The following is a 144,179-nucleotide window of genomic DNA, read 5'->3' as shown; positions in this document are numbered from 1 at the left end:
GTGTTTGAAATAAGCGTTCTTTCGTAAAGTGTTATTGTTTTGGAGGCGCCAGAGAGGGTAGTTGAGTGATATCTCTTAAACAAACAAATTGATGAACAAATGCATATTGAGCTGTCGATATATTTTGATTAATTAGCAGAGTTGTATTAGAGCATCAGGCCAAAGTCGAAATGAGGGATTTAAATTTAGATGAAAACTAGAAGGCGATGATTTGAAGTGAACTAGATATTTTGATCAAAATTGGAATTTCAATTTGAACCAAAATTGAAGTGTGATTTTGTATTTGCAAAATTATTGGCAACTCCAAACTTGTTACCCTCGACTTTTAAGTTATATTCATCATTGGAATCTAAAAAATTTTTGGGGATGCTATCCTGATTGTCCATATATAATATGGATGCGCGGCAGGTTACACCTTTTTGATCTGAGTTCCTTAAGTAGAGTTTTGTTGATTTAGAGTAAATAAAAAGGCAGTTTATCAGTTTTTCGAAATACCACCAAGCGGATGTTTCCCCCCCCCCCCATGGAAGTTTTATTAACCGGACGTTTACCAAATTTTATTGGCATGTACACCCAATAGTCTTCTCAGGCTGGTATACTTTTTGGGCCAATCCGACCACCTAACTCCGAGTTATTAGCACCGAAAGTGGTGTGATTTGAAGGTTTTCGATATTTTGAGCGAAAAAAATGACTGTTCGAGTACGATACAAGGTAACTAAGGGTTGCAATGGGTATTAAGTCTAGAGTAATGTAGCAGATGATCATTGGAAGGGTTTAGGAAGTTGTGGGAGAAATTTATTAGCATTTTGAAATAATAATAGGCAGTTTTCACTAAAAATAGTTAGCACTTAAATTGAAATAGCAATTTTCTTTAAAGTTGAAGTCGGATTGACCTAAAATTTGGGGGATAGACTAATTTGGTTACGAGGAAACTGATTTTGAGGTCGGATTTGACGCCACACCAACCTGCACGGAACTAGCGCACGCCCGTGCTGCGGAACGTAAAATTTTAATTGCTCGTGGAGTATTGGTAGTAGCCCTAAGATTTTTTGGAGGGTTAGTTTAACTTTTCAAGGGCTTTCGATTGGTGATATTTTCATTCCCAAATTCCGACCTGAAGTTGGTGCTTCGCGACAACCCGATTGCCGAAAACCGAAAATTGGCCTTTTTGAGCGGCCGAATGACTTTGAAATGGTAATAATATGACAATCTGAGACAGTTAGTGACAAAAAACAACACCCCGGTCAATTTTGACGAAATCGGATTTTTCGGGTTTCGGCACCCACGATTCGTTAAAAATTTTCAAATTGCAAACGACTCGCAATGGCTGATCCGTTGGTCATGAAACTTGGCAGGAGAGTTGGTGGCGGCCGATATTTACTAAAAAAACTTTATCCGAAGACGTTTTGACCACTACTTTGGAAGTTATTAAGTTTCGAAATTCGGGGTCACCCGGGAGGTCGATGAAAAGTGTGCGCGGTTATTGATCGAGTTCTATTAGGAGTTAGATGATAAAAAGTGGTGGGTAGGTGTAACTATGGTAGGATTTTCCGCGCCAATGGTTATTTTTACCACAGTGACCCTTCATCCTTGACGAATGACCCCTGATTGACTCCTAGAGGTCAAATTTTGGGCTTTTACGAATGTTAGACTCTTCGGCGGTTTTTAACTGGGGATTGCATGAAATAGTTTCAAGATTGGAAATTACAATTGGTCTTTGGTTTAGGGTTGAGTTTAGTTATTTATTCAACACGCGATTTTTGACAGGATTGATTGCAGCTAATTAATTTTATAGCGGAAATAGAGGTATAAGAACTTTTCAGAGCAACGTTCAATGTTTACTAAGCAAACACTGATTGACATGTCAAGCAAAAATATGTGATAAAACGGAGTGGGTTTGTTTACATATGAGTCCAAAGGTCGTTTACTTAAGATAAGGAGAAAGTTGAACAATGGTTGGTAGCAGTTGAATGACAGAGCATAATTTGATATTGGTTATTTGCATAGCAAACAAAGCCTTCCTACGGAATGTGACAGATTGCAAGTGTAAGTTGCAATGTTTACTTAAGAGATTAAGGTTTGTTTGCTTAAGATAAGAGCGTTTTGGTAGAGTATAAATTGAAGCAACACACACAGAGAAAGAGAGAAAGAGAGAGAGAGAGAAAGAGAGAGAGAGAGAGAGAGAGAGAGAGAGAGAAAGAGAGAGAGAGAGAAGAGAGAGAGAAGAGAGAGAAAGAGAGAGAAAGAGAGAGAGAGAGAAAGAGAGAGAGAAAGAGAGAGAGGAGAGAGAGAGAGAGAGAGAGAGAGAGAGAGAGAGAGAGAGAGAGAGAGAGAGAGAGAGAGGATCCAAATGATTTGCTGAGACACAGTAGAAGTGGAACACAGAAGAGATATAGCACAAGCGAGAGATAGAAGTTGGTTTAGTGGGACTAAACTTTAGAAGCTTAGTGTGAAAAGCAGAGAGGGAGACTGAACTGTGGAAGTTTGTAATTGCAAGACCAGTTGGGATACTGTGAGCTGTTTTGATTTAGTTCATTTGGGAAATGAACCACGGATATTTGTATTATTATTGTAATTACTATTATGAATTGTCTTGAATTTGTCTTTTCCATTGATGTGCAAGTAATTCTCTTACCTTTGTTATCCATATAACGAGAATTGATATTACGAGCCCCATCGTGAATTGACTTATTTCAAGGCAATCTAATTTGCAACAGCATACAAGAGTGGAAGAGGGGAAATTGCAGAGTAACAAAGTAACGCTTGCTTCACCAATTCAAAACCTTTTTATTTGATCGATCTTCTGGGCGACAGACTCCCCTCACTGTTGGCCTAGTTAGAAATTCAGAAGACGACAGACTTTTTTCAAAAAGCAAATAATTTTCATATATAAGAGTTATTTTTGCACAATTTCTCCAAAAAAAGCCCCATAGTGCGGACTTTACGACCCATAGAAACCTCAATAAATCCCCAATAAAAAGTGTATCAGGCAGGATCAAATACACATATTTTCAAAGCTCCATGAGATCCTTTGCATCCTCTAAAATTGATATAAGACCACATTTGACATTCGGCAGAAATCAAACTATAAAACATATTCTATAATATTAACACAATACAGCATGTTCGTATAAGACAATACATATAAAAACTATAACATGCACTTTTGTAGGAACTTCTTATATGAAAAATGTTTGATGAGTAAGATATTAAGAAAAGAAAAAGCGTTTAATGGTTCCTGCAACAAAAATTCGGCCCTATTGTGGTTTTAAGATTATTTAACAAAATCAAAAAGGAAAAAGAGGATCAGTAACATGCGTTTGCAAAAAATATTCCAACCCTGCTCGTCCACATATTTGACTTAAATTTCTACCAAATGAGGAAAACAAAAAAATTTCAAAACAATGGGTACAGGAGCAAGAAAAGTTTTAAACCACAAAAGGACTGGAATAAAACCTTTTTGCAGAGTCAAAATTACGTGCAGTTATTAGCTTCAATTGAGCTAAGACTTAACCTTCATGAGGCTTTGTAACAGATTGAGAAAAAAGAATAGAAAGTGCAAATGAATACCCGCCATCAGCTTTCAACTAAAAAGACAAATAGACTCCTCTGTAACTCCACAGGACTCCAATGCGACCCGCCATTATCAAGACAGGGAATTAGATTATGCCACCCTAATGAGCTGACGAGACTTGACATTATTAAACTAAGGGAAATGATGAACAGTAAACTCGCTGAAAAAGACTTTAACTGCTACCAAAGTCTTCCATCTGTTTTCTACAAAACAATTAATAAAGAAGTCAAACTAGTATCACATAAAACCAGACAAAAGTCTAAGCAAGATCAAAGAAAGCATCAGGTACAAGCTGTAAAACTATCCATTGAAATATAACCGTCACAGATTTTGATTTTCGTTTTCCCAAAAAATGATAAACATGTCATTAATAAGACTCAGTTACAATTTTTTTAAAAAAAGAAAAGCAGGCAGATTTCCAAATTCGTTTAGTTTTTTCGCGAAAAATTATATGAAGTCACTAATGCCGCAAGTTATGAAATGAAATCATTATATATGATCATTTTTATTTGCAGAGGAAACCAATCAAAATGTGCAATACGATTTCAAAACAACGAGCAAAGAGAGACAAAAGTCAAAAAAATCAAAAAGAGTTAAACTGCTCAAGGAAAAATTTTCGGCCACTATATTTATACAAGTTATTCTCCGTAAGCAATTGCGACCCGTTAATAATGCGATAATTTGAGGAAACACAGAAAAAAACTTCAATTATGAGCAAACGTAAAATAAACACAAAATTTTTTTGAAAACTTATGATATCGAAACCATGAGATGCTTGACTAGATATTTTAACCACTAGAAGTATTAAAAGTTATCTTTTCACCAAGAACAGCAAATCTTTGTTTACTGAAACTAAGATGAAATTGGCATTAGAGTTCAGAATTAACAAGCAAGCGGCAATGCTCAAAAATGCTCTTGGTTTTTCTCAAAAACAATTACCTTCAAAGTCAGTGGAGCCATTTGTTATCAACTGAAAGCGCTTATATATGTTCCCATAGTCCGTGGGCACAAAACACAAGAGTAAAATTAAAATTTTTGAGAACATATCGTTGAAGCCATAAAAAGCATGAGTTTTTGTCTGAAAAGGTAATATGTAATCTTTCAGCCTCATTTTCCTCATTCTCACGTAAAAAGGAGCTCTGAATAATTGACCTTTGATAAGAAGCTAGTCTGGTAAGGATTTAAAGAATCGTAGAAAATCAATTTAAAGGTTGCAAAAACGTTTTTTAAAAAAATCGCCACAGTACAATTTTTTGATTGACAAAAACCACGACCAGACTAAAACTCGTCTGATGTTGCTTCAAATTCTCAAATAACGATTATTTTCAAAATTTACTGAAATAGGTAATTTGGAAACAAACTTTTCAATATATAAAAAGTAAACGATGCATTTTGGATAACGGTCCAGTCAAATTAGCAAAAAAAAAACATAGCGAAAATTTTATTCCTGAACATTTTTATAGGAAACGGACAAATACTAACCCTCTTTTGAATTTTCTTATTTTATTAATGGATTTATATTATTTATAAAAATTTTTATTATTTATATTATTTATAGGATTATGAATTTAATGGATTTATTATAAAATAGGTCTCTCTTTCCGACTAAGAGCCATATTTAGTGCCACTTTTGATGACACAGGTCGAATTTTTATAAATTTGATCTATAAATGACGGATAAAAGTTCTCAGCAACCCTTTTTGGTAATAGGCAAATCAATTAACGCCGTTGTTAACAACGTTAAAAAAAGATGAGCAAAAATTACTCGAAGCGCCAACAAAAACAACGTATATCATTCGATTGTTCCCAATATTGTAAACCTCGATTATTGCATGATGAAAATTAAATCAGAAAAATTCTTTAATTATATCCTCCAAACTATACGAGCTTTATAATGATACCACTTAAAAACCTCCAGGATTAATGTGTTTACATTGATTGAACAAAAAACCCAGTTGAACGAATAGTTCCTCTCCCACTAGGGTGAGTCGGAAAAAAACGTCAACCCAAGACGCAAATAAATCACACAAATAAAGTAACCGGAACCTAATCGAATTAATAGTTGTTTTTAATTTTTTACATCTATGATACAATAATCAAAAACACAGGAAAGTCCTCAGTGGAAGTGGGCCTTGTCAATCAATAAATAGCGCTATCTTTTTTTTCTAATTACTGTTATCAGTGCATTGGCTCGAACCTCACAAATTATATATTCCAGCAAAAATGCAGAGCATTTTGTGAACTCACAAAACCCTTATCAGTCTATAAATACGTCTTACAAAAAGTTGTCCTATTGAGAAAAAACAAACAGGTCCTGAATAATTTTAAACGATGAAAACTGTAACAAAGTCAATATCTCAAAAGTATCATAAACAACAAGAAAAAATTTTTTTTTGCTTAAGATCAGACAAGAAAACAGTAGCATAAGAGCATGCAAATGTTTGCATCTCATATTGAATCTTTAATTTGAGCTCATAAGAACGAAAACCATGAAAATGTTAGCTCTTTGGAAACTGTGACTAACGTCTAGCGTTCCCACATTTTTTTTCTTCAAATTATTTTTTATTCTTTTTATTAAAATGATATTTGATATATAGAAATGTTCGGAAATTTATTCTTAGCTGAAGTGTTCTGCTTAACGCATAGATTTTAAGTTCTGTGTACATTAGGTTCAAAACCAAAAAATGGTGTCAACACAGTCCAAACTTGAGAACTTTGCTTAAAACCAAGCCAAACTCGAGTGCGCTATTTTCAGTTGGCATTATTGTTAAAGAACTGGCTCCTTGTCTAGTCAACGCTAGAATATTAATTTTGAACAGGTCGTCATCTTTCACAACGGAATATACCGGAATATATCAAATATAAGAGAAAAAAACATCGGTCGTTAAAAATGTGATATAAAGTGATTCTAAGATTCAATTAAGGTGATTTTTATCGCGAAATACAGAAATGGCTCAATTTTTTCATTTCTAAAAATTGAAAGTTTCCAAATACTCCCGATATGAAAATATCTAAATCTGATGGTATTAAACACTTAGAATTAGATAATCTCTACAAGATCTAATATAAAATAGTTCGCTGTTCGTATTCCTAATTGCTTCAAATGCATCGATTTAAAATGCCTTTATTTTTTCAAATAAAGTAAACAAAAAATGAAATTGTAAAAAAAAATCAGAAGTCAGGGCGTTATTGATAGCCAATTTCTGAACAGCAGTGAACTAATCAAAAATAGCATGAGCATGGGCAATGTTGATGACTGCAATAATTATTGAAAAAATGGTTATAAAAATACATAAAACGGTTATTTTTTTCTGGCTGAAATGTGCTGCGCTTCGCTAAGATAAATAGTAACATCCGAGTACATTATGTTAAAAATCCAAAACGCTTTTTTTGCAGTGAAAATTGAGGAAAAATAGTTTGGAAAAAAAATACGTTTTCACAATGAACATATCTCCTATTTAAAAAAAGAGAGAAAAAGACAATCCATAAGTATTTAAGACATTAGCTGTTTTTAAGGATTCATTTAGGGTCATTTTTATCGTGAAATATGGAAATACTACAATGTTTTCATTCCTTAAACCCGATATATTCAAACTATTCCTGAATGAAAATATGATAACATGAAAAAGTGATGCTAAACGCGCTAACCGTGATAGCATGAAAAATGTATAATTACATAATCTCTACAAACTCTAATAAAAGACAATTACCTGTTCTTATGTATAATTGATTGAAAGCATCAATAAAAAATAGCTTCGACATTTCAAATAAAATAGACAGATTTAAAAAAAATAAAAATATCAGCAGTGGCAGCATAATTTTATAGCCAGTTTCTCAAGAGCATTGAAAATAAATCAAAACTACCATGGGCAAGGATGGTAGTTGCATGAATAAAATGAGTAAATGGTTATAAAGGTATAAGAAAAAAGTCTTCAATAACGTTTTTGTACTATTCCTTTATCAGATCCCTAGAGTTATTCATTTTTCAATTAGTTGTTTTCTGAATTTTTGGATTTCCATAAGCACAAGTACGTGCATAGTGAAGGTCGAAACCTACAAAATAGATTAAATGTGTCATATTTCGACCACATCATCGCATCTCTGCGTTAAAATCCTGGCTTTTCTACCTCAGAAATCAGAAAAATTGAAATAAAAAAGTGAGTTTCAACTAATAATGAGCGAACATCTGAATTATAACAAAACATGCCTTTAATGTCGACTGCTAATTGGCGGGATGAAATGATAGAGGGGTGAAATGATAGAGGGTTTAAAGGATACAGGGATTGAATGATATGGGGTTAAGATATGTGGGGTTGAACGATTCGGGGTGAAAAGAAATGGAAACCAACCGAGGTTTCACTAAATTGCAACCCAGTAGCAAGAGCCAACGAAATTTTTTTACCGTTAAAGCTACTCAAATATTAAAGTTCTGTGCATTTTTTAGTTGACTTTGGACTTGAGCGTTTTGAAAAGACGGTAACTGATGTTTAACGATGTTATCACGGACAGATCCGTGATCATGCTATGCAATGAGTCAGTAATCAAATTAGTCAGTAAAAATATCAAAATTATGAAAATGATTTTTCGCTTTTTACCGAATGATCAAAATCAAAATTCACTGGCCACTGCAACCATTTGCTATGCTTAAAGAATCTAACCTTCTCATCAAAAAGTATTCCATATGAGCATATTTGAGAGGTTAAGTATTTCAGGAAAGAAGCAAATGACCAAAATAGGGTAAAAATAGTGATTCAATTTTACTTCGTGTAACTTTTCATCGATTTCGTGGCACGTTCGATTGAAAACATCGATACCAATTAAAGAGATTTTTCGTGATAACAAAGACTCGGACTTGTCACTGTTTTTCACGATAAACATCTAAGGATAAGACCGAGTAGGCGAGAGTGGAAAGTGCATCCTTGTTACGCCTGTTACACATGACAATCGGCCACAAAGAACGTTGGCATGGGTAAGCAATGACCTTTTTCCTTAAAATATATTAATTTTCATTACAGTAATTTTACCATTGTGATAACCATTTTTAAAAATGGATTGTATTTAGCTACTAGCGATAGTAGAGTTAAATAGGATGCAGCAGCAACTACTTGCGGTACCTCCAGGACCTCCTTGAAAACAGCCACACTGAATTATATAACTTAATAATCATAGATCGATCGTTTATTTGAATCGGTATAGTGCATAGCTATGAGAAATGAGAAATCAATACGTGGATTCTAGTTGGGGTGGACTGTTGATTTCTAGAATCGTTGCAGCCGATATTTACTTCATAGAAAAACTTTACAGCAAGGTTTTCTCAAAGAGGCTAAAAGCTGCAATTTCTGCCACTAGAAACCTGCGCTATGGAATGAGCGGGTTCCTATTTACGGTCTGACGAGATATCCATCCAAGTTGAAATGGTTTCTACTTGTGCTCCCCGGAACTCAAATTCATTGCCTCTTGCAGAACAAGTGGCTGAACATTATCCATGCTTTTCCGATTCCTTCAGGCACCCACAGGAAAGCGTTACAAAATTGCTCTTTGACACACCTATGTGTTGTTGAACAGTTTTTTTCTCAAATTTCATCTGCTGCCTTTACAAAGATAAGCAATGGTAAAAGATCTATGTTAAGTGATTGGCCTCCAGTACACGATAGGCATTCAAGATTATTATTCAATTCACAGATGTGTCGACTCACTTTGCTTCAAAGTGACACAAAACGTTATGATGAGGTGACAGGAGCAGTGTAAGCATTCAAACTAACAACAATGATTTGACAAAAACTGACAGTGCCAGCCAATTGAATCATCGGAAGATGAATTGCCAGTTTATTTGACTTTGACCCAAAATGAGGCACATCGAGAGAAATTGTCCGTTTTCATCGTCCCGAATAATATTTAGACGTAACTCACATGTAGTGTTTCTAGTCATTCGGGTTCTTGCACAAACCTCATGGTGGAAAACTTTAATGATATTTATGCTGGGTCAGAAACTTCGTGAAAGGTTTTTCAAGGTGTGAAGCAGGGGACTAAACTCTATGAAAGTCCAGCTATGAACGTTAAACATTCAATTTTTTACCATATAAAATTGCGGTAAGTCAACTCTGAAACAACGACCAGTTGCGTTAAAATTACAATAAGATGTCTTCCAGCAATTGCAAAAGGAGGCATTTTTTAAAAAACTAAAGAAGGAAAGAGGTTTTTTGTAAAAAATTAAATTCATTTTCAACGATTTCGATTTAAAGTGCACACAGCGATTTATATCACCGAAATTAATGTTCATTAGTCTTTTGTAATGATGAAACTCTGCCGTCCCCTCCTCCGTGTCCTGAACCTATTGCCAAACTACAGCAGTTTTAGGTTCTCCGCAGTCCCTGACTTTAAACAAAAGAGTGACTAACAGCTCAGAATCATCCTTCTTCATAACTATCATCAGAATCGCCCCTATTTTCTGTGGTAAAACATTTGTAGCTACAATGTCAAGAACACCCAGGTCGAGGTAAAATCGAAAAAGTATGTGAGATAAGCGGTGAAAAGTTGTTTTTTTCAACACAAATTTTGTACATAATTTTGGGGTGAAATGCGCTGAAAATATGTAATTTCACCGCTAGTGTCAGCGGTGAACTTGCAAAAATTCGCCACATTTCACCGCTAAAACATAATAATTTAACCAATTACTATAAATTATCGGCCTTATACAGCTTCGAACTTCTCACCTGCATGTCATCCACTTTTTCTTCCACTTCGCTACCTCTCACTAACTTCTAGGATATTTGTTTTCAATTTAAACCAGATTCAAGCTAATTTCGGTAAAACATGCACGTTGAATATTTGCGATTTTTAGCGGTGAAATTACATATTTTAGCGGCAAAATGTGACGATTTTTGTAAGTTCACCGCTTAATCTAATGGTGAAATTACATAAAATTACCGCTCAGAAAAAAGTGTCAAAAAGATGTCAGATTAGAGGGTAAATTTAGGGAGGTAAAACGATTTAAGATACGGAGGTAATGGGGAATAAGCTAGGAGTTGCTAGATTTCATCCCCCTAAAATTACATCGTTGACCCTCTAATCTTACATCTGTTTGACACTTTCTTCTAAGTGGTGAGTTTCGATACTTTTTCACCGCATTCACCGCTTATCTCACATAATTTGGACACTTTTTTAAGCGGTCAGTTTATGTAATTTCACCTCTACCAGTCAAAAATTGTTTTCACCGCATTAAGCGCCTGATTTATGTAATTTCACCGAAATCACCGTTTATCTCACAAAGTTTTCCGTATTCACCGCTTATCTAACATATTTTTGCGTTGAATGACAGTGACCCTCGTGTTGAGTTTCAGACAATTAGCATTTAATTCAGAGTGCATCTTAAAATACAGTTACGATTGAAATTGCTTTATTTCCAGTGTCGCATTTGGCAAATTGCTTACTTTCCAATGTCCCATTTGGCAAATTTAATTGTTGTAATTTAATGGTTGTAAAACTAATTGTTCAGTCTCATCAGCCAAATTTTATTAAGGAAAAAATTATGGATTTTATCACAAAACTTTGAAACTTTTTTCCTTGGTCTGGATTGTGCGCCAGGTTATGAGTGCAAAAATGCAAGAGTGCAAGAATGAGAAGCAAGAAGCCATCTTCCTGCCAAACCATTATACAACATGTTGAACAATAAATTTTCGTATTCCCATTTTTTTGAAAATGAAACAACTTTGGTTCCGGTTTTTGAGCGGATTTCTGGGTCACCAAGGTGATGTTTTCTTGACATCTACGGCTAGTGGGCTCTCGTAGAGTGAAGAAGAATTTGGAAAATTTGCACAGCGTTTCTTATCAAAAAGGTAATTTTCAGCTTTAACTTTAAGTAGATCTACGCGTAGAAATGCTTACTGATGTTGAAGGGTTCAACGCATTCACCACATAAGATCAACTATGCTAGAGTATGGTACAGAGGTAGAAGGGGCAACATACTTACAGGAGATCAGTTTATTGAGTCTGACAGGTCAAAGAGTTGAGACAATGCAACAGCAAGGCGTTGAAAAGCTACTTTTGTGTAAGAACGTAAGACCTACGTTAAAAACGAAAATTTTTATCAAAATCTATGCTTAAAGATGCTAACTTTATTTAGCATTTACACTAAGAAATGATAGAATTAAGTTTGATCTACTTTAAAAGACGCTAAAGTTACTTGAGATCTACTCCTGCAAACACGAAATTTATGTAACATCTACGCTTGGAACGGCTAATGTTTTGTAAGATAAGCGCTTAAATCTATTGCTTTCATTGCAAAACTGTGTAAGAAATTTGCGGGTAATTTTCCAAACCTTCAAAGATAGCTACAGCTTGTTTTACATAATTTTGCTGTCCGGGCCCTGAAAATTCCTCGGTTTTGGCCTTCGTTTTTGACAGTGGACACAGGGGCGAGGTTATGCGATGTCTCATAAAAAATGAGTTGAATATGTTGTTACATCTTTTGTTGTTACGTGTTATCACATTTAGTAAATCTTCATAAAAATTTCTATTTAGTTTATTTTATTCAACAAAACATTGCTTTGGTCACTCAGTCAACGTTTTGCATAATTTCCTCGTCCCATCATTGAAATTTTCATCATTTTTTTGGTGAAACTCTGCAGAAAAAAATGTCAAAAATTAATAATTTTGAACACATCTTTTCTGCGTACTTCTCAAAAGTTCTGAAATTTTTCTTGCATATAATTTAATTCAATGGAAAGAAAACGGTTAAGAATGTGAACAGTGCTGAGAGTGATAAATTTTTTTAAAAAACACTCGGAAATAATGATACAATTGTCTACACTCCTTATGTTTATAAACAATTGGCTGTCAACTGACATAAGGGAACTTCCATAGTAGTGCAGGGTAGTCAACTGTCCATATAGAGAAAAAACGTTGTCATTGGCTTCGATTTATCAGCGCATTTTGTACAAAATTTTATCAATACCCCAATTTAGACGAAAAAAAGAATAGAAGTGTAAAAATCTAAAGGGCAGGTATAAAGTGTTCGACGATACTGAAAAAAAATGATAAAATGTTAACAAAAAATAAAAAAATATAAAAGACTGAATTTGTGGGATATGAGCTAAAAACCACTGGAAATCTCCTAAACAGCTGAATTTTAATTAGTTGTCCACCAATAGCGTTCGCAAGTTGTTAAATTGGAATCACAAGCCTATAAATCTTCAGCACACAAAGCGTACTTTTGCTGAAAAGGTTTTTTACCTACTGTTTACAATTCATATTTAACTTTAGATGAGAAAAAATGGCATCGAAACAAATTTCAAAAACTAAAAGAAAATGGGTTTAGTTCCAGGACTTCGCTCAACATGGATTCTGCGACCGCCAAATCTTTTTTATAATGATAGCACGAGGCCATATTTTGTGCACTAATTGAATTGCTATGTTTTTCTGAAAGCCTTTCATATAATAAATAAGTTATTTATATTAACCACAAGTTTTGAAATTACACCAGAATCAAACTCAAACAATTTAACTTTCAGTTTTTTAATTGTTCGATCTGCGTAAACTCTCTTGTAATGGTCACACATTAGGTTTTCTAAATACATTTTGTGAGTTCAGGACTTTTAACTCAGTGATCTATGATACCACTGTTGACAAATACCCAAATCCAAAATGCACTTTATGCCAAATTTACTGATTTCATACAACAGTTTTTCCTTTGTGATTTTTTTCATACATATCAGAGTACTCCGGTTAGAAATTAGCATTCAGTAATACAGCTAGATTTAACACGCTGAAACCGATTATTGACTCCATTTTCGTTTGTGATCGTTGCTTTTTAGGTCCCACCTGCCCAGCGAGGCATGGCCAACTCAACTAGTCTGATACGTTTAAAATTAATTTTACGAGTTGAAAAGAAAACGTCAGCTTTTCCAAGTTTAGACCTTTCTGGCGTTTTCAGTCGTCAATCATACATAATTTCAGCATTTCTAATTGTAGATTCTACATAATTGTGGCGTTTCAAAGACTTAATCTACCATATTTTTTGTGTTTCTAAGAGTATATCATACAAAATTTTTAAATCTTGTGTAGATCTTGTATAAATTCAATGCTTAAATTTTAAAGCTTGATCTTACATAATTTAGCGTTCAATTTAGCGTTGATTTTACAAAAATTCAATGCTAAAATGCTTGGTTTTTCAGGATAGCGCTTAACAAAGTGTTGGGTTTCAGTGCCAATAGTTGAGTCTCATTATCCTATATGAATTCTGTTAAAAATTTTTTGGGCATTTTTACAAAATTTCTCAGAACTTTAAAGTATTAATTTTTAAGACTGAATAGTGCGCCCGGTTATTAGTGTGAAGCAAGAAGACATTCTCTTATCAGAGGACCTGGAGAAAACCAATATTTGAATTTTCGAATTCTTAAAATTTGTGAAAATGAATTGATTTCTTTGCCGGTTTTAGAGTCGGAAAAATAGAATGTTTGACACTCCCTGTTTTGTATTTTGTTCTGTATTTTTTTGGTGGAGTGTGAAATAGATGGCGAGTATGTAGCGTTTTCATGAATAGTTTTTCACTGCACATAAAGCGTGTATCAGCTAGAACTTTTGGTTATTATGTTTTGTTACATTACAAATTAATGTTAGGCCTTATTATGCTAAATAATCTTTCTAATATTTTAACAATAGAGTAAAATATTTGAAACAGTTTAGTTCGGGTATTTTGGCTGTTCTGGAATTGGGTATTTTGTCATAACGCCGTTACAATAGATTGTTATTGATTATTGGTTATCAACTCTGAATATATTGAATTCCATATCCTCCTCTTCCCCCTTTCTTCCTCTAGCGGAGTCGGGACCATTCCCTCCTCTCTGTTCCTCCTCCTCTTCGTCCTCTTCCATAATGTCAAGTTCTGCATCTGTCAGTTGCATGTCCGATTGAGCAGTCGAGGGTCGAGAGTCGGGCGGTGCCTCGTCAAAGGCTCGCTGCTTCTCATTCAACTCCTCCTCTTCCTTTAACAGAACAAATTGACCTCAATTGAACAAGAAAAGAGTCTATTTTGAATTATGTTAGTCTTAAGAATCATGGTCACTCCTATGTTTCTTTCATAACATCAAAATAAAGACTCATCTGCAGAATTACCTGTTCTATGATTTTCTTAATAGGTTTTTACACTTGGATGCACGAGCGTATGTTGAGAATATGTGTTTAGAACTACACCTCAACTACGATTAAAACTAACCGAGTTCGATCTTAAGAAAAGTTCAGCTCATTTTCATACCTACTCACATCGTTTTATTTTATATGGGACTCAATAAGTCTATCAAGTTTTGTCCCGATTCAAGTTACTCTTCTCTTAAAAAATATCTATCCCGCGGCCCCCGCCCGTTGTTCCTACCAACCGGTCTTAATTTGAGAACGCATTTGGGTAAAAAAATTTTAAAAATTATAAAAGTACGTAGAAGCGAGTTAAAAATAGAGTTTTATTCCCACTATGACGGTGAAAAAGTGACTAGAAAAGACTATACTAGCCCTCTGAAGTTGGTCCTCAATCTGCTGCTGTTCCTCCTTCTTGCTAATCTTGGCCTTCCCATCCGACATTTTAAAGGCCAGCACCCTCTTCAGAGTGTTGTAGCCTCTCTCCAACATGAGCAGGGCTGACGCCATTATAGTAAACATGGCCCAGATCGTGATTGCATAGAACCTGGAATTTTACAAAAAGCTCTCCCTTTGCCTTAAACTCTTTCTCCCTTTAAGCTTCAAACATTTTTCATTCACAGAGCCGATAGCTCAAAAACAAAATATTTTGATTAACTCGTGATCAGCTCTTCACTCGTACTCGAGATACTGCATTTCCCTCATTTTTTAAATCGTTAACTATGTGGTCGCATGCGGATAATGATATACTTGATTTACTGTCTCTACGGGTTATGGATGAGTTCTGGGCTTTTGTTAGGAAAACATTTTAGGATGCCTTAGCCATTTGAAACTTTTCCTCCTATTGTGCATGCTTCCAAAAGCCCACAACCTAACAAAAGCTCACAACTCATTCATAACCCGTAGAGACAGTAAATCAAGTATATCATTATCCGCATGCGACCACATAGTTAACGATTTAAAAAATGAGGGAAATGCAGTATCTCGAGTACGAGTGAAGAGCTGATCACGAGTTAATCAAAATATTTTGTTTTAATGGCTGCGACAAATTCAAGTACCATTACAAAATGATTCAATTTCTGTTACCTGATACGACAGTGGTGAACTAGCTTTAAGGAAACAACTACTGCTCAACGTTCATTTTTGCAGCTACCACTTAGATCTTCGATACCTCTGTTTCTATTGTATGATTTGATTCAGTCGACTTTTTCGAAATGAGACCAGCCGACTAAGCGGGACGAAAAATCACTACAGTGAAAAAATTGAAGAACCAATGCCCAAACCTCTCATTTTTGCTGGAATTTGAGTTGGGTGCTCTTCTGTCTTCAGTCAGTCACATTGTGGTTTCATTTTTTTGGTGCGAATATTAAAATATTGCTTAGAGGGGATCAGGGAGTTTTGTTATAAGTCACCTACTTTTGTTTGAACTATACCACTTGGTTGCTACATCGGGGGCAATTTACCTTAAATTAGATCCCCGCTAATGCAAGCCATTGATGATAATTAAAAAAATACTGAAATTTAGAAAAAATAAAAAGCGAAACTTCCATCACATCAAATCTACTCGCCAATAAGAGAAATGAAAACAAAGACCAAAAAACAAAATAATCCAATAATCCACAAAGACAATCATATAATGCCCTAGGACCCTAGGAGAAAAATTATCATCGAGATTGCTCAACGTTCCGAGAACAAACTGAAAGCAGAAAACAAATTGCCGCATAATGAGAGAAAAAGAATGAAATATTCAAGGTCGGTTAATTTATCACCGGTTCTTCTATTATAAAAACAGAACAAAAGAAAACTGTTTTGCTTTTTTTCAATTTTGGAACTGCTCTGAATGAAAAGATAATTTTCATTATTATCTGAGATATAATGAGAGAAAAGGAATGAAATCTTGAAGGTCGGTCCATTTATCACCTGTTCTTCTTTTTATAAAAGCAGAACGGAAGAAAACTGTTTTGTTTTTTTTTAATTTTGGAACTGCTTTGAATGAAAAGACAATTTTCGTTATTCCTCGGGCTCACTTGTGGGGGAGGAACTATATACTCAACTGGGTTTTTTGGTCACTCAATATCGACCGATCAAGGTATTCATCGTAGAGAGTTGCGATTAATATCATTAGAAAGACCCTCAAGCAATGAACATGGAAATGAAGAGATTTTTTAATTTTGGTTTACCACGTGTAAATATCGAATCTTAAAGTTTTGTGAATAGTAGACGGAATTCCGTCGTTTTTACTCACATTTCCGTCATTTTTTTTAAAAAAAAAATTTTGATCAATTTTGCTACAATTTGTTACAATTGTTAACAAGAATAATATTGATTTGACATTTAAGGATAGAGAAGGCTTGCTGATTGGTTTTATCCGAGTCTTTTGGTAAACATTGCTACTTTTATGAATTTCAGGCTCCTTTCTGGAATTTGGCTCCAAATACTCAATGTTATCCCTTTCAGTTTTAAATACGCCGGAAGTAGAGATTCAATATCTGCTTTTATAATCTTTTAAAACTCCAAAAAAGGCTAGTATTACATTCCTTTCCTGTAGGAGTCTCCTGGACCTAATAATTTGCCTGCTTTTCGAAAAAAAATATATCAATCTTTAAACAAAAAGAATCACTTATTTTTGGTTTAATGAATATTTACGTTAATTGTTCTACCTTGCAAAAATTTTGAGCAATTAAGTGTTTTGCTGGACAGGTAGCTGATTAAGAGTTAGGTTTTGTTCCATCTTGAGATCTTACAGTGAATTGTTATTCGGATTACATTTGGGCACTGTCTTTTTCAAAGTCTTTTTAGAGTTTTGATTTTTTTATTGTTGATTACTGGCGAGAAGGATTTCAGACCGACGCCCAATTAACGGCAGATCGTTTTTATACCAAAAGGAACCCAAAAGAATAAAATTTATAAGAGGAGAGAAAAGGATATAGTTTTCATGGCTGTGAAAGTTGTTTTCTTATGCCCTAAACGTATTCTTTCTTTATGCCCTAATTCTTTTTGCAAAATTAAAAATTGGTTTTATAAATGCTATTAAAGAACCTATGACGCTATGAATAAGTGAGCTGCGAAAGCTCTGAATTGTTATCTAATGCCTCTATTGACGTTGATTATTTGTTTTAAAAAATGTGGTGATGTTTTGAAGTTTGTCATTTTTTAATCTTATTTCTGTCCTCGCGTATCTTAGACTTCCTAATAAAATACAAAAATTAATCACATTGAAGTAGAAAACATCTTTATAGTGGTTTGCTCTAAATGTTTCTGAGGGTTTCTTGGCTTTCTTACTCCGAAGACTCATATAATTGTTTTGATTTTTGCATGTAGGCCTATATTACAGTTTATTGTTTGTTCCTTTCCAAATTATCAGATTAATGACACGTTCCAAAAGCATTGAAAGAAAGCGCAACAGAAGATTTTGAAGATGTTAAAAAAAACGCTTACAGTTTTCACGACTGCTAAAACGTTCTCTCACTAAATTTAATGGAATTTTCCGCTGAGTTTAAGAATGTTTTGCCGCTATTTTTTTTTCATATGGCATAATAATGACAATGAAAGGCCTTAATTGCTTCCCATGGATTTCTAAACGAATGAGTTTCTAATAAATTTTTCTTAACTAAGATTTTAGATTTTTGTTTCATTGTCGTCAACAATTAAATTAGTCTTATTATTAATTAATTACAGATTTCATCAACTTTTGGTTGCTTCAATAAATATTTTCGCTTTTGGTTATTTTTTAAATGAAGTCTGTACGTCTTAAAGATAAATTTTCTTTACTTTTTCTTGAGTTTTTGACAATGCTCAATTTTGGTGGTTCTTCTTTCTCTTTTTCACAAAGACCCTCTACAAAAAGACCCGGTTAAAATAAAAGTGAACTCACTCAAGAGAAGAATTTGAAATCTTTTTTAATCAATTTGTACTTTCTATTATTTTCAAAATTTTATACTGTCAATGATTTCAACACTGTGGTCTCGATAAATTGTTTGTGAGACCTTGATTTTTGTAAATATTTCTTGTTTTCGTCGTCCTATAATGAATTCGGACTCACTAATAACAAGCACGACTGGCTTCCTGAGCAGTTGCAAATTATTCTGTTTTTAATTTAAGTTGAACTCACTTCTTGATGGAACTTTTGAAAATATATAATTTAAAAAATCAGTGGTTTTTTGTGCTTTATCACTTTAACCTTATTTCTATCAATATAGTGGCTTGCTCTCAGTCGCTTTGTTTGTTCTTTAAAAAGAAGTGACGATAGTAATTTGGTACAATAATGCTTAGAATTATTCTCTGGCCTGTAAGAGAGAAGTTTTCTTCGTTGATGTTTAGGAACAATTCTTTAAAAATTTTTCTTTAAAATTCGGTAATCTTACTGGTGCATTGAAGCCTAAAAATAAGATTAATAAAAATTTGCATAACCTGATGGTTTGTTAGACTTCAAAAAAACGAATTTTTTTAAAACAGATATTGAAATTTCCCTAACTCCCTATAATAAATAAGAGAAGTGCTATTGAAATACAAGTTTGATTTTAGTTTGGTTGCTATCAATCAGCAAGCGCAATTGACTTCGATCTCGTATCGGAATCATACAGGCATATATATTGCAAAAAGTATGCAAACTTTTTAATTTAAGGAAGATGACTGAATGGTGAACTGAGTTGACCAGAAGAACGATGTTACGCAAAAAAAACTATATTTATATAATTTGAAATTCTCAATAAAAATGTTTTGATTAAGAGCTAAATGTTGGCCGTCATAAAAAACAAAACTTCTTCGTAATACAAAAATGGTCTAAAACTTTCAAACTCCTGATCAGACCCAACTGCGCTTGAATCCGCTTATGATTAGTTTTTTCAGAACATATTGACCTCTGATCAGACCAAAAATGACCTCTGATCAGACTATCTCCAGACCATTGTCCAGACCGTAGTGCGCTCGAACTTCCTTCCAGACCCTGTAATTTCGGTCTGGGAGCACACGGGTGTGCGCTCGACTGGGTCTGATCATGAGTCAATTTGGGTCTGGACCTCAACCTGGGTAGACAACTATGGCCTATATACAACTGGCAAATCAAGCTTGCCAGCGAAAACTGGCGCTTCTACAAAAGATAACTAACTGGTCCCCCTCCATGAAGTATCCATCCTTCCATTGGTAGAATGCCTCCATGTGAACATAGTGCAGAGGGCTTCTCTCATCACCCAACAGGAGGTCAAGCTCTGTCTTGTTCTGTTCCATCAGGGTTATCTAAGATGGACAGCAGTTACCTGATTACATAAAAGTGAACATGCTGGGGACAGTTTATAATGCAAATAAGCATGAATGAAGTTCCAATCATTGTGAAATAACTTTATAATTGCAAAGAAGAGGCTTTTTAAATTAAAAGGAAACATAACTATTTTTGTTATACAATAACTTAAAGTCAATAATAAAGCGATTAAGTGGGTTATTCGGTTGAGGTTATTTATGGAAGTTCAAAATTAACACGATCGAGTTAATAAGGACTCACAACCATAAGTACTGAATAAACTAGAGTTATTTTAACATACCTGAAATACAAAAAGAAGTCAATGAGTCTTAAACGCTATTTAGATTCAACATCAGTTACAACCAATTTCTTTCGAGGCGTTGCTTTGGTTAGGAGAGAAAAAGGACTGATTTAATCTTCATAATTCTCATCTTGTTTGAATTATCAAATTATAGCCGCTTTCCATCTCCCACTCATAGAGTGAGAAAAAAATAGTTTCTAATAGTAAGCGCTCATCATAGGGTTCAAATTAATAAACGTGCTAATAAACGTAATAAATGTAAATAACGTAATAAACGTGCTAATAGTAAACGTATAATATTAAGAAAAATGACTGTTCAAAACTCTTCAATACCTGATTAAGACCGACCGCAAAGACAACCAATTAAAGACCACCGGCGAAAATGAAATACAAATTGACGTTGTTATTGCAATAAAAAATAGACATTACCTAAAAATTGAATTATTAAACTAAAAAAAATAGAAACACGTGTTTTTCCATTGGTGTTAAAAACAATTAAATTTCAGATCCAAAATTTTATAACACACGCTTATTTATACTCTCAGCTTCAAAAAGTTTAATTTACAAAACATCTTTTATTGGTGAGGAGAAATTCATCTGAAGAAATTGTTTTATATGTGCCCTGACCCCAGTCCCAGGACATTTCAGAGCTGAATCATTATTTTCCCATATTAACTCGGAAAATCAGTTCAGAATCAGTATAATTGCAGTCCATTTATTAGTTATTATGAGCATGACCAAATCAACGTTTTATATCATGATAATGTACTTGACAGATTAAAATTTGATTTTACCATGATCAGACAAAATTCATGTGAATTTAAAATTTTCGATTTTACCAAAAAAAATTCGAGCATGACAAAATCGCGTGAAAAATTGCTTCCCAAGCTGAAAGGACACGTTACCCGTAAACAATTGGCATCCAGCTTCGAAATAACAGCTACAACTACATCTGGAGAGGGGGGATTTCTGCCTGTACCCCTTGTGATGATAATTTAAAAGCCCAGTTAGCTAAATTTGACGAAACTGACATTCCGATTGACTTGCGGGTTTATTCGCTTCGATATTCGAACGACAGTTTCGGATATAGTTGAACCCGTGATACCATCAGCCCCTCTCCCCCTTCCGTGATACCATCAGAGTATTCTATCAGAAAAATCAGACAATTTACATGCTGAAATTTTTTCTGAGAACATTTTTTTCTCAGGCTTATATTTTTGTCTGAGCAGTTATTACTCAGTATGATTTTGGCATGCAGTTCAGAACAAATTCACATTAATTAGGTTGTCTTGAGTATTAACAATGAATATTGATCTTTGTTGTTTTCAAATGGTTGTGCTTTTTGGCGAGCGGTTGCGCTCTTTGGCGAGGTCTGTTTTAAGTAAAAGGGCAGATCTAATTGAATTATGGCCTTCTCTATTGTTAACTAGTTTGCATATCCTCTTGTAGATAGATTAGATTAGATTAGATTAGATTTAATTTTCCAAACACTGTATGAAAAGTACAATGAGTTGATAGAATCATCGCTTGGGAGACATTCAATTAGGTCAAAACCTGTCAAGTGATGTCTATTTAGAAGAAAATTGGAAAGGAAGCTTAAAAAGAATAGTTATTTTACTGACCCCTATAAGAATTATTTCAAAAAAATTGGTTTTCTTGTATGAAATTATCCCTAAATTTATTTGAAAAAAGTTGGAAGTACTGTTTCAGATAAGTTCTTAGATTTTTAATTATGTTGATGCTCATTTATGCAAATAAAATGTAGTCTTGTTTCATTTTTCCTAGTCCCATTTGAATCCTTAAGTCAGTTTCAAATGGGAGAAATAAACATCATTGAAGAATTTGACAATTCTGACAAAATTATGCTGGCACATTGATTCGTAAAAACCAAATTCTCATTCATATAGTCAGACATGAAATTTGAATCGTAAGATATGTTTAGATTTGATTTAAAATTACTGCCTAAGAAGACAGAGTATCCGACGTAAATTCTTGACTATCTCGTTTTGAAAAAAGTTCTGAAAGTAACATAAATAATGCATTTTTTGGAGTTTAGGCTCAAAGTTGTCTGGTTATATTTGAACACCAAGTATAACAAGGCGGCTCGTTAATGTGCGTTCGCACATGATGTTCCGACCCGAGCTCATCTACATTTTTGACTTAATTGTCAACCAAATGAAGAGATGACAAAAATAGATGTTTGAATTTTAAAAAAATGCTACATTTTAAGTTAATTAAACACACTAAATTCTGCCTCGATGAATTAGCAATCATAGGTTTCATTCATGTGACATCAATAACTCATCACAATAAGTCGTATGGCAAAGAAAAATATACATCAAAACCACGAAATTTTTGAGAAAACCCATAGTATCAAAGTCAAAAAATTCTGCAGCTTTCAACGGAAGGCATTTAATACGCTAAATTATGCCTAAATGATGTGACGACTAGGATTTTTGTCATTCAAAATTTATCAATAAGACATTACAACAAGTCATTGACTACGAAAACAACAACAAAAACAGGCAAAATCCAAAATTTCGATAGAAAATTAAGAGAAGAAAGTGTCGAAGCTATTTAAACCATAAGCTTTTTTCTCTGAAAACTTTTTCAACCATCCAATGAACGTCATCACTAAGCCAATGGGAGCTATCAATATTAGGATAATGTAATACGATTTCAAAAGGAACCAAAATTACTAAAAAAAAATACAAAAATTATAAAAATTATGAAAACTCGTGCACCGAAGTCAAAAAAACCAATAGTTAGAAGACAAAACCGCTAACTAGATAAATTGTTGCTGATGTAGAAAAAAACGGTTCTGTCATTACCGAGACTGACTTACAATCCACGAAAATAAGCTTAAGATTGATTTATGTTCAAAAAAAAATAAAAAAATATTTTTAAAGTCTTAACAGCCATTAAACTCAAAAGCTTTCATAGGAATTCAATGAATACGCTCAACTATGCCACGATGTGAATACAAGGTTGTTTATGATGCCTAGGTAATCAATAAGACATCACAATATGTCTTATGACTATGAAAAAAACAACAAATACAGGCAAAAACCAAAATTTTCTGAGAAAAATGGGAGAAAGAGTTGAAGCCATTTAAACCATATTTTTTCTCAGAAAGTTTTATCTATGATCCTTTGGACGTCTTCACTAAAGGAAGATGTAGCCATCAATATTAGGATTAGGTGATAAGATTTCAAACTGAACCAATAAAACGAAATGTCCAAAAAATTTTTTAAAAAAATTTGAAATCTTGTGGCATTGAAGACGTATAACCAATAGTTATTTGATAAAGCCGCCAATGAGATATATTATGTTGCAGTGGTATGAAGGAGTTCAATCCTGTTTTTACTGAGACGAACTTACAGTTCACAAAAATAATTTTATGATTTACTAATTTTAAAAAACTTTCGAAATTTTATTTTCAAAGCCTTAACAGCCATTAGCTGTCCACTCACAGCACTAGATAGGTTCACTTAATGCTCATTGGCAATTCTATTGCACCTTTAGTCAACAAGTTTATGCCATAGGATTATAAAACTTTAGTAAAACCTCAAAAAATAAATCAAAATTTCATTTGAAATTACGAAATTTGAGATACGAGTCCAAAAAAAACATGAGCCATCCCTTCGAAACAAATTTTTTGTTCATTGGGCTTCATTTGATCGTAAAAGAGGTTTGTCATTAACGGAACTTCGATATTAAAAGTGTCTAGTAGTCTCTAATGACTTGAAAAAACAAAAAAATTGCAAAATTTTCTAAATAAGAGCTCCCAAACCTAATTCGAATTTTTTTTGTATATATTAAACTTCCCTCTAAGACTAGAACTAGTCTTTATTATCTCCTTTCGTCTATTAAAAACCTAAAATTGATTTACTTTTTGGCGTGAAATCTAGTTTTGAATTAAATTTTTCGTAGAAAAAACGTTAATTCGAACGAAAATTACGGTAAAAGTGAACAAAAGTGAACCAAATATCCAGTGCTCACACGAAACTTTAAACCTCGATAACTCGTCGAAAAAAAACGAAATTCAAAAAAATCTTTTTAATTTCGAATTCTACGCTGGACGAGCTTTTTAATGATACCACGCACATTTCTCTACGATGAATATATCGGTCGGCCAAAATTCACGGAACAAAAAAAACCCATTTGATTATATAGTTCCTCCCCCCACAAGTGGGGTCGGAACAATAATCAGAATTTCCACACAAAAACAAAGGTCTACCCGAGTTCCCATTAGTTTTAAAACAATGAAACTAAAATTAAAACAATGAAAATTGATATAAAACAATGAAACTAAATTTAAAACATCTGGTCGTGTGTACAACTCTGCTATCTATTTTTCCCCTCGTACACAGATATACCAACTCACCTCCATATCAATGCGAACAGCGTCAAGGGATCCGAATGACTTGAACTCCTGTTTGGACATGAGGAAGAAGGAGCGGAATTGGGCACTGGCGAAGTTCATCGAGTTCTCCAAGATCAGACTCGAAGTGAAACTCCACTTCTCACTCGCTGTCCCCACTTCCTCAAACCTACAAGACATCCGCAACTATGAAAGTGTACCTGAAGCATCGTTTCCCAAAAATCGTTGTAAGTTCCTCTTTTCTTCCCGTTCTTTTGCCATATATTGCCTACCAGGAAAAAGTAAACAAAATATTCCTCTAAGCGTACGTAAGTACAATGAAAATCTTATTTTTTGTTCACAATGGGAGTTGTGGGAAATTCAAGTTTCCCGGTCCGAACTGTAGGAAAAACGAAAAAAGTCCAAAGGAAAAATTGGGACATCTATAGATTGACAGTTTGTAAGGGTGGTATCTTTGTAATTCGAATGGTACCAGGTTGGCCCGGGGAAATTTTTTGCAAGAACTACTTGGAGGATGAATATATATTTATAATAACTCAAGCGATACGTAACCACGAAAGACCCGTTGGTTGTAACGGCTGAAAGATTTCCTACGAGATGAATACCATAGTCGAGAAATCTTCGGTTTTTAAACAAAGAAATCTTTGGTGTCGTTGCTTTTTCTAACCAAAAACGACAAAAGCTCTATCGATTCTATAGTTAGGATCATAGTTTTTGTCCAGTACTTAGCATAAGAAAGATTTGGTATCGCCGTTTTTAAAATTAAGAGATGTTCAGTATCGTCGTTGTTAAACGCAAGAGAGATTCGGTATCGTCGTTTTTCGAACATAAGAAAGATTCCATATCGTCGTATTTTGAACAAGCGAATGATTCGATATCATCTATATATTATTCGCGCTAACAAATAAGGCGGCATGTTTTAGAGGCATCACTCGTAGCATGTTTTAACAGTACTACCGAAGAGCACGGCTAAGCTGCTGCTTAATTGGGGTTAATGACCGAAAAATTATGCTTAAAGGTCATTGACCGATTAATGTTTCTTAAAGGTCATTGACCAATTATTGTTTCCTAAAGGTCATTGACCGAAAAATGTTACAAAAAAAGGGCCTTGACCGAAAAGTGTTTCCAAAAGGTCGTTAACCCAAAACATCGGCCGATTGGTTGATCAGAAAATGGTCTTTGGCAGAAAAAAAATTCTTTAGGAAGTGGTCTGTGACCGAAAAGTTTTTGATACTGAAAAGGTAAATGATCGAAATTGTGTCAAGACAAAAAGTATTTATGACCGAAACCAGAAACATTATTTTTCTGAACTCATTGTCAAAAAATTGTTGTTGATGAAACAGGTTTTTGAAAACTTGTGAAGTAGAAGTCACTCATCGAAAAAGCTATGGATTAAAATTTAGATGATAGAATTTTGTTTTTTCAAAGTTTCACTGTACGAAAATTTTTTAATACAGACGAATTCAGCAAACAAATTTTGTGTGTAAAAGTTTAGTGTAATGTGTGCAAATTCAGTGTAAAAGACCCAAAATGTGCCGATGCAAAAACCAAAATTAGGTGCCAAAATTTTATATATACAAAATTGAGGCCTTGAAATAAATACAAAAAAATTTTTAGCGCTGAGTGGAGGACTTTTTCATATTAGGGCCGTCACTATAAGTTGCATACAAAACATGACAGGTATATAATTTTCCTTCTTTTTTCGAGAAAAATTTTAATGGTGGCGACAACCAGCCCTTTAACTCAGTTTTGTGTTGATTAACTTCTTAAGAGTTCTGGCAAAAGCTTGCCAACGATTCGTTTTTATCTGCACATTCCTCGTCTTGGGCAAATCCATCAAGTTCTCATTAGCACACACATCCTTTTTATGAGAACCGGAATTCATTGCCTCACCCAAGATCTGTTTTCGCTTCTCTTTTGAATTGTTGTATCACTCCCTCTCTTCAGTTTCTTTCTCTATCTTTCTTTTTCTGTTGCGCAATCTTCTATTTTTTCTGCTCTTCAATTGTTTGCTCTAACGTTTTCTCTTGCGTTCTTTTTCTCTCGCTTTCGTTTTCTCTCGCTTTCGTTTTCTCTTGCGTTCTTTCTCTCGTTAACTTTCCTTTTTCCTCATTTCTCTCTCTCTCTCTCTTTCTTTCTTTCCTGGGTTGTTTACTAACTTTTTTTCTGTTTATTTGTTTGTTTTTGATTGAATTTTTTGTTTTCTGTTGTCTTTCTTAAGGTGGGTTCCTGATGTTTTTATGGTCTTTGTTGCATTGTATTCTTTCTGTTTTTTCCTCTCTCGTAGTTTTTGATTTTTAGTTTTTTCTCGTTAATTCTTTTCTCGCTTTAGGCTCCTGTTGGCTTTGTCCCAGACTCTTTGTTTTTTTCTGTTTTTCTTCACTGATTTTAACCTTTTTTTGTTCTGTCTCTTTGTTTTTTTTTCGTATTTTTATACCTATTTGCTCTCCGACTCATTTTATAGTTCTGCTGCTATCGATCTTTCTCTCCCTCTTTTACCTCATTCTATCTATTTTGATTTTTTAATGCTCTGTGAGAACGTCTGTTACTCTCTCTCATAAAATTTTTCTCTGACATATTTGGCTCTCTTCATTTTTTGTTAGTGTGTAAAGTAGTTTTGCGAAAAAAATCATTGAAACGATTGCGTGTACACCAGTTATCAAGAATAAGTTTTCAAGGAAATATCAATAGTTAAAGTTTCAAGATAAGATCCATTCAGATAGCCTCTACGGACGTGCTAGTTGTTTTCAAACGTATGAGATATTCGGTATCTTTGTGAGAGTTCTATTGGAGTTGTTGCTACAAATGATTTGTCAGGGAATCATACTTAACACACAATGCATATGGCCGCAAATTAGACATTGTTGCATCCCCTTTCGTAAATGTCATCGATTAATTCACTCAACTATTTAATTAAAATAAATAATTTTACGATCTTAATAATAACATTGAATAATAAATCGGGATCTATTCTGTCCCCCCCCCCCCCGCAGAATAGTAGGCTTATATTTTTTACACCTCCCCCCCCCAAGGCGCACGTGCTATTTTCTTACATAGTAACGTGCTATATAACAACATATAATTTGTAACTGGGGGGGGGGGGCATAAAACACACTGGGGGGGGGGGGACACCGATTTATTCTGAACACATAAATCGGTGTTCAAAATCTACGGACATGTTATGAAATACATGCAAAAACATCACCCAAATCTGGCATCTCATCAATAGGCTCAAAAGACCTAGCCAAGTGACTAAAGTTGTGACCAAGGTCACAAATCTTAGAGAGACTAAAATCTGGGTGTCTTCGTGGGTGAAAATATTCCCTACTCGTGTTGCACTTTCTTGTAGTCCGGGTGCAGAATGACCCATATCCCTGCCTTGGAGTTGGGCATTGATGTGTGTACCTGGATGGTCTCCTTCGTCTCCCAATCACTCGGCCCAGGTATCAGAGTCAAACTGATCACCTGATCATAATTGTCATGAAATTAGAATGAACTGTTAAAATCATAAATCATTAACCCTGTACTTGAGAAAAATTGCGAAAGAACCAATTTCATTTAATGTTCCTTAGTGATGAGCGGATTGATTTCTTGCAAGAATCTTGCAAGTAAAATGGAACTATATGCATTTCCTTACAGAATTCAAGATTTTTTCAAGATTGTTGCCTTGAACTCAAGTTAGCCACCCTAAGTGCTAAAATGACCGTACAAACAAGCTGTCATTTGGAGCAAACCAAAAAACAAATATAATGCAAAACTGTTTTTCAAAAAAAGCAATTGACTGGTATAACGATTTGCCTCTCACCTTGAGGCGGAATATCCCTAAAAAGCAGGCTCTCAAAACTACAATAAAAAATCGTTTCTGGAATGAGTTCTTAAAAGACCCAACAGTTTCTGAATTGAATTCTTATCTCGAATCTTTCAAGTTCAATCTTAATTTGACTTAATTTTAGGGCGTCATTTATTCTTCTAAGAAATGTTTATTGGAGGATTAGCATTTTTTTAAAAAATTTTCCCAAAATTATAATTCATCTCTCTTAATTTGTCAATATTTTAACACATTGTAAATTTAATACAATTTTAAACTTTCACAATTGAACTATGCCCCCGTTTGCGACTCAAATGGTCTGATCAGAGGCCGCTAGGATCGGCCACCCCACCTGGGTATCATGACTCAATTTTTATTTATCAAAAAATTTTTCAAAATTCATAATTTTTCAACGTCTTTTTCCTTATTGCATGAATTTTTAAAATATGAAGAGAAAGTTTAATTGATTATTAAAAGAATACATTACAAGCTCAAATAGCGTTTTGTTGTTGAATAAAAACTTATTAAATGGGCAAAAACGATTACATAACAGAACTCCCATAGAAGAATCTGTTGCGAAAGTTTTCCCAGATAAATTTTCATCTTTTAGAAATACGACAGCAAAACTGTCATCTTTTGTTAATCCGACAGAAAAAATTAATCTTGTAAGAATCAGACACAAAGAGGTTATATTGTAGTAATCTGGCAAAAACAGAGGGTTTTCTTGTAGGCATCTGGCTAAAAAAAATGGTTATCTTGTAGAAGTCTGCATGAAATTTCTGCCAGAAGATGCATAGTCTTCTAGGAATCTGGCAGATTCTTTCAAGAATCCAATCTTGACCAGGGCAGAGCATGCAGTCTCCTTGAAAAACCACAACTGGTTTTTAGACATCATTGGACACTTGAAACAGAAAAAGAGATTAACCCTGGGGCCAAAAGATCTGACAATTTGTGCAGAATTTGATAGCTACACCTAATTTTTCTATCACCTCATAAGTCGACTGCTTTCTCTAGTACTTTATATATTTAGATGTTAATTTTTTCATACGGATAGTCGTGTCAATTTTTCATCTATTTTATTGCTTCAGTTGATTTAAAGCTTCAGCGGCTATTCAACAATTAATTTTTCTATTGTTAGAATCTCAGAGAGCTGATATTTACTAGTGTCATATTTTCAATTCAAAATTTGTTTGGTGCAATTGTTGCTTGTGTCAGCTTTTGTTTTCTTAGTACTAAATTTGTTTAGGGTTTTTTAGTGTTTTCTTGGGTTTGTTTTTGTGATTTTTTAATTTTTACAAAATTTTGCAAATGAAATTAATTTATCAATTGCAGGAAGTTTTAGTGCACCAAGAACTTAGTAGTTTTATTAGCAGGTGACCACTTAAGTCTGACTAACATTTATTAGCAGATAACATCGAAACATGCATCTGTGGTTCGATTTGTTGGCGTAATTAATCAATTCAATCAATATGAACTTGCCAATTTATATCAATGAATGGATAAAGTAGGCGCAACTCATCAACACTAGGAATTCTCAATCAATGCTTAAATAAGCCAAAAACTTGAACCACAGATGCACGTTTCAATGTCATCTGCTAAAAAATGTTATTCAGACTTAAGTGGTCACCTGCTAATAAATCTACTAAGTTTTTGGTGCACTACAACTTCCTGCAATTGATAAATTAATTTCATTTTCAAAATTTAAGAAAATTAAAAAGACACAAAAACAAACCCAAGGAAACACTAAAAAAACCATAAACAAGTTTAGTACTAAGAAAACAAAAGCTGACACATGGAACAATTACACCACAGAAATGCTCAATTGAAATTATGGCATCAGTAAATATCAGCTCCCTGAGATTCTAACCATAGAAAAATCCCATATCGCTCTTGAATGTAGCTCAGATAAGTAGCTCAAGTACCTCAAAAATTGATGAATTAAGACTTCTTGGGCTGACCAAAAAACGTTGAGGTTTTTAAGATTAAGGCAATGTGAAAGGTCACAGATTGGTTGTTGTTTTAAAAAGTTTTCTACAAACCGAATTGGTCTTTTCGCCAGAAATAATTTGGATGCTGAAAATTTGTGGCTCACCATATAATTCTTGAATTCATCATTAGCAAAATTTTCAAAACTATTTAAAATAGTCCAGATTTATATGAGTAACAAATTTTTTCAAGAATATTAAAATTGATATATGGAATTGATTTTTACAGAAAGAGACAATGAGCTCTGAATAAAAAGCATTGGGTCAATGAATCGCTGAGGCATAATGTTTGAGCTGCGGTGACTTGCAGCTAGATATAAATAGGTGTCTACTTAAAGCTCAATTCTTTCAATACAATTGAAGCATTTAGCTAGAACTACAGTGAATCTTAGTCAAACTTTATCTTTCACCGGAATTGCAATTATTGAAATAATTAAAATGCGGTGAATTGTGATAGTTATATTCATAATACTTTTTAAGATGATTTGTTTGACTTTTGACTTGAACTTTACTTTTGTCTATTCTGTTTTGAAATTCACCATTTTATCACGATCTGTTCATACCTCGTGCAAGTCCTGCAGAAACTCTGGAAGTGACTGAAGAGTAGCCTGATCGAGACTGGACTTGTCGTCGAGAGTGAATGACTTAGTGGGACAGTCGGTGACATTCTCATGGGAGTCCACATTGAGAGAGGTGAAGTTGAAAATAGTGCACGAGTGAAGCTGTATGTCCTCTCCCAGGAAGATCAGACCTAGATCAGTTTGCACAACAGTTGGGATTATTGTGTTGTGCTGCACGCAAAAGTCAAAACTTATATGTGTTGATTACTAACCATGACAGAAAGAAATTAAAAAATTAGGTAGAAAATTAAAAAATTAGGTAGAAAGAAATTAATTAAATTAGGTAGGTTAAAAAATTTTCTGTGACAATAATTACTTACCTTTGTAGAAGGAAAGAAAAATTTAGGTTGCGTGTGAATGTTTCGTGTGTAAGGTCTCGTAATTTTCTTGCAAGATGTTTCATCACATTTTGGACGCCTGACTAACACCCGATTATTATTCTTGATAGAAAAATAGAAAAATTCCGAACCAGTGAGGTGATACTTTGCGTGCCTGAATTAGTGGTGATAATTTGTGATATTTTGATATCACCCATGCAAACTTATCAAACGTCAATGAAACAAACCAAAAATAAGTGCTAAAGCATGGATATCAAAGAAACTTAAAAAACTCATAGCAGAAAAACATTAATAGTACAACCAATACAAAATTTCTCAACACTATAATATTTTACAAGTGTTCAGAAAATTCCAATGACTAAGAGACACACAACACAATTATTCAGTTGATTTTTAGGCAGTGTTAAGCATCGAAACAGAATAGAAACTTTTTCAATAAAAAAATTAGTCAGCCACAACACAGGTAAAAACGTGTCTGAATTTTAAACAGATGAATTCAAGACTAGAGACAAAGAAGTAAATTGCGATGCATTCAATAGTACATTTGAAAAATGGGCCAAAATTCTGCTGATTTTGTTCCTTTTAGAATCCAATAATTAGATCACTATTCTGAATAATTCAATTTCATAGTTTTGAACTCAAAGGATTGACAGTGCCAAGCCATTGACAGCGTTGACAACAGAAAATCGCCACGATTTGTTGAAGAGTGGTTTGTTTTTCTGAAGTAAGAAAAATGCGCAATTGGCACGCATTTGTTATTGTTTTTAAATGATGCTTAAACAGTATTTTTCCAAGTATTCTAAAGCATGCCTCTGCAAGAACATTTCATGAAAAATCAACAACAAAAACGAGAAAATATTGACCAATTGCCGTCGCACCAACATCTGCTAAACCTTATGAGAAACTTCTGCTTAAGCAAATAGTGGATTACTTCAACTAAAACACTCTGTTACAAATTGAACAATTTTGAATCCAAAATAAAAAAATCGTCGACAGTTTTGATCTTCACTCAAACAATTATACACAAAACTGAAACTGGAAAAAACGCGGCTGCAATTTTTTTTACATTGCAAAAGCACTCAATATAATTTAGCACCGAAATTTTTCTCCAAAACCAGAGCGGTTAAACTTTTCTGGGCCTGCAAATGATACTTTTCTGCACCTGCTCTAAGATAACTGAAAAACTCTCATTTGTCATGGTGTACTCCAGGACACAGTCTTAGGAACCTCATTTTTTGCTACCGATTTCTAGCGAAAAAAGAATACATTAACATAGTACAGTTTGCACAGACAAAACTTTACACAGACATAAGTCAGTGCGGTCTGAAATTTCAAAATAAAAGTTCAAACAACTGAAATTTACAGAAGAACAAAAGCAACAAAACAGATGATAGTATGAAAGGCATACAAAGAACAGTTTTAAAAAAATCCTTTTTTTTCGGGAGCATACAAATTTGGAATAAATTACCTTTCAATATAAGTGCGAAGGGAAAACATTATTTTCAAAACAACTTCAACAGAGTTTTTACTATTTTAACTTTTAAATATATCAATAAATACAGAATTTGGGTCGTTCGGTTCTGATTGTTGTGTTTAGGAACGAACAGTTTAATGAGTAATATCAGTCATTAACCAAATCATTAAAAGAATAACACAATTTTGATTTTACAATAATTAATTTAGATTTTTTTCAAGGCATGTAACCTTGAACCTCTCGGTTTTTTAATATAGTAAAAGTTTAGAAAAAATAGTATAATTTATTTAATTTTTTGATTTCATACAATTTGAGCATGTCAGAAATGGTTTTTTTGACTTTGAATCTTAGTGCTGAACACTTTCCTCAACTTTTCTATGAGAAAAACTATGAATCTTCTGAAACTATGTTTGACTTGCAATGGTTGTGCAGAAGTGCGCTGAATGACATAGAGAAATGTAAAGCATCAGCCCACCGTCAATGCGCTTTTTAGTAAGATTCAGTGAAAATTTGCACACCTCACATATTTTTCTCACATAAAATTCATCGTACTTTCGAAACAAATATTTAGATAAACTAATTATTAACTAACTACATTTTGAGCCACTAGTTCGGCGCACAAATTCATCAAACATGAGGCAGTTAGCACGTCATTTTCACTTTTCTTTAAATTATCAAAAAAATGGTGCAGAGAGTTTCAAAATTTTACTAACGAGAGATCTGATGTTACAAGGGTCTGAAATCTCATTCTGTATGTAACCAACAACAGAGAAAAATTGAGATAGACATGGTCACAATTTTGTATTCAGTGGTTTTTAGCATAAGTCAACTCAAGAGTACAAGCATTTGGAGCTCAAAACTTTGAATATTTCGGTTCATTAAATACTATTTGACCTTCTTATTTAGAAAACTCAATCAAATTTTTCAAAAAATTCGATTAAAAAATTTCATGTGGGTTCTTGTTATTGGCGAAAGATAGCAAAATCAAAAGACTTAAAACAGACCAGTCTCATGTGACAGGGTGAACAGCACTTCTGTTTTACCAATACTTTCACCTCAAAATTTTGTAACATACATAAAACTTACAGTTGTCAACGGAAGTGCAAAAACAAATTTAATGCAAATTTCAAACAAAAACTTATCAGGCTGGGTGCAAATAAATTGCCTGCCAACCAAAAGAGTCTGCAATTAGACAAAAAAGTCTTAAAATAAGAACGCACATCTGAGAGAAGAACTGTGTGATACGGTATGAATAATATCATCATATATCCATAACCGTATTTAGTTCTAATTACCCATTCGAAGGACAAGTGCTTTCGTTGCCTAGTTTAAATTTAGTTCATCAAGTGTTCTTTGTAACTTCCTGTCTGTTCATCCTTTAGACAGGAAACTGTCTGTTCAGCTCATAAACAAATCGATACGTTCTTCCTGTCTTGTGATTATGTTGTGAACAAACTTTCATTTCCTTTTTGATTCTAATTTGTAATCTAAATTATTTATTCTGCGATTTGCAGTTCTAAAAACCAGTTTCAATTTAACTTTAGTAACTCGCTTCTCAATTCCACTCGCTCAAATAAAATCGCCCTATTCGCACCGCGATTAACCAATTCAATAATTGGAAATTCTAACTGCATAGAAATAAGTGCCGTTCGCGGCGCAATTGCCTTGACTGATTTGTGAGATAAACATTCGCGACTCGATTTGCTCAATCAGAAGTAATTGAGTACAACATGGCGCAGTCAGCAGCTGAATCAAAGAAGACGCCTCTTCACGTCAATGCTTTTTGGAAAAAAACCTACTTCCACTCCACTGCTGACGTGGGATAAATGGACTCAACAGTGGAAGCTCGCTTTGCCAGCAAAAAAACGAATTCAGCTCGAAAATCTCCTGAATGATCCACCAACAGCGGTAACATACCCACCCGAGCCAACTTACGAGGAACCAATGGAGAGCCACACGCAAGCAACTGAAAGGGATAGAAAAATCCGTAACCAACAACTCAAGGTAAACTGGCAAAATCGTTGCAAAAAAGATTGATAAAAATTGGTATCTTGTGCGGCGATAAAACATGGGGGATCTGTGAGCAAAAATTAATATCGTTGTAATATTTGAGCATGGGCACGGAGGGACGACGTATTTTCAAAAGCAAACACCCTCATTTCCTAATAGAAAAACAGCCATTTAAGGAATTATGGCAAGCAATGGAGGATTCCTTTACAAAAGTGAGAAATATCACGTACGACCGTTTTGTCTGCTACTCTTGCAAACAACAGAAAGGCGCATCTGTTGAAAGTTTCTACGGCCGCCTAATAGAACAAGCCGAAAAATTGTTGTTTAGGAAGTGAAGTAACTACACTTATTGGAGATGCTTTCATACTAAACATGATAGATCATGAAACCCAAAAGAAGTTATTAAAAGAAACAGTTGAACCTTCCAAGGCACTTGAAATAGCAATTCAAATGGAGATGGGGGCACAAGATCAGCAAAAGATCAATCAGAATTTGATACCAGCTACAAACTCAGTAAATGTCGTCAACAATTACCAACCACGCAATCGCAATGCGAATGCACAACAAACTAGAAGGGATTTCACACGATATCCAATTGTACCCCAAAACTACCAAAAAATTAGTATCTGTACCAATTGCGGCCAACGGTGGAGTCATAATCATCGACAGATTTGCCCCGCAAATGGGAAAAAGAGTAATAATTGCGGAAGAATTGGCCATTTTGCGAGAAAATGTCGAAAACCGAAACGATCACAGGGACAAGCATCTAAAGCTCCACAAACAAATGTCAAACTAATTGACAAGACTCCTGAAAAAAGTGACGACGAAGAGTCTGTTAACTACATAACTAGTTACCAACAACCATACGACCAAGTCTACGATTCCAATTACGATAGCGATTCTGACAACTACGTATCGGCAATCTCATGTGAATCAGCAAATCAACTTAAACCCCTGAATGCTAAATTATGATTCGGAGAGGTAAAAGCAACCGCCATGATTGACTCAGGGAGTGCAGTTAATCTCATCACAAAAACATTAGCAAATCAAATACTTCGAACTACACAATCTATAAAGTGGATAACTAAGAGGGAAAAGAGGGAACTAAAAACATTCTCAAATGACCCGATCAAAGTCCTCGGACATCTGAAGACAACGGTTGCATACATTAATTGGATAGACAGAGAAGCCAATCTGACAGTGGTGGAAGACGGTTACAAAACCATCATTGGCAGAGACCTCTTCACAAGCCTTGGCCTTGCAGTTGTACAACAACAATGAACAGATAAAGGTAAATGTGTCAATAACATTAATAATTCCACATGTAAAATTAAAGAGACAATCGCGGCACGATTCCCCATTTAGTTTCAAGAATTGGTTTTTCCAAGACACATGTAGCGAAATCAAAATTTCATCAAAAGTTTACTGCAAAGCATCAAAAAGGTCGGCGCGTTCAAATAAATCTGCAACCTAGAGTCACGGCGTGGTAAGAACGCTTACAGAATGAAGGTCATATTGAAAAACTATCTATTTGCTCAGACAGACATTTCATATCTCCGATCGTGATTACAGTAAAGAAATACTAACCTATAAAACTCGCATTAGATTCTAAAGTACTAAATAAAGCCAGACACAAAAATAAATATCATATGCCTATCATTGAAATGCTAATTGACACAATATCACAACATCTTACTAACACTCAAAATGGTCAACAAACATATTTCACCACTTTACACTTAAAATATGCATACAGTCAACTAAAATTACACCATGATACTGCGAAACACTATAACTTCAACATTATCTGTGGAGAGTCCACTGGCACTTATAGATTCAAAACTGGACTCTACGGTCTTACTGACATGCCGGCAGAATTTCAAAAGACATTGGACTATACATAAATAGGTCTACAAAACACCTATTTCTTTTTAGATGACATAATAATTGTTAGTACTGGAACTGAAACAGATCACTTGGCATACGTTACAAAATGCATAAAAAAAGCTAGACGAAGACCATTTAAGAATTAATCTTCAGAAATGTCATTTTGCAAAAACGGAAATTGAATGGTTAGGATATAAGTTTACCCAAATTGGTATATCACCACTAGAAAGTAACACAGCAGCAATTTCAAAAATACCACCACCAACAACACTAAAGCGCCTACGATCCTTTCTCGGGTCAGTACACTATATTGGCAAATTCATAGAACACCTAGCACAATTATAACATCCACTTAGACCACTTCTCAAAAAATCTACAAAGTTTATTTGAACAGAAGACCATACTAAACATTTTCAGTTAATTAAAGAAAAAATTGCCAACAGCACAAAAAAATTTCATTGCAATCCAAAATTAGACGTTCGAGTTAAATGTGAAGCTTCGCGTTCGGGACTGGGAGCAGCACTTGAAAAGAATACACCCGAAGGTTGGAAACCAATAGCATTTGCTTCACGATTCCTAAACTCAACAGAAGAACGTTACAGTGTTAACGAATTAGAACTATTGAGATTAGTTTGGTCGATTGACTATTTTAAATACTATCTATATGGAAAAAAATTTCACTGTTATAACAGAGTGTCGAGCATTATTGTCCATATTAAAAGAACACAGATCGAAAAATTCTTACAATAGCCAACTTTCTAGATGGATAGACAGACTACTTCCATAAAACTTCAAAATTGAACACAAGCCAGGAGCAGAAATGGGTTTAGTGGACTACATATCTAGAAACCCATTCGCAAGAGCTAAAAAAGTCTCTACAAATGATGAACACTTTGTAGTAGCAACAATATCTAAATATCGTAATTCAATGAAACATCTCTTTAAAAATAAACGGAACAAACTACAAAAATTCATTAGCATATTAAAGTTACATTCACCTTCATCTCATTCAAAACAGTCCCTCTCACCGCAAATGAATACCTCATTAAATACTAACTCACAAATTAGTATTAAATCAGTTGCCCCACAATCACTAATTTCTAGAAAGAAACTACCATTCGTGCCGCAATTAACACTTTCAGATTCAGTAGTTAATCCACATTTAAATATACCATTCGCATTGCAAATGCCTCTTAAAGTTTGAAGATCACAATTTGCACCAAATAACCACACCACAAATAATTCACAATCCATTAACAAATTTGCTGCAAAAGCAGTGCAAAAGTCAGACAATAAAGAATGTGAACACTCTGAACAAATAAACCCAATAAAGCCCATTAATGGTATTAAGTCAAATAATCCACCCAAATACTGTAAATTAAGCGTGAAATCACAAATTCCTAAGTATAAACACAACCTGCAACAAAAATCACTCACTTTTTGCCCAAACTAGATTCACGTTTCACTCCACTTTGAATAACTTTATCAAATCGCTCAACGCAAACAACTCTGTCAATCTACTCAACAAGATGCCAAAAACAAAAGCAACAAGATCAAAATCTACGCCAACGAAGGCACGAGTGACCTTTTCTGACACAACTCCATCAGCACCCACCACAAACACGTCCTCTAATACCGAAACCCCGTCAGACAGTTTGATCGACGCGACAGAAGATATATGCTTCACAGAAACATCAATTAAGATATTTAACAAAAAAAACTACTGGCCATTCTCACCGAAAAGGATGCAATTCTCAAAGAAATGGGAGATTGTGTCATACGAGACTACCCTCACAGACTCGAGAGATAAGCCCCTACATCTTCTCGTCTTGGCGGGACCTCAGTGTGAAGCACGGGTGTGTCTGTCTAGACGAAAGAATAGCGATACCAAAAGCGATAAAGGATGTGGTGTTGGAGGATATACACTCAACTTATCCTGGGAGTTTCGCAATGCTTTCACTAGCACAGAATATTTGGCAGCCATATATACATCGGGATATACTGGCAAAAGCCAGCGAGTGCAAAGCTTGCACGGAAATCGGTAAGAACTAAAAATCAGTAATTCCGCACTGCAAATGGGCCTTTTTACCAAATTGCGTTGAACCAAGTGACGAAATACAAATAGACTTTGGTACCAATACTTATTGAAAAGGGCAAAGAACAGTATTTCATTACAAGTGTAGATAGATATTATCCCACAGCAGAAACAATAAATAACGCTTCTGGTACAAATTAAAATTAAATTCCTAAATAAATACATATATAACCACGGGGTTCCAAGAACCATTAGATTAGATCAAGCTCGATGTTTTAAAAGAAAAACAATTAAAACATTCTGTACAGAAAATAACATTACACCTATATATGCACCAGCAAATGATCTCAGAGCAATAGGTCTAGTTGAACGCCTTTTTCAAACAATTAAACGCCAATTATCATGCATGAAAACACAACTGAATAAAAAATTTAAATTATAACAATCCCTACATGCAATTATACAACGACTGAGAATTTCGAAACAAAAAACAATACACATCACACCATTTGAGTCACACTTCGGTAGAAAATGTAATTTAACAATTTCTAATATCACCACTAAACCTAACAACAAAAATTTAAATTACAAAAAAAATAATTAAACACTATTTAGATGAAGACACAATACCAGATCGCTCGTATCTAACGGAGGAACAGTGGGCACACACGACCTTATGCTCAGATAAGGAGATTGAAAATGTCATCTGCGCCGCAAGTGCCCGCGCACAGAAAGAGGAGGACAAAATGAAAGACGGAGAACAGCGACTAATCTGATCAGAAGGGGTGGGCAGGCCAAAGAAGCATTCAAGTCAAACTAGCGAGGAAAATCCATGACAGCTAGCGTCAAAAGAAAAATATCGCCGGGCTATACGAAGTGCTCGCTTCTGGTAGCACTGTATGTAAAGTCAGCCCAACCATGAGCGTTATTAAAGAGCCCAACAGACAAGAAGTAAGGGTACGAAACTGTGGTATCCCAAAATTCGGTTCAAAAGCGGAACGCTATTCGAATCTCGGCCAATACATTGTGCGTAGACCGAAGAAAATCTACGAAAAAGCGGTCGAACAGAAAATAATAAAACATAGAAGGGACCTAGTTAAAAAAAATCTCGGGGACAAAAAGATAAAGAGAAACAAGAAACCAGCGGACGATATCAGTGTCGTATCATCGGGCAGATCCTGCATCTCTACGGCCAGTAATGTTGCCTGCCCACTGAAAATTAGAATCCCAAAACGCAATCCAAAACACGATGACGCCTTCGCAAGTAGACCTGATCTAACCCAGATTTGACAATTCAACCCACCTGTGCCAATTGCGCCCCCACCACATAATCCGAACGTAGCTGGAGCATCTGCGGCACGACTGGCTTCTCCTAAAATGCCAACGATTATCCTACGCAAAACGGAAAAACGACAACTAACAATAAGCGATACGTCCGATTCGGATACTTCATCAGTAAGAAAAAGCAAAAGAACCCTTAAAAGACAAAAAAGTCTACGCCGTCGATAGTACAAAAAATTCAGAACACAGAAGGATTTTCAACAGAAATTCCCGAATCAAATACCGAATTCATTGGGGAGGTTTCGCCACGAAAACCTAATGAGAGATGGACAACGGATCCAAATCCAAATCTCCCAAAAGAAATGACAGTTTTGCAGGCCGAAAACCAAGATCACTCAGATTTTGAATAAAACTCGATAAACTCTCTGAACTTTATATTTTATCTATTATTTAATATTTTACTACTTACATAACCGGTGAATATTTATTAATTTTCTGATTTTATGTACTAATTTTTCTCCCAACAAGGGGAAATGCCATACGGTATGGATAATATCATCATATATCCATAAACGTAGTTAGTTCTAATTACCCATTTGAAGGACAAGTGTTTCTGTTGCCTAGTTTAAATTTAGTTCATCAAGTGTTCTTTGTAACTTCCTGTCTGTTCATCCTTTAGACAGGAAACTGTCTGTTCAGCTCATAAACAAATCGATACGTTCTTCCTGTCTTGTGATTATGTTGTGAACAAACTTTCATTTCCTTTTTGATTCTAATTTGTAATCTAAATTATTCATTCTCCGATTTGCAGTTCTGTAAACCAGTTTCAATTTAACTTTAGTAACTCGCTTCTCAATTGCACTCGCTCAAATAGATTCGCGCCAATCGCACCGCGATTAACCAATTCAATAATTGGAAATTCTAACTGCTGCAATAAGTGCCATTCGCGGCTCAATTGCCTTGACTGAATTGTGAGATAAGCATTCGCGACTCGATTAGCTCAATCAGAAGTATTTGAGTACAACAAAGTGCTATGAATCATCTGATTTCATCTGTTTTCTCAAACGCCATCTGATTTTTCAAACCCACCGACAGAAAACCATGATAATAAATTTTTCTGCCCAGCATCCCGACTTCACCGAGAAATCCTATTTCACCAAGGAGCCCCAAAAACTCAGCAGATACATCGGAATTAATCTATGTCGCTTCAGCCTCCCCAAACATACATAGTTTTCAGAATGGCCACTTTTGTATCTTCCAAAGTAATCACTCATTACATTATGAAAGAGAACATCATAGCCTCATAAATGTTTAAATGGAAATCAGTAAAAAAAAAACAGGCACTGCTTTGTATAACCATCTTTTTGTACAACAGTGTCATAGTTTCTAACACAGTATAGAAAAATCATTAAAAGTTTTCGGCTTACCAGGCGTCTGATATGGTCCAGAATGCAGCTTCTGTTGGTAGGTCGAGGCTGGCTTGTCTTTGGTGTCGAGTAGTTTCTTAATGGACAAGATGGCCGAAATGAGACACAGGACCACTACAGCCACAGCTACCAACAGAGCAGTCCCTTTGAAGATCACGTGCTGAATCTAAACAATTCCTAATTTCAATGGGATGTCCTGGAACTTAATTTAAACGGGAAATAATCATGTCACAGAAAATCAGCAAATTCAAAAAACTGCTTCTTTTGTCACTCATGGAAAAGTTTTGCAATGAAAATTTGTTGCAAGAAATAATTTTTCCTATTATATCTTTTCCCCAATATTTCCACCATATTTTCATTTATTTGAGGTGATTTCTGGATTCCTTTCCTGAGAAACAATATGAGATTCCTCTTCATGTAAAATTTGAAACACGCTGAATTTTGGAAAAGTTCAGTACAATATGTCCTCAGATAATAGCGCGCTAAAAACTTGAAGCTGTGGAAGAAATGCTCTGAATTTTCAGTTCATTTCCTACTCAAACTGTCAAAACTTTTAGCTAACTGCGGCTCTAAAATCAGTAACACTGCGGGAAAAAATGCGCATTAGTTCATATGATCGTACAGGCTAATGTGACCAAAATTTTGTTCACATGTGAAAATTCTACCTTTCTCCACTTTGAATTCCTGTTTTTCTCCGCCTCTGCATTGGCCTCTGCCTCTAACTCATCAGCCGTCTTCTGCAGCTCGTCCTGCAATTTCTTCGCATCCTCACTCTCCGCCCACAGCCGCCCTTTCAAATTATTCATATCTGTGGGAGGCGATGACTTCCCACTTGCGCGACTCTCAGATTGGTGATCTCCTGATGTGCTGTTGTTGCTGCCTGCACTTGGCGACCCATCTTCTGAGTTTCCTTGTCAAACAGTTAAATGGATGCCAGGACTTACTACTAAATGGCAAAATCAATTTGACCTAGTCAATTTGTGAACACACGTACATCGTTTACATGTTGCGAAATGTGACAACGGGAATAGGGTGGAACCAAAAAGTATATGGGGTTAAATTATGATTCTCCATTAAAAGTTTACTTAACTTTTAAAAAATTTTGTTGATTACAATATAGTACCTTGATTTCTGTGAATTGTAATTCCAAAAAACTTAGATTGCTGAAAAATATATAACAACAAAGATTCATTTGAACTTCATATTTTCCGAGGAATTATCGAGGTTTAAATTTTTTTGCACATTTGTCTGATTTCCGTTGTTTTGGATCATACTTCCCGTATTTTTGCTCAAATTTTCGTCAATTTTTATTTTAAAAAAGTATGCTAGAAATTTTAATGATGGTCTTACCTTCAAATGTTCAAGTGTTATGGAAATAACAATTTGCAGGGTTTTCGCTAATTCAACTCAATAACTATCCAAAAATCATCATTAGTTTTTGAGTAATTGACTTTTTTTGTCAAATTATCCATTTCACTAAAATTTCGAATAATAAAATGTTTTCAATGAACAAACATCAATAGCAAGGCTATCTTCGATCTAATCAAGGACTTCTACAATTCAAAAAAATGGATTGCATTGAGGTGCTGCCCTGCTTTCGCGTAAACAGTATCGCCTATTTTCGTTATTTATGTTACTCACTGGCCAAGATGAATTCATTTTAAATCCCGATCAATGAGATATCCCAAGACGTGCAAATAAGGTACACTGTGTTTGCCTAAAAATGTTTGTGATATGCTTGTATTCGTTGTTATTTTAGAGTTATTTTAGCGACTTATGAGTTACCCTTTAGTGACAAGCGCAATTGGCTTCCTAGGGGAGTTTTAAGTTATTAAAGTGTTTTTAGTTGAATTCTTATGGTTTTTGTTACATTTAAAATTATTTGTTTTCAAAAAACAATTCAAAAATTTTCGACCTTTGCCAACTTTTAACTTGTTTCTGGCATCTTGTACCTTAGTCTCAGCATATAAAGGTTGCATCTTCTTTCAAGTGAATATAAATTTAGTCTTTATTGCGGTTATATTTTAATCTCATGGTTTTATAGCTCTGATAGTACAAGCTTTATTATCTTTATTTCTGGTTCTTCTAAATCTATCTTTTTGGGGTTCTTTTTTGTTGTTTTGTCACGAAAAGATTTTTTGGCGTTTAAAAAATAGTTTTGGTCGAAATCAATACAGTTTATCGTTTGTTTCGTCTTGCAGTTTCGTTAATGGAAGTTCTCATCGGCCCTCTAATATGGCATTTAATATATACTGCTTTCAGATCAAAGTGATTTTTCAAATTCATAAACCAATTTTTTTCAATTAATATGCAAACTTTTTGAAAATTTTTAATCTTTTCCTTATATGACAGTAATAAATTCAAAAATGCAGATGAAGGGAGTTGGAACACTATGTGTAAGCACATTATCGAGCCTCCATGATTATTTTTATATGGTTATATATTTCGAAACACCACAAAAGTAGACGACTTAATGTTAAGGAAAAGAACGGAGTTTTTGTCAACACACTTCATTCAGATTCATACGATTGCTTTGAAGTGATTAAAGAGTTCAGAAACGGTTAAATATACTGAATTTTTTAAATAAAAATGAGTCGTGTTTGTTCAACAGAAACGTCCAAAAGTTGTTTTACTGTATAACTTTTCGGTTTGCGCAAGTTTTATTCCTAAAGACGGCGGCATTCAACCTCCATCAGAATCACTAAAAAGAGGTTCACAGTAGCTGATTTTCTGACGATCTTTAATTCCTATAATTTAATCGTGAACCAGGTAGAAACGGTAGTGATTTCAGACTTAAGGAATTTCAGAAATAATGTTCTCATAGAATTTTAGAGTCCCTGACTTGTCATACAGCACTTACTGAGGCAGGATGATGGTTATCTTGAAATATCGTTGATACAAATGTTATTTTCTTTTAAAACGATTTATCTAGCGTGATTATCGCACATTTTGCAAGATCAGAAGTCGGAGTCAATACGGAATTTAAAATTGATCTTGAGATATAGCAAATGTTTCCATATAATAATATCGCCAAATTTTCATAAATAGAATAAACGTTAAATATACCTTGTTGTCTTTTCGTTGTTCGTTCACGTGGCGAACTCCGAACATATCCAAACTGGCTGTCGGATTTTGTGGACATTTTGTAGCAAATAACGGATAAAACTTAAACTTAAATTGGTTAAAATGCAACTGTTCCCTAATAAGGGTTCCTTAACTGAATCTTCAACAAGAATTAATTCGATATAGTTCAGCCTCAAAAATATCATATATATAGAAAAACTGGATAATCATCTATTAGCCAATGCAATAATCCGTTGATTTTACATTTACTGTGGTTATGGAATAAATGCTCTGCGGAAGTGTTCTATTTATTATTGATTGTTGCATACAAATCAGCTGCTGAACCAACGTAGAAAAGAAAACTCAAAAACTATCCGGAAATTGGAAAATTTAACAAAAACGCAAGAATTTTTTTTAAAAAAGCAATATATAGTAATTTATTTTGGTTTAACCGCATGGACCTTGATATCTGCATGCACTGACGTTATAAGTATTGGACTGATTCAGTTGAAAAAGATGGGAAAATGAGAGAAAATTAAACATGGGAGATCGCCATGAACAATTGCACATGCAAAAAAAAATCCACAGAAAAAATAGCTTCACTCTTTATGCTGTTTTGAGAAATCGTGCTCGTAAAATTGAGCAAGCATCCGACAATTGCCCACCTAAACAAAACACCAAAACCACTGACGAAAAATTAGCTGGAATCCAAGCCATCTTACTATGAGTAAGTTGGCTTCGATACCAGCTAACACGTATTCTACACATGACTTAGTGTTATGTTTGGTCATATACGTGTTCTCATCCTTGCACATTTCTTCATAAATTTAATTGTTCCGACCCCCCATTTTAGTGGGGAGGGAGGAACTATATACTCAACTGGGTTTTTTTTTGTTCAGTCAATTTTGGCCGACCGATATATTCCTCGTAGAGAATTAAGAGTGTTATCATTAAAAATCCCGTCCTGCGTAGAATACGGAATTAAAACGATTTTTTCCTTTTTCTTGTTTTACAGGGAGTTATCGAGTTTTAAAGTTTTGTGAATATTCGACTGTTTTTGTTCACATTTTCAGTAATTTTAGCTAAAATTTGGCGCAATTTCGCTATTGTAATTCAAAATTAGTTAAAATTTTTAACGGCAGAGTGTTGTTATCACCGTTAGAGATAGAAGAGCGTTGCTGAATGGTTTGATTGAAGTTTTTTTTGGCTAAAATTTTTAGAAAAATTTTAAAAGTTCATACTTTTTTCATCAAAAATGGCACAAAAAATGCTTTTTTGGTCCACTTTGTTAAAGTTTGCCAGACTTAGTGACCTAGAAACCATAACACAGACTTTCTAACCTCAAAAAAGCGCTAGTTGCAGTTAGGCACCGTATGAAAGTCTTCTGGAATTAAAATTTGCCGTTTTTTGCAGATTCAACTCGATAATTGTACAAAATGCACATCTTTTTTTTCAATTCTTGATGAATTTCACTCAACAATTGGTCTAATTCGCTAACACTTTGAAAATTGATTGGTTTGCTGGGCGCGCGAAACAAATCATGGAGAGGTTCGATATATCATGGACTCTTAGAATCAAAGACTTTTTGTTTTTTATTTTGATGCTGCCTTTTTTCAAAATATTTTGTATTGGTTTTTAAATTTTAATCACTGACAACATTTCTTTTTTCAAGGCTCCGTTAAAGACAGCTCCAATTTCCGTAAATTTGAAGCCGAATGTAGATACAGTTCAATTTCAGAGAACCAAAGGTTTTTTTATGGCTCTGAGAAAGAGTTTTATTAAAATTTAATTGAATTCTTGTCTTTTGCCTTCAATTGTTATTCTTTTGGCAGTCTGATTTTAAAAATTTCAACCACTCAAAGATCTAAATTTCTTCTTCAGGAGGTGCAAGTGAACTTTTTTAATTCATTCGATTGTTACCTAATGTCTCTTATGTTATTGAATGTATTTGTTTTAAGGAAATTTCTGTGATTTTATGAGCTTTGATTATTTTATTTCAGTCAACATTTTGCTTTCTCAGTAAGTACAAGTCAACTTTTCCTCCTTATAGAATGAAAACTTATTTTCTGGCCGATTGTTTCAACAGAAAGTTTTCTTGATTTTGGTACAACGAGATTTATTACAAAATTCTCTGATTTTTGCGTATAATTGCCCAATTTGCTGTTGCTTTTTTTCTTTTGTAAATTGTCATATTATTTAACAATCTAACGGAAAAAAAACTTTACAATATTTGGAACAGAACATGTTTTTTGTTTTCATGACATATGGTTTGAAGCGCTGCGCCACCGTTCTCCTGCAGAAATTGGTAGAGTTTTTTTATTTTTTGCCCTTTATTTGTTAGTTTTTGTTGTCATATGCCAAATATTGTGTAATTAAAGGTCTCAGTGGCAAACTATAGATAAATAAATGAATCCAAAATAACTAATATCGGTAAATAACTAATTGTTTTTGTGACTTTCTAATTAAATTTCTCAAAAAAAAGAGTAAAAGTATTCTTCAACTTATCCCTTTTTGTTCCGGTTTGCGTTTTTATCGTATATTATAATTTTGTATCATTTTCGTTAATTAGCTTCATTTTTTAGAGCTCTTTTTAATGTTTTGTTGAATCAAACAAAAAATTTTCTGTTATTTAAACTTTTTAAATGATGTCTTCAGGGCTTAGACAATTTGTTTCAGAAGAATTTTGTGAAATTAAGATAATTTTCAGTTTCTGTGGTTCTTTTTGTTGTCATTCTGTGATAGTCGTTTTACAAAAAGATGATATGATGACAAAAAGAGACGCAAATGAAGATGTTATTTTCTCGCGGTTATTATCTCATAAAAAATAATGGCTTCAAAACTGTGGTTTCGTGAAGTTGTTTGTGAAACTTATCGGTTCAGCTCGTATTTAATGTTATTTTATAATCCTATAATTTAGTCTCATTAATAAAAGTCGCAATTAGATTTCCAAGTAGTTTCAAGACAAACTGTCTACTTCTTTAGTCGAAAGCTTTTGTTGGCTATGAATTTTGAAAATATTTGTTTCCATTACAAAAAAAGAGATAGATTTTTGAGATCTGCCAATTTTTGATTCTATTGAATTGTAGCTAAGCATCTCTATATACAATTCACATCATTTATCTTTTCAAATACAATTTGCTCTTCATAAATGTTTTATTTTCCTCAAATGCTCTTTCTCTTTGGAACAACCAGTTTTCATAAAACCAATTTTCGTGATTTTTGCAAATTTGTACCTTTCTTGTAGGTTTTAGTTTTCTTTTCACACTATCAAAATAATGGGCTTCATTTGAATTACAAATGTTGTCAACTGCAAAAAATGCAAACGAAGATATTTTTTGTTTTTGGTGATCAGCTCAATATTTAAATGATTGGGGGGACATAGTTTTCATGCAAATTTTTCGCTTTTGCCTGTACTTGTCGTTATTTTGTAGCCTTATGACATATCCAGGATAATGAAAGGTATTGAGAGGTATAAAATACTCTCTCAATGATTTTATTTGATGCGTTATGTTTCTAATCAGTTCGAGTTTAAAGTTTTTTTTTAAAAAAAGCAATGTTTTAATAAATTTTGCAGCGTTTGCTCATTTCTAGTCGACTTGTTGCCAAGTCGCATTGAGGAAAAGTCCCATATTCTGTTCCAAAAAGTACCGGTTAATCTTCTTAAAAGAGCCCGTGAGCAATGATGATGAGAGAAAAATGAGTGAATTAAAATTTTTGAAGAGACTCATATTAAGTTCTATAGGATCAACAAAAAGTCAATTCTGCTCAGCACTGGAAAGTTATCAGTCGATCTTGTTAACAAAAAATGGATTTTTATAACCTCAAATTGATTGAAACAATATTAATGGACTGCTTGAATGGACTACCAATACAAAAAATCTGTTGGTATTTCTTCTGTTAGAATTCACACAAAAAGTTGCCTGTCCGGTCATTTGAAAAGCGGTCAACATTTTTTAATGTTATTAGCGAAAGCTTAATACTTAATTGGCTGGGACATCGTTTTCGTGCAAGTTTTTTCGTGCACATTTTTTCGTGCATTTTTTCCCTTTTGCCTGTGGTTGCTTATCTTTTTGTAGTCGACATATTCCGGATAATGACAGGCCTCAATCGCTCTCTATTGAAGTGTAAATGTTTTCTCAATGATTTTATTGCATGCCAAATGTATCTAATCAGTTTGATATTGAAAAGCAAAAAAAGAACGTTTTCAAAAAAGCAACGTTTTCTCAAAACTTTGACCTTTTGCTCAATTCTATTCGACTTTTTACCAAGTCGCATTGAGGAAAAGTCCCATAATTTTGATGTACAGGTTAATCTTCTTTAGTACAAATTTTATCTGATGCCATTTTGATTTGGTTATTGGTGGTTTTCAAACAAATGGACAAGGAGTTTTGGTCGTAATTAAAATTTGTAACTATTTGATTTAGATTGCCGTCTTTTCTTGTAGTTATATTATGGTAGCCACAAGTCTCATAGGCCCTCTAGAGTAGATTGTTTTATTCTTTTAGTAATTCGTTGAACGATATGTTGATATGTTAATTTTTTTTATCTCTTCCTGATTTGGTAGACAATTAAGTGAAAAATGTAGATGAGCGGGGTCGGAACTGATTGTGCGAACGCGCATTCCGAGCCTCCTTTTTAGTTAAAAAATGATTACTATTTGTCAAATTTTCTCATCTCCATCAATTCTGGGCAGGAAAACGTTTTCTATGTTAAGCTTAGCAAATAATCAAGTTGAATTTGTTTGAATTTGACAAAATTTTAGAAAAATGAAAACAAAGAAAATTACAAAAAAAATTTTGAAAGTTGAAAAATCTTTATTACTTTTTCCGAGTTGATATCTCATTCTGTCTATTTGCTTACCATACTTTTCATTCAAGTGATTAGTTCATATCTTGTTGGTTACCTCGTTGCTATCAACTCTGTTTTATTCTTACTTCAATGATCACGTTTTATTTTGTAAACTGCTCATTCTGAGATTTAATGGGGTGGGATATAAGGCGAAAACTTGATTAGGCAAAAAATTGATTTTTCTAACCATGAGGCGAAATATTTCAAGTAATTTTTGTGGAAATTAGTTGAAAAGCAATAAAAACACCTAAAGAGGGTATTTCAAAAGCCACTATACGCAATAAAGTAATCAAGTGTCCCCAATAATGTAGATGACATGGAAAAGGCAAAGTTCAAATAAAATATATTTTTCAACTTGTTTACATCAGTTCTACAACCCTCCGTAATATGCAAGAAAAGAATTCTACCAAAATTTACAGCGGAAGGGGTTAAGTATATTTTTGAAAACTTAGGGGAATTTTTTTGATTTTATTTTAATTCTTCTAAATTTTTTTGAAATTTTTTTTGAATTTTTGATTCTAAGCAGTTCAGAGCAATGGGATGCGGAAAACTCTGAGTTAGAATTGCATGCTGGCAAAATTGTCGGACGGAATTGAACTGAAATGCTGCAAATAGAAAATATTGAACAAAAAGCGTTTCCTGGTTTTGAAGCTTTAATGAGGTTAAGACATCTGATAGGACACTTCAGTCCTTTATAGCATCAAGTGGATCTCGAATAACCGTCACATTGTGTTTTAATTTGTTTTTCGATAAAAACACCGGAAAAATTTTGTCTAAGAGCTGCATAATTTATTTAATTTCTCCGATTTTAAATTTTTTAGGATTGAGTGAATGAAGACGCAGTTTATTTCGTAACAAAGTCCACAGTCAAAACGTTTTTCCTTCTTTAACGGCATTAACGGCTAAAATTGACACAAAAATTTCGGTTTTTGTTGTCTGTTTTATCTAAGATACCGGATTCAAAGAAGTTAATTAATTGCAACCTATCTGCTAATGAGATCACGTATCTCTATCTAAAAAGTAACCACAAATAAACTCAATTTTTTTTTGGAATTGGTTGCACAACAATTCAACAAAAAATTTCATTTTAATGCATAATATTTTTAATACCTTCTTTTTTCATTCTGTAACCATCCGCGGAGAAGGGAACCGTGCTGCTCTTAGTTGTACCAATTTTTAAAAATATAAATTTCTCTGTTTCTCAAATCGAACAAAAATAAGTTCAATTACATATGATGCTGATGAGATATATTACATAGATGAGCTTATATATGATGATTCAATTGGGCAAAAAAAACGCAAGCTGACTGTGTACAGTTTTTCATGCAGCAGGTGACAACATTCATGCATAACAGAGCGTCCTGCTATGCTTTGTTGTTCTGCGAAAAAAATTTTGCGGGGATAACCCAGAACACCATTTCAAAAACATTTCAAAACATTTCAACAATTTCATTTCCAGCAAAAAACTAGATCTAAATTAGTCACAAAGCCATTTGGAAAGAACTTCTTTTGAGAATTTAGGCATAAATGAGTCACAAAAACCATTTGGATAAAAAAAATAAAAAAGAGTGAAAATCAAATCAAATTGCAACGAGTGAACAAATAAAAAAACACAAACAAGAATACAATTTTCAGTTCAAAGAACGCTGTTTCATTGAACTTTAAAATTAGAGTGAAAAATGTCATGTCGAAAACCAAATCGGTTTACGCTCTATTTCCTGTTTACATGTGACCAAAATTATTACTCCAATTTGTATCAAAAATTGTAAAAATGTGCACACAGATCTTAAACCAGAAGGCTCCAGAATCCACTCAAAGAACAAAAATCACTTAAACCTCAGACTACTAACAAAAACAAATAAAGTTATCAGTAGTAATATAGTGAGCTACACTCCCCGGGGGGGTGAGGTCCCCCATGTATTAAGATAGGGTATAGCGTATTTTTCGGGATTTGGGACCTCCCTAACGTATTAAGATAGGGAATGAATGAGCATGTATTAAGATTAGGTATAGCGGCGTTAATGTATTAAGATAGGGTATAGCCGCCATGTATTAAGATTAGTTATAGCCGGCGACATGTATTAAGATTATGCGCCGACATGTATTAAGATTAGTAATAGCCTCCGACATGTATTAAGATTAGTAATAGCCGCCGACATGTATTGAGATTAGTAATAGCCGCCGACATGTATTAAGATTAGTAATAGCCGCCGACATGTATTAAGATTAGTAATAGCCGCCGACATGTATTGAGATTAGTAATAGCCGCCGACATGTATTAAGATTAGTAATAGCCGCCGACATGTATTGAGATTAGTTATAGCCGCGGACATGTATTGATTAGGTGCCGCCATGTATTAAGATAGGGTATAGGTTTTGTGTATGTATTTGTGCATGTACATTTTCTAGTAGTATAGTCGGTGCAAATGTGGGGGGTAGGTTCGGAGACGCTCCTGATAGGCTGAAATTTTGAGGGGAAAATATCAATGTTTGTGTAGTTATTAAGTGATTACGTGAGAACAATAGAATTGGCGTGGGTAATTAATTGCTGTAATTATGTGAGGGGTAATTATGTGACAGGTTGAATTTTGTTTACAAATTTTATGTTATTAAATTGTGAAATTAATTGGTGTGGGTTTTCAATTACCCTAGTTATCTGAGGGGTAATTATGTGACATGTTGAATTTTTGTTTACAAATTTTAGGTCAATTGCAAAGATTGTTCCCCTAATTGTTTGAATCAATTGTGTAACAAATGTCTTTTGCGCGCTCATTAATTGGAAAAAATTCAATGATAGAAAAAAAATGAATTAAAATTGTATAAAATTACAGACACAGTATAAATGTAATAGAGAATACTAAAGAATTGTGCTATAAGAAAAGCATTTAAGTTATATGTTGAGTGGTGCTGTATGAATACCGTCAGACTGAACAATGCGCTTAGGGTAGAAATAGGACAGTCCCTTCTTTGTCTGCTCATACGTAGCAACACAATGGTTTATTGTTCTGAACCCTCTATTTGTTGAAGTAAGATTGATAATTTCATCCATCACACGTCGATATTTCTCCATCGGTCCATCTCCATTCTCTTCTAGTGTTCTTTTATTGAGACCTTTACTGCTGAACTTGTATTTGTCAGACTGTGCATCGTAGCAACAATAAGTTTTGCTACAAAGACAAATCATTTCCGTACATCTGAATTTTTCCTTGAAAAGTCCTGGTTCCCGTTTATCATGCTTCTTATGCTTAGAACAACATGTTCTAGGGAAGAAATTTTGAAAAGCATCTGCTTGGAAAGAGTCGTTACAATCCTGCTTTCTCAATGCTTCCCATTCTTGTTTTTTAGCAGGTCGAATACAATCATACAAATTCTCATGAGCTAAGGCTAAATAGAGGGAATCTGTATCCATCTCTAACTCCTCGAATTTATCCACGTCGCAAAATCTGTCAAAGAAGTTATAGTAGAGCTCCAACATACGTAATTTAGCGTACTGAAGTATGAAGAATCCAACTATTATAGGTTCGCGGTGTTCAATTTTTGATTTTGCTAGCTCAACTTCGTAAAGCTCTTTTGAGACATTGTTCAACCGCTTAAACATTTTCCCATTGATTGCTTTGTGCGTCTTCTCATCGTTCAAATATTTGGTTTCTGTATGTTTGCTTCTGTCCATAATCTGATAACCGTAAGAGCTATTACCCAATAATTTCATAGTCTCAGCAACAACGCTGGAATCAGGATTTTCATCTCCACCTCTTCTAGCGTCTACCACTGACTGTACAAAGGTGTTGAAACATTTGCGCGGCGTGTACTGTACAAATCTATAAATTCTTGTACATTTCAGACCGAGGCTGATGTAGAAATTTAGTAGGGGAGTAATAATTGTTCCATTTTCCAGATTGAAACTTGAAATTAGCATTCGCTGAGGTTGCTTCAGTAAGTTGTTTTCGACAGCGTAATCTCTCATATAATCCCCAATATCAGCTCGACTAACGTTGAAATTTTTAAAAATAGGCGGGAAATTCGAAAACTTGTACTTCAAACCTGTGGGAACTTCCAAATCACATTGTACGTATCCAAACATCTCCCCATCTCTTATTTTAGCTAGTAAAGACTCTTGCTTCAAAGGTAATTTGAAAGGAAAGTTCTTTCTCACGTGATTTCTGACATTTTCTTCTTCTTTAACACTTTCCCACCATTTACACTCCCAGATTTCAACAATCTTATATCCTTTACTTTTTAAGTAATCTCTTCTCAATTCATCATGTTCTCTTATTCTAATCCCTCTCTGTGTTTCCTCTTCCGAGAGACTTGCTTTAGCTTCCTGACAAGGACAGAAATGAAAGTAACAACCCATGGCTTCAAACACCGTATTACAATGTGTGCAAAATCCGTCTACGCTAAAACAATCAATCTTCTTCTGTTTTCCGGTTGTGTAGTAGCTCTCAATTTTACATTCGGAACGTTGTGATTGAAGATATGACATAACCATGTTCTCAAATGTTCGAGATCTGTTTGTTCGAGCCCTGAATTTTTGAGAATCTGTATCAAATTCCCATCGAGTGTAAAGTCCAGTGGGCATTTCTTGACACATTGAAAAGGGATAGAGTTGGCTAGCGTCAATACCTACGATAGACTTGCAAAGGTTTTCAGAGTTTCGTATGAAGGTCTGATCAACTACTGCTTTTCTAGTAAAAACAATAGATGGACCACCAGTCATATCCTCACGTATTTTGTCATGTAAATCTTTGTCAGCTTCAACAAATGGAAAAAACTTGTGGTTTGTTGACTTGTGAAGACAGATATTAGCCAAGTTCGGAAGTGTACATCCGAGTTTTAACATATCGATACCCTTGTTGTGATAAAACTCCATCATTTTTTGCATTGCCTCCAGTGTTGGAACAACATCCTTGTTGTTGTACCACTTGACAAAATCTCTGAATGTAGCCATTTTTTCTTGCTCCCAGACCCCTTTCAGGTAATTGTAATTGTCAATTCCAGATGGAGGAACATTTTTCAACCTCAACTTTTTTAATGACTCTTGTTGAGAAAATCCACTGTTAAGCAATTTAGTGAAATCAGTAAATTCCTTCTCCAGTGGATTATAGTTTCTCAGTTTGCTAAAGAAACGGTCGTAAGGAGGGAGAAAAGTTGCATCGAGCTTTACGGGAGAGTCAAACCACTCATAGGGGAAGAATCCTTTGGTCTCATTTGTCTTGTATGCTTTAAGGAAAGAATCAAGTGATGTAGCTCCACCGAGAAAGTTGAGGATATCGAGAAATTGTACATCACCAAACTTAAGAGAAACAAAGTGATTTGCTTTTTTAATAACAGTAGGTTGAATGTCGCGCTCATGAATAAGATAGGGTAGGAGATAGGACTTAATGAGATTTAAATCATATTTTCCACTATTGAATCCGAACACAGGTAAAGTGTTCACATAACGCTCAAAGTGCTGCTGTAAGTCCAAAAGCTGGTTTTTCTGCATTTGGAGAAATTGCGTAGACATATCAGCTTCATCATCTTCTTCGGTACGTTCATCTTCACACTCAAATGTTGAAGCGTTTTGATCCTTTCTTTTAATTAAATTTTCGCCAATTGCGTTAACTCGTGCTCTGATTACTGCTTCAATAGAGGAAAACTTTGTCCGCATTTCAGTTTTACTTTTGTTTGCTAAGTCTTCAATAGCTTCAACAAAAGATATAATGAGAGCTTTCGGATCTTTATCGCATAGGAAGACAGGTTCATCAATTAAATTGGAGGAAATAGAGACAGAGATTGGTTCATGCTTTCCAATCCAAGTGGTTGTGTTTGTATCTTTTAATTGGTCGGAGGGTACACATATCGATTCAAAGTCAAAAATAGCAAGTTCTTGAACAATTTTTGATCTTCGTTGTAGGAAATTCCAAATCCGTCAAGCTTATCAAATAAGGTCTCGCGCAATGTATACACACTCTTTGGGTAAATATGCTGTACTCTATCTTTACACGTTTTAACATGGCGGTTGAAATTTCCCGCTTTCTGAATGTACGTATCGCAACTGGGACAACGGAATCGTTTAAAGAATGTGTTGATATCATCTACATAGCATATGTGGTTGTTGTAACGTAATAAATTAATATTTTTCTCAAACATTTCAATACTTCTCCTCGCAAGTTCACCAACAAAATCTCCATCTACAATGTCAATATCGTAAATAAATATGTTGCGCTTTATTGCATTTTCAACAAATACAAGATGATCGATCGATACCCCTCTGAAATTGATTGCGTCTTGTCCAGATTCGTGGAGGAATGCACTAAAAAAATTTTTTGCATTGATCTCAAGCTCCGATGATCCATATAAGTGAACAGCTATAGCTCGGAATAAGCAAAGATAATCTTTGTAAGTCTCACCATAGCCATTCGATACGAGACAATTCACATCTGGTCGTCTGAGTAACTGTTCAGGAAGAACAGCATCGATACATCCCATTGGAATGGATTTTAGGAGAGCGCAAAATATTGTTACATTTGTAGTCAGAGCAAATCGCCATTTTGTATTCTCCCGCTCCTGAGCACACGTCTCCACTAAATCCATCTTTTCAATCCTGTCCTGAAGAGAGACTAAGTCTCCTTTGGAACAGAGTAGATGAGATTTCTCGAAAAAAGTGTTGTTCTCGTTAGCGTAGAAGTATCGATACTCGTCCGTATCCACATTTTTTAATATAAATCCTAGAGCTAAGTTGACTTTGGCTGCACAGTTGAGTTTTTCGAATACTTCTTTCAACTTTTTATTAATTTCATGAGGATCGAGCTTGGACAGCTTGAAGTTGAACACTTGATGTCTTCCATTTTCCATCTCAGTATCGTCAAAAAAGTGCTGGCAAGCACTAAGTTCTTGTTGTAGCTGCTCGTTGTCCTTTTCCAGCTCCTCTGATTCTAGAACTTCTTTAAGCTTTTCACTCGATTTTGTTCCAACTTTTGTTGAAGTTCCATGCTTTCTCCTCTTGTGTTGTTGAAGAGAATAGAAACTCGGAAACTCCTCCAAGCATACAGTACACATAGTGCTTAGCTTTGTATCCTTAGGAGCGTGATGCTTAGCAATGTGGTAATTCATGTCTTCTTTCTTCTTTGTACTGAAATGTGGACATTTGGGACAAATTAGAGTCCCACTATCACAAGACTGCTTGTGTCTTGCCATATTCTTCTTCACCACCATTTTGTTGCACTTTGTGCATTTCACTGGGAGATTTCTATCGAGAGAAGGCATTGTTTTGGTACAAGATGAAACAAATTCGGGTATTGTGACGAGCAACTAATTGTGACAATAACAAAGTGAGAATGAAAGAAATTATTTTTGTACATTTAGGGAACGCAGCTATGACGCATCACTCCATATATGGAAAGTTATGATTTCCATTTTAAGCAGCTTGTTGTCATAACCGAACATTCTAGAACATAATGAATAAACCAATCAGATTCTTCCATTTACAAATACCTTTAATAATTAAGAACACTCTTTTTAAATATGTGAATTCATTCCTTGGAGTAAACTCCAAAATAGCAAATCATTCTTATATATCTTCTTAATCATTTCTTTTACATTTTATATAAGTTTTCATATTTCATCCAGCCATAATCCAAAAACAGACTCACAACAAATTCAAACAAATTGTTCCAATCTTAACAAACTCTGTGATTCAAATTTGTGTCTATCCGCAATTGACAGAATTCGGTGCTTGCAAACAAATCTAGTCCTATTGAAAATTGAAATTAGCACATGAATGTGCTTTTACAACAATGTTAAAGATGTCGAAAACAAATATTCATCCATACTTCACGAACAAATATTTACTTTACAACTTAACGTTATTGTCTTGGAACCTCTCAACCAATCGAAATCCCGTGTTAAAGAAATTATTCTGAAGATTAACGATTTTATTTTGTGTAATTGTTTCTTAATTTTAATTTTCTTTTACATAAACAGAATATTGCGTGAAATTTTGCTCATTTGCGAAAAATGTTAATCAAAAATCATTTACAGTTGTTGGAAAAAATATATAAGAGGAAAGAAGGAATTGCCGATGCTTACCAAGTTGACGAGATTGATGTTGATTCCTTTTTTTTCTACAATTTCTTGGACATTTGCGTTCAGAATGACAGAATAATCCGATTTAGTAAAGGATTCGAATGTGCAACATTTTCCATTAAAAAATTCAAATATGATGATTATATAACGAAACAATCATTTGATTTATCGTCAGAGCTACACATTAACAAGTACGAAATTTTATTTATTTTGAATTCTGTTCCCGAAATTTTAGAACAGTACAGAAATCTAGCACAAGCGAACTGTATTCCAATTCCTGACCCCATAGCAATCACTTCATCTGTACAAAGCGCGTTGTTTTTTCATTACTATACAGATTACAATTCTGAAGGAGTAAAAATTCGATTTGGAATTCGGCTCCCAAATATATATATACAAAAGTTCTGTTCCAAAAATGGAATACTTTCCGAGATTGATTTAAAATTTAACGAAGTTGAACAAATTTATCAGAGCTTAACATTTTTGGTAAATTATGTCACTTCGTTCCCAATGAGCTATCCTTATTTAGTAAACAAGTAGTCGTATCATGTGATACATGTATTATTCAAAAACCATATTTGGTTTCTATTCACGCATTGATGTTCCTGCTTCGTATACGAGCATCATTTTATAACAACTTCTTCCATATTTGGATACATTAAATGATTTCCATTTCCTGTTTCGGTTACTAACGTCAGTTTTTCTACAAAATTTTTCCTTCTTTGGTTACTTTGTTCTTATTGGACGGAATTCACTATAAATAGGAGCGACAAAGTTAGACTTCATCATTCTCTTTCTATTCCTCAAAATTAATTTCACCTCTGTTCCTCATCGTCCTGCTAACTATTCTTCAAAACTTTATACAATTGAGTTCCTACATTCACATTCTTCTTATCTACAGATCTTACTTCAGTTGTAACGTTTATCTGTTTCTAACTTAGATATTCTTTTTATCCTACTATAAAGTGAAATTTGTTGTTTTCTAACTTACTCTCTACTTGACAGTTTTCAATACGTTCATTTACAAAATGCTTTTGTTTCTAAAAAATCCACTTCTATCAACTCATCTGAACAAAATGGAGTTTACTGTGCAAAACAACAGTCTTCTGTACTCATTTTCCTTCACTGAGGAGACTGCTCGGATAAGTATTAAAGACTTATCAAACGGATTATATGAGACTGTAATGACTTTACCCATCACTGTGTGGCATATTATTGAACACCAGCGACAACAGTTCGACACCTATCATCAGGGTCAGGTTCCAATTACGGAGAATCAGCTTGGAACTCAAGCGATGGGACACGAGGTTGCTGTTATTAGTGGGCACCACTATCCCCACGTTGCTGGGACAGAATTTCCACCTACCTACGTCGCTGGCAACATTCAATATACTTTCCCTTGGGAAGAAGGGCAAATTCCCAACTCTTGGTTCTCTAGCCCGGATGTAAATCAAGTTTTGAGTTCAGTGGAGGAGTCAGGGAATTTGCTTCAAACTGTGTCAAGCTTTGATGGGAGCGAGCTAAGTGTTGATACTAGCACTTGGACAGCAAATGAACAGCAGAACTTTGATCCGGCACAGTACTATGGTTCTACTGATATGTCGACTACTCCATCAATGACAACACCTTCCATAGAGGATGGAACGGCGCACAATCCAATTTTGCTGACTGATGAAAATTCAACAACTTCAATCAGCGTTCAACCAACTGATCCTCCAGTAATATTTGAACGTTCTAGACCTTTTGGGAATGAGATTCAAAACTTACCAGAGTATGTTGTGAGAACTCTGTTTGAATAGATTCGAGTTGGTACAATTTTGCAGCTTCATTTGTAATCGTTCTTAACGGAAAAGTTGTATGTTGATTTATACATTTTCCTGGTGATGTAGTTAAACATTCTTTATAATATAATTTTTCTCATGTGAGCTTTCATTTCTAAACCAGTTCACAAGGATATAATCAAACAAAATTTTGACTTTTGAAACTTCGTTACAAAACTTGATATTTAACGGAAATAGCATTATCAAAACTCGACATTTAACAAAAGTTTTTGATCAAAAATTTGATATTTAAGAAAAAAAACTGAGCAGAAATTTGATTTCTAAGAAAAAAACCTGTATGAAAACTCGATTTTTAAGTTGTTATAGAAAAAGAAAACTTGTCATTTTACAAATTAAAAATCTCTTACTTTTTTGCGTTAAATTATACCGTAAACTGGTGAAAATCAGGAAAAAATTTGCGCTTTATTGTATCCAATTGGAAACTGTTTTTTATATTTAAACAAAAAGATTGAATGAAAACTCGACATTTAACAAAAATTTCGTTGAGAAAACTCGACTTTTATTAAAATAAATTGTTCCAAAACCCAACAGTTAACAAAAATTTATGTGAGAAAACTCGACTTTTAAAAGAATAATTTGTTACAAAACTTGACATTTAACAGATTAGAGGTATCAATTTAAACATTTAAGAAAAAGATTGTAAGAAAAGAGAAATTGAATTTTCTTGATTTTTAAACCAAACATAAAACTGATACTATGTAAATAATTGTGATGCAATTACAAATTTATTACTTTCTAATTTCAAGATATAACAGAGAATTATCAATTAAGCCATGGCCGTCTAACAAACAGTCAACAATTTTTATCAATTCACCCTCATATTTTGAGTTTTTAAGAGATTGAATTCTGTCCAGAAAAGAAGATCCCATTGTTTGTGTGCTTACATTTCTTTGTTCAGCGCGCAGTAGATGTCTCTTGAACTTCTTTCTACTCAATCTTTTTTTAGACACACTAGGTAACTTCTCAACATATTTGTTCTCATAATTGTGTTGTACTGCTCTGTCTAACTGAGTAAAGACAAGTCCCGATTCTTCCAAAATATTGCCAAAAAATTGATGTTTATATAATGTATATAAACAATCAACTGTCTGATATAAATAGGAGAGATCTTCCAGTTTTTGAAGCAAGTCTCCGATGGAGAAAGAAATGAGAACAGTGTGATATCGACAGGTTTTCAGTGGACAGAAACTGTTGTGTGAAGCAACAACATATTCACTTGTAAGAATATATGGTCTATAATCTTTGACAGATACAGATATAAACAACGCCTTTTCACAGAATTTTTTGTAAAAGTGTGGTAAAACCTGACACATAACTGCTGCCATTCTGTAATATTATTTAGTTCTAAAGAAATTGATTTCCTTATTTGAACTTAAATTCCAAATAAGGAAACTAATTTATTTATTATAAATAAAACCAAATTCCAAATAAGGAAATCAACTTATAAATTATAAAGAAATTCAAATTCCAAATAAGGAAACCAATGAAATTGTTATGTGCAATTTAAAATCTCATTTGAACTATGAATCAATTCAAGAAACAGCGGATTAATAAATTTCGATGTTTTACTTGTTCACAATATTTTCGTCACTACTTCTCTCTAATGCAACACAGACGTGCTAAACACAAAGACTCTTTTTCTATAATGATTCAAAAGTTTTCTTTATTGAAAATTTCTGATTAGAAATCCTTTTAAGGAAGAATTCTAAATAGACACATTTTTCTCTTCCTTTTTAGGAAATTGTGCGAAAACAATGATGTCATTAGCATAAAAGGAAATTCTGCGTTGTAGAGGCCCTTAATTTTTTAAGCAAATCATTTAATCAACTTCTCGCAGCTTACTCAAGTTACGTAAATGTCTCTCTCCAAAGTATCTCCTTGTTACTCGAGCGCTCCATCAATGTTTACAGATTCACAACCTAAATTGGGTACTGATTCCGTCCCATTTTATATTGACTTTGGTTCTCATCCAAACAGATTTGGGAGATTTACTGTGTCCCAAATATTTAGAAATGGACAAAATTACTCGGAACCAACTTTTCAAGTCTTTAAAAAAGATAAATGTGGAACATTTGAAAAGTACCAACAACTGAGAATTGGAGATTACGAATTCAAGAAATTTTGTCTTCTGAAGAACGATCTGCTGAATGGAGACTGGGAAATTCGAGAAAATCCAGCTCAATTTGAGAAGAACCCAAAAATGGAAGACGTGCTGCAACAATGTCACAAAACAAGAGAGATCAGCATTGGAAAAAATCGAAGACTCTACGTTACCTTTATACAGTACGTTCAGGACAATCCAGCTTCAGTTTATGTCCAGATCCGACTATTTTGTCGCAAAGAGAGCAATGAGTTCAAGCAAGTGACTTACGTCAGCTATAAAATGGAAGAATTCAAGGAACTCATTGAAAATCTTAAAGACTTCTCTAATATTGAACAATGTACATTTCAATAACTACTGCTGCGCAATATTATGATGTTTTTTATATTGAATGATGAATATTTGGTGATTATATGTATTTGACTTTCAGTAAACATTTTTCATTTGAAACTTTTTTCTTCTTAGAATGAGTTGGGATATTGGATGCTCTAGAAACATTTTCTTAAGTCTCAGAGATAAATCAAAAGTTTTTCACGTCAGGTTACATCACGAGCTTAAAAGGTATTCATATACAGTTCTTGAAGCGCAAAATTTTCCCAATTTGGATAATTTAGACGTAGAGTCCCAAATTTCTGAATTCAAGTGGGTTATTCATAATGGGCTGCGCAGAACAACTCTAACATATCGTTCTGACAAACAAGAAATTTCCATTTCTCAACATCGCTGGAACGGATATCAGTGGAGTTTTCTTACAAAGATTGATTTGAAAAAAGAGGAGTATAAAAATCTAGTAGATCATCTACCAACACTTCTTTCCTATATAGAAAATTACAAAAAGACTTGCATTATTTTGGACGAAACAACTCAGAGTTAATGAATATTGTTACTCTGGTAAACATTTTCAATTGTTACGGAAGCATACTTTCAATGTTCCCTACGAACGAAAAACGTAAAAACTGTTTTCTCGCAGCGTGTAAAATTTGGGACCGAAATGTCGATTTGGACGAAATTGATCAAAAGTTTCCTCACGGAGGAAGAATTGGATATGGAAACTCTCTTTTGGACTTTTTCTTAGCTAGATCAAAAATTTTTCGTCTACATGCAATTTTATATGATTCTGCTGGAGCTGTGAAAACAACAACAGAGGAAGGTCCAGGTTATTGTTACATGCTGCCGCAATTACCCAGCTCCTGTCTTCTAGGACATATAACTGGATTATTCTTTTGTCTCTACATCAAAGTTTGTCATCCTCATATTTTTAAAATACTAGATTGTTAATCATTTGTCAATTATCTCAGCTAAAAAGAGGATGACTCTCGTTGTGTTTGATATTGAGTGCTTGGAGGGAACAGTTGTCAAGGAGCTGGGAATTTTCAAGGACGGAATTGTGTTAGGATATACATTCCTCCCACCGAATGACTACAAGCCAACATTTCAAGCAAAGTGGAACACAAAGAATTTACATGGAATAAACTGGAATAATGGAAAAGTTGATTACTCAGATCTTCCAAACATAATTCATCAACATTGTTCTCCTACAACCGAATACTTTGCAAAAGGATTGGAGAAATGTAAAATCCTATCCAATTATTTGTGTAAGGATGTGGAAAATTTGGACGATTTTGGATGTCCAAAAGCCTCTAAGTTGATTTCCAACGAAGATACAATCTGTGAATATAGTAACTACCCCTACCGACACAAGAAAACATTGCACTGTGCAGAGAAGAAAGCTTATGCTTATGGAACTTGGGTTCTTAATTTTTTTGACAAAATTTAATATTTGTAAAAATTTTTATATACTTTGATTGTAATGTATCATATTGTCTTTTAATTAATTTTTAAAATCATTTTTTTCGCCTACAAAACATAGAAAAGTTGCTTCAAAAATGAGAAAGTTGAACAAATTTTGTCCTAGCGTTACACAGTTATTCTTCATTTCAATTCTGTCGTTTTTCTTAATTTTGAATTTATTCTCCTTTTTTATGCTTTCTGTTATTAATTCCTGTGAAGAGACAGTATTTTGGCTGTCGCTGTTGTTTGTTTCTTTTTTATGTTTAGAAGCTTATCTCATTTTTTTATTTATTTACATCACAATTCAGTTGAAACAATTTCTCTATCGTCTCAATGATTACGTTTAAATGACTGAGCATACAGATAAAGGATTAAATTTGGGTAATTTTGTCTTTGATGATAATAATCAGGAACGACAATCATGGAAATGTTTTGGAGAGACTTGTAATAGGTCTCTAGTCGTTTTTCTGTCCCAATTTTTTGTTATACTCGTAATTCTGGTCTGTTGTATAGTACGAATAACATTGGCTACAACGTGTGAAGAAACAACAGTTTGGATTGCAATCCTTTCTAGTACAGTTGGTTATATTTTACCTTCACCTAAATTATGAACAAGATAATTTCCACAAAAGAACGAATTTTTATTTCATTGGTTGGTCCAAGCGGATCTGGGAAATCTCATCTTATACATGAATGGTTAACAATTGGAACTTTTCAACCAGAGTTCGACAAAATTTACTACTTCTATCAACATTATCAATCTCTTTATGGTTTAATGTCTAAAGATGTTAAAAATATTGAGTTCATAGAAGGAGTTGACTTTGAGTTTATTCAAAACCTCCCAAATAACGGAACAAAGTATCTGTTAATTTTTGGCGATTCTTGTGAGGAGATTTCCAGCTCTAAAGATTTCGTTAAAATTGCAACAGCTGGGAGACATAAAGGTCTCAGCACAATATACATCAAACACAATTTATTTCATCAGAGTAGATTAGGAAGAGATATAGAGTTACAAAATACTCATATCGTCTTGTTCAAATCTCCTAGAGATGTACTGCAAATAAACACTCTGAGCCAACAGTTGGGATTAGGTTCACAATTAAAAGATTGGTATACCAAAGCAACTTCTATTCCTTATGGTCATTTACTTATTGATTTAACTCCCAAAACAGTCGACTCTCTTCGATTTTGTACAAATAGTGGATCGATTCCTTCAATTTTTTTCCTTCCACAACATAAACAGCAGACCACATTTTTGAGTGATGAGCACACAACATCTCTCTACTCTGACAACGTTCCAAAGTTATTCCCGGAACTTCAAAAGAACTTACCTAAAAAATTGTCCGAAAGAATTTATTCAGTTCCTAAACGAGTGCATCGTAAACATGCTCAGAGGAGAACTGCAAGATATTCAAAAACGAGACGTAAAAAAGTATCAAGACGAAATTCATCAGCTTATTCTAAAAAGAACTGGAATAAATAAAAGGAGAGCAATTTTAAGTTCAAGGAAAGGAATAGAACTTATATCAATTCTAACTCCGTCTATCATTAACCGTCTTTCTTGAAATGGAACAGTTTGTTTTGATTCCTCAACAGCTTTACGAACAAAAATTCAAATTACATGTGTATAAATTGGACGAGAGTGAGGAAAAAGTTAACTTCGTTCCACAAAATTTAGATTCTCTTCACAAGGACATCACCACTAACACAAAATCATTCAAAAACGAGTCAGTTGTAGATCAAATACTCAAATGTCCTCGAATCAAGCTGTCCCTCAGTGACTCCATTTTACTGGATGGAAGAGATACAAATGTAGCATTTACCGATTTTATTTACGCATTGAAGAGAAAAAATATTGCATTTCCTGATATATATTACACAATACTTGATGCTACAGGGATAAGTCCGAGCAAAATTGTAAACAAGGATGCCAAAAGCAAAGACAGAGGGAGTTGGATCCCTTTCAAAATCTGAAAAAGCGAAACTTCAACGATTATACAAAGAAGGAAAAGCTGCATTTGGATCGGTTAGAAATCTTCAAAAAGCGAGCGGTTTATCAAGAGGCAAGGTTATTTCCTTTCTCCACACTAAAAATTCCTATACAAAATACCGTCAAGCAAATCGACATTTTAGACGATTACCTGCATTTGCAAAGCGGATAAATGAATTTTGGTGTCTTGATTTAGCTTTTATGGACAAATTGTCAGAGTTTAATAACGGAGTAAAGTATCTATTAATCTGCGTTGATGTATTTTCTCGTTTTGTCCGTGTTCAACCAATGAAATCAAAGTATTCTACAGATGCTGTAGCAGCTTTCAAAAAAATGCTACGAAAAAACAACATCACACAAAAAGTATGGGTTGATCAAGGAACAGAGTTTGGTGGCGAATTTCGGAAATTTTGTGGAGAAAAGAAAATTAAAATTTATTCAACGAGAAGTGAAACAAAAGCTGCCGTAGCTGAGAGAGCTATCAGATCTTTGAAAAACATTATTTATCGCTTCATGGAAGAAAACGGGCATAAGTACCTTGTAAAAACGGGATCTTTCCTAAATACAATGAATAGTAGAGTAAATAGATCTACAGGTAAAGCTCCAAAAGAGGTAAAAAAACAAAGACTTTTTTATCAATTTTTTACAAAAATCCGATCAGACAATACAAAAAACCTCGGTTTAAAGTAGGGGATAAAGTACGAATTTCGAAATACGATATTCCTTTTAGAAAAGGATACAAGTCACAGTTCACGAGTGAAATCTTTGAAATTGTTAAGATTGCTACGTACAAACCTCCAACATACAACCTCAAGGGAGAGCAGGGAGATGAAATACTAGGAAAATTTTATGAACAAGAGCTCTCAAAGTGTATCATTTAGTGATGAACTCTTTTACGGTAGAGCTGGTTTCCAACGCATCCTTTGATTGTTATCCAAATAATACATTGAGTTCTTTTACCAATTTCCTTCCCGAACAGATTAACCTTGAAGGAGAATGGGAGGTGGCAATAACCGAACTATCATATCCATCTTTGTACCAGAATATTACAGATGGAAAATTTTTCTATCTAGATGCTGCAACTCCAGATACAAAACCTTCCGATTATTATACAATTGATGCAGGACTATATCCATCAATATCTGATATTGTGAACGAAATGAACAAACAAATTCAGGAAAGAGAAAAGTATGAGAAAACCCCAATCAAATTAAAAGTCAACAGAATTACACAGAGAATATCCCTAAGCCTTCCTAATGAAAACTCGTTACTAGTTATCTTCAGTACTGATCTCTGTCACGTATTTGGGTGTGAGGAAGCTGTTTACGGAATGGGTGTTTTTATGAGTGGTGCTGGACCACATTTTCCTAAATTTCCCTATGATATTGTTCGAATTCATACTCTCATGATATACAGCGATATTGTTGAATACAATATTGTAGGTGATACAAAAGCCGCGCTTTTGAGATGTATTCCGTTTATTTCTAAAATTAAGAATGGAGACATAATATCTACTGGACAATATATCAATTATCAAAACTTCCCAAATCTACAATTTAAAAAAATTCTTAAAAATTCTTTCCACAGCATTAAACTTGAGCTCCGCGACTAATACGGTGAAAAAGTTCCCTTCAATTCAGTAGGTGTAACAAGAGCTGTATTGATGTTCAGAAGAGCTTCAGACAATCATTTTTAAAATTAAGTTTACAAAAAATGGTTGCAGACAGTGATTTACCGTATTTTCGTGGTTATTCAAGACAAAGGGGAAGAGGATTTGGAGCTTTAGCACAAACAATTGGGAGAACTGCAATTCCTTTTTTGAGACGATATGTTGTACCAGCAGCTAAAAGAGTTGGTGCTGACTTGATTGAATTAGCTGCGCCAGAAATCGGAAATGTATTAGCTGGAAGGAAAAAGTTCAAATCTGCAGCCACAGATGTTGGAAAGAAAACTTTACGTAAACAACTAGGAGGAGGAAAACCTAGAAAACGACGTATTATTCGAAAACGCTCGCCAAAAATCAGTCGACGTCGTCGAACTAGGAGGGATATTTTTACCAAACTAAAATGAATACCAGATCATCAAATGACAGTAATTTCCGTTATGGACACTTTACAAATTCTTGCTTGGAGATTTTTGACAAAATTCCGGTTTTGGAACCAATTGAATCATCCCATATTCAAGAAGTTTATCCTAGCACTTCATTGGATGAAAGCAGCATTGAATTTGAATTTGAAACAGATAGAAGTATTTATCTCGATATGAGAGATATTCATTTACAAATTAAAGTTGGATTACAAAAGGGAAGATTATTTGACGATTTCATGAAAAAAGAGGAGCATGGAAAACCAGATATGGGTATGACTTTCACTGATGATGATTTACAATATTTGACTCATGTCAACAACTTGTTACACTCTCTTTTCTCCAACTGCGAAGTGTATTTAAACAATCAACAAGTGTACAACTCTAACGGACTCTATGGCCACAAAGCTCTGATATCCAATGAATTCAATGCTTCTACAATGAATAATGAAGGAATTTTGGCTTGTCATGGATACGAATTTGAGAAAGATCCTAGTGATTATGAAAAAAGTCCGTTCATAGATAGGGAAGAAGAGCTTTTGTTGAAAGATGGGGTTACCTTATATGGTAAACTTGCAATCGACTTATTTCAATGTGAAAAATTATTACTTCCAAATGCAAAAATTAGACTCAAATTGATTCGAGCGAGACCAAATTTTTACATGATTTCCTACAATCCACATGTTTCCCTTAGAGTTCTTGACTGTTCACTTTTTACGAGACGTGTTGTCGTTAATGAGGTCTATCACCAGACAATCAAGTATCAACTAACACATCAACCAGCTTGCTATAATTTTATGGAGACAATTGCGCGAACATTTATTATTCCTTCTGGACAAAATCAATTTATTCAGGAAAATGTTTTCAATAATGCCCCAATCAGACGAATTGCAATAGCAATGAACACTAATTCAGCATTCACCGGACATTTTCAAGAAAATCCTTTTCATTATCGAAAGTTTGGACTGCGGGAGCTGAGAATTGTTCGAGGAGGGAGAGCTGTAGTCTCAATTGATACAACCAACAATTGTAGAGCTTATGTTACAACAATGAAGGCAATGAACTTCAACGAAGAAATTCCTGCGTTACCGAATGATTTCTTCACAGATCATTATGTGCTTGTATTCGATCTCACATCACTCCAAGATGCTGGTGAAAATGTTCATTATCCTGAACTCAGTGGGGAAAGTCTTCGTTTAGAAATGTTCTTTGAACGTCCGCTAACCAATGTTACCGAGTTAATTGTTCTCGGAGAACGAATCTCAACAGTTAAAATTGATCAGTTTGGAACAGTTGCTAAGAATGTCTGAAGAACTCTGCATTAATCAAGATTTTTTAATTTTCTTCTCAATTTTTTATGGTTTTTATATTATTGCCTTCTGCGTTGGAACATTTGTTGGATATGTACTTTCATCGCCCAGTTGCAACCCTTTCCACACTATAATATCAAGATAGGGAATGGATGAAAATTGGGGTAGACCTACTCCAAACTTATATGTATACCTTATTTGTGCAGTATTCCTGGGACTTTTAATCATCATTATTATCTTTCATCCCGATGTCACAGGTAATAGTGAAGACAGAGTAAGTGAATCTACAGGAGGTCTGATACGTAAAATTCCCCAATCTAAAGATTGTTGCTTTATTGAAAAGAACGAATCATTTCAACTTGATTGTAATGTGAGAAATCCCTGTTCAAACGGAGCTTGCGAATTGAAACAGAAGATTATTTGTCATGGATAATCAATCTCTTCAACAAATTATTGAACGCATTCCTGAGCTAAAATTCAAATACATTGGATCGTTTCCAGCAGATTTCATTCCAAATTTACCCAAATTCAGCTTTGCAATCATTAACACTGCTTCGAGTAAAGAAGTCGGTGAACATTGGATATTGATTGCTCGACTCAACAGAAGTTACTATTATGCGGATTCTCTGGCTCGATCAGTAACACATTACAAATTTTTAGGTAAAAAGTACCAAAAAATAATACATCGACCACTTCAGAAGATGCAAAATTTGTGTGGATTCTACGCAATTTTTGCAGCATTTCAACTATTTAAGTTTTTCCAAACCAACTTGAACAATATTCATGATGTACACGTGTTAAATTTTACAAGTAACTATATGTAGTAGTGTTCATTTTGGTATTTAGTAAGCTGAAGTTAATAAAGTCGATAGTATATGTTTCTCGTAACTGTTTCTCGTGAGTTTTCTAAACTTTTTTTATCGAACTTTATTAACCACTCGGCTAAGTGTACCTTGATGTTCATTGAAATTTATACAATTTGTTGTAAATGATTGAGTAATTTTGTATTTTGATGCTCATAATTTGTACTGTGTCTGTCATTTTATACTATTTTAATTCATTTTTTTCTTTTATTTAACATCTTTTTTCAAATAATGTACAAAAAATAATGCATATATGCATGTAATTAGCAAGATGGCGCAGTGGGAGCGCGCTGGGCCCATAACCCAGAGGACGGTAGATCAAAACTACCTCTTGCTATCTTGACTTTTTCCAATTAATGAGCGCGCAAAAGACATTTGTTACACAATTGATTCAAACAATTAGGGGAACAATCTTTGCAATTGACCTAAAATTTGTAAACAAAAATTCAACATGTCACATAATTACCCCTCAGATAACTAGGGTAATTGAAAACCCCCACCAATTAATTTCACAATTTAATAACATAAAATTTGTAAACAAAATTCAACCTGTCACATAATTACCCCTCACATAATTACAGCAATTAATTACCCACGCCAATTCTATTGTTCTCACGTAATCACTTAATAACTACACAAACATTGATATTTTCCCCTCAAAATTTCAGCCTATCAGGAGCGTCTCCGAACCTACCCCCCACATTTGCACCGACTATACTACTAGAAAATGTACATGCACAAATACATACACAAAACCTATACCCTATCTTAATACATGGCGGCACCTAATCAATACATGTCCGCGGCTATAACTAATCTCAATACATGTCGGCGGCTATTACTAATCTTAATACATGTCGGCGGCTATTACTAATCTCAATACATGTCGGCGGCTATTACTAATCTTAATACATGTCGGCGCATAATCTTAATACATGTCGCCGGCTATAACTAATCTTAATACATGGCGGCTATACCCAATCTTAATACATTAACCCCGCTATACCTAATCTTAATACATGCTCATTCATTCCCTATCTTAATACGTTACGGAGGACCCAAATCCCGAAAAATACGCTATACCCTATCTTAATACATGGGGGACCTCACCCCCCCCCCCCCGGGGAGTGTAGCTCACTATATTACTACTGTTATCCTTCATCAGTTGTAAGCAATTCGAGACAAATCTGAGGAAAATGAAATGAGAAAACTTAAATCTCAAAAGACACATTTTGATGAAAAGATATGCATACATCCATATATTTACATTAAAGTTCAATAAACCAAATCGAGGGCCCGAAGTTCGGTTAAAAACGAAAATAAAGATAGCAAAAAATAGAAAGATAACAATAAAAACTGAAATCTAATAGGAAAATTTACAAAGAACGATTCCACCTATCTTCATTCTCTTCAATCAAGTACCCAACAAACACTCTACACACACATACACAAACGCTAAATACCATTAAAAATAGCAAGAGCAATAACTCGAAAAAGTTGAGTTTTTTGAGTTTTTTCTCGGCGAAGTCTCTTCGTACTAACAACATTTTAGTTAATTATATACTGTTTAAGAATAAACTCTTGGCAAAGACACATAAAAAGAAAAAATCGGCAAAATATCTTTGAAGCCACTAAAAGCAGTCTAAATCTCAATCAAGAGTCTTAATCAAAAACATCTGAAAAATATCATCAAACAAGAAAAAGATCAAAAAACTACAATCGATACTAAGTTCAACAAACAATCTACCTGTATACCTTTAAGATTCGAAGAAGGATACAAAAAGCGCTATGAGGGCCTTGGTTCAAGACTTGAGGCAAAACTACTATCGGGGCCTTGGTTCAAGATTTGAGGCAAATTCCAGGTTTTTATCTCAAATAGAATATAAAAATAGAATATTTTATCGAATGAAAATGCGAAAAGAAAAATTTAACATCTTACTCAAGGAAGTCTTTTTAATAGAACGAACCGTCCTAATTAAGATTTTGATATATGGTGGCGCAGAATGTTCATCAAGTTTTGTCTGTTTTTAATGATGATCATTTGCAGTAACTTTTATCTGTCCTAAGGCCCATTCATTCATTATTATCTGCCAAGATTCGTGCAAAATTTGCGAGATCCTTCGAAACAATGCCTTTTACAATATCTTGCATAACTGATATCCCCACTCGACTTAAGTTGGTTGGTTACTCATTTTGATGCACTTAGTTTGCTTGTATATTTGGTAGTTTACAATTTACGAAAAATTTATTCATAATTGGATCAGTATTAACAAATGCACTTAAGACACGACCTTTTATTTTGGTATGTGGAGCTGCTGGTAGCATGCAAATTGGGCAAGTGGCAAGTAAATGCAATGAAATGACTCGTGAAAGTCTGTGCGAAATGTCCCGTAGATTAATTGCGGTCAACAGATTTGGTTCTATGAGAACAAAATTGTTTAAAGCGCTCCATTGTGCTGAGAGGATTTTGTCAGCATTTAAAAAAAGGACTTCTTGCAAAAAAAATTTCAGAGGAAAAATCTTGCACTGGGGCAATTTATATCTTATATGATTGCATATAACAAATCTTATGTAACGCATATAGCTGCAACAATCTCTAAAAAAATCCGAAAAAGAATTTGTCAATAAGTTGATCATTTTTGCTATAAACTATTGTTTTTTGAACTCCTTCTCTTTTTAAAATCTCAAAAATCTAATTTAAAACCACGAGGTAAATATTAAGTTTTGTAATATTATAAAGTATCACATCTATCATTTCAAGAACAGAATAAAAACAGAGGCTCAGTTTCCCGTTTTCGTGAATTGTTTTAACAAAATAAACTTTTAAATCCTTTAATTTTTTGTCCACTGGAGCTCGTTTGTGTCTTTTTTGCAAGTCTTTTTATAAATGTTTCTAAAAATTTTTCTTTTATTTTTCATTTCGTAATGCCTTTGGAAGTTCACTCCATTTATGAACAAATTTTCTTATAACTGAAATTTTAACATTATATACAACATTTCCCATTTTTTAACTTTTTGTCGTCATATGTGTTTGTTTGTTGGACAATATCAAAAATCTATTTAATGCAATTTTTGTCATAAGAAGTTCTAAAGGAACTATTCCATTTTCAAGAAGAGGAATATGAGCAGTCTCTTCTTTGGTTTGAAAAAAAATTTTTGTGCCCATCTAATATGTTTAATTTTTCTCTCAATTGAGAAACATGGCAAACTTCGCAAAATAGCGCCAGATTCTAAATTTTAAAAAAAGTGATCTAAAGCGATTTATTCTCTCCTTCAATGCTATTTGATGGCGTGCTAAACACTTTGATGTAATGGCTCATGCCATTTTATTAATATTCTTATTGTGTTGTTTTTGGTGTCTCAACTATTTACTAGAATCACCTATATACCTTCATTTGCCACTTGTTTATAGTGATTGACTATTGATTCCGAAAAAACGACAGTTGTTGATTTTTCGTTTTTGAAATCCATTTTTTCTGTTTCTCACTCGTTTAGAATATTTTGTTCTATTTTCTTATTTTGTTCAGTCACCATCAGTATTTTTTCAACCTAACCTTTAATTACTGTTCAGTTTTTCATGACACAGCATTGTGAAGGCTTTGATATCAAAAGGTACAAAAAATTATCGATTTAGTGTAAAAATGCAAATGCAACAAGTTGTTGCTCTGAGAAATTAATTTTGCAATTGCAACGTTTGATGGAGCAGCGAAACAAGATATTCTTGATATAAAGCTCAAAAAATTCCCAATAGCCACAGGAAACAAATGATCCTAATAGTTTTCTAACTAACAAGGAAAAAAAGACTGAGTAGACTCTCTTATTGTGATTATAAACAGATTTGATTTACGAGTTTGGAAAAATTGACAACAAATAACGGTTCAAATTTAACAAAAATACAATTCTAGTTACGTGAACCCAATTGTTTTTGACCACAATGAAAGTTAACCAAATAATAGTTAAAACTATTATGGATTACTCTATATCCCAAACATGCAACAGTTAAAACAATGCTGAAGAAAATATGATAACGAATTCCGCTGAAATTGACATTTTGACCCAAGATTGCTATGTTTCTGAAAATTGTGATTGAAATGCAATTTGGCTGCTGATGCTCACAATAAAAAGTTTGCTAAAACCAAAATTAGTTTCGTCAGCATATTAAAAAGTGTACCCGTGAAAAAAACAAAAGTAACTAAGTTGAGAATATTTTGCAAGAACATTTATCATTTTGGCTCAAGTAACCATAAATTTGCCAATGTGCGTTAGCAAATAGTTGAACTAAATGTGTAACAACTTGTACACGATTTATAACAAAAAATACAATCTTAGGATCTTATTTAAAAATATAATCTGTGACTAAGTAAAAAAAATATTAGGAATACGATTTTCTCGATTGAAAATCATTACCGCTATTCCAACATCATTTTTGATACAAATATATATGAGGCAAGAGAAAGAAGCACGGCTGACGTCTTTGCACTTTCATTTAAACTTTGTAATTTTAATGCAGATTCGACTGATTGCCAAACTTGCTTTTTTTAGTGATATCAGTCACATATGCTCAAACCTTATCATACAATTGGCCTAACAACCAACATATCAAGTCACACATAATTACAAATTAAGCTGCTGAAGGAAGAATCAGTTGTAACCAGGTAATCAAATAATTGTGACAAAATTGAGGAAACTGTGGGGTTAAAAATATAAGAGGAAAAATCTTGGAATAGGACTCAAAGGGATTTACAATTCAAAGATCTCACCCTGTGCCACTTTGATAGTCGTCAAAACCGTTGTTAGTAATCAAAACACATAAACCAAAAAACCTGAAAATTCGATTTATCACTGCTGACAAAAACTTCACAATATTGGGAAAAAATACACTATTGGATTTTAGACACCATGAAACAAAATGTTGAGTAAGAGATAGCAAGAAAAATTGAAATTAAAAAACAACTAAATCGATTCCCCAATGCCTCTTTAGAATGCTAAAGTGACCTGTTATAAATTACACTAGGTGACAGCATAAGAAGATGAGCACAAAAATTTTTGAATTTGACTAATTTTTATTAGCACAAATAGTGCCAATATCGTTAAAACTGCAAAATATGAAAAATAATCATTTATCAATCAATGAATTGAATTTGCGAACTCATTTGACCTTTTACAAAGAACACTTAGTGACAGGAAAAGAAAACGACAACAAAAAGGAACTGGAATGAACCAAATATCCCCCAATTACTTGTGAAAGCAAAAATCGTGAATGGATCAAACAAAAATCAGTAAGAGAAATTAGTGAATGGATTCACAAAAATCAGTATGCGGGACGACGTGTGTTGACTCAGGTAAGTATCTTACATCATCTAATAGAATTAAATGATCAATAGGAAAAATTACACTGCAAAAATTACCCGAAAACAAGCAGATTTGGTTAATTTTTTTGGGTCCATTTTTTACGGACTAGAGTTAGGGCCCATGTTTTAAGGATAGATTTTTGAGCGATAGTGGAAAACAGTGACCTTTAGTTCAAATTTGGCGAATTTAATTCAAAATTGACCCGTCTCATTTGTCCACCATATGTGTTTTTGAGCTACAGTCGAACCAAACGCAGAAAACAATGGATTCCTTGTTGAATAGCCGGGAGACCTCTTATTAAAGAGTATTGGTAACAGGCCAATAAAATAAACATAATAAACGTTAATAAACAACAAAACTTTGTTATTTTTCAAGGAAACAAATTGTTTCCAAGTATAACTAATCATTAGAACTTGTCATAAACACTCAGCGGCCCATAACACCTTGATTTCCTTGAAATTTCAAGATCAGTCCAATTGTAACCTCTACTACTGCTTTACAGCTGTTAGTCAGCAAATACGTAACAGTAAATTTAAAGACGATCTTCCACGCATTACCCGTTAGAGCAAGTGCATACAATTCTCAATGGGAATATAGGGGATTGAGCGTAATTAAGAAGTCATTCTTTAATATATAAAGTAGATTTTAATTATTAAATTGGAGCAAATTTGCTCAAAATGGAGAAATTTATGGGGTCTGCTCTATATGGTTTGAAGTTTAACGCTGTTCTTGACTTGATACTTGTCGTGGTGGGAGCATTATTTTTTACACTAATGTCATTATGATTTACAGAAGTCATGACATTTCCAGAAGAAATATAAAATTAATATTTCATTAAGGGCGCCTGCCTTCATGATTATCAAAAAACAATTTTTTACTAAATTTGTAGTCCTGAATGAGTTTCACGTAATCAAAAGACAAACTGTTCTTTAAAACTCAACAAAAACGTAATATGTGCAAAATTGCCAAACTCATGAACAAATTGCAAATTTATGTATAGAAGCCAAAAAAATGATTCAAAATCACTGTACAGTTCGCTGAATCAAAAATACCCACTTGAAGATATTTTGAAAAGTGAAGTAGTCAAGCTTAACCGTGTCACTTTGAATCTCAAAGTACTCCATGTTCACATTTAAGTGGCTACCACTGACAACAGTAATTTGCAAACATGTGACGAATAAAATTTTGTACTTTCTTCGTCGCACTTGAACATCAATGAAAATTGTGTTAAAAGGTTAACAAATTATTTGAGCTTAACGAAAACAAAATTACTTTTACAGTGAAAAAATGAAAACATTTTTTTTCAAATATTTGATTTGAGCTTTATGAAAACACAAAACCAAAATTCTTGAGTTCAATCACATTGGTATTGAGTTACGTTTGAGGGGATAAAACCAAAAAAAATTTGGTATTTTATTTGAGCACGTTCACCGGCAACAACCAAAGAATGAACAAAATAAGTCAAACCGAGTCGTATCTTCACTTGGCCGCCGGTTTCTTTGGTGTCAGTTTCATTTTGACCTTCTTTGCGCACCCACCGTATGGGTGGAAGTACGGCGATGTCCACGGGGGTCTATGGCAAGTATGCGGGACGACGTGTGTTGACTCAGGTAAGTATCTTACATCATCTAATAGAATTAAATGATCAATAGGAAAAATTACACTGCAAAAATTACACGAAAACAAGCAGATTTGGTTAATTTTTTTGGGTCCATTTTTTACGGACTAAAGTTACGGCCCATGTTTTAAGGATAGATTTTTGAGCGATAGTGGAAAACAGTGACCTTTAGTTCAAATTTAGCGAATTTAATTCAAAATTGACCCGTCTCATTTGTCCACCATATGTGTTTTTGAGCTACAGTCGAACCAAACGCAGAAAACAATGGATTCCTTGTTGAATAGCCGGGAGACCTCTTATTAAAGAGTATTGGTAACAGGCCAATAAAATAAACATAATAAACGTTAATAAACAACAAAACTTTGTTATTTTTCAAGGAAACAAATTGTGTCCAAGTATAACTAATCATTAGAACTTGTCATAAACACTCAGCGGCCCATAACACCTTGATTTCCTTGAAATTTCAAGATCAGTCCAATTGTAACCTCTACTACTGCTTTGCAGCTGTTACTCAGCAAATACGTAACAGTAAATTTAAAGACGATCTTCCACGCATTACCCGTTAGAGCAAGTGCATACAATTCTCAATGGGAATATAGGGGATTGAGCGTAATTAAGAAGTCATTCTTTAATATATAAAGTAGATTTTAATTATTAAATTGGAGCAAATTTGCTCAAAATGGAGAAATTTATGGGGTCTGCTCTATATGGTTTGAAGTTTAACGCTGTTCTTGACTTGATACTTGTCGTGGTGGGAGCATTATTTTTTACACTAATGTCATTATGATTTACAGAAGTCATGACATTTCCAGAAGAAATATAAAATTAATATTTCATTAAGGGCGCCTGCCTTCATGATTATCAAAAAACAATTTTTTACTAAATTTGTAGTCCTGAATGAGTTTCACGTAATCAAAAGACAAACTGTTCTTTAAAACTCAACAAAAACGTAATATGTGCAAAATTGCCAAACTCATGAACAAATTGCAAATTTATGTATAGAAGCCAAAAAAATGATTCAAAATCACTGTACAGTTCGCTGAATCAAAAATACCCACTTGAAGATATTTTGAAAAGTGAAGTAGTCAAGCTTAACCGTGTCACTTTGAATCTCAAAGTACTCCATGTTCACATTTAAGTGGCTACCACTGACAACAGTAATTTGCAAACATGTGACGAATAAAATTTTGTACTTTCTTCGTCGCACTTGAACATCAATGAAAATTGTGTTAAAAGGTTAACAAATTATTTGAGCTTAACGAAAACAAAATTACTTTTACAGTGAAAAAATGAAAACATTTTTTTTCAAATATTTGATTTGAGCTTTATGAAAACACAAAACCAAAATTCTTGAGTTCAATCACATTGGTATTGAGTTACGTTTGAGGGGATAAAACCAAAAAATTTGGCATTTTATTTGAGCACGTTCACCGGCAACAACCAAAGAATGAACAAAATAAGTCAAACCGAGTCGTATCTTCACTTGGCCGCCGGTTTTTTTGGTGTCAGTTTCATTTTGACCTTCTTTGCGCACCCACCGTATGGGTGGAAGTACGGCGATGTCCACGGGGGTCTATGGCAAGCATGCGGGACGACGTGTGTTGACTCAGGTAAATGTCTTACATCATCTAATAGAATTACATCATCAATAGGAAGAACCTAATTGTCGTTACGCCGCAAAACGTACCCGAAAACAAGCAAATTTGCTTAATTTTTTCGGGTCCATGTTTTACGGACTAGAGTTACGGCCCATATTTTAAGGATAAGCGATTTATAAGCGATTGTGGAAAACGGAGACAATTTGTTCAATTTTGGCGAATTTAGTTCAAATTTGAGGCACATCGAAGATATCCATCGCATTTGCCCGCATAAAGGATCTTTATTCCAGTATAGCACATCTGGACCTTCCAAATTTTTTGCAAAATACGATCCACAAGGCTCTTGATATCAAAAAGTTTCAAGGTCTCAAAGAGATTCTAGCTTCTGAAAAAGAATCCGCCCGACTTTTCTCCGAGTCTGTTTGACAAGCTGAAGCATGGTTTTCTGCTCCCCTCATTCCCAAGCTTGGGCTTCATATGGCACCAAATGATTTTAGAGTTAGTGCAAAATACAGGTTGGGTGTCCCTGTCTACGACGCGGAAAAGAAGCGCCCGTTCTGTAAAACAGGAGTTCCTGACATCTATGGTGATCATGCCATTGCGTGTTATGGTCAAGAAGACGCAATTGCAAGACATGACAGGATTAAAAAAAATAGTTTCAGCTTGCTCTTCTTCGAACCTATCTCCATCAGTTGGAAAAATAACCTCATTCCAGAAAGCCAATCACGCCCCGGAGACACCTTTGTCCGGCTTGGAAAGTGAGAAACCTGCTGCGTTGGATGTATGTGTTACTTCGTCGCTGCATTCCAACTCTCTCACTAATGCGGGCACAAAGGCAGGATACTCATATGATGCGGCAGATGATCGCAAATATTGCCGACGATACCTGTGTAAAACGGGAATCACATTTGTTCTTCTTGCAATCGAACTCCATGGTTGCATATCTGCAACTTTAAAAAAAACACTCAAGCGTTTGGCTCTGTTAAGTGAAAATCTTTTTTTTTAGGCACAGGGGTTGTAGGTAGCCTTCTGTAAATTCATACAGTCCTTGTTAATCACGGCTATCCGGGAATCAGTAACAATCATATTAGCACGAGCTCCATAATTGACTATCTGATGTTTTAAATACTCGCCCAAACAGAGGTGAGATTGCTTGATTCACTTTATAGTCAAGGGGTCTGCCTCGATGATTTTGGAAAGTAGTGATATAAATCGCGAACAAATGTGACAAAAACTTGTCACATTTTTCAACGATTTCGTTAAATCAACCAAAAAAAGCCAAATGTACGTTTCGCAGCGTAATGGTTAGAGCATTATGGTAACGGTTCTATTTCTTTTAACCCCAGATTAATTTTACCCCTCATATCTTAACCTCATATCATTTTAGTCCTCTATCATTTCATCCCGCCAATTAGCAGTCAAAATTAAATGTATGTTTTGTCATAATTAATTGGAAAAATTAATCTCATGTTCGGTTGTGATAGTTTAATATGATGTCCTACAGACCACTGAGGCATGGCCATGGCCCGCGAGGCAGGCATTGCCAAGTGATGATTTTACTAAATTAATAGTCTTAATTTCATAATTAGTCCTAATATTATAATTACATTTTCGTAATAAGATTTAAATCGGGTTGAAATGATAGAGGGGTTAAATAATAGTGGGGTTGAATGATTGAGGGGGGAATGAATCGGTGTAAAATGGTAGGGGGTTTAGTGAATGGGCATGAAAAAACTGGACACCATGGCAACTGGTACTTTGGCCCCTTTCAAAACAGAAACCGTAATATGAGTCAGTCAGATAAAGTTTCTCATATCTTAGAGTAGATTTTTTTTTGTTTTTCACAGTTCTTTTTCCGTAACAACTGAGCGTTACTATGCACACAATTAAGCTAAAATTTTATCAACAGAGCTATCTAAATGTCGAAACAAATTCTTTGTTTGGCAATTATGAACATGTATTAAAGTAAAATTTCATCCAGTTACCTTAAAATTTGCAAAGAAAAGTTCATCTTACATAAATATCATTTAAACAGCTCTTATCTTTATTCAGTATTTTAAAAAAATAAGTGTTTCACTATCAGCATATTACATGAAAAGTTAATTTTGCTAGATCGCGCAAATATCTTAAAATAAGGTTAATCTTGAAAGTTTTCTATTTCGAAAATCTTGGGAGCAAAATTAAGCCCTGAGAATCTTGCAATATTAACTTTTGTTTCCGCTATTACGAAAATATCAACCAATCACAGTTCACTATTTTCAGCGGATACAGGTGAGCTGAGGGCAGCCCAAGCTTTCTTCATCCTGGATCACTTGGTTTGTCTAATTTTCTGCGCAGTTCTTGTTGTGTCACTGCTTACGGCGAGAGGACTCCTCCAAACTCCAGCCTTGAGACTAAGTTGGCTGGTTCCCGTGGCTACAATAATTGGCTTCATACATTGTAAGTGTTCGGAAAAATCGTCCCAAAGTTAGTTTTTTGTTGTGGTACCAATGATTAATTTTGTATAAAAAGAGGTTCTAATTATACTTTTTTGCCAAGGTAATAACGCAAGAACAACTGTTTGAACTTTTTAATTTTGTGTTTTACAGCAGGTAGGCACTTAAAACTAGGTAGAACTATGCTAAAAGTTTTGCCATCAGCTTAACACAGTTTTGAAGTTCAATTTCAAAATCAGGTTATTGTGTTAAATTTGTGAGTTGTGACAATGCAAAAACGATGGCGCGGTGCATGACAACTTTGAACAACTACATGCCTACATCGAACAATATATGCCAGCTTTAAAAGAGAATCGCAACTAGTCTTCTTCGGGCAAACAAAAATTTGCAGCAAGATTGATTGCTTTTTGATTCAGTCAGCTTATTTATAAAAATGATAAACCGTTGTCTTGATGAATCGATCCACCGCGAACATTCTGGCCAGATTTTGAAAGCAATCTTTTTTGTAAATAGATTCATGCATTATTAAAAAATGGCTTACGAGTTTAGAGAGGTTTTAAGCGCCTTAGAGTATTTTCCATATATCGAAATTTGGCGGAAATCCCGTACCAAACAGTAGAGGAAATCGGCAGTGGGAAATGATAACTTGAATTCTCGCCTTGCGATCTGTTTTCAATATCATATCTGGGTATCAAAAACCCAATTTCCAATATTCACGGTTGTGCACATGCCAACATGGTATGGCACAAGCCTACGTATCTGGAAATATGAGGTTTGATCCACATGGACGCACATATTTCCCCTGAAATTAAACTTGGCCTAAGACTCACAAAACATAATTGACTTAATCCAGTATAACAATAAACAGATTCCCACAGTATTTAGATTGAATCGATTGTAACGTCATGTTTAGTAAGATACCTCAGAAAATTTTCAGAAAATTGATTTTGGTTCTTGATCAATCACAAAAATAAAAAATTAATATTTGTCATATGTCACTGAAAGTCAAAGAAGTTGTAAATCAGCGATGATTGTATGGAGTGTGAAAATAAAAAAGCTAATACTTATCACATGTCACTGAAAGTCAAAGAAGTTGTAAATCAACGATGATTGTATGAAAAAATTGTAAGTCAACGATGATTGTATGGATTTGTAAATCAACGATGATTGTATGGAGTGTAAATCAACGATGATTGTACCCTGTAGTAACTGGGTATATAAAAGGGCCAAGATTTGTGCCTATTGCAACTGTTGTCAACCATCATTTCTAATTGGGGGTTAACCAAGGCATTGCTGAGATAATTTTTATTTCAGTAAATTTAGAAGGACAACCATAAGAACAAGATATTTTTACAGAGCTTTTAAATTTTAGTAAAGATGAGAAAATTTTAGAGGAAATTAAGCAGAAGCTTATCAATCTTAATAACCAGAAAGTTTGACAGAAAGTTGTTAGTATATTCTATTAAAAGGGACACAACTTTTTCAAACGTCAGATGGTTTGACACACGGCTAAGGGTTGGAGAATCAAAAAATTAACTATAGAGCAAACAAGGCTGCCGCCAATAAAGAAGCAGAATAATAATGAAACACTTTTGTCAGAAAGCGCAGGAGGTTTAATCAGAACAATCAATGGGGGAAACATGGCTTAGTTGAACAACAAAAAGCTGAGAGACAAAGATAATTGTCGTTCTTTCAAGCAGCAAGCAATAATTCTTAATCTAAAGAACAGCTAAACTCTGGAGCAAAAGATTTATATGGTTAAGGATAAAAATTTATCCATTGAAACTGACAAAGAGTTCTGTTTGGTAAGGAATTAAAGATAAAAAATAGAAACCAATTACTTTTCCCTTTTAAGGAAACTGACAGTTTTGTCTTTTACAAAAAGACGAATAAAAATATGCTTTCAAGAGATTGAGATTTACTTAGCTTATAGGGAATTTATGAGCTTATAGTACAAACACTTATAACATAATAATTTTCAAAGTTTATTTGCATTGGATTGAAAATAAATGAATATGTAGTACGAGGTTGTGAGAAAATTGAAATGAATAACCCAAATAGAACTGCAATAGCGGGCCCATTTGGGACAAAAGCGCACGATGTCTTAGAAGCAATTCATAATGATATACTAGGCGTATTAGTCAAAAAGTATATGATGGCAACCGATATACTATTGACTTCGTAGACGGTATAACTAGAAATCAGCACGTTTATTTCCTAAGCACAATAGATGAAACATTAGAAAACGTTGAGCATTTTTTTTCAGATATAGATAATCCTCGATTGTTAGTTTGCGATAGTGCCGGCGCGCTTGTTTCGAACAAGATAAAGCAGTTATGAAGAAAAAGGCAGAAGGCTAGAGTTTGCAGCATGTTATAACCCCACAAAAAAACTGTAAGTTGGAGCGTAACTGTTGAACAATAACATCACTGGCGAGATGCCTAAGTGACCAATCACGAAATGATAAGATATGCTGCCTTTACTCAATAAACACGACAATTGAAATCAAAAGTTTGTTTCCACTTAGGGAAAAAACACCATCCAAATTAACACACGGAGAACAACCGGGCCTTGGGTCGCTACAATTTTATGTTGTTCAGCTATATTGATAAAATATTCCAAGAAAAATTCAGTGTATTTAACAAAAAAATAGTTTTGGAAACATCAGATAAGAGCAGAATTTGTCTTATTGGCGTAAATAATAAAAAATGTATATTTTAAGTTCCAAATTCGAGAAGCGTAACATTCAACAAAGTCGAAAATTTCTTTAGTCTGGGTCAAATGAGATAATAACAAGAAGCAAATCTGAATCAAGTAGCATTCTTAAGTGAAATCAAAAGAAGATATCTTGATACCTTAGTCAACAGAAGAAACAATAGAGGATGAAAATTGGTTTGCAGCAACTCAGGCAGATTATACTTGTTTAGTTTAAAATAACTCGATATAAACCAACAACTGCTAGCAAAAGATAACAACCATTAGAATCAATTTAAATTATGCAAGGTGAATGGACTTTGAGCTCACTCAAATGAACATAAAGACAGCATACTAGCATGAACTCCAGGGCTTTAAAGAATAAAATAGTCAAGAGAAGCCTTTAGTCTTCATACGGGTTGAACGAATTTGCACGAACTGGTACCTAACAATTGAAAGATTGTTAGGGGTTTTTGGTTTAACTCCATCTATTCTGGATTAGTGTTTCATTGTAAAAAGTGGCGAAAATGATATTAAAGGAATTATCTGTTCTTGGGTAGATGATAAGGTTATTTTTGGAATGTGTTGAAATTTTCCAAAAATTTCAGAAGCAAATTTAGTGATAAGTTCAAATTAAGTAGCTTTAATGACCATGGTTGGTTCTTGAACTTTAATAATAAAGGACAGGAAACAAAATAAGGCGAAGTTAAAATGTTTATATTAACAAGTTACAAAAGAAGTGCAAAATTAGTGACCCTAGGACATTGAAAACACATTTGGATGTTCTTTCGCTGACTTCAAAATTCTATTTACTATAAATAGGAAGCAAGGAAAAGCGGTCTTTTGACTATAGAGGAATAAGAGGATGTTTAGGCAATTTGAAGTTGACCACTGGACCGGACCTTGAAAATAAATATAATCTTTTGAATTTACCAGCAGAAAGTCCGGAGAACAACTTCGAAATGTCAGAAAAATGCGTCTGCTTTTTTGAAGGCTACCTGAAAAACTGATTTACGGATAGTGTGATGAGTTGGATCCAAAAAGGAGTTTAGATCCTGCGAACGGCGGATAACTTGTACAATTTAAAAAGTACGGGTGGTTATTGTTTCATGCTTGTCAAGAATTTAGGATCATTCAGCAGGTCTAGTAAACTACAAAAGTGCGTATCCCAAAGCAGAGATTGAACTGAGCGAAGTAGTAGAGGCAAGTACGGAGACGGTAATTTTAGCAAAACTTTTGGAGGAAATGAACACAGATAAGCAGTCTTTGCAAGTGCATGGAGGTAATCAAGCAAGTTTCGCTCTCAATAGTAATTCTTTTGAGCAATGGTAGGTTAGTCACTTCGCATTAAAAGTGTTGAATATTTTTCGTTTTTGCCCCCAGTACGTTATGAACCCCCCGTTGGAAATCAGTTCCCATTACATAGTAAGTCAATATATAAATATATTGCATGTGCGTCTAGGGGGCGCAAATAATTTGTACCCAAGAATCTGGGGTGGTGGAGGTACAAACTAAGAAAAATTGTAGTGTTTCTCATTTGGAACTTGGTCTAGACCAGACTTATAGATCTGAACTACTTGTCAAAGAATCAAATTCAGTCAGACACTGGAATGTGTTCTACTCAAAACAAAAGTTTTGCAGAGAATACTAGTTTCACTTTTTCGTGATGTTCTCCTGTGTTCAGAAACTTAATATGATTTGAGGGTTATTAAAATTGTAACATATTTTGTTTGAAACTAAAAATGTATATTGGCTTGATTCCATGCACCAGCTGATTAACATTTGTGTCGTTGAGAAAACTATTCTAATTTCACCTGCCCTTTATACTGATATTTTTCACAACTGTCCCGTTTTAGCAATAAAATTGATACCTTTTATTTTCGAAAGTCACCCAGAGTTTCAAAAAGTTGTAGATCAACAATGATTGTATGGGGTGTAAAAAGTTGGTAGTGACTGGGTATATAAATGGGCGGAGATTTGTGCCTATTGGCACTGTTGCCGACCATCATTTCTACTTGAAATATTCGAGTACCAGGTTTGTCTCTAACTGGTACTCAAATATCAGAGCTTTAAGATAAGTAATCGTCCCGTTCGTGTTTTCGTCACCTGTCCTACGGTTTTCGCTGATTTAATTCAATTATGTTTTTTATTCAAAAAAGCAACTATTTTAGGGTAACTCTATTGTCGTTTTGGTATCACGACAATTAAATCAGAGACCACATTTAAAAGGAAATTCATTTCAAGGCATTCTATTGATCAAGTATTTTTGAAACCTTAGTTTTTGTAATCATACTATTTTTTAGTTAAATGTCACTTTCGAGTAAATTTGAACAAAATAATCGTAAAAATTTGTTGATTAAAATCACGCAATTGAAATGTAGACACCGCCTACTCATCAAATTTTGCACTCATAACTAGGCATCATAACATGCAACAAACCACTATGATGCAGTGAAAAGAATCTAGTTCACAATTTTATTACACGATAGAAATCTGTCCCCGAAATCTGCCACAGTAACCGAAATAGGATAATTCTTTCAATCAATTTGTTTCATTTTTATTAGATCTTCTGTTTTGTCGTGAAAGGCCAGACAAATTTCAGGGTGCTGTAATCGAAAGCCATGCGTGTCAATTCACAATTTGGTCTTTTAAATATCACGTCCGCATCCTCTAATTTTAATTTCAGTCGCTTTCCTGCTGACTGCATGCATTACGATGACAGTGGAGTACAAGAAATACAATGACGACTACTCGACTGGCATCAGTTTTAGCTGGGGCACTATCGTGCCGTGGCTCGGGTCTCTCGCTTCACTCACTCTGTTACCAGTACTACTGTTTGCAGTATACATGGAAAAAAGCGAGAAGATTGAAGGCGTATGACGACCAAAATAATGCATTTGAAACAAAGGAATTTCTCAGTAAACAACTATTCTGAAATCAAAGGGAGAAAGACAATAGTGAGGCGATAGCAACTTTTCAACTTATAAAACAATCATCGACTAATATCACTACCAAAATTGAACTGATTTCTCGTTATAAAACTTTATTCATGACTAGTTATAACCATTACCTAATCCATGACTCCCTCACGCCCGCATTCTTGACATGCATCTAAGATTTGATATCCAAATTTCACAATAGTATAGTATTAAACAAATCTAATGATTTTTTCTGCAAAGAACTCGTGAAAAAGTCAAGGTAACTCTTAGCTGAACTTTAACTAAGTCCGAACTTAGAAAACTCGGTTACGGTAAATTTCCTTTTAATTTTTTGTATCAAAAGTTTAGAGGAAGCGAAATTGACATTATTATATGAAAACTTTCGATACTTGACCGGGTCGAGAAATAAATCATATATTATGGAAAAAAACGGTTATAAGCTGTGAAAAATTAATAGTCTCTACAAAAATTTTACACACTTTAACCGTGAACGCGAGTAATCTGTCGAGATTACATAAGACAAACCGTAAAACTCCAAAACTGTGTCAGCCCTATTGTGTCGACCCCAATTGTCATAACTATATGCTCAACTGCGTACTTTTTTGTTCCATCACTTTTTGACGATCTTTTTTCCGGTCTTGACGTAAAAAGACATCAATTGTATCACTAGAAAGACAGTCGAGCATAAATTGTTTCTGTTCTTTTTGGCGCAGTTATCGAGGTTCAAAGTTTTGTGGCCAATCGCCTATTTCTGGCTGTTTTGTTTACTTTTTCCCTGATTTTTAACCAAATTATGATCAAATTTGCTATCACGTTTTATGACGATGCGGTTATTTGACGATGCGTTTATTTGTTCTAGTTTTAAAGATATAAAGAGGGTTGCTGAGTTGTTTGATCCTACATTGTAGCTATATTTAAGCTGAATGAAAAAATTTTATTCATCCTGAAGTAGTAAATAAACAGATAAAATTACTACTTTCAAAGTGTTCAAATGTTTTACAATTCTTTTCAAGGGGAGAAAGAAAATAAAAGTGTGCTTAAACTATTTTTCCGTTTCTAGAGTAAGTTCTTATAATGCTGAAACACGTATTCTACATGTGCATAGATGATATTGTTTGATACCAGGTTTTTTAGCTATTGTTTTATTCTTTTTTGAACTAGTCTGTCTAGAAAACTGAGGAGATTCTTGGACTCCTTTGATAATTGTTACTTTCAATTATTGTAACTTTGTATAATTATTGATAGGTCGCACTGACAATGAGAGCTCTCGTTAATGTGATAATTGACAAAGCAACAAAAAAATCTCTCTTAAATGAACAAATGTTCAGAAAGCAAAATAATTTTTGTGAAAACCCAAAGCATCGTAGCAATGCTAAAAAACTATCACTTAAATCATAAAGAAACAATAAAGATTTATTTTTAGTTTTTCAGCAAAAAGTGGGACCTGTGTTTACTGAGATCAAGCTACAAGAACACTCCATCCATTTTTTGTAAACAAATAATTTCAAAAGTCAAATCAAGCATAACCGCTCAACCTATAAAAAATATGTTGAGTAACTTGCAACCTCGTAACACCAGTTGAACCTGTCATTTGTTAAATTAAGTCATATAACTACAAAATAACGCAGAGTACAGGTAGAAATAAAAATTTCACGTAATTTGCTTTACAAAAACACAGTGTTGAAACCTTGAAACCCATAAGCTTTCCTCAGAAAACACAACGGTTGTTCATTTGGTTGTCAATTTGGTGTAAAATAGTACAAATTGGGCCTCGATTTGAGATCATTTGTGTCTGTAATTAAAATAAAAATACAATCATTAATTTATTTGCAAAAATTCACGATGACAGCAAAACTAGCCTTGCTAATGCTGCGCTTTCATATTATTGGGTTAAAAAATATAGATAACAAATATAAAAGATGCATTTTAAAATTTTATCGAGTTGAATCAGCAGAACAATAGCAATAACACGGTTCACTTCCACAAAACTCTCTTAGAAAAACGAATTTAAAAAAACTATGTATAATTTATGTCAGCATTTTTTATGACTCCATCTTCGGCTAAGGTAAGTAGAATAGGCTAAAGACGCAAGCGTGGTTCCGTTTTGTTCAAAATAGGCTAATTTTTAAAGAAAATCTAAAATATTAGCCAAAAAACTAGATCTAACAGTTCAGCAACACTCTTCTATCGTTAATGGACAAACTATTATTTTTTTACAATTTTAAATTACTCTTAGAAATTGACGAAACGGTGTGCAAAACACGGAATATATGAACAAATACAACGGAAATTGGTCGAATGTTTACAAAATATGAACCTCATTAACAGTTTGCAAAGCTAAAGTTCTAAAAATTAAAAATTTTTATTACACATTCTACGCTTGACCGGATTTCGAATGAATGATACAGTCAACATCTCTGTACAGTGACTATATCGATCGACCAAACCTAACTGAACGAAAAGAACATCAATGAGCATTTAGCAACCCCCCATAAGTGGGGTCAGAAAAAAGAGGCATGGGCAAACTACCGATTAAGCCTATAAATGCAGCAATCACTAATTGTTTGCTTTGAAAATCTTGCCTATTTTGTCAGTCATTGTTCCTATTTTCAATTGAAGAGCCACTTTTGGGAATAGGAAATATTGTTCTTGAGAATATTAAGTACTTTTCAATGAGAAAGGGCGTTTTAATTGACATTCAAAACAACTGAGCCTCGAATATCAAATATAGTGACATCTACTCTAAAAATTCAATAGGGCCCCGTATAGAAAATGGTGCAAAATCAACTAAATTGAAAAAATTATTTATCTATTTTTTTGTAATATCACTTTGTGACAGATTTTGAGAAAATCTTCTTCGCACTTTTTAAATTGTTTTTAAAAGGGAATTCTGTTATGAACAAAACAAATTTTCTCGATTTGCATAGCTCACGTACAAGAAACATTTTTAAAATTTACAAAAATCAATTTATCTAGTAAAAACGCACGTTCAGAGATATGTCTCAAACGAATCGGAGCAAATTCAATCTTAAAAAATTGGTTTATTTTCCCAAAAAAAAAACAAACTGAACATTTTTGGTAGCAAGTGGCAGTGGCTTGTAATTTAAAGAGTAAAAAGCTCAGGCATATTCCATGCAAGCAAATTGAAAAAAAAGGTTTTGGTCAAAATATTTACAGTATCACAATATAAATAACTTTGTGGATAACACAATTAAATGATGCAGTAAGTCAAAATAACCATAAGCCTTGAACTTAAAAAACTATTTGGATTAACTTGGAATTTCCTGGGAAGCTATTTGTACCTGTCAGCCTTGAGAGTAAGTCATAAGAATGCCAAATTTGTTTTCTTAAGTTTTGAAGAAATTACAAGAAGAAACGAGCCCATCAGGTTCTATTTATCTATCATATCTCTTAGATAGAGTAATAATGTGAAATTAGTTATTGTTTTTTTTTATTATCATATCAAATTGCCCACGAAAAACGCACTCTTTCCCGAGTCACAAATGAACAGTGATTAGAAGCAAAGGCTAAATGAAAGGAAAACAGAATTAATGGTTTTCAAAAATGAAAAGTCACCAACTGTCAATTGAACTGAATTTAAAAGTCATTCATTGAAACCAACAGATGAAAGCAATAAACAAACAAATTAGATGGGGCATAAAAGATTTTTTTTCGAACCAAATATGACAGTGCTCATAAACTACTTCTTGAAAATAAAATACTTCCCGCATTACTTCAAATAGCGAAAACTTCATCAAATAAACTTTTTGACATTGTCCAATAAACAAATATACGAGACCAAAAAAAATTCAGAAAAAATGCATACGCTGAAATCAACGTAATTAATAGTACATATGATTTTTCTCTCACAACAAAATGTAAATCAAAATGTAGTCCAAATTCAATTAAAAGATGTAGTCCAATTATTCCATTTACAAACTTTGTTTGTAAATGGAATAAACTTCCAAGCGTTCTAAAGAAGGAAAAATTAAAGAAAACATTAAAAAAATAAAAGAAGAGATGCAAAAAAAAAGACACGAACGGGTTCCAATGGACAAAAAAATTGAAGGCTTGAAAAGTTTATTTTTATAAAATAATTCACGAAAACTAGAAACTGAACCTTTTAATATTATAATTAGTTTTTCAAAGGAAAGATAAAGTATGTTTGATTTAAAATATTACAACATGTAACTTTATCTTTGTGGTTATTCAAATTTACATGTTTGAGATCTTAAAAAAATTCAAATTAGCATTCCGTAACCCATGTCAATTAAAAGATGCAATGCGAAATTGCATGCAAGTTTTACCACTTTGGATAAATCATGGTCTTAAAAGAGATGGGGTAAAAACCATTGTGATTAAACTCAATATTGTACAAAAATATCAATTATGTTAGCTAAGCGAGTTGTACCGCAGGGGCAAAAACAGTTAGTTCCGGAATCCTTTCCAAAATTAAATCTCATGTTTAACAACTTTGTCGAGAATCAACCTAAAAAGCAACAGATATTGAAATTTTTGAGGGATATATGATTTGAGAAAAAATTGTTGGATACAAAATATTCAGATTCACTACATAATTTAATCATGATGGCCTTTTTGTAACACTCACATTCTAATTATTGTTTCATTTATAAATATAGCTATGATTATTCAATAGTCTTTTCAACGACTGCACCCCAACCCCATAGGCAAAAGCATATAGATATTCTTGAACAGAGTTTACTCCAGAATTTAATGGAACGCAGTGCTATTTGCGGGTATCATATCCATTTTAGTTCATCTGCAATTTCGGCCAATTTGAACAAATAGATGATCATTAACATTTATCTAACTTATTGCAATTCTCTAATCGGCAGTAAATGGGGGAGATTGTTGAAAAAATCCAAATTATATTTCTCGTTCAGGTTAAGTTGCATGTTTTTACAGTTTGTCCTATTCTATTTTATCCAATTGTTTCTTGGGGATGTGGTGCGTTACATAATGTCTAGTATAGGGTGGTTTGTGATTGGGTTCTGGTTACCCCTCTCCTCTAGCCACTCCAGCACTCTCTCCCTCTGACTCTGGAACTGAGGTCTTGTCAGCAACGTCATCGACACCTACAATGCGCCATTTTTTTTAAAGGTGCATCCTACAATTATAAAATGTTTGATCAATTCAGTAACCAATATAGCAATTCAATACCCCATAAGTAGAAATTGAAAGGCTTTCCTAAAACCAGTCTACACCAACTCAACAAAAGAGACGTTCGCCCAGCTAGCTCCGATGTTCTAATCATAGACATAATGTAGATACCACCTACAGAACCCAATTATTTTAGCATTGATGGGTTACAATGAATTTGTCGTTGAGACTGTATTGTTTCACCATTGCACCAAGAATTGTCTTATTTAAGCTGGAATAAACTATAAAGAGATTTTTGATAGAAAAAAGGTTATTAAAAAACGTGCGCGAAAGACTGGAGATAGTCAATTCCAGTTTTCTTGTAAAGCCACAAAAATTCAGACAAACTCTTGTTTTTAGGGTCAGTTTTTATTAAAGAACCTTTAGGGACCCACAATTAACAACATTCTGACTAGTCCCAATCACTTTTAAACAGATGAGGTTGTAAGTCTAAAAACATGATAACACATGTGAAAGAAGGTTAAATTTTGGTAAAATTGCCGTTATACGGTTTGAATTTCATATACGAAAAACAAATATAGGAACTCCAGCGCCGTGAAAACGACAGCTCAACCAGTAAAAATGTCTCCGTATTTTTGCAATTTTTACAACGGTTTAATATTCTTTAATTAAAGGGATTTGTGTAAAAGGTTACCGTGGAAAAGCTAATATCCTATTATAAATAAACAGTAGGGTGTTGAGTCTTTTTTCCAAGATTTAAATTTAGACCGGCCAAGTCTTGGCCAAGACTTGGATTTAGACTTGCCAATTATTAAATAGGACTTGAATTCAGAAGTGCCAAGTCTTAAATCAGACTTCGATTTAGACTTGGCAAGTCTCAGTCCAGACTTGGATTTAGACTGCCAAGAATAAAAAGTGGCATGATCATAGTTCTGAACCAGTAATGAAATCACACTTGAAATTAGACCTGCCCAGTACTGAAATTGACTTCGCATTAGGTCCGGGAGCACGTTAGGCTGAAAATGTCAATGAACGTTAGCTCATTTGCTCTTTTATTAATTTATAAAGGTGTTTTATCAAAAGAAACATTTGTTGTGGATAAAAAGATTCTAAATTTTATTGAAATTAATTTATCAGAACAATGCAACAAAATATTCAGTTTTTATATTCCATGTACGATGTCTTCGTATATTCCTTGGTGGATCTCAATAGTTTTCATTGACGTTTTGTCTTTTTGCAGCTCTTCAATTTACAAAAGAACTACTCAAAATGCTATTGAAACTTGATGAAAAAGTCCAAAAGTTCCTTGTCTCTCAGGTTTTGAGCTATCTTCGATATAATTAGCTATCGTCGGTATATCTTCCTTGTAAGTAGATTCAAAAAATTACGGTTGTGATAGTTTCAAACAAAAATCAAGAAACTTAGAAGGTTCAAATTAAGGTTTCTAAGAACGAAAGAAGAACTTACCTGACGAACTTCGTCAATAAGTAATCGCCACAAAACTAAGCTCAGTTCTAATTCAGTCTTGGCGCTATCATTGTCTTATTGACCTATCAATCATGTCAGAAGTAAATTCTCCCACCAACAGAAACCTGATTCCAACATCCAGCGACCTCAAACTAATGAACTCGATTGTACCTAGGCCATATATGATTCTCATGAAATGTTGATGAAAAAAGAAAATCACCTCCGTGATTCGGACCTAAAATCAATTCGCATGTCAATCGTGTAAAAAAAACTAGCTAATCTAAATTTTCTCTGTATATTTTCGCATAGATAATTACTATAAATGCGAGCTAATTTTTGTTTTTTTACAGTTCATTTTAATTTAAAATTCAACTTATTGAATTCGTTTGACCCGTGTTATCGACCACGACAATGGTGTCCAGACCAGCTACAGACAGAAAAATTTTGGATCTACAAAATGCAGAACCCGCTACTGCATGGATTATGTTTTTTGTGGCGAAATGTCGCGCAGAGAAGGAAGAGGACAAGATCAACACCAATGATACTAAACAGGACCTACAAGTAACCAATCCCTTTCTTAGTATGTTCAGGCAAGATGCAATTATTAAACTTAGGAGCCCAATTAGTCCTAGGAATTTGATAGAGACTCCGTATAAAGGGTTTGTGATTGGGTTCTGGTTACCCCACTCCTCCATCCACTCCAGCACTCTCTCCCTCTGACGCTGGAACTGAGGTCTTGTCAGCAACGTCATCGACACATTCAATGCGCCAATTTTTTATTTAAAAAAGGGGTGCATCCTATAATTATATATAAAATGTGCGATCTATTCAGTAATCATTTTTGGGCAATTCAATACCCCATAATTAGCACGTTAGTCTGAAAAAGTCAATGAACGTTAGCTCATTTGCTCTTTTATTAATTTATAAAGGTGTTTTATCAAAAGAAACATTTGTTGTGGATGAACAGATTCTTAATTTTATTGAAATTAATTTATCAAAACAATGCAATAAAAAAATCCTTTTTTTCCTTGTACGATGTCTTCGTTAATTCCTTGGTGGATCTCAATAGTTTTCATTGACGTTTTGTCTGTTTTTAAGCTCAATTCTAATTCAGTCTTGGCGCTATCATTATCTTATTGACCTATCAATCATATGTCAGAAGTAAATTCTCCCAACAACAGAAACCAGATTCCAACATCCAGGACCTCAAACTAATGAACTCGATTGTACCTAGGCCATATATGATTCTCATGAAATGTTGATGAAAAAAGAAAATCACCTCCGTGATTCGGACCTAAAATCAATTCGCATGTCAATCGTGTAAAAAAAACTAGCTAATCTAAATTTTCTCCGTATATTTTCGCATAGATAATTACTATAAATGCGAGCTAATTTTTGTTTTTTTACAGTTCATTTTAATTTAAAATTCAACTTATTGAATTTGTTTGGCCCGTGTTATCGACCACGACAATGGTGTCCAGGCCAGCTACAGACAGAAAAATTTTGGATCTACAAAATGCAGAACCCGCTACTGCATGGATTATGTCTTTTCTGGCGAAATGTCGCGCAGAGAAGGAAGAAGACAAGATCGACACCAATGGTACTATACAGGACCTACAAGTAACCAATCCCTTTCTTAGTATGTTCAGGCAAGATGCAATTATTAAACTTAGGAGCCCAATTAGTCCTAGGAATTTGATAGAGACTCCATATAAAGGGTTTGTGATTGGGTTCTGGTTACCCCACTCCTCCATCCACTCCAGCACTCTCTCCCTCTGACTCTGGAACTGAGGTCTTGTCAGCAGCATCATCGACACATTCAATGCGCCAATTTTTTATTTAAAAAAGGGGTGCATCCTATAATTATATATAAAGTGTGCGATCTATTCAGTAATCATTTTTGGGCAATTCAATACACCATAATTAGCACGTTAGTCTGAAAAAGTCAATGAACGTTAGCTCATTTGCTCTTTTATTAATTTATAAAGGTGTTTTATCAAAAGAAACATTTGTTGTGGATAAAAAGATTCTAAATTTTATTGAAATTAATTTATCAGAACAATGCAACAAAATATTCAGTTTTTATATTCCATGTACGATGTCTTCGTATATTCCTTGGTGGATCTCAATAGTTTTCATTGACGTTTTGTCTTTTTGCAGCTCTTCAATTTACAAAAGAACTACTCAAAATGCTATTGAAACTTGATGAAAAAGTCCAAAAGTTCCTTGTCTCTCAGGTTTTGAGCTATCTTCGATATAATTAGCTATCGTCGGTATATCTTCCTTGTAAGTAGATTCAAAAAATTACGGTTGTGATAGTTTCAAACAAAAATCAAGAAACTTAGAAGGTTCAAATTAAGGTTTCTAAGAACGAAAGAAGAACTTACCTGACGAACTTCGTCAATAAGTAATCGCCACAAAACTAAGCTCAGTTCTAATTCAGTCTTGGCGCTATCATTGTCTTATTGACCTGTCAATCATATGTCAGAAGTAAATACTCCCACCAACAGAAACCTGATTCCAACATCCAGCGACCTCAAACTAATGAACTCGATTGTACCTAGGCCATATATGATTCTCATGAAATGTTGATGAAAAAAGAAAATCACCTCCGTGATTCGGACCTAAAATCAATTCGCATGTCAATCGTGTAAAAAAAACTAGCTATTCTAAATTTTCTCTGTATATTTTCGCATAGATAATTACTATAAATGCGAGCTAATTTTTGTTTTTTTTACAGTTCATTTTAATTTAAAATTCAACTTATGGAATTCGTTTGACCCGTGTTATCGACCACGACAATGGTGTCCAGGCCAGCTACAGACAGAAAAATTTTGGATCTACAAAATGCAGAACCCGCTACTGCATGGATTATGTTTTTTGTGGCGAAATGTCGCGCAGAGAAGGAAGAGGACAAGATCAACACCAATGGTACTAAACAGGACCTACAAGTAACCAATCCCTTTCTTAGTATGTTCAGGCAAGATGCAATTATTAAACTTAGGAGCCCAATTAGTCCTAGGAATTTGATAGAGACTCCGTATAAAGGGTTTGTGATTGGGTTCTGGTTACCCCACTCCTCCATCCACTCCAGCACTCTCTCCCTCTGACGCTGGAACTGAGGTCTTGTCAGCAACGTCATCGACACATTCAATGCGCCAATTTTTTATTTAAAAAAGGGGTGCATCCTATAATTATATATAAAATGTGCGATCTATTCAGTAATCATTTTTGGGCAATTCAATACCCCATAATTAGCACGTTAGTCTGAAAAAGTCAATGAACGTTAGCTCATTTGCTCTTTTATTAATTTATAAAGGTGTTTTATCAAAAGAAACATTTGTTGTGGATGAACAGATTCTTAATTTTATTGAAATTAATTTATCAAAACAATGCAATAAAAAAATCCTTTTTTTCCTTGTACGATGTCTTCGTTAATTCCTTGGTGGATCTCAATAGTTTTCATTGACGTTTTGTCTGTTTTTAAGCTCAATTCTATTTCAGTCTTGGCGCTACCATTATCTTATTGACCTATCAATCATATGTCACAAGTAAATTCTCCCAACAACAGAAACCAGATTCCAACATCCAGGACATCAAACTAATGAACTCGATTGTACCTAGGCCATATATGATTCTCATGAAATGTTGATGAAAAAAGAAAATCACCTCCGTGATTCGGACCTAAAATCAGTTCGAATGTCAATCGTGTAAAAAAAACTAGCTAATCTAAATTTTCTCTGTATATTTTCGCATAGATAATTACTATAAATGCGAGCTAATTTTGTTTTTTTTACAGTTCATTTTCATTTAAAATTCAACTTATTGAATTCGTTTGACCCGTGTTATCGACCACGACAATGGTGTCCGGGCCAGCTAGACAGAAAAATTTTGGATCTACAAAATGCAGAACCCGCTACTGCATGGATTATGTCTTTTCTGGCGAAATGTCGCGCAGAGAAGGAAGAAGACAAGATCAACACCAATGGTACTATACAGGACCTACAAGTAACCAATCCCTTTCTTAGTATGTTCAGGCAAGATGCAATTATTAAACTTAGGAGCCCAATTAGTCCTAGGAATTTGATAGAGACTCCGTATAAAGGGTTTGTGATTGGGTTCTGATTACCCCACTCCTCCATCCACTCCAGCACTCTCTCCCTCTGACTCTGGAACTGAGGTCTTGTCAGCAACGTCATCGACACCTACACTGTGCCATTTTTTTTAAAAAAAAAGGTGCATCATACAATTATAAAATGTTTGATCAATTAGGTAACCAATATAGCATTTCAATACCCCATAAGTAGAAACTGAAAGGCTCTCCTAAAACCAGTCTATGCCAACTCAACAAAAGAGACGTTGGCCCAGCTAGCTCCGATGTTCTAATCATAGACATAATGAAGATACCACCTACAGAACTCAATTATTTTAGCATTGAGATGGGTTATAATGAGTTTGTCATTGAGACATCCGCCAAATTCAAAATATGGTAACTGGATTGTTTACCCATCGCATCAAGAATTATCCTATTTCAGCTGGAATAAATTATAAAAAGATTTTTGATAGAAAAAAGGTTATTAAAAAAACGTGCGCGAAAGACTGGAGATAGTCTGTTCCAATTTTCCTGTAAAGCCACAAAAATTCAGACAAACTCCTTTTTAGGTTCAGTTTTTATTCAAGAACCTTTAGGTACCCACAATTAACAACATTCTGACTAGTCCCAATCACTTTTAAACAGATGAGGTTGTAAATCTAAAAAAATGATAACACATGTGAAAGAAGGATAAATTTTGGTAAAATTGCCGTTATACGGTTTGAATTTCAGATACGAAAAACAAATATAGGAACTCCAGCGCCGTGAAAACGACAGCTCAAACAGTAAAAATGTCTCCGTATTTTTGAAAATTTTCACAACGGTTTAATATTCTTCAATTAAAGGGATTTGTGTAAAAGTTTACCGTGGAAAAGCTAATATCTTATTTTAAATAAACAGTAGGGTGTTGAGTCGTTTTTCAAAGAGTTATATATAGACAGGCCAAGTCCTGGCCAAGACTTGGATTTAGACTTGCCAATTCCTAAATAGGACTTGAATTCAGAAGTGCCAAGTCTTAAATCAGACTTCGATTTAGACTTGGCGAGTGTCAGTCCATACTTGGATTTAGACTGCCAAGAATAAAAAGTGGCCTGATCATAGTTCTGAACCAGTAATGAAATCACACAAGAAATTAGACCTGCCCAGTACTGAAATTGACTTCACATTAGGTCCAGGAGCACGTTAGGCTGAAAATGTCAATGAACGTCAGCTCATTTGCACTTTTATTAATTTATAAAGGTGTTTTATCAAAAGAAACATATGTTGTGGATAAAAAGATTCTTAATTTGATTGAAATTAAATTATCAAAACAATGCAACAAATAATCAGTTTTTATATTCCTTGTACGATATCTTGGTATATTCCTTGGTGGATCTCAATAGTTTTCATTGACGTTTTGTCTTTTTTGCAGCTCTTCAATTTACCAAAGAAGTACTAAAAATGCTACTGAAAATTTACGAAAAAGTCCAAAAGTTTTTGTCTCTCAGATTTTGAGTTGTCTTTGATATAATTAACTATCATCGGTATATCTTCCTTGTAAGTAGATTCAAAAAATTACGGTTGTGATAGTTTCAAACAAAAATCAAGAAACTTAGAAGGTTCAAATTAAGGTTTCTAAGAACGAAAGAAGAACTTACCTGACGAACTTTGTCAATAAGTAGTGGCAACAAGACAAAGCTCAATTCGAATTCAGTCTTGGCGCTATCATTGTCTTATTGACCTGTCAATCATATGTCAGAAGTAAATACTCCCACCAACAGAAACCTGATTCCAACATCCAGCGACCTCAAACTAATGAACTCGATTGTACCTAAGCCATATATGATTCTCATGAAATGTTGATGAAAAAAGAAAATCACCTCCGTGAATCGGAACTAAAATCAATTCGCATGTCAATCATGTAAAATGAATTTAGCTAATCTCAATTTTTTCTGTATATTTTCGCATAGATAATTACTATAATTACGAGTTATTTTTTTTCAGTTCATTTTAATTTAAAACTCAAATTATTGAATTCGTTTGACCCGTGTTATCGACCAAGAGAATGGTGTCCAGGCCAGCTACAGACAGAAAAATTTAGGATCTACAATATGCAGAACCCGCTACTGCATTGATTATGTCTTTTGTGACGAAATGTCGCGCAGAGAAGGAAGAGGACAAGATCAACACCAATGATACTAAACAGGACCTACAAGTAACCAATCCCTTTCTTAGTATGTTCAGGCAAGATGCAATTATTAAACTTAGGAGCCCAATTAGTCCTAGGAATTTGATAGAGATTCCGTATAAAGACAACACATTGGCGATTCAAATTTTTATTTCTCCTCAAGAGAGTAGTAACGGCAGAAAGGGCTAAACTTCTCTCCATCATAAAAGGTGTAGGGGAGTCAGACTACAATTTTATAGCGCGTCATAGAGAGGAAGCACGCTATTGTGACTTCCAATAACTCAAAACAGCGGCCAACCCTGAACAGGAGTTAGTAATGTCGCGCAGAGACATGTCGCGAAATGTCGCGCAGAGAAGGAAGAGGACAAGATCAACACCAATGGTGCTATACAGGACCTACAGGTAACCAGTCCCTTTCTTAGGATGTTCGGGCAAGATGCATTTATTAAACTTAGGAGCCCAATTAGTCCTAGGAATTTGATAGAGATTCCGTATAAAGACAACACATTGGCGATTCAAATTTTTATTTCTCCTCAAGAGAGTAGTAACGGCAGAAAGGGCTAAACTTCTCTCCATCATAAAAGGTGTAGGGGAGTCAGACTACAATTTTATAGCGCGTCATAGAGAGGAAGCACGCTATTGTGACTTCCAATAACTCAAAACAGCGGCCAACCCTGAACAGGAGTTAGTAATGTCGCGCAGAGACATGTCGCGAAATGTCGCGCAGAGAAGGAGCAGGACAAGATCAACACCACTGGTGCTATACAGGACCTACAAGTAACCAATACCTTTCTTACGATGTTCGGCTAAGATGCATTTATTAAAATTAGGAGCCCAATTAGTCCTAGGAATTTGATAGAGACTCCGTATAAAGACAACATATTGGCGATTCAAAATTATATTTCTCCTCAAGAGAGTAGTAACGGCAGAAAAGGTTAAATTTCTCTCCATCATAAAATGTGTAGGGGAGTCCGATCACAATTTTATAGGGCGTCTTAGAGAGGAAGCACGTTATTGTGACTTCGAAAAACTCAAAACAGCGGCCAACCCTGAACAGGAGTTAGTAATGTCGCGCAGAGACATGTCGCGAAATGTCGCGCAGAGAAGGAACAGGACAGGATCAACAACAATGGTACTATACAGGACCTACAAGTAACCAATCCCTTTCTTATTATGTTCGTGCAAGATGCATTTATTAAACTTAGGAGCCCAATTAGTCCTAGGAATTTGATAGAGACTCCATATAAAGAAAACACATTGGCGACTCAAAATTAATTTTTTCCTCAAGAGAGTAGTAACGGCAGAAAGGGCTAAACTTCTCTCCATCATAAAAGGTGTAGGGGAGTCAGGCCACAATTTTATAGCGCGTCTTAGAGAGGAAGCACGTTATTGTGACTTTGAAAAACCCAAAACAGCGGCCAACCCTCAACAGGAGTTAGTAATGTCGCGCAGAGACATGTCGCGAAATGTCGCGCAGAGAAGGAACAGGACAAGATCAACAACAATGGTACTATACAGGACCTACAAGTAACCAATCTTTTTCTTATTATGTTCGTGCAAGATGCATTTATTAAACTTAGGAGCCAAATTAGTCCTAGGAATTTGATAGAGACTCCGTATAAAGAAAACACATTGGCGATTCAAAATTATATTTCTCCTCAAGAGAGTAGTAACGGCAGAAAGGGCTAAACTTCTCTCCATCATAAAAGGTGTAGGGGAGTCAGGCCACAATTTTATAGCGCGTCATAGAGAGGAAGCCCGCTATTGCGAATTCGAAAAACTCAAAACAGCGGCCAACCCTGAACAGGAGTTAGTAATGTCGCGCAGAAACATGTCGCGAAATGTCGCGCAGAGAAGGAACAGGACAACATCAACACCAATGGTACTATACAGGACCTACAGGTAACCAATCCCTTTCTTAGTATGTTTGTGCACGATGCATTTATTAAACTTAGGATACCAATTAGTCCTAGGAATTTGATAGAGACTCTGTATAAAGACAACACATTGGCGATTCAAAATTATATTTCTCCTCAAGAGAGTAGTAACGGCAGAAAGGGCTAAACTTCTCTCCATCATAAAAGGTGTAGGGAGTCAGGCTACAATTTTATGGCGCGTCATAGAGAGGAAGCACGCTATTGTGACTTCGAATAACTCAAAACAGCGGCCAACCCTGAACAGGAGTTAGTAATGTCGCGCAGAGACATGTCGCGAAATGTCGCGCAGAGAAGGAAGAGGACAAGATCAACACCAATGGTGCTATACAGGACCTACAGGTAACCAATCCCTTTCTTAGGATGTTCGGCAAGATGCACTTATTAAACTTAGGAGCCCAATTAGTCCTAGGAATTTAATAGAGACTCTGTATAAAGACAACACATTGGCAATTCAAAATTATATTTCTCCTCAAGAGAGTAGTAACGGCAGAAAGGGCTAAACTTCTCTCCATCATAAAAGGTGTAGGGAGTCAGACTACAATTTTATAGCGCGTCATAGAGAGGAAGCACGCTATTGTGACTTCGAATAACTCAAAACAGCGGCCAACCCTGAACAGGAGTTAGTAATGTCGCGCAGAGAAGGAAGAGGACAAGATCAACACCAATGGTGCTAAACAGGACCTACAGGTAACCAATCCCTTTCTTAGTATATTTGTGCAAGATGCATTTATTAAACTTAGGAGACCAATTAGTCCTAGGAATTTGATAGAGACTCTGTATAAAGACAACACATTGGCAATTCAAAATTATATTTCTCCTCAAGAGAGTAGTAACGGCACAAAGGGCTAAACTTCTCTCCATCATAAAAGGTGTAGGGAGTCAGACTACAATTTTATAGCGCGTCATAGAGAGGAAGCACGCTATTGTGACTTCGAATAACTCAAAACAGGGGCCAACCCTGAACAGGAGTTTGTAACGTCGCGCAGAGACATGTCGCGAAATGTCGCGCAGAGAAGGAACTGGACAAGATCAACACCAATGGTGCTATACAGGACCTACAGGTAACCAATCCCTTTCTTAGGATGTTCGGGCAAAATGCATTTATTAAACTTAGGAGCCCAATTAGTCCTAGGAATTTGATAGAGACTCCGTATAAAGACAACACATTGGCGATTCAAATTTATATTTCTCCTCAAGAGAGTAGTAACGGCAGAAAGGGCTAAACTTCTCTCCATCTTAAAAGGTGTAGGGGAGTCAGACTACAATTTTATAGCGCGTCATAGAGAGGAAGCACGCTATTGTGACTTCGAATAACTCAAAACAGGGGCCAACCCTGAACAGGAGTTTGTAACGTCGCGCAGAGACATGTCGCGAAATGTCGCGCAGAGAAGGAACTGGACAAGATCAACACCAATGGTGCTATACAGGACCTACAGGTAATCAATCTCTTTCTTAGGATGTTCGGGCAAAATGCATTTATTAAACCTAGGAGCCCAATTAGTCCTAGGAATATGATAGAGACTCCGTATAAAGACAACACATTGGCGATTCAAAATTCAATTTCTCCTCAAGAGAGTAGTAACGGCAGAAAGGGCTAAACTTCTCTCCATCATAAAAGGTGTAGGGAGTCAGACTACAATTTTATAGCGCGTCATAGAGAGGAAGCACGCTATTGTGACTTCGAATAACTCAAAACAGCGGCCAACCCTGAACAGGAGTTAGTAATGTCGCGCAGAGAAGGAAGAGGACAAGATCAACACCAATGGTGCTAAACAGGACCTACAGGTAACCAATCCCTTTCTTAGTATATTTGTGCAAGATGCATTTATTAAACTTAGGAGACCAATTAGTCCTAGGAATTTGATAGAGACTCTGTATAAAGACAACACATTGGCGATTCAAAATTATATTTCTCCTCAAGAGAGTAGTAACGGCAGAAAGGGCTAAACTTCTCTCCATCATAAAAGGTGTAGGGAGTCAGACTACAATTTTATAGCGCGTCATAGAGAGGAAGCACGCCATTGTGACTTCGAATAACTCAAAACAGCGGCCAACCCTGAACAGGAGTTAGTAATGTCGCGCAGATACATGTCGCGAAATGTCGCGCCGAGAAGGAAGAGGACAAGATCAACACCAATGGTGCTAAACAGGACCTACAGGTAACCAATCCCTTTCTTAGGATGTTCGGGCAAAATGCAATTATTAAACTTAGGAGCCCAATTAGTCCTAGGAATTTGATAGAGACTCCGTATAAAGACAACACATTGGCGATTCAAATTTATATTTCTCCTCAAGAGAGTAGTAACGGCAGAAAGGGCTAAACTTCTCTCCATCTTAAAAGGAGTAGGGGAGTCAGACTACAATTTTATAGCGCGTCATAGAGAGGAAGCACGCTATTGTGACTTCGAATAACTCAAAAAAAAGGCGCCAACCCTGAACAGGGGTTTGTAACGTCGCGCAAAGACATGTCGCGAAATGTCACGCAGAGAAGGAACTGGACAAGATCAACACCAATGGTGCTATACAGGACCTACAGGTAATCCCTTTCTTAGGATGTTCGGGCAAGATGCATTTATTAAACTTAGGAGCCCAATTAGTCCTAGGAATTTGATAGAGACTCCGTATAAAGACAACACATTGGCGATTCAAAATTATATTTCTCCTCAAGAGAGTAGCAACGGCAGAAATGGGTAAATTTCTCTCCATCATAAAAGGTGTAGGGGAGTCCGATCACAATTTTATAGGGCGTCTTAGAGAGGAAGCACGTTATTGTGACTTCGAAAAACCCAAAACAGCGGCCAAACCTCAACAGGAGTTAGTAATGTCGCGCAGAGACATGTCGCGAAATGTCGCGCAGAGAAGGAACAGGACAAGATCAACAACAATGTTACTATACAGGACCTACAAGTAACCAATCCCTTTCTCATTATCTTCGTGCAAGATGCATTTATTAAACTTAGGAGCCCAATTAGTCCTAGGAATTTGATAGAGACTCCGTATAAAGACAACACATTGGCGATTCAAAATTATATTTCTCCTCAAGAGAGTAGTAACGGCAGAAAGGACTAAACTTCTTTCCATCATAAAAGGTGTAAGGGAGTCAGGCCACAATTTTATAGCGCGTCATAGAGAGGAAGCCCGCTATTGTGACTTCGAAAAACTCAAAACAGCGGCCAACCCTGAACAGGAGTTAGTGATGTCGCACAGAGACATGTCGCGAAATGTCGCGCAGAGAAGGAACAGGACAAGATCAACACCAATGGTACTATACAGGACCTACAGGTAACCAATCCCTTTCTCAGTATGTTCGTGCAAGATGCCTTTATTAAACTTAGGACACCAATTAGTCCTAGGAATTTGATAGAGACTACGTATAAAGACAACACATTGGCGATTCAAAATTATATTTCTCCTCAAGAGAGTAGTAACGGCAGAAAGTACTAAACTTCTTTCCATCATAAAAGGTGTAGGGGAGTCAGGCCACAATTTTATAGCGCGTCATAGAGAGGAAGCCCGCTATTGTGACTTCGAAAAACTCAAAACAGCGGCCAACCCTGAACAGGAGTTAGTAATGTCGCGCAGAGACATGTCGCGAAATGTCGCGCAGAGAAGGAACAGGACAAGATCAACACCAATGGTACTATACAGGACCTACAGGTAACCAATCCCTTTCTCAGTATGTTCGTGCAAGATGCCTTTATTAAACTTAGGACACCAATTAGTCCTAGGAATTTGATAGAGACTACGTATAAAGACAACACATTGGCGATTCAAAATTATATTTCTCCTCAAGAGAGTAGTAACGGCAGAAAGGGCTAAACTTCTCTCCATCATAAAAGGTGTAGGGGAGTCAGGCCACAATTTTATAGCGCGTCATAGAGAGGAAGTTCGCTTTTGTGACTTCGAAAAACTGAAAACAGCGGCCAACCCTGAACAGGAGTTAGTAATGTCGCGCAGAGACATGTCGCAAAATGTCGCGCAGAGAAGGAAGAGGACAAGATCAACACCAATGGTGCTATACAGGACCTACAAGTAACCAATCCCTTTCTTAGGGTGTTCGGGCAAGACGCATTTATTAAACTTAGGAGCCCAATTAGTCCTAGGAATTTCATAGAGACTCCGTATAAAGACAACACATTGGCGATTCAAAATTATATTTCTCAAGAGAGTAGTAACGGCAGAAAGGGCTAAACTTCTCTCCATCATAAAAGGTGTAGGGGAGTCAGACCACAATTTTATAGCGCGTCATAGAGAGGAAGCCCGCTATTGTGACTTCGAAAAACCCAAAACAGCGGCCAAACCTCAACAGGAGTTAGTAATGTCGCGCAGAGACATGTCGCGAAATGTCGCGCAGAGAAGGAAGAGGACAAGATCAACACCAATGGTGCTCTACAGGACCTACAAGTAACCAATCCTTTTCTTAGGGTGTTCGGGCAAGACGCATTTATTAAACTTAGGAGCCCAATTAGTCCTAGGAATTTCATAGAGACTCCATATAAAGACAACACATTGGCAATTCAAAATTATATTTCTCCTCAAGAGAGTAGTAACGGCAGAAAGGGCTAAATTTCTCTCCATCATAAAAGGTGTAGGGGAGTCCGATCACAATTTTATAGGGCGTCTTAGAGAGGAAACACGTTATTGTGACTTCGAAAAACCCAAAACAGCGGCCAAACCTCAACAAGAGTTAGTAATGTCGCGCAGAGACATGTCGCGAAATGTCACGCAGAGAAGGAACAGGACAAGATCAACAACAATGTTACTATACAGGACCTACAAGTAACCAATCCCTTTCTCATTATCTTCGTGCAAGATGCATTTATTAAACTTAGGAGCCCAATTAGTCCTAGGAATCTGATAGAGACTCCCTATAAAGACAACACATTGGCGATTCAAAATTATATTTCTCCTCAAGAGAGTAGTAACGGCAGAAAGGACTAAACTTTTTTCCATCATAAAAGGTGTAGGGGAGTCAGGCCACAATTTTATAGCGCGTCATAGAGAGGAAGCCCGCTATTGTGACTTCGAAAAACTCGAAACAGCGGCCAACCCTAAACAGGAGTTAGTAATGTCGCGCAGAGACATGTCGCGAAATGTCGCGCAGAGAAGGAACAGGACAAGATCAACACCAATGGTAATATACAGGACCTACAGGTAACCAATCCCTTTCTCAGTATGTTCGTGCAAGATGCCTTTATTAAACTTAGGAGACCAATTAGTCCTAGGAATTTGATAGAGACTACGTATAAAGACAACACATTGGCGATTCAAAATTATATTTCTCCTCAAGAGAGTAGTAACGGCAGAAAGGGCTAAACTTCTCTCCATCATAAAAGGTGTAGGGGAGTCAGGCCACAATTTTATAGCGCGTCATAGAGAGGAAGCCCGCTTTTGTGACTTCGAAAAACTGAAAACAGCGGCCAACCCTGAACAGGAGTTAGTAATGTCGCGCAGAGACATGTCGCGAAATGTCGCGCAGAGAAGGAAGAGAACAAGATAAACACCAATGGCGCTATACCGGACCTACAAGTAACCAATACCTTTCTTACGATGTTCGGGTAAGATGCATTTATTAAACTTAGGAGCCCAATTAGTCCTAGGAATTTGATAGAGACTCCGTATAAAGACAACACATTGGCGATTCAAAATTATTTTTCTCAAGAGAGTAGTAACGGCAGAAAGGGCTAAAATTTTCTCCATCATAAAAGGTGTAGGGGAGTCAGGCCACAATTTTATAGCGCGTCATAGAGAGGAAGCCCGCTTTTGTGACTTCGAAAAACTGAAAACAGCGGCCAACCCTGAACAGGAGTTAGTAATGTCGCGCAGAGACATGTCGCGAAATGTCGCGCAGAGAAGGAAGAGGACAAGATCAACACCAATGGTGCTATACAGGACCTACAAGTAACCAATCCCTTTCTTAGGGTGTTCGGGCAAGACGCATTTATTAAACTTAGGAGCCCAATTAGTCCTAGGAATTTCATAGAGACTCCGTATAAAGACAACACATTGGCGATTCAAAATTATATTTCTCAAGAGAGTAGTAACGGCAGAAAGGGCTAAACTTCTCTCCATCATAAAAGGTGTAGGAAAGTCAGACCACAATTTTATAGCGCGTCATAGAGAGGAAGCCCGCTATTGTGACTTCGAAAAACTCAAAACAGCGGCCAACCCTGAACAGGAGTTAGTAATGTCGCGCAGAGACATGTCGCGAAATGTCGCGCAGAGAAGGAAGAGGACAAGATAAACACCAATGGCGCTATACCGGACCTACAAGTAACCAATACCTTTCTTACGATGTTCGGGTAAGATGCATTTATTAAACTTAGGAGCCCAATTAGTCCTAGGAATTTGATAGAGACTCCGTATAAAGACAACACATTGGCGATTCAAAATTATATTTCTCCTCAAGAGAGTAGTAACGGCAGAAAGGGCTAAAATTCTCTCCATCATAAAAGGTGTAAAGGAGTCAGACCACAATTTTATAGCGCGTCTTAGAGAGGAAGCACGCTATTGTGACTTCGAAAAACTCAAAACAGCGGCCAACCCTGAACAAGAGTTAGTAATGTCGCGCAGAGACATGTCGCGAAATGTCGCGCAGAGAAGGAAGAGAACAAGATAAACACCAATGGTGCTATACCGGACCTACAGGTAACCAAAACCTTTCTTACGATGTTCGTGCAAGATGCATTTATAAAACTTAGGAGCCCAATTGGTCCTAGGAATTTGAAAGATACTCCGTATAAAGACAACACATTGGCGATTCAAAATTATATTTCTCCTCAAGAGAGTAGTAACGGCAGAAAGGGCTAAAATTTTCTCCATCATAAAAGGTGTAGGGGAGTCGGACCACAATTTTATTGCGCGTCATAGAGAGGAAGCACACTATTGTGACTTCGAATAACTCAAAACAGCGGCCAACCCTGAATAGGAGTTAGTAATGTCGCGCAGAGACATGTCGCAAAATGTCGCGCAGAGAAGGAACAGGACAAGATCAACACCAATGGTACTATACAGGACCTACAGGTAACCAATCTATTTCTTAGTATGTTCGGGCAAGATGCATTTATTAAATTTAGGAGCCCAATTAGTCCTAGGAAAGTGATAGAGATTCCGTATAAAGACAACACATTGGCGATTCAAAACCATATTTCTCCTCAAGAGAGTAGTAACGGCAGAAAGGGCTAAAATTCTCTCCATCATAAAAGGTGTAGGGGAGTCAGACCACAATTTTATAGCGCGTCTTAGAGAGGAAGCACGCTATTGTGACTTCGAAAAACTCAAAACAGCGGCCAACCCTGAACAGGAGTTAGTAATGTCGCGCAGAGACATGTCGCGAAATGTCGCGCAGAGAAGGAAGAGGACAAGATAAACACCAATGGTGCTATACCGGACCTTCCGGTAACCAATACCTTTCTTACGATGTTCGGGCAAGATGCATTTATTAAACTTAGGAGCAATTAGTCCTAGGAATTTGATAGATACTCCGTATAAAGACAACACATTGGCGATTCAAAATTACATTTCTCCTCAAGAGAGTAGTAACGGCAGAAAGGGCTAAAATTCTCTCCACCATAAAAGGTGTAGGGGAGTCAGACCACAATTTTATAGCGCGTCATAGAGAGAAAGCACGCTATTGTGACTTCGAATAACTCAAAACAGCGGCCAACCCTGAACAGGAGTTAGTAATGTCGCGCAGAGACATGTCGCGAAATGTCGCGCAGAGAAGGAACAGGAGAAGATCAACACCAATGGTACTATACAGGACCTACAGGTAACCGATCCCTTTCTTAGTTTGTTCGGGCAAGATGCATCTATTAAACTTAGGAGCCCAATTAGTCCTAGGAGTTTGCTAGAGACTCCGTATAAAGACAACAAATTGGCGATTCAAAATTATATTTCTCCTCAAGAGAGTAGTAACGGCAGAAAGGGCTAAAATTCTCTCCATCATAAAAGGTGTAGTGGAGTCAGACCACAATTTTATAGCGCGTCTTAGAGAGGAAGCACGCTATTGTGACTTCGAAAAACTCAAAACAGCGGCCAACCCTGAACTGGAGTTAATAAAAATAAAGTTTATCTCAAGTTTGAGGGACACTGAAGCAAAACTTAGACTACTAGAAGGTAATAAAGCAAAACCAGCAATGTCGGTTCTTGAAATGAATGAGAGCTTACAGTTCAGAAGTTAAGCAATGGCTTTTGCAAGTTCTTCATCAGGTAATATTCTTTTACCGTGAAAGAAGAAGTTGTGTTCAACTTCGAAAAGACCTTTCAAAAACCAAATGAAAAAAATTACGGCTAAAAAAGCAGCAACATGTGCACTAGGTGTGGAGTTAAGCCACTCCTTGCAAAACTGACATCTCAGATGCCTACTATAAAAACGATCTTGACGAAGAGGCAAAAGATATATGCACAATCAAACCATCTCAGGACTGTTCAAGATGTGCCGACTACCTCAGGAATTGAAGAACTCGTCTTCAATCTTGCAGAAATGCATCGAATCAACACTCAAAGGAATCAATGGTGTCGAAATAATTTTTAAAAAAATGTGCTTTTCTATGGATCTACCAAGGAGCAGTTCGACAAGAGAATCCTTGCAGTCGAGAGTCAACTACGTGAGAAAAATTTAATATTGGTGACAAAAAATCTAACTCAAAACCAGTCGAAAGAGTTAATTTTTTTGGATACTCCTCTTCAAAGGAGGGAACAGCACTGGATCATAAACATGTTGAAACAAAAGCAAAAGCACCAACAAACAACAAACAACTCGAATAGTTTGTTGAGGTACTATTGTTTACGGAAGAATAATACCTAATTTTTCAACAAAAATTCTATCCTTGCATAACATAAGAAATAGCGTTTTCTCATGGGGCAAAATGCAACAAAAAGCCTTTGAAGAAAAAAAATGAATTATGTGCTAACCCAATAGTACAGCCAAAAAGAAGCAACAGTTACTACTGACGCCTCTAAAAAACCATTGGCGGGGTTCTTTCGAAAGAAGGACATCCAGTCATATATGTATCAAGAAAATTGACTCCAGCAGAGCAAAACTACTCAAACGTAGAGCGAGAAGCACTGGCAATTGTGTTTGTGGTCACAAGACTTAAGCAGTTCCTTCTTGGAAGACGATTTACTCTACAGACTGACCACAAAACACTCAAATATCTCTTTGCAACAGACGAGGATAACCCGAAGACAGCATCAGCTAGAATCACAAAAAGGGCAATTGCTCTAATGGGCTTCGACTATGAGTTAAAGTACACACCAGGTGTGCCTCGCAATCAATAACATCTCCTTCGCTCAGAGTGATTTGATGATCCAAGCAGAAATCAAAACCGAACTTGGAACAGACAGATTTTTCCAGAACATAAAGAAATGAATCAAAAGCGGCAGTTGGAAATAAGGTTCAGAAGCTGAAAAAGGATTCGAACGACAAAATGTTGCACTGACGATACACAGTGGAATCATCTTCCGAGGTGTTGTTCCTTTCATTCCACCCAAACTACGCATGAGAGATATCCTGGGAAGAATGCAACTGAGGCATCAGTTAGAATGATAGCGTGGTGGCCTGGCATTACCCAAGTAGTTCAAAACTTTGTTAGTAAAAGTATGAATTGTCAATTGAACAGGCCTAGCCTGGGAAAAACAGTCTCTACGTGGCCAGAAGCCGACGTTTGGGAACAGCTTCACATAGGCTGGGGTTATGTTAAGGACCAAGGCAGTATCTTAGTAATTGTTGACGCGGGTTCTGGTTGGATAGAAGCTTTCCCATTGGGAAATAGAACATCAGAAACAGATTAAATATATCTTAGTCAAATCTTTGCAAGATTCCGAATACCAGAAACTTTAATATCTGATAAGGGTCCTGAATTTGTTAGTGGTGACCTTAAAGAGTGGTGTGAATCACTGGGAATGTGAATCACTGGGAAAGGTATTGGTTACCTTCCGGTAACCAATACCTTTCTTACGATGTTCGGGCAAGATGCATTTATTAAACTTAGGAGCCCAATTAGTCCTAGGAATTTGATAGAGACTCCGTATAAAGACAACACATTGGCGATTCAAAATTACATTTCTCCTCAAGAGAGTAGTAACGGCAGAAAGGGCTAAAATTCTCTCCACCATAAAAGGTGTAGGGGAGTCAGACCACAATTTTATAGCGCGTCATAGAGAGAAAGCACGCTATTGTGACTTCGAATAACTCAAAACAGCGGCCAACCCTGAACAGGAGTTAGTAATGTCGCGCAGAGACATGTCGCGAAATGTCGCGCAGAGAAGGAACAGGAGAAGATCAACACCAATGGTACTATACAGGACCTACAGGTAACCGATCCCTTTCTTAGTTTGTTCGGGCAAGATGCATCTATTAAACTTAGGAGCCCAATTAGTCCTAGGAGTTTGCTAGAGACTCCGTATAAAGACAACAAATTGGCGATTCAAAATTATATTTCTCCTCAAGAGAGTAGTAACGGCAGAAAGGGCTAAAATTCTCTCCATCATAAAAGGTGTAGTGGAGTCAGACCACAATTTTATAGCGCGTCTTAGAGAGGAAGCACGCTATTGTGACTTCGAAAAACTCAAAACAGCGGCCAACCCTGAACTGGAGTTAATAAAAATAAAGTTTATCTCAAGTTTGAGGGACACTGAAGCAAAACTTAGACTACTAGAAGGTAATAAAGCAAAACCAGCAATGTCGGTTCTTGAAATGAATGAGAGCTTACAGTTCAGAAGTTAAGCAATGGCTTTTGCAAGTTCTTCATCAGGTAATATTCTTTTACCGTGAAAGAAGAAGTTGTGTTCAACTTCGAAAAGACCTTTCAAAAACCAAATGAAAAAATTACGGCTAAAAAAGCAGCAACATGTGCACTAGGTGTGGAGTTAAGCCACTCCTTGGAAAACTGACATCTCAGATGCCTACTATAAAAACGATCTTGACGAAGAGGCAAAAGATATATGCACAATCAAACCATCTCAGGACTGTTCAAGATGTGCCGACTACCTCAGGAATTGAAGAACTCGTCTTCAATCTTGCAGAAATGCATCGAATCAACACTCAAAGGAATCAATGGTGTCGAAATAATTTTTTTAAAAAATGTGCTTTTCTATGGATCTACCAAGGAGCAGTTCGACAAGAGAATCCTTGCAGTCGAGAGTCGACTACGTGAGAAAAATTTAATATTGGTGACAAAAAATCTAACTCAAAACCAGTCGAAAGAGTTAATTTTTTTGGATACTCCTCTTCAAAGGAGGGAACAGCACTGGATCATAAACATGTTGAAACAAAAGCAAAAGCACCAACAAACAACAAACAACTCGAATAGTTTGTTGAGGTACTATTGTTTACGGAAGAATAATACCTAATTTTTCAACAAAAATTCTATCCTTGCATAACATGAGAAATAGCGTTTTCTCATGGGGCAAAATGCAACAAAAAGCCTTTGAAGAAAAAAAATGAATTATGTGCTAACCCAATAGTACAGCCAAAAAGAAGCAACAGTTACTACTGACGCCTCTAAAAAACCATTGGCGGGGTTCTTTCGAAAGAAGGACATCCAGTCATATATGTATCAAGAAAATTGACTCCAGCAGAGCAAAACTACTCAAACGTAGAGCGGGAAGCACTGGCAATTGTGTTTGTGGTCACAAGACTTAAGCAGTTCCTTCTTGGAAGACGATTTGCTCTACAGACTGACCAGAAAACACTCAAATATCTCTTTGCAACAGACGAGGATAACCCGAAGACAGCATCAGCTAGAATCACAAAAAGGGCAATTGCTCTAATGGGCTTCGACTATGAGTTAAAGTACACACCAGGTGTGCCTCGCAATCAATAACATCTCCTTCGCTCAGAGTGATTTGATGATCCAAGCAGAAATCAAAACCGAACTTGGAACAGACAGATTTTTCCAGAACATAAAGAAATGAATCAAAAGCGGCAGTTGGAAATAAGGTTCAGAAGCTGAAAAAGGATTCGAACGACAAAATGTTGCACTGACGATACACAGTGGAATCATCTTCCGAGGTGTTGTTCCTTTCATTCCACCCAAACTACGCATGAGAGATATCCTGGGAAGAATGCAACTGAGGCATCAGTTAGAATGATAGCGTGGTGGCCTGGCATTACCCAAGTAGTTCAAAACTTTGTTAGTAAAAGTATGAATTGTCAATTGAACAGGCCTAGCCTGGGAAAAACAGTCTCTACGTGGCCAGAAGCCGACGTTTGGGAACAGCTTCACATAGACTGGGGTTATGTTAAGGACCAAGGCAATATCTTAGTAATTGTTGACGCGGGTTCTGGTTGGATAGAAGCTTTCCCATTGGGAAATAGAACATCAGAAACAGATTAAATATATCTTAGTCAAATCTTTGCAAGATTCCGAATACCAGAAACTTTAATATCTGATAAGGGTCCTGAATTTGTTAGTGGTGACCTTAAAGAGTGGTGTGAATCACTGGGAATTAAGAAAATGGAATCACCCGTCTATCATCCAAGAGCTAATGGACTAGCTGAAAGGGCAATTCAGACAGTGAAGCGGGCACTTCAAGCATAGAGTCCCTATCTGAATGTTTCCTTTGGAGCATCACTACAAAGGACACTGATGGCACATCGCAGCACTTCAAAGACGAGGAACAAAACTCCAGCTGAACTACTCTTGGGACGCAGAGTGAGACTGCCGGCAAAAGCAGACTTCAACTTCTGGAAACCCAATCTATTCGAGAACAATGAAAACACGGAGATAGCTCCTGCTACCTTTATCATCAGGAAGGGCCTGAAAACATATTACATAAAGCTCAAAAAATCAACACTAACTATTCTAGAGAGCGACAACCATATTGCGAGACTAGACGAGGACAACTTGAAAACTGAACCAGCAGTGGAGGAGACCAAATCTGAATCAGAACCACAACTTCAGAACACAGATGTGGGACCTTCACATCAATGTGAAGCTTCTCCAGCCACATCATCTGCAGAACACCAACGACCCGAAACATCAGAGCCTTCACGATCATCAACAAGAAACAGAAAACAACCCGACAGATTTGGAGAACCTATACTCACAAACTTGCTTAAAAAAGGAGGGAGGATGCGATGGTTTCAAACCAGCATCAATCAACTTAGAAGTTTTAATAAAGTTTCAAAGAACAAACGAAGAACTTACCTGAAAAACTTTGTCAATAAGTAATGGCCACAAAACTAAACTCAATTCTAATTCAGTCTTGGCGCTATCATTATCCTGTTGACCTATCAACCATATGTCAGAAGCAATTTCTCCCACCAATAGAAACCTGATTCCAACATCCAGCGAATTCAAAATAATGAACTCGATTGTACTTAGACCATACTTGACAAAGAGGCAAAAGACATATGCACAATCAAAACATCTCAGGACTGTTCAAGATCTTCCGACTACCTCAGGGATTGAAGAACTCGTCTTCAATCTTGCAGAATTGCATCGAATCAACACTCAAAGGAATCAAAGGTGTTGAGATATTTCAAAAAAATGTGCTGGTCTATGGATCTACCAAGGTGCAGTTCGATAAGAGAATCCTTGCAGTCGAAAGTCGACTACGTGAGAAAAATTTAATATTAATGACAAAAAGCTAACTCAAAACCAGTCGAAAGAATTAAATTTTTTGGATACTCCTCTTCAAAGGAGGGAACTGCACTGGATCATAAACATGTTGAAAAATAAGCAAAAGCACCAACTAACAACAAACAACTCGAATAGTTTGTTGGGGTACTATTGTTTACGGAAGAATGATACCTAATTTTGCAACAAAAATGCTATCCCTGCATAACATGAGAAATAGCGTTTTCTTATGGGGCAAAATGCAACAAAAAGCCTTTGAAGAAATAAAAAAATGAATTATGTGCTAACCCACTAGTACAGTCATATAATCTACAAAAAGAAGCGACAGTTACTATTGAGGCCTCTGAAAAAGCCATTGGCGGGGTTCTTTCGCAAGAAGGACATCCAGTCATATATGTATCAAGAAAATTGACTCCTGCAGAGCAAAACTACTCAAACAACGTAGAGCAGGAAGCCTTTGCAATTGTGTTTTTGGTTTTGTGGTCACGAAACTTAAGCAATTCCTTCTTGGAAGACGATTTACCCTACAGACTGACCACAAAACACTCAAATATCTCTTTGCACCAGACGAGGAGATCCCGAAGACAGCGTCAGCTAGAATCACAACTTGGGCAATTGCTCTAATGGGCTTCGACTATGAGTTAAAGTACACACCAGGAGAGCTGATGCCCCACGCAGATGCTTTGAGCAGAATGAATTTTGACGAAGACAAACCCGACAACGATCGAGTGTGCCTCGCAATCAATAACATCTCCTTCGCTCAGAGTGATTTGATGATCCAAAGAGAAATCAAAACCGAACTTGGAACAGACAGATTTTTCCAGGACATAAAGAAATGAAGCAAAAGCGGCAGTTGGAAAAAATGTTTAGAAGCTGAAAAAGGATTCGAACGACAAAATGTTGCACTGACGATACACTGTGGAATCATCTTCCGAGGTGTTGTTCCTTTCATTCCACCCAAACTACGCATGAGAGATACCCTGGGAAGAATGCAACTGAGGCATCAGTTAGAATGATAGCGTGGTAGCCTGGCATTACCCAAGTCGTTCAAAACTTTGTCAGTAAAAGTAAGAATTGTCAATTGAACAGGCCTAGCCTGGGAAAAACAGTCTCTACGTGGCCAGAAGCCGACGTTTGAGAACGACTTGACATAGACTGGGGTTATGTTAAGGACCAAGGCAATATCTTAGTAATTTTCTGGTTGGACAGAAGCTTTCCCCGCGGGAAATAGAACATCAGAAACAGATAAAATATATTTTTGTTAAACTTTTGCAAGATTCCGAATACCAAAAACTTTAATATCTGATAATGGTCCTGAATTTGTAAGTGGTGACCTTAAAGAGTGGTGTGAATCACTGGGAATTAAGAAAATGGAATCACCCGTCTATCATCCAAGAGCTAATGGACTAGCTGAAAGGGCAATTCAGACAGTGAAGCGGGCACTTCAAGCATAGAGTCCCTATCTGAATGTTTCCTTTGGAGCATCACTACAAAGGACACTGATGGCACATCGCAGCACTTCAAAGACGAGGAACAAAACTCCAGCTGAACTACTCTTGGGACGCAGAGTGAGACTGCCGGCAAAAGCAGACTTCAACTTCTGGAAACCCAATCTATTCGAGAACAATGAAAACACGGAGATAGCTCCTGCTACCTTTATCATCAGGAAGGGCCTGAAAACATATTACATAAAGCTCAAAAAATCAACACTAACTATTCTAGAGAGCGACAACCATATTGCGAGACTAGACGAGGACAACTTGAAAACTGAACCAGCAGTGGAGGAGACCAAATCTGAATCAGAACCACAACTTCAGAACACAGATGTGGGACCTTCACATCAATATGAAGCTTCTCCAGCCACATCATCTGCAGAACACCAACGACCCGAACCATCAGAGCCTTCACGATCATCAACAAGAAACAGAAAACAACCAGACAGATTTGGAGAACCTATACTCACAAACTTGCTTAAAAAGGAGGGAGGACGCGATGGTTTCAAACCAGCATCAATCAACTTAGAAGTTTTAATAAAGTTTCAAAGAACGAACGGAGAACTTACCTGAAAAACTTTGTCAATAAATAATGGCCACAAAACTAAACTCAATTCTAATTCAGTCTTGGCGCTATCATTATCCTATTGACCTATCAATCATATGTCAGAAGCAATTTCTCCCACCAATAGAAACCTGATTCCAACATCCAGCGAACTCAAACTAATGAACTCGATTGTACTTAGACCATATATGATTCTCATGAATTGTTGATGAAAATAGAAACTCACCTCTGGGATTCGGAACTAAAATCAATTCGCATGTCAATCATGTAAAATATTTTTAGCTAATCTAAATTTTCGCTGTGTATTTTCGCATTATAAGTACTACCAATACGAGCTAATGTTTGTATTTTTTCAGTTGCAGTTTTAATTTAAAATTCAACTTACTGAATTCTTTCGACTTTGTCTGGAATTTCAATGGCATCTTTTGAAGAGGTTCCGTCTTTTCAGGGCGTCAAATTTGTCATCAACTGTTTTTCTGAATGCAAAATCTCTCATGACAAATTATGATTTTAATTTTTTTCCATGGAGCAATAAAATATCACTCAGACCGATCACTAGTCAGCTCAGACTTTTTTTGCTCCGCCTCTTTCTGTAGTTGATCAAAAGGCGGACTATGATAGAGACCTGTTGAGCTATCGTTACGGGTCTTAAACTGATTTTATGCTGTATTATTTACCTTGCGTTGTTTTATTTACCTTTATCTAGATATTAATTTCTTCCAGGTAAGCAAATTATGATACATAATGCCAAGACATGCAGGATCTTGATTTTCTTGACCAAAATTGGTGTGTTTTAACAAGCTCTAATTAAGATTTCTTAACCGTTAAATTTTCGCTTCTCTTGTCAGAATCATGACAAAATTCCCATGTTGAAATGATAATTGTACTAGCCATTCAATTGATCAGTGGAAGTCCTGGCTCGATTCTGCATTGTTAGTTAAACCTTAGCTGCAGAGGCTAATCATACTTCCCAGCTAAACATGCCTTCTGTTGAATTATCGTTACAGGTTGTTTAAACAGATCTTACAATGTTTTAGTTGCATTGAGTATTCACACTATTTAAAACTCAAGAAGATGAAGACTTGTTAGATCATTTAAAAGAGAGTAAGGTTAAGTTTAACCTCCGCCTCTTGGGAACATGCTTTACTTCCCAGGATAAGAATTTGTCCCAATAACTTGCCAACTTTGTCTTCTCTTATACAAGTACAATGTGATGCGAGTTCATACAACACTATGAATTCTTAGGTGCTGTTCCAACCATTTGCTTGGTGAGAGTTTGCATTATTCAGAAAAACAAATAAGAGGGCTCTCACTATTTGAACTCAAATCACTTAACTTGAAACAGCCTGTGTAAGATTTCTAATACTGCGAAGCTTCCTTAAATGGTTACGACTCAACTTCTCTGTCAGCGAACAGATATTATTCTTGCACAGTCTATCAATACCTGCAAAAGGTAGTTGAACTTGCAAGACTTTGCAGTAAGATGGTTGTTCCGACCCCTCTTGAATTCTGTTTTTATTCATATTTTCAATTTTGGCCGATCGATATATTCATCGTAGAGAGTTGAGACTGGTATCATTAGAAAGCTCGTCCAGCGTAGAATATGGAATTTAACAGAAATTTTTGATTTTCGTTTTTTACAGTGAATTATCGAGGTTTAAACTTTTGAGAAATTTAGAGCGAATTCTGTTTTTATTCACATTTTCCGTAAATTTTTGGCTAAAATTTTGGCTAAATATTTAAAAAATCAGCCGTTTTCATCAAAAACTACCCGAACTACCCTTAGTCCACTTTGATTAACTTTGCCGGAAGTACACACCCAAACAAAATCTCTGTAGACCACTAAGAGAGCCATTCCTACTTCCACTTCCCTTGAGAGTAGTCTGGAATTCAAATTTTGCCGTTTTTACTAACCTTACTCTATGAATATCAAAAACGCAGCAATTATTATTGATCTTTTAACTAACAAACTGTCTAGATATATAACATTCGAAACAATTGAGTGTATTTATTGAACGAACAGCCACAGCAAGGCTAGTTTTTATTTAAGCTTGGACTGTTACAATCCAAAAATAATTCGGATTTTAATCAGTCGATCTTTTATTTTTAAAAAAATCGTTTAAACGTTAATTAAAGAAAGAACAGTTCAAACCAAAGCTCACTGTAAATAGGTCCATTTGGCTTCCTAAGCAGTTCGAAATCAAAATATCTGGCATCTGTTGTTGAAAGATTATGTCCGTTTTGACTTTTAAAAATGTTTGATATTTAAATAAACAATGGCTTATTGAACTTAGCACCATTTTTCTGTTAATGGGACTACTTGTAGCTTAGTGCTATCAAAGAAAGAATGCTTCTTCTTTCTCCCTTTTCTACTGAATTGAAATTATATCTTTTTGTGGTTTAACGTGGTAAGTTGTGGTTTTCTGGCTTTGATACTACTAGATTTTTTTTAATTTTTAGGCATCAGCACATTATTCACGTTTTTTTTCCTTTTCTCACATTATCACATTACTGAAATTTCGCAAATTACATTATTGGGGTTAAAAATAAGGCACAACTGGCCCCATAAAAGCTTTTAAAGGCATGGATTATGGTTTCAACGGCTTCGACACCCCTTTCTCGAAGAACGAAATGGAATTTTTTACATTTGGCTTTAACAGTCCTTTTTAATTTATTAGTCGTATGACAATTCTCGGATAATTCCAGGTCTCAATGATTTTTATGGAGGAATAAATGAGCCTATATTCTGATTTCAGTGGATAGCTGATGGCTTTTATGACTTTAAAAACAATTGTTTTCAGAAAATTAATAAAAAAACATCTTTTCACGTCTCATTTTTCATTTATGTCAGTTTTTTACCTAGTCTTGTTAAATACAGGTTACATAATAAATTATTGTTGATTGGAAGGTGCAGGTGTAGAACAACTAATGTTTTTAAAGATTTCGTTATGAATTTACTGGCTGCGACTCAAGTTTTTCAAAAAAAACAACAAATTTCTTTTTGATTTTTGAACATATTTGACGTTCTTTCTGTAATATAGGACATATTCTGATTAGTTACAGGTACCAAGCGCCTGCTTTGGACAATTGAACAAAACTATCTAATTATTTCATTTTGTAGCTTATGATTTTTGTGGTGCTCGGTCTATTAGAATAAGGTCTAAGCTGTAATCGGAAAGAGAATATTCAACGCACAACTTTATTCAATGAAAGATAAGGCAGAACTGCAATTGACTTTTTGTCAGTCTGCACATTAGTGCGTGGTATCAGTCAACTTTAAACATAAGAGACAATCGTCGGACGATTGCACATGGTTAACAATGTTAAGATATACATACTGCATGAAGGAAATATTAATTTACTGCACTCTTTTGCCCTTTTTCTCTTTTTTGTCTACTTCTTACCTATTCTCATTAATGAGAGAAAGGCTCATTTTGACGTTCCAACGTTCCGAGTTGGCAAAATTCTGCTAGAGATCTTAGAGCTGAATGGAACTGTTCCATAGTTTCCCCTTTCTGTTGTCGTCTTGTGAGCAATAGGTAACGGTCGAATGTGACGTTCCGTTGTCGTATGAACGTCAGCTCTAGTTCCTCCCAAAGTTGCTGTGTTGTGATGTTCTCGACGTTAGTATGGGGGTATTTCCTTGTATGCATTCTTCGTCCTTCGATTCCAATGTTTAGGTAAATCATTGATTTTGCTCGCTTATCTGCGATGTCCCATGGCTTATTGCCACACAGCACCCCTATTCTGTCAAATAGGTTACACTCGTTTTTCCATTTGGCTACTGCCTCATTGTATCTTGTTAGCCTCTCTCTTTCCATCGTCTAGGTTGGATTTTGTACTGGTTGTTCTTCTACTGGCTCTGGGGTATAACTGATTGTTGTTGGTTCCTCTCTTAGGAGGTCGTCAAGTTCTATATTTGTCTTTGCGACTAGGGCCATTTTCAATTGACTTCTCCACTTTTCCCATGGTGTTGGTGGGTTTGAGCTGGGTTTTTCCCAGAATGGGTCTACCAAGACCTAGTATCGTTTTTCCTTTTTTAGCTGACTGCGCCATGTGGTGCTCGGTCTATTAGAATAAGGTCTAAGCTGTAATCGAAAAGAGAATATTCAACGCACAACTTTATTCAATGAAAGATAAGGCAGAACTGCAATTGACCTTTTGTCAGTCTGCACATTAGTGCGTGGTATCAGTCAACTTTAAACATAAGAGACAATCGTCGGACGATTGCACATGGTTAACAATGTTAAGATATACATACTGCATGAAGGAACTATTAATTTACTGCATCATAACATACGTAGGATAAGATTGTTTATAATGGTAATGCTCATGTACCACATTTCCCCCGGGAGAAATAACAGTTTTTTAAAATTTTGTTATGCGATTGCAATGACATCTAAGTCAAAGTTCATGAGGGCTTAGTTCTCTCTCTCTCTCTCTCTCTCTCTCTCTCTCTCTCTATCTCTCTTGCATCTTGTGATTGGAGCGATATCTCCAGCACCTGTTCTTCGGCCCGGGATGAAATCGGCTCAGTCTCCGCAGGCTCTTGTGTTTGGCCTGATACTGGTGAGGTACTTCTACGCTCATCTTCCTGTCCTTGTGTGGAATCGTCCTGCGCACTTGAACCAGGTTGGAAGTTTGCTATGCCTTTGGAGCCTTTGATTGGAATGCTGGTTTGAGCTTCATCTGTGTCGTCGTCGGTGGATAAAGTCTCAATCTGTCCAAATTTTGTTGGCTTCTTTGTGAGTCTATTACTTCGTCGTGGCTTTTTGCCTTGGTTTATTTTGTGTATGTCTATCGGCTCTTGTGGTTCATAGTCTGCGTCTTTTAGGTTGGCTTCAGCCGATGCCTCGTGGGCTGGAATGGTATGGTCTTCGTCTTCTTCTTGCGAGGATGCGTATTGGTCTTTATGTATTTTCTTCGCGTCCACTTTTTTAGGAGACTGTACATATTTCATTTTTGGAGGAACTTTTGTCCGATGAACTTTAGCGAGGTTGGCCAGGTTGGGGTTGGTAGGCGAGTCTTGTTGCTTTTTACGGTGGTGCGTTTCAATTTTGTCATTTGTTCTTTTTGGTGGACGTTCATTGTTCGCTGTAGCTTTTCGTGGTGATTAATGACCGTCTTTCGTGCCGCAAATTGAATAAGAGGAATTTGAGGTTGTGCGGGCGTACCGAATCTAGCTACCTCAGACTTGTGTAAAACGGTGTCGTCTTTTCCCGGGTATTTAATCGTTAGTGTTGAGCCGGAGGTTTTGACTAGTGCTGCCCCTTCTGGTATTGCTTCATACAGGCCTTGTAGTTGTTTCTTGATGCGTGTTGAAGCAATTGTTTTCCATGCTAATTGTAGGCCTTTGCTGGATTCGGCGACCAGTTCCAGCTTTGATTGGGGGGTCATTCGGAATGTTCGAGGGATCTCGCCGGTGTCATTTTTAGCTGCTCTGAGCATCCTTTCTTTTGAAGTACGCACCTCCTCGTCGCTGTTGAGGTACTCTTGTTCCCACCGTTCGTCGGATATCAGCTCGTCCGCTCCCATGATGTTGTCATCTAAATAATCAGGTTGTACATTTGGCCATTTTAAATTTCTACTATCAGGTTTTGAAGTTAAATTGGTTATTGGAGTATTGGTGGGGCGCCCAAAATGCGCTTCGAATGGTGATATATTGGTTGCTTTTTTCCGACATATTCTTAGTTCTTGGGCGATTTGTATTAAAGACTGTTTTATATTAAACGGGTGTTGGTTTGGGTCTAGCTTGATGCATCCTAGTCTTCGTTTGACCGTTTGGATTAATCTTTCAAAGAGGCCTATCGATCTATGGTCGTTTGCAGGTGCAAATATTATTCTTAAGTTGTTTCTGTTGCACAATCTCTAATTGTATTACCTTTTTGGCATCTAGCTTGGTCCATTCGTATAGATCTAGGTACCCCATTTATGGACATATATTTATTTAGGAAGTGTTCTATGTTTATTGCATTCGCGTGATTGTATAATTTAAGAGATGGGAATTTGGAAAATCGATCGATGCATGCGAGAAAGTATACTTCTCTTCCTTGACCGTCTACTATTGGTCCACCAAAGTCTATTTGGATTTCTTTGTTTGGTTGGACGCATGGTTTAATTGGTGACCATCTTGTTTTTGGTATTATACTTTTAAGGTTCTTACCGAATTCAGTGCAGTGGCGGCATGTTTTTGCCTTGTTTATCAGATCTGTGTTAATGAAAGGCCACCATAGTCTATTCGCTAGTTCTGTCATTCCCCATGAGCCCGAATGGGTGGCATGAAGAACGTCAATGACTGCTTCTTTAAGTGCATTGGGAATCGTGAGGCGGTTGTCAAGTAGTATGCAGCCATCGTTTACGCTCAATTGGTTCCAGTGGGCGTATATCTGTTTGCTCACTGCTTTGCATCGGCGTTCATCGTTCTGGATGATGCAATCTCGGATCTCTCTTAGAACACTGTCCTGTTTGTCATAGCTGCTTTTAATGTCGAGCTGAATACGTCTCTGATTGCTTTGTCCAGTGTTGTATTTGATGTTGTTGGTTCTTCTTGCTGGGGCAGCGGGTTGTTGTCTTCTTTGCTGGGGCTCAGGTAGGTGGTGAATGAGAGTGGACATTTTCCTGGGCTCTTTGGGGGAATGTTTTGTGTTTGATCTTGGTCTGCTTGCCTTTCTGAAGAATTTTGTTTTTGGGTTAGCAACTGGTTGTTATTCGAGTTATTTGGCAAATGCGATTTTGCAATCGCTTGTTGTGTGACTTTTTTCTCAATTACGTCATTTCTTGTCACGCGGTTTTCTAAATTGGGATTGAATTGTTGTCTCCGTAGGCTGTAATTATGCTGTTTTGAACTACTTTTGTTTTTGTCTTATGATTTTGTGCTCTAGGCACTTTGATTTTGGAATCGTCCCGCGGTGATTTTCTCGGACGGCCTCTTTGACGTTTAATTACAGTCGTTGTATTTGATGTCTTGGAACTGTCGTGCGACTAGGTAATATGGGAAATTTTTGTTGATCTACCGTGTTGTCTAATTGCATTAATTGTTTTAACTATAGCATCTATTTGTGCTATTACAAAGTCTTCATCGTACATACTAATTGGTTTTGCGGCGCCGTGGGGGTTTCTGGATATGTAATCTGTGAGGCCCATCTTTGATCCTGGTATATGTTTGATATTAAAGTGGAATAGAATTAGCCGATCGCACCAGCGGGTTAATCTGCTTTGGTGTGCTTTTGTTGATTTATCTTTAAGTATGGATAGAAGTGCTCGATGGTCTGTTTGTACAGTGAAATATTGACCATACAAAAAATGCTTAAAATGTTCGAGTGACCAAACTATGACTAAGAGTTCGAGCTCGTTAATGCTATATTTTTCTTCAGCTTTGTTTAGAAAACGCGAGGCGCATGCTATTGTTTCCCAACCGTTGTTCGATTCCTGCTCGAGCACTGCTCCGAGTCCGGATCGTGATGCATCTGTACGTACTCGTGTTTTTCTCGATTGATCGAAGTGCGTGTTTTCGGTTTTTTTCATGTGCTCTTTTATTTTCGAATGCTGTTTGGTGTTTTGTAGTCCATACGTATTTATTATCTTTTTTCAGTAATTCTCGAAAGATTCTGCTTTGTGTTGCTAAATTCGGAACGAAATTTGATAGATGATGTACACTACATAGGAAAGATTTAAGTTGTTTACATGTGCTGGGTGCCTTCAAGCTTTGTATGGCTTCGGTTTTGGTGATTAATGGTTTTATACCATGTTGATTGATTTCAAATCCTAGCCATTCTACTTTATTTTTTGCGAAATGACATTTTTCTAAGTTTATTCTTAAATTTTCCTTGTCAAGTCTTTCTAGACATTCGAATACTTGTTCTTTATGGTTTTTTATTCCTCAGCCCGTGACAATTATTATGTCGTCCAGGAAACTATATGTGTTTTTGAGGCCCCTTAGTGTGGTATCTATTGGTTTTTGGAATTCTGCGAGCACATCTGTTAAACCATAGAAACCTGTTATGAATCTGTATGTTCCTGTGGCTCGACCGCCTATGATATTAAAACTGCAATGTTTTGCGGTTGCCTCGTCGAGTGGTATTTGACTATATGCGTATCTTAGGTCGATGGTGGAAAAAAGTACTTCGCTTTCGTGCGACGATTCCGAGATTGACTTTGCGATATTGTCCATCAGGCAGTCCATATTTTGCATTTGGTATTTGTTTTTGTGAATCGCTTTCTTTATGACTTTGGAGTCCATGGCAAGTGTTATTGTTGTGTCTCGTTTGACTGTTATTACCATAGGTGAAATAAAGTTTTTGTCACTGCATTTGTCCAGTTTGATTATGTTGCCACTCTTTCGTAATTTTTTGAATTCTTCTTCTACCTGTGATTGTAGGTGGATTGGTATTCTCCGTCCTCTTTGGTGAACGGGCGTAAAGTTTGTTTTGAGTTTTGACTTAACTGTATGGTTTTTGATCGTCCTATCCTTTTTATTAGGTTGGGAAATTTTTTAGATAAATCTGTTTTTAAGTTTTGTCCTTCAAAGTTTTGTATCAGTGCAATTTGCTTACCTTCCGATCTTGGGGAGGGTTGTTGATTGACCTGTATTCCGAGCCCTTAAAATAAGTCTCGTCCTATGATCGCTCTGTGGTTGTTGGGTACCACGATGAGGTCAGCTCTTCCGGCATTCCAACCATTACATTCTATGTCACAGTATAGTGTGCCGACATTTCGGATTGGTGTATTCGTAAAGCTGCGCAAGTTTGTGGGATTCGTCTTACGACTTCACCAGCTGTTTCTATCTCCGTCCTCTATCTCATGCGCCATTCTTTCCGTTACTAAGCTTTTTGAGCTACCTGAATCCACCATTACCCAGTATTTGGTGTTCCCAAACTTGATGTGAAGTTTTGTGGGTGTGGGTGATGTTTCGGTGGGGGAAATTAAGTTGACCATGTAGTCGTCTTCCGAATTCTCTCTGATGCTTCCTATTTCGTTGTTTAATGAGACCATATTTATTTGTTCCTCGTTCTGTGTTTCGTCTGGTTCTATTATTTCGTTGACATTACGATTGTTTGTGTATCTGTTCAGATTGGACCTGCAGACTTCCGCTAAGTGATTGGGTTTATTGCATCTTCTGCACGTCTGTCGAATTGTCTGGCACTTACTTCGATGTTCTTGTGTCCAAGGTTGTCCGCAGTTACGACAGTTATGTTGCTGGAATTGTTGTCTGTTTGACTGGTATGAATTGCCTCTGGGCGATTGGTAATTGCCTCGGGGCTGGCTAAAATTGCCTCGGTAATTTCCCCGGTATCTCGAACTAGAGATGGCTAGGACTGGCTCCGATCGTCCTACTATTGATACCATTGAGGGGTCTGTAGTGTTCTTGGCTTGTATAGCTAATTGGCTTCGTGCGCCTAACTCGATGCTAATGGCTAATTCAAGTGCCTTTTCTGGTTCTAATGTTACCTTTAAAAGTTCTTTCTGAATCTCGGGGTCGATCGTGTTGGTTGTAAAGATGTCTCGTAACAAGTCGCCTTCCAACGTTCCGAGTTGGCAAAATTCTGCTAGAGATCTTAGAGCTGAATGGAACTGTTCCATAGTTTCCCCTTTCTGTTGTCGTCTTGTGAGCAATAGGTAACGGTCGAATGTGACGTTCCGTTGTCGTATGAACGTCAGCTCTAGTTCCTCCCAAAGTTGCTGTGTTGTGATGTTCTCGACGTTAGTATGGGGGTATTTCCTTGTATGCATTCTTCGTCCTTCGATTCCAATGTTTAGGTAAATCATTGATTTTGCTCGCTTATCTGCGATGTCCCATGGCTTATTGCCACACAGCACCCCTATTCTGTCAAATAGGTTACACTCGTTTTTCCATTTGGCTACTGCCTCATTGTATCTTGTTAGCCTCTCTCTTTCCATCGTCTAGGTTGGATTTTGTACTGGTTGTTCTTCTACTGGCTCTGGGGTATAACTGATTGTTGTTGGTTCCTCTCTTAGGAGGTCGTCAAGTTCTATATTTGTCTTTGCGACTAGGGCCATTTTCAATTGACTTCTCCACTTTTCCCATGGTGTTGGTGGGTTTGAGCTGGGTTTTTCCCAGAATGGGTCTACCAAGACCTAGTATCGTTTTTCCTTTTTCAGCTGACTGCGCCATGTGGTGCTCGGTCTATTAGAATAAGGTCTAAGCTGTAATCGAAAAGAGAATATTCAACGCACAACTTTATTCAATGAAAGATAAGGCAGAACTGCAATTGACCTTTTGTCAGTCTGCACATTAGTGCGTGGTATCAGTCAACTTTAAACATAAGAGACAATCGTCGGACGATTTCACATGGTTAACAATGTTAAGATATACATACTGCATGAAGGAAATATTAATTTACTGCACTCTTTTGCCCTTTTTCTCTTTTTTGTCTACTTCTTACCTATTCTCATTAATGAGAGAAAGGCTCATTTTGACGTTCTCCTAGGGGCAAAATATGGCCTTACGGCATCGACAGCGTTTTCTCGAAAGTTTTGATTGAATTTTTGTTTGTTGTCTATATTTGTTGTTCTTTCTGTAAATGAAAAACGAATAATGACAAGACTTGATGGCCTCTTATGGAGGCGTTTGTGATCATAAAACATTTGCATAACTTTTATTTAATATCGAATGGTTTTCATTACATTGAAATTAATAGATTTTTTTAAAAAATAAGCGAATTTATAAACTTTGCAGTTTTTTTTCTTTTTTGTCTTAACGTCACGAAGCCTAATAATGGATTGATCCACATCTTTTATTTTGAAGTACAAATTATTTTGTTCGGTTTCAGCTTTATCTGACAATTTTTGACTTTGTTAATAAGTCTGTCTTTTTTTTAACTTGGACATAAAGTTTTGGATGTAATTAAAATTTGTTGTTATTGTTGTTTGACTTTGTTGTTCGTCGTGGTTTGCTTTCTTAGTAATGGCTGATCTCATCTATCTAATGCAGCGTTTCTTACTCCATTGAATTATTTGCGCTGGAGGCAATCTTTTCGTTCGCACGTCAATTTTTTTTGATAAATACTTGAATTTTTGTGGTTCTCTATCTGTTCCTCATTTGGTAGACAATTATGCCAGAGTTGTGAAAGAGCGGGGTCGGAACCTTATGCGCAATCGCACTTTACCGAGCCTCCTTGTCTTAGTTTTTTTCTGAAAAATTAATTTTCGTCGTTACCTTTTTTACGACGAGATTGACACTTTTTCTTTTAATGTTGCTACCATTTCTGAAAAATTAAAAAACAATTAAGTTCAACGACATGAAAACCATTAGCTATCAACTGAATAAATTCAATAGCTTCATTTAGAAATTCAAAAAAAATTGCGCCTGTCATTATCCAGAACGTCACATGTTTTTAAACGAACAAATACAAAAATCAAAAAGAAAAGTCGGTTCGATTTTGCGAGGCAGCGGTGTCCAAGTCTATAAAACCATAATCTATTCACCTAAATTACTAAATTCTAATATCATTAACGCTTTCTTCTAACATCAATAATGCGATAAGTGACTTTTCATAAAACGGGGCGAAACAACGCAAGAAAACCTCAAAAATTGGTAAATGTCTGAAAATAAAATTAAGAAAGACATGGAAACTTGTCGTATCAAGGCCAAAAAACAGTTATTTAAAAGATAAAGCTCCAATTGAGACCACCCTTTAATTCTTTTGAAAAAGAATGTAGCCACCCTCATTGTGGCAATTACACTAGAAGGTGGCAGAATTAAGAGTAGAAGTGGCAAATCTTGGTTTTTTAAAATCATACCTCATAACATATTAATTTTTTATTGCTTAGGAAGCCAATTAGGGCATGTCACTAAATGTACTATTTCAACGGATAACAAAAAATAAGGGATTCGAAAAAATAAATTATGAAAGATTAATTTTCAAAATATTAACACAAACTTTTAGCATAAAAGGTCGGTTTAGACAACTCATCAACTTTTTCTCTTTGAGACTATCATTAACAATTTTAGCACAAATTGATCAAATTTTAACAGAATTTACCAAAAATATGAACAAAGCAAAAGAAGTTAGGTTTAGGTTCACAAAAGTTTCAACTTCAGTTAACGGAGGTTTAGATTTTTGTGGTCCTTAACCTAATTTCCGTTGTTTTGTTCATATTTGTGGTAAACTCTGCTAAAAATTTGATCAACTTGTGCTAAAAATATGATAAAATTTTTACTGATAGTCTCAAAAATATAGAGTTGATGATTTGTCTAAGCCAACTTTTTTTGAAAATTTTGGATCAATTCCTTGAAAATTACTTGGAAAAGAAAAATTCAAGAATTCTTTTTAAATTGAAATTCTGCGCTTGACAAGTTTTTTATTCATACAACTCGCAACTCCATACGATGAATATATCGATTGGCGAAAATTAATTCAATTATTAAAAAAAAACGTTGAGCATATAGTTCCTCCCCCACAAAAAGGGGTCTGAACAATTGGCTAGTATATCTTACTTTAATTCTTCCTTCCGCATTGACCTATTTCACAAAAAAGTTTTCTGTTAAGCCCAAAAATTAGGAGAAAATAACTTTAGAAAATTGCCTATTTTAGTCGATAATTGGTACTTAATCAAGAGTTCCGTTAACCTCCGGCCCACAAATTAATCCAACAAAAGTTTGAAAAATTTGAAAATAGTTATTTTGAAATTTTTTTATTTTGGTGTCAGAAAGTTAGGGAGAAAGCAATTTTAAAAGAAGAAGAGGCCATCCGAAAATAAAAAAAACTCATTTAGTCAGTGATTACGCTAACTATTTTACTCATTGAAATTCTCTTCCCGTTTTTGTTAGTGTAACTATTTCATTAACTCAAATTAATTATCTAAAATCAACAATCTTTCATATATTTTCAATAAACTATTTCAACGCTCAGGTTGATTCCACAGTAATTAAGCAAGAATAAGGGTGTAACGCCATTTCCGCTTTTAAATAGCGGGGAAAAGAATACACTCTTTACTCCACTCTTATTACACTCTAAAAATTACTTATGATTACACTCTTTAGTGGAATTTTTTGTAGGGAAAAGAGTGGAAGAGTTTAATTTTAAAGAAATTACACTCTTAGAAATACACTACAATTTTAAAGAAATTACACTCTTAGAAATACACTACAATTACACTGCTTTGTCCACTTTTTTGAAATTTATCTTTTTTTTATCATCTAAATTAAAAATGAAAACAGAGGAGGGTAAAAAAACTTATCATACTGGAAAACCTCGGAAAACGGTTTTTCAGCTTGAGTTGAGAAACTTCCGACACTATATCAGCTAATTTATATCAAAAATCGACTTTTCGTACGATTGAAACCGACAAAAACGACAATTTCTTAAGTTTGAATCCGACGAAATTCTCAAAACCTGTATTTTTCAAAAAAAAAAACGAGGAAAAGAGTGTAAAGACTGTAAAAATAATATTTTTACACCGTTAGTGCCCCGCTTATTAAGGGCTGACTTCCATTTTAATTTTAAGGTCTAATTTAATGGTGTAAACGATAGAAAAAGAGTGTGAAAGAATAGAGAAAGAAGAGTGCATAAAAGTCTTAATGGTGTAATCAAAAGAGTGTAACAATTTTTTTAATGGTGTTATCAAAAGAGTGTAACAATTAGTTTTTATGGCGTAATCCAAAGAGTCTAAAAATAAGTTAATTCACTCTTATTCCACCTTTAAATCTTAGGGTTACTTACACTTTTAAATTATACTTTGTCCACCCTTATTAGGCGGGGCACTAACGGTATAAAATATTAATTTTACACTCTTTACACATTTCCCCGTTATTTTTTGGGGGAAATTCTCGGCCGGGGACGAAATCTGAGAAAATTTGTAAATTAAGTCTACGCTCGTCTTTATAAACAATAAATTGTTTATTTTATATCCAACACAGCAAACACCTATTTTTTGGATATTAATTGCAGACGACGGTCATCACTCATCGAAATTAGGCCAATTAAAATTTGGCAATTTTACACAATGAAAATGTTCAATTGACAATTCACTTGTTTTTTATAGCTACGGCCATCAACTGAACAGTTGAGCAGTTTAGTGAACCACAAATCAGCAGTTAATTTGATTTTTCAAAGCATACAATGCGCTTTTCTCGTAGGTTCTTTTTGCTCTCCCCATTTTGATCAAGCAAGAACAAAAAAGAACTCATCAACTAAACAATTTAGATTTATTGTTTCGGCTTTGTACTGCAACCAATTTTTTAAAAGACAGGATATTGGCTTTAAAAAAATTAAGTGGGGGGTTTCTATCTAAAATTAAGTGGGTTTTTTTCAGTTCGGTTTTTTCTGAAACTGATGATATTGGTATGTGTTGATCTGCAAGTGGCCTTCGGTAACAGCAATTCCTATTGGAATGAACTTTTATGGAATCTATTATTAATTAAATTTTCCTTAATCTCTGTGCCATTAAAACACTGTCAGCGTGTTCCATTATTGTTTAAATCTGAGACAGTTCCCGGACATAAAGACAAGACAATTTCATACTGCGCAAGTCTTACTGAAATTCTCATTTCATTATGATTCAGAGCTATGATCATGTCACTTTTTACCCTTGGCAGTCTAAATCCAAGTCTTGGCCAAGACTTGGCAAGTCTGAATCCAAGCGTTAGCTTGGAGAATCTCAATCGAAGTCTAAATAGTCGACAAGAGGTCCAGAAAACGCGAAAAATAGCCGACCAATTGACCAAAATGGGCCCGCAAGCGTAGCAAAAAATAACCAAAATATTTTTCCTGTAATTTTTTCTCTGCTAGCAATGCCAAACATAAATTCAAGATCTGAGATATGCTTCAATTTTAGTCAATTATTGTGAAATTTGGGCGGAAAAAAGGCTGAAACGGCCGCAAAACGGCTGAAAACGGCCTAGAAATACAATATGACCCAATAAGACCCCCTGGGCTCCTCTAGTTCCCTTGGGAATATTTGGTATCAATTGGTAACAGTTTTGAAGGACCCCGGGAGAGTGAGTGAAAAATAGGCTCGAAATCGAAAACGTTGCGAAAATTTGGTTTTGACTTGGGAATCAACTTGCAAGTGTTATGCAAGTCTTGAACAGGACTTCTCAGACTTTTAAGACTGGTAATTAGGGTTGTACAGTACTGAAAAACGAAATAAGACTATTATTCACACTACTTGTCTGGTACTGATATTGATTTGGAGTTTGGTCCGGGTTGTCAGTAAATTTACCCGCGCAAATGTAGGTTTTTGGCTTTTATTTGATTTATCCGTTATAAAATCCCTTTGACAAAAAAAACGCTTTTTAAAAAGCCACTCGTAGAATGCTTTTGTAGCCTGTGAATTTTCATATCTTACTTGTGTCCACGTGTTTTCCAACTTTTCCTGGATCTCTTCAGCAGTTAAAGAAGGAAACTCTTCAGACAGAGGGAACCGAATAGAGGGATCGAACTTCTTCTTAATGGGGTCTTCTTCTTCGTCATCTTCAGATCTACCGTCTGCTTGGTTTGGATCCGTATTTTGAGTACTGAAGCAAAAATTATAAGATGAATTGTCAGTGATAACAAAGCAAAAAAGAATGGCAGCGGAGAGGTATAAAATTAATTTAATAAACTAGTTGTGATAAAGCTATTGATACATTATATTTAAAAAACATCTTTTGAAATATAAAAATTTCCTCAAACGCAAAAAGTGAATAAAAACAAGTATTGAAAGAGATTAAGTAATGAATAGTAGGCTCTAAACATTTACAAAAGGAAAAGAAAAGAAAAAATTAATTTCTTATTTTTTGTCGTTGAACTCTCTAAAATATTTTTTATGTTCTTGAGTCATGTTATGTTGTTTGCGTGCCGGGAACTGCATCCAAATGAACAAATGTGATACTTCTGGTGTTTACGGAAACAATGAGAACCACTTTTTTGAGAGAACAACGAAAAAACTAAAAAAAAAAGCTGTTAATACTTTGCTGGCTTCTACGGCCATTTGTACAGACTGCTTTTTGCCCAAATTAGGGTTTCCATTTTGTACACTAGCGTAGGCAATTTTGGAACATAATTACAACTTTTTTAATTTAAAAGCTCTAACATGATCTTTAATTAAGTGTTGTGAATTAAGCTAAAACCTCATCCCATGGATCGTTTGAAAAATAAATTGAATGAACAGACCTTTGGCCAGATATTGGATATGATGTGACATTAAAGTTACCGAAATGATATTTCAGGGTCAATGAAAAAAGTAAAAGTATAGAATATTTTAGGGGAAAACCACTTGAAGAAATGGCAGTTTTATCTCTTTTCATTTCTTTGACTTGAGAGACTTAGATTCACTTGCATTATTGCGCTTTCCAGTTGTCTCATTTTAAATAGCAGAGCAGTTGAAACAGCGAAGTTAATTAAATGAATTAGAAAAAAACATAGCAGGACAACTCCTGAAATACAATCCAAGGAATTGAACGAAAAACAAGCCTAATGTACCTGACCAGCAGATCAATTGAACAATCCCAGCCAAAAAGACGAAATCTCAAAAGTTGAGAAAATAAAAGAATCAAACTAAACAAAAAAAAACAATTATTCCTAAAACTCTTGAAGCTTTTAACCTGAAGGCCATTTATGACACAATGCAATATAGTCATTAACTCACGCAAAAGACTCGAAAGAAGTTAATTTGACACTAAAGCTAGATAATCTCGAAAAAAATTACAAACGCTTCAAAAAGAAATGTGAAAAATGCTTCAAATGAAAAAAAAATTTAAAGATATTTTTTTGAAAATGTGTCTGGAAAAAATGTTCAAATTCTTTTTTTCTCTGTGGAGTTCTGTCTTGTAATTCATCTGCAACATTTAAAAGGTTTCGTTGGCCACTAAAGATAGTTAAACTCAGAAAATGACAAAAACAATCAAAAATTTGAAAACAATCAAAAAAAATTAATTGCAAGCATTATTTAAAAAATTACTTATATTTGCAATCTAAAAAAACCGAAAACTATTCTGTTGCCACTAGAAACTCTGCAAAAACGTACTAGCAAACTCAATAGCAGCAAACCCCTGGCCACTGAGGAAAAAGACTAAAATTCCAGGAAATCAAATAAAAAATTACAATTTGAAAATGGCTAAAATTTGTAATAATAAAATCTCGAAACACATTCCCCATTATCACTAGAAACTATGCAGTAACCTAACCTATTATCAAAACCTAAGGAAAATGTTTTGGCTGTTCAGGTTAGAGAAACCTAAAAATTGACAACCATTTTCAAAAATTTGAAAAATTTGGCTTATGCCATGGCCAATAAAAATTTTGCAGCAAAACTATTAGCAAATGCTAGACGAGATTACTTAACCCCTGGAGCTGGAAAACTTGAATAATGACAATTAATGTCAGAAAATTGGAAAAAACTGCAAGTTTTATCAAAAAAATTGGTAAAATTCGTGAAGTTGAAAACCATTCCATTACAACTAGAAACTCTAAAATAACCTATTATTGTGACACTAAGAGCTGAAACAACAAAAAGATTCAAAAAAACTTTTTAAAAATTTTAAAAATTAGAATAAATTACCGTGTTTATGTTTGATGTAGCAATACATATAGCTCTTAAAATGGCCATAAAAAGTAATTACGTCTTGCAAAAGACCTTTACCAACTTTTACAAGCCTCAATTTCAGACTGATCCAACAAAAAATCCGAAAAAAGACGAAACAATTGGAACATTTTGGGCTCAAAAACATCCGAAAATGACCTGTTAACCTTGAACTACGGCCACTCTATGTACTTGAAGAACAACTAAACGCGGTTAAGGGCCTCTAGTGAAACTCGATGCCAGCTGAGCTGTACCTGTTTATACCGTTTTGAAAGCTCAAAGTAATGAAAAAAGGTGTGAAAACATCTTACAAAAATTAAAAAAAGACAGAGCACCAATACAATCCAATTCTTGGATTGTAAAAACAGTGTTTCATAGTTACTTGAGAACAATTTCCGGGCCATGTTCTCCTGTTAATAATAGGTTCCATCTGACTGCTAATTGAATTGATCGCAAGAACACTTTTTTAACGTCACAAAGAAAAGATTTAAATATGACAATCAATAACAATAAAAAAAATATTTTTTTAACATTTCTCCGCACTTCCCAATTGATATTTGATGGAGCAATAAACATACGCTTTCAGATTGATTCGAAATTGGTTGAAACGAGAAATCACCATGCAAAAGAGTAACTTCATTATTTTTTGTTGATTTGATTTCATATGATTTCACTTGTTTGATTTCATTTGATTTCACTTGTTTGATTTCATTTGATTTCATTTGTTTTTCGTTAACCACAAACTTTTGATTTCATTTGTATTTCGTTAACCACAAACTTTATTCTTTCTACTGGTGCTTCTTTTGAGTTTTAAATATCCATGAAATTCTGTTTAAATTTACAGAATAATCAACAACACAATTGGTTTTTATCTGGTAAAATGATGTATTTTTTTATAATAATGTAATTGAGAAGTATGTTGGAACATTTTATGCTAAGGACAGTCTCGCGCGAGACGTCTTGTTTTACTTTCAGAGAAGTTAATCACTATTACTGTCAAAACTAGAAGGCAAGACAAAACTATAAAAGGAATTTTCATATTAGTTTTTGTCTTATTGAGTACAAAGTAGAGTAAAAGTTGAAGCCATTGTTCAGTTAGAGAGAATTGTCCACAAGTTTTCTAAAAGTCAAACTAAATTTTTACGGCATTGTTTTCCTGGAACAAATTTTATTAGAAGATTTTTGTTGTCAGCATATCAGATACCAAAGTTGCATAGATACAATAAGAGAACTGATCTTTTGTTTAAAACTTTCGTAAAAAATAGCTGCACATCTTAAAGAACTTTTTTAAGGTTTTATTTTTTTAAATGCCACAAAATATTAACAACTAACTCGAGCTTTCCATTTCCACCCATTGCACCTTTTGAGTTCCTAGCACCCTCGCCGTCCTCAGATCCACTTATATTTGCCAACCGGTCTTTGTCCAGACACGTTTTTGGTCTGTTCTTTTGACCTTCAAGCTCTGAGAGTTCACCCAAGGTCATCAGTTGAGCTGACATGTGAGGAGGTGCACTTTTGCTGTTCCTCAACGCTTTCAAAAACTCTGAATCAAATCTGGATCTGGACTGTTTGCAGAGGTTGTTGCTGAACTGTTGCATCTGTTTCGTGTTTGTTGCAGTGACGGGGACTTGTTGGTTTGTCATTTTGGTATGAGACGTGACTCCGTTGCTGCCATCGCCGGGATTCGAACCTAGGTTGTTCTCTATCAACTTGGATTTTGACACATTGTGTTCGTTTTGCGAAGTGTCTGCCATATTGCATCAGAGAGTAAGCTAAATACAAAAGGACGGCTTTTTTGTGGGCTAAAATTTTTTTGCCCGTCCAAACTGGTCTTCAACAGGAAATTCAGTCAAAATCTATTGGCTACAAAACATTCCATTTGCTCACCAGATAAATATAACAATTCTGGGCATCTTTGATCGATTAAAAATATCTACCCATAATTCTAAATTGTGCTTTCTCTGAATGGAATAACTTTTTATTTTGTCATTCGCATGCCAACTTATTTGTGTGCGGGATTCAAGTTACCCTATTGGAATCCCATTTACCCTAAAATGTCTTCGAAGTTTGCATTTATATTTCAGGGCTAACTGCGATAGGATTGCAGGCTCTCAATTTCTTGTAGATAAATTTTTTCTGTGTTTCAATAGTCTAAAGGAGTCTTCAACCATGGAAAGGAAAAAATTAACTAACCTAAATGTTCTGATGATGAAAAGGAGAAATTGTTCCGAAATATATAAATTTTTCCAGTCTCAAGGTTCTGGTTTCTCCGCTTAAATGCAAGAGACTGAGGACGAGAAAAACGGTCCAGGATGTCTAATTTAAAGTGATATCGATTTCCCACTTCTGTAGGATCCGTTTTCACCAATTAGACAATAAGAACGCAGCTGAATTGGCCTCTATATGTCTGGATTTCTTCTCAGAATATATACGACCATTCGAAAACAGAAACAATAAAAGCTTCCGATGCGAAACAAAATGCCAAATCACACAAAAGCCATAACAGTTATATCATTTTGCACTGTTGACTATACCAGACGTTCTGCAAATAGTTGATTACAAGAGGCTTTTTAGTTATAGATATAAATATTAAAACTGCTAAGCAATGTGTAATAAGAGGTCGATTCAGACTGACCAAGATTTTATTTTGCTCGAGCACAATTGGAATCAGCAAAGCGAGTTTTAGAAGAGTTTAATCACTTGTTTTGACAAGCTTCAGTAATTTGATACGACCATCAAAAAGCAGATCAAAATGAACAAACCGCATAAAAGCCGCACCTAAGTTATATATCAAGCAGATCAAAGCGTGGGCAGGTTGTAAATTTTGGTGTATTCATTATATTTTGAGCAGTTTTAATCACTTGAAAATGTGGCACGTCTTTGATAATGACGGAGGCGTTGGTTTCTTAATATTATAATTACAGGCCTCGTTTTGAACCGAAAGCAAGAAAAATTAACTTGACACGTTTCGCGAGTTCGCATAAAAGTTTTAATGGATTGAAACTTCTTATAGAAATTGGCAAATTTATCGTTCGCATTCGCGGTCAAATTCATTTTAAGTTGTTCTAGAAGATGAATAAAAAAACTTTCATAATTGAAAAATAAACTGAATTTTTGTTCCGTACGTAAGATAGAAATTGAATTTGATTTAATAAGCTCTAAAATTGAGTTGTGTTTTAACTGCTCTGGGAGAGCTGAAATGCCTAGAATAAAATAAGGATGCTCCGTAACATTTTTTCAATTTAAATTTTCAAAAGTCATTTTGATGTGGAGAAACAGACTGCCTACTAGAAAACTGCAGAGGAAACAAAAGAAAACAAGATTCATCCAAAAGTTAGTCATTTCCTATTTTATTTTTTTACACCAGAAAGTAGTTTTTAGAATAAAACGATGGCATCCTAATGCGGAAGATTTTTTGCCCATTCTGATTTTGTTTGACATCTAAGCTTCACTATCACAACATGCAATTGTTGATGGGCGACTAATAGCTTGTTGGCATTGATTTTCCAACAATGCATACTTCTATGCAACTGATTATCGAAACCAAAAAAGCAGGAAAACTTTTCAAGAGAGAGTAATCTTCAGAATGAGCAGGCAATTTTAAATAAATTTAACAGATTTTTTTGCTGAAAACAGGCCGTCTTAGAACAAACGAGACTGATGCTATTCTAAAAAAATGACTCTAATCTGAACAGTTTCAACAAATTTGAGCTCTAATTTGAACAAAAAATTGAACATGTCATCACTAAAATCAATCTCATACAATTTCACTGGACAGTTTTCTTAGTAATAATACTAATTTGGGCAGCAAAATATTAGAGCACATTTTGTTCTCAGATCACTAAAGTTTGTTAGCTGAAAATTCGATTTAACATGGTTAGGAAGAGTCAAAAATGAAACATTTTAACTTTTGCAAAGCTAATTAGAACGAAATTTAGACAAATTTAATTTTTTCAATGTCTTATTCTTCAATGTCTTGTTCTTCATTTAACTTAATTAATAACATTCTTGATTCCTTTACAGTAAATTAAAATTAGCTTCCTCGGTTGCAGTTCAACTGGAAACGTCTAGAAAAAAAAATGCGCTTTTATACATTTTCTCCAACAGTTGCCGTTTAGAAAAAAACTTTAAAAAAAATTTTATCGAACCATGGAACAATTATCTATTTCTCCGAAAACTGACGAACAAGTATTCATTGAGAAAATCAAGGTCGTAATCAAACAATACATATAACTTGATGAGACAAATAGTGAAACAATCAGCCCTCACTGGGAAAATGGTGTTCAAGGAAAAATGTTATTGCATCCAAGAGCTTTGCAGGAAGTTTTAACAGAAAATTTGCTTCTGTTTTTGTAGAAGAGAGTTCTGAAGTCGTTACTGCATTAAATCAAAATCCAGAAATAATTCTTCAAGACATTAAGATTAGCAAAACGATTCTGAGCGAGAGAGTCATAAACAGATGTGGTGGTGCTAACTCTTTTGATGGAATTAGCCGAACATTTTTTAAATCTGCTTTACCATACATTCCGAAACACAATATACTTAATACAGCTGCCGTGTTAATGAAAGATATTTTCACAGTTTTTGTACGACCCCATTTCAATAGCGGCAGCAAGTTAGATATCAAGAAAACCGACTAATTGCTTTGCTTGGCTCCTTGACACTACTATTTGAGCGAATGATGAAAAAACAGTTCTCAATGCTACTGTGACAAAAGCTTGGCGCAGAGCAAAACAGTTTTAGGAAAGAATCATTTAACCACCAGTCACTTTTTTTCTCTACTGCAACTGGTTGTATAGCCTATTATACTTAAAAATGCCAAAGACAGTGTATCGTGACATTGCAAAAGTCTTTAATACAGTTTGTTGTCAGACTTTTCAAATTATTCCAGCTGGGGGTTTTCTAATGCTTTCTACAGATTTTATTGCGTTATATTTGAATGACAGACTGCAGCGATTTGTAATAACTTGAGGAAAATCTGCTTTTAGACCAATCACCAGCTGATGTAACTTTTTACAGAGTTACAAGCTACAACAACTCACTGGCGAGTGATTTTTTCAATTATAGTCAAAGTTCAAGTTCTGAAAAATCAAAAGAGAAGTAAAAGATTATCTTTTTGATTTAGTTAAGCACAATTTTAAGTACAAATCATACCCATATGCATAGACAGTGTGTGAGAGAAATAAAATTCAGGCCCCCATTAGGGACTTAATAAACTTGTTGAAACCAAGTATAGTGAAACTAACTATTATTGTTATTATTATTATTATTATTATTATTATTATTATTATTATTATTATTATTATTATTATTATTATTATTATTATTATTATTATTATTATTATTATTATTATTATTATTATTATTATTAATGTTATTACTATTATTATTATTATTATTATTATTATTATTATTTTTATTATTATTATTATTATTATTATTATTATTATTATTATTATTATTATTATTATTATTATTATTATTATTATTATTATTATTATTATTATTATTATTATTATTATTATTATTATTATTATTATTATTATTATTATTATTATTATTATTATTATTATTATTATTATTATTATTATTATTATTATTATTATTATTATTATTATTATTATTATTATTCTTATTATTATTATTATTATTATTATTATTATTATTATTATTATTATTATTATTATTATTATTATTATTATTATTATTATTATTATTATTATTATTATTATTATTATTATTATTATTATTATTATTATTATTATTATTATTATTATTATTATTATTATTATTATTATTATTATTATTATTATTATTATTATTATTATTAGTATTATTATTATTATTATTATTACTATTATTATTATTATTATTATTATTATTATTATTAATATTATTATTATTATTATTATTATTATTATTATTATTATTATTATTATTATTATTATTGTTATTATTATTATTATTATTATTATTATTATTATTATTATTGTTATTATTATTATTACTATTATTATTATTATTATTATTATTATTATTATTATTATTATTATTATTATTATTATTATTATTATTATTATTGTTATTATTATTATTATTATTATTATTATTATTATTATTATTATTATTATTATTATTATTATTATTATTATTATTATTATTATTATTATTATTATTATTATTATTATTATTATTATTATTATTATTATTATTATTATTATTATTATTATTATTATTATTATTATTATTATTATTATTATTATTATTATTATTATTATCATTATTATTATTATGTTTTATCAAGCTGATGCTAAAATTTTGTTTCAAAAAAGATTCAGCCGCAGTTAAATTTGAAAACCATTTTTTTTTTCAATTATCTTTTTAGCTCAGGACGCTCGATTAGTGTTTAACTCAATGAATATTCAGGATAAAGTTTGCCTACCTAATTCCAACTTCCTCTAAAACAATTTCATTCACATTTTCTGAAAGATCGTGATATTTTGACCGCAGTCTGTCATGGCTGGACTTTGGCTAAATTTAGTAGCCGATATTTTCGTTCCTCTGTCTGTCTGAAGGTTCCTACTGGTAAAGTCTCAGTTATTAAATTTTTTGGGAAAATTGCATAAATAATCTTATAGAAATGGGTTAATGGGTAACAATTGCATAGTAAGTATTATACAAATGGAAAAATGTATTAAGAAGTTGTACTATGTGAGGATGCTTGAGCGGACGTCGAAAATAAAAATTGTATCAAACAACCGTTTTTTACAACAAACATTCTCTCAAATAATTTTTCTGCATAATTATCAACTAAAGTTGTACCCCAGACTCCATCGGTTGTGTGATACATTTGTACCAAATTATGATAAGTCACCTTGTCATTCCTAATTTGAGACCGACTTTATTGTTCACATGTTTCAGTTAACGCTGTCCGGGAATTTTCGTCCATCATCACACTGAACCCCTTTTTGAAATTTCAGTAATTTCTATAGAAATCAGTTATCTTCTGGCTTTTTTGAACCGGGATTTGACTGACTTGAAAACTAATCACGATTGAATCCTCTGTTTTATAGGTGAATCGTATGTCAAGTTACAGGAAAAACTAAAATCGTAAATTACAATCGGATATCAATTGTGTTTCATTCAAAACACAACGTTCGTTTTATTAATCCAAAATTTACAGTTTCGTGTATCACATGACTCAGTAAGCACAAAAAAAGAATCGCTACCAGGAATCGATCCGTTTTGGGTCAAAATTAGAACCCCCTTTTCAGTGGGAACAGTGGAGAACCATCTTTCAGTTAGCAATACTAGCCATGAGGGGATTTCAATTGATATTCTACTAACTGAACCCTCAAAAAAATTTCTCTTTTCCAGATCCAAGCTACGAAACGGGTTTGCGGAAAAATGAGAACCAAAAATGATGGAGATCACAAAAGACAAAAATGCGCAATTGAATAGCAATTGGCTTGATAAACGGCATGAAATAGAAACCACTAGTTATTTATTGAGACACAAACCCTGAAAGTTCTGCGATAGCAAAACATCATCTTTTTGTAACTTTGGAATATAATCGGTATCATATTCGTTCAAGAACGAAATATTGCCTTTGATCGTTATTTTTTACAGAAAAACAGGAAAGAACTCAATGGTCAATCCGTTTAATTTTTTTTGGAGGCCCCCATAGAAATGTCCCTCAACTGCAAAATTGGTAGTCGCGGAGTGTGAATAGTTTGCAAAATTTTCATTGTCACCCGGGTCGAGAAAATTTCGAAAAATTATGTAAGAAATGCGCTGAAATGCGCTCAATTTTCAAAAAATTCAGCGCAAAAACCTTACATAATAATGCGCTGATGTGCTCTGAAAAGTGCTGAAACTTTGCAAGAAATGCGCTGAAATCCGCTGAAATTTCAAAAAGTTCAGCTCTTTTCTTTCGCTCCGAGGCTCGAACCCCGAGCATTGTGTCTCATCTATCAATTAATCCACTGCGCTATTGAGAACTGAAATGCTTCCCATTTAATTTGAATTTATAATAATAAAACGTTTGATATGAAAAGCGCTGAAATTATGTAAGAAATGCGCTGAAAAAAGTGCTGAAACTTACGTAAGAAATGTGCTGAAAATGTGCTGAAATCATCTAAGAAATGCGCTGAAAAGGTGCTGAAAGCTATGTAAGAAATGAGATGAAAATACACTGAAATTGTGTAAGAAATGCGCTGAAGGTGCGCTGAAATTTTGAAGTTTCAGCGCCATCTCGAAATTTCAGCGCATTCAGCGCATGTCTTACATAATTTCAGCGCATTTCTTTTTAAAAGATGCGCTCAAACGGCGCTGACATCTCGACCCGGGCAATTTGATATTCGGAGAATTACAACAAGAGGTATTAAAAAAAATAATCATGCCAAAGTGAGCATTAGAGCTCTCGGAAAGCTATTACATCTCATATCCACCAAGTTTTCAACAAAATAGAATGCCCTACAGTGAGAAGATCAATCTCATTGTCGTAATTGCGAGTCCAATTGGACACCAGATTATCGACATTCTCTTCCACCCCAAAAGAAACAAGACATTAATTGTGAGAAAAGTCTCCAAAGTCTGTAAAAGATCAAATGAAAATACCTGGAAACCCAACCCTCGAGTAAACATTGTAATCCAAACCCAATCAGAAAACACCACTAATGAATCCCTCGATAAATTAAATCAAATCGGATGATCTATGATGAGAAAACACAAGGTCTACAAGGCAAAATTTGGCTCAAATTAGGATGACATTGGTGATATTTGTGTTGCTTCAGTCTTAAAAAATACAAATTCAAGTGCCGTTTACCCATTAAATATGATCAAGCACATAACTGATTCTCTGGCAAAAGAAATTATAATTGCAGACGCTCACAGCCATTTTGGACAGCAACAAGGCAATTGAAAGACTTAAAAACACGTCAAAAGAGAAATTTTTGGAAGCCTAATTGTGTTCATTATTCAATCAAGTCCTATAATCAAAAAGAGAGCTCGTAATCAATGTCCGGTAAAAAAGAAACTTCTCCTTGAGTGATGGAAAGAGAAGATTTTCCATCACTCACGTTTTGGTAACATCAAAATTTAATTATTTAAATCAGCAATTCGAAAACATGCTGCTACACAAGAAAAAGGGCATATAAACATACTATTCCCCCAGAATAAAAATAAGTTTGAATTAAACCTATTGGTGAAAAAATCCATCAATAAAGTATACAGTGGTGCCGATAAAATTTTCATCTTCATTATAGTAAAAAGGGACAAATTAGGAAAAGTAAAAGTAGATTCAGACGAATTAGATACACCTATCCGGGTTAATTTACGTAATACTAAATATACTAATTATCAAATATCACATAATGACTTTTCAGTTGACACAATCAAAAGAAAACCTACCCCGATGTACTGTCAAAAGGATTTCTTTTAGCACAAAAGTGAAATTAAATTAGGCGTTAAGTCAATTAAAACTACGCAAAAGAGGAATGGTCTAGCATCAACGAACTTAAACTTCTTGAAGGGTCTGCTCGATGGCACATTAAAAATAGTGCTTCTTCGGAAAAAACCATTTATCGTCATAATATCAATTATCAAGGAACATCGCACCAAGAAATCACAAAATATTTGTTCTCAAAAGTTGAGTAGATAGCATATTAGAATTTGATTTCAATATTGAACTTATTACTGGAACTAAAATTGGACAAGTCTATTCCATTTCACGAGAACCAATTAAAAATCAAAGCTTTCAAAGAAATATGACGAAGAATTTGCGGTTGCAACAGTTTCCCCGCATTCGTGACGCAATTGCTGCATTCTTATTGAATAATTCAGCCAAAAGCTGTCAGTCAAAGTACAAAAAGGTGGTAAAAAACAAACATTCCAATCGAAGCAAAATGTCCCACTATTCAGTGTCCGTCCAGTATCAGATTACGCCAACAATAAAGGGTGCGTCATTGCAGAAAGAAGCAACATCGTAATAGAAGATATCATAAAATAAACGTAATCAGATGCGGGAAGTCGATATTGTGTCGGTTATCTCTGTATCAAGATTCAGTTTACAACCGAAGCCTCAAAACACCATCCCACGTACGGAAAACATCGAAGAAGCTATGTTGGTAAGAAAAACACGAAGA

At 35.0% G+C, this 144,179-nt stretch overlaps 3 protein-coding genes across 4 annotated transcripts; 1 reads left to right on the top strand and 2 right to left on the bottom strand.

Moving 5' to 3' along the window:
• Positions 1-14,139: 14,139 nt before the first annotated feature.
• On the bottom strand, positions 14,140-44,808 carry LOC142336998 (uncharacterized). The gene is made up of 9 exons (XM_075386008.1): positions 44,554-44,808; positions 42,153-42,397; positions 41,488-41,653; positions 30,979-31,166; positions 27,951-28,087; positions 24,626-24,791; positions 19,809-19,936; positions 15,077-15,248; positions 14,140-14,556 (listed from the first exon to the last, which is right to left on the bottom strand). Exons 1-9 carry the CDS (start codon positions 44,627-44,629, stop codon positions 14,326-14,328), a joined length of 1,509 nt encoding a protein of 502 aa, XP_075242123.1. The 5' UTR covers positions 44,630-44,808; the 3' UTR covers positions 14,140-14,325.
• Positions 44,809-76,014: 31,206 nt separating this feature from the next.
• On the top strand, positions 76,015-86,305 carry LOC142336997 (uncharacterized). 2 transcript variants are annotated; one of them, XM_075386007.1, is made up of 3 exons: positions 76,015-76,408; positions 80,277-80,453; positions 85,830-86,305. In XM_075386007.1, the coding sequence occupies exons 1-3, from the start codon at positions 76,246-76,248 to the stop codon at positions 86,021-86,023; spliced, it is 534 nt and encodes a 177-aa protein (XP_075242122.1). In that variant the 5' UTR covers positions 76,015-76,245; the 3' UTR covers positions 86,024-86,305. The 2 variants fall into 2 exon arrangements, with proteins under 2 accessions (XP_075242122.1, XP_075242121.1); XM_075386006.1 differs by lacking the exon at positions 76,015-76,408 and adding an exon at positions 77,642-78,026.
• Positions 86,306-90,472: 4,167 nt separating this feature from the next.
• LOC142336996 (uncharacterized) lies at positions 90,473-136,714 on the bottom strand. Its single transcript, XM_075386004.1, has 4 exons — positions 136,228-136,714; positions 135,367-135,806; positions 131,821-131,989; positions 90,473-91,178 (listed from the first exon to the last, which is right to left on the bottom strand). The coding sequence occupies exons 2-4, from the start codon at positions 135,786-135,788 to the stop codon at positions 91,056-91,058; spliced, it is 714 nt and encodes a 237-aa protein (XP_075242119.1). The 5' UTR covers positions 135,789-135,806; positions 136,228-136,714; the 3' UTR covers positions 90,473-91,055.
• Between the last annotated feature and the right edge of the window lie 7,465 nt (positions 136,715-144,179).

The sequence above is a fragment of the Convolutriloba macropyga genome, chromosome 3 (genome assembly GCF_964194025.1).
Source record: "Convolutriloba macropyga chromosome 3, txConMacr16.3, whole genome shotgun sequence".
In the NCBI taxonomy this organism is placed as follows: domain Eukaryota; kingdom Metazoa; phylum Xenacoelomorpha; order Acoela; family Convolutidae; genus Convolutriloba; species Convolutriloba macropyga.
Note: the sequence above shows the minus strand (reverse complement) of the source record. Positions and strands in the feature narration are given on the sequence as shown.

What these genes read in the sequence shown, in the direction of transcription:
- LOC142336998 (XM_075386008.1), bottom strand. Translation starts at nt 44,629, where the DNA reads ATGTCCACAAAATCCGACAGCCAGTTTGGATATGTTCGGAGTTCGCCA. An exon ending in TGGACCATATCAGACGCCTG is followed by an intron (nt 31,167 to 41,487) that starts GTAAGCCGAAAA and finishes AAACTGATCTAG; the next exon opens with GTCTGATCTTCCTGGGAGAG. An exon ending in CTGTTCGCATTGATATGGAG is followed by an intron (nt 19,937 to 24,625) that starts GTGAGTTGGTAT and finishes TGTCCATCTTAG; the next exon opens with ATAACCCTGATGGAACAGAA.
- LOC142336996 (XM_075386004.1), bottom strand. Translation starts at nt 135,788, where the DNA reads ATGGCAGACACTTCGCAAAACGAACACAATGTGTCAAAATCCAAGTTG. An exon ending in GGTGGAAATGGAAAGCTCGA is followed by an intron (nt 131,990 to 135,366) that starts GTTAGTTGTTAA and finishes TTTTTGCTTCAG; the next exon opens with TACTCAAAATACGGATCCAA. An exon ending in TGGAAAACACGTGGACACAA is followed by an intron (nt 91,179 to 131,820) that starts GTAAGATATGAA and finishes GGCGCATTGTAG; the next exon opens with GTGTCGATGACGTTGCTGAC.
- LOC142336997 (XM_075386007.1), top strand. Translation starts at nt 76,246, where the DNA reads ATGAACAAAATAAGTCAAACCGAGTCGTATCTTCACTTGGCCGCCGGT. An exon ending in GACGACGTGTGTTGACTCAG is followed by an intron (nt 76,409 to 80,276) that starts GTAAGTATCTTA and finishes CACTATTTTCAG; the next exon opens with CGGATACAGGTGAGCTGAGG. An exon ending in AATAATTGGCTTCATACATT is followed by an intron (nt 80,454 to 85,829) that starts GTAAGTGTTCGG and finishes TTTTAATTTCAG; the next exon opens with TCGCTTTCCTGCTGACTGCA.